Genomic DNA, 144179 nt, shown 5'->3' with positions numbered 1-144179 from the left:
GAAGCCGTCACATTTACCGCGGGGCTCGCGGTGTAGTTATAAATTGTTACGTAGAATTTAGCATCAAATTATATGCCATCAAATATACAAGTCTATGCCCTATCATGCAACATATGATTGTACTTCCTCGTTTGCTCAAGAAATGTGTTTCCCAATTTATGAAAATTATTCTGTAATTTGCTTTTCGTACCTTCACATATTCCTTAACGCCTAAAATATTGAAGGCTCCGTATCTCCTGGGCCACTAGCCTTTTCATCGAGTGCCCTGTGTGGAATCAGAACATTTAGTTTTATGTATACCAGTCCATCATAATCTTTGTTTATTTATAGATGAGTCTCGCGGCATCAATATTATTGTATACGCCATATATATTTAAAGAGCTAAATGCAACATTACATTGGAGAAGGATTGTATTCGGTCGTGCCAAACTCTTTCATCATCTTTCATGGTGTTATGTATGTAGTTGTTTGTTAAGGCAGCTCATTCGTGGCCACACCGTGCCAACTAAAGGAAATGTTCAAAAAATGCAAACTGCATTGCAAAAATAAATTAGTGAGATAAACCATTCCAAATTATTGTACAAAAATAACGTTCAACAAGATAAAACAAAAATCGCAAAGCTGTTATAATTTTACAAAATGTATATAAAGTAGAAGAAAACGGCAACACATATAAATCTTTGAAACCTGAAATCCAAATTGCTTTTATATAAACCTTATTCCCTCAAATCGTCCCACATTTTCTCTGATGGTAGATCGGCATACAGTTTATACATGCAGTTCATTTAAATTTGACAAATAGTGTACACGTAATTGCATACAAGCATTTTAAGGACTTGTGGACTTATAAGACTACATATAAGTAGATTTAACGGTAAGTTTTAGAACCTAAGTGATTTCCTTGCCACCCTAATTATATGTTACACGTGTAAATTCTTTGCAGTTTAGAATAAACTGAACACAGTGTCTGATTTGAAGAAGTTCATTCAGTTATAAGGCTTAGTATTGTGCCATCTGCATGTGTTCAAAACAATATGCTACCAGTGACAGATGATGCGGGACTGAAAAATAAGTACCCTAACGAATAATAGTATATTTTGTTTCAGTAATTCCTTTCCCTCGCCCCTCCCCTAGCAACATTCCCTATGGAATAATTTAAACGTCCTTAAATGGTTCCTTATTCTCGTTAAAAGACGTACAAAAAAGAATGTCATCTTTAACAAAAGCACCGCAGGTTTAAAGTAGGTTTTACTTTTTATTACAGGAAAATACCCATTTAAACTCGAGCGAAGATTTAATATAATTTCATGGCAAAGCGTGTAACATGTATAGACGTAAGATAGTCTGACTATTCCACAAATGGTAATTTTCTTTAAATTATGACTCAATAAAAATGGAAAAATCATCTTAAAGATGAAATACAAACGTCAGGTAATTATTTTTCAATTGGGAAATAATGTTTCTTTTACATTTCCTTGTGTATCAATTAGATGTTTTTCTCCTCATACATCTACAAAAAAAAAATATTTAAGTAAAGTAAAATACTTGCCAGATCCAATGATGTACATATAAATACCTGAATCCACCAGCCTACACTGTTTTGTTACTTCAAGTTAAAATCTATATGACACAGTAAAATAACATCACTAAGTTTACGACTGAAAACAACCATGCTCCTTTTGCAATAATTTGCATTTGTCCGTGTCTTTATTTTGCAAACGGAAACTATGCAATTCATTGAGTTCGCCGGCTATATTTACCCAGCACTAACCAATCATAAGCTACCGTTGTTTTTAATATTTACATGACACATTACCAACTATATGTTTCAAATAGAATTCGTGGAAAAAGTTCACACATCCCATTCTGGAGTTCTAAAATTAGTTCATGACTCACCTGATAGACGCACTGTATACCGTTTAGAGCCAATGCACATGGATATTTACTGCAATCAGCATAAAATATTTTATTTTCTTTCATTTGATTCAGAATTGGTCAGTAATATATAAGATAATATAACAGAAAACTCATGTTACTCTATGCTTATTTTCATTCCAAATATATTATCAACGTGACGTTTCTCCTTAAGTTCACTGGGAGAAAGTTCCAGCTTACACTGTTCTACATCGGTACTTTATTTGTGAAAGAGTCATTTCCCTTGAGCCAGACAATCGGGCAATCGGATGGATGATATGAAGCTGTGGTAAGTGTATAACAATAATAATAATAATAATAATAATATCAAGGAGAAGGAAAATCAAAATGTAGTAGTAGTTGCAGCAGCAGTACTGTGTTGATGGTGGTAGTGGTAGTTACTCGTGATTTTGTTAAATAGATCTTTGATTTTTTTTTTTAAAATTGCTCCCAAGTTATAACAAAGTGGATAACATTGAAAGCATTTCAGCCCGAAAGTCTGATGTACATATAACAAAGTGGATTAAATTGAAAGCATCTCAGCCCGAAAGTCTGATGTACCTATGACAAAGTGGATTACATCGAAAGCATTTCAGCTCTAAAGTCTGATGTACATATAACAAAGTGGATTACACTGAAAGCATTTCAGCCCGAAAGTCTGATGTGCATATAAAAAAAGTGGATTACATTGAAAGCATTTCAGCCCGAATGTCTGATGTGCATATAACAAAGTGGATTACATTGAAAGCATTTCAGCCCGAAAGCCTGATGTGCATATAACAAAGTGGATTACATTGAAAGCATTTCAGCCCGAAACTCTTATGTACATATAACTTTCCTTTCTTTCTTAAATGACAGTTAAGTATCAGTATAAATTTAGACAGGTAGAAGAGCAGCTCCACTTTCAACGTCATTGATTTTTTGGCACAAGCAGCGCCTGCAATATGGCCAGGCACGGCGATGGAACTGTGTTTCGAAACGCACTTTGGGCAAATGGGCGAATCGTTGAGCCAAAAAAATCACGTCCTTGTTTTTGTGTGGGCGTCGTGAAAATATTTGTGCGGGTTAATCTGATTCTCGAGCATCACAACGTTGTACATACCAGATTGTTTTTGTTCCAAATCGTCCATGATAAGGGCTTCGTTAATGGCGGAAAAGAAATCAGTGGAAGCTTTGTTGCCACTTCTTAATTCTTTTTGAACATCTTTCAGCTCATCTTAACACAGCTGATCATCGGCCGACAGTGCAATCACATACAACCGATCCTAGACTAAATATCGCAAAATCATATTCGACAACAGTTGTGTTTTACCGAATCCGTCAGGATTATGATGAGTGTCTTTCGGTGAGAACTGTAACATGCTATTTATATTACGTGGCATTGACCCGCGTGGCCTTGCAAACAGTCATTGGATTTGGTGTAAATGCAGACTATTTGTGGGATGAATTGCGTGTCATGTTTTTGCGGATTACTTTGAACCCGTTTCGTTTTCTCACGATTGATTCGACTAATGTTGGGCCACGCAAATATCGTGCGGGTCTTGACGCCAACGCGTCTAACACGGATGCATCAGTTTAACAATCAATTTCGTAATCATATAAAAAATGTCCGGCAGCGGTACTATAAAATCTTACGGAAGACGACGCCATGGAGCGACTCGTGAAGAGCAATTAATTAATTCAAAAACTAATCGAAGGTCGCAAAAATGTCAAAAGTATAATACAGTCGCGACAGAATGCCCGAGAAAATCTCACAGCGGGTTGAAAAAACATTTGAGCCGCTGATAAAACCCCAACAAAACAACAAAAAAATTGCTTAACGTGCCGAGGATATTATATAGGCCTCAGCGGAACAAGCGATAGCGCTCAGAAGAGGCCCCGGGTCCAGTTCGAAAGATAGCTAAGCGCTCCAAGGCTATCAGAAGAAACGACACAAGCAACTGCAGAGGTTATAGCACGCTTTCCAGAGATGATGGATGAAGTCTAATAAAAAGAAGACGTCGGAGAACCTAAAGAATAACTTTCTCCACCGCCACCCGGATACCAGTCATTGATGCATACCCCGAAACAAACTTTTAATGAAGTGGATCAACAGAGACCCCTTCCGTGCAGTTAGAGCGTCCTCCTTGGATGTGGAAAGTCGCGGGTTCGAAGCTCGGCCGAATCATACCAAAGACTTATGCAAATGGAACTAGCAGCTACCTTGCTTGACGCTCAGCATTAAGTGGCTAGTGCTAGGACATTGTCGGCCTGGTGTCAGGATAATCTGACTGGGTGTGACAATATGCTATATGTCTGCGGCATGATGCCCCAATGCTAGTCATTACTATCAACTGCCACACTGCATTCATCGTAGCGATATGGCTGAAAAATTGTTTAAGTTATTCTAGAAAACCAAAACATACACACACCCTTCCGTGCAAGTCTTAAAATACTGGAAAGATTTAGTGATAAACAAACATCAAGGGATATAAAAAAAAAGGTTTGGGTCAAGTGGGTATACAAGAAATTTACTTGGGCTTGAAAAGCCTCTGGCAAGGTATTTCATTCTTAAATTAATATATTTCATTTGATGAAAGCTAAAACAAAGGTATTGAATCAGTTGAAGCGATAAAACATTTTATGACACTCCTGCACGGAACTGGAGAATATCAGCCGGCCCATAAAACTATCTAGACGAAAGAATATCGTAGTATCAACTCTCCATTGATAATACGGTAGAAAACTATTTGGATCGACCAGTATTTACTCCTGAAATTGAGGCAGAAGAATACTCAGATCAAGCAGCCGAGCTACACCCAAAGCGTAGGAACCCTCCACCAGTAAAAGTTACAGGGAAAGAAACAAAAGACAAAGAATAACCTGCACCTATGTGTCCTACAATATAAGAAGAATCAGAACGAATGGACGAACAGGTACAACGGTTGGCACAGTAACCGATATCAAGGCGCACACCCGCAAAACAAGCAGAGGGCCTTGGTGGAGGATTGCGTGACCCTAACGATCTTGCTGATCGACTGGAAATACTCGTGGGATCAGTTCGTATGGGCAACAATGTCCCTGAAGTGGTCAATGAAGCCACGCCAATTTGTCAGCGGCTGTTCACCAACGATCTTGTGGACAGAGGCGCATATCGCGCGCTGATGCATGAACTTGTTGAAGATATCCACGAAACATACCACACCGATGATGAGTTCTGAAACGGTTGAGACGGTAAGTGTGCTATGTGAAATACGTGCATCCATGCAACAGGCAGTTGCCAACACAACCCAGAGTATGACTTCGATGAGTACCATCTCCTCCACCTAACCAGAATTAAGTGTGACGTTTTCTGCACCCGTGACCGCTAGAGACTCACGCAAACTCGAGATCGCGTTAGCCTCGTTGCGAGTGTATTACAGTTGGCCTAGCATCCGATCCCAACCGTTTGGTGGTCTGCCCGCGAACAATCCATTTGTGTTTCCATCAGATAATGGTACCATGTGGCACAACATCGAACTTCCTTCTGGGGCGTACGATATTACCTTAGTTAATGACGAGGTTCGGCGAAGAATTTCAGTGTTGATTGGCAATGACTCCAATATTTCTATTCGCGAACACGAGCCCCACTTAGCTCCGTTATTGCCATTGAATCTTCAAAATATCTGGTTAACACTGGACAGTCATCTTTGAGAACTGCGCTTGGTTTGCTCGAAGATCTTCTCGAAAGTATGCGCATTTTGAGTGTAGGACCTGTAGAGACTGGATATCACATCTGGCCTGACATTGTGAGAATTACCTCAGCGACGCAATTCAGTTTAACCTGTGATGCCATTAGTGGCAGTTACGAAAGTATGTCCGACACGATGGGCAAAGTTGCACAGGAGTATATTTTGTTTGGCTTTTCATCCACAGTGTAACCCGCTCATTTGATCTCTATTACGCCCACAGAGCCTGTATATCTGCCGTGCCATAATTGTCGGCTAACCCATATTCGTGTTTTACTGGTACATCAAGACGGGCACGTGATGGATCTGCGTTTTGAAACATTAACGATCTAAGTGTACATTAGAGATCTATCTGACATTTAATAACAATATTGACAGTCGTACGCGGATGTGTGAAACCCATTCGCGTGGTTAATGCGAGAAAACCCGGGTATATGACCTATAATGGAACTGGGCTCGGTGACGTTTCTCGTGGATTATTTGCGGGGTGCAAATCATTTTTTTATACACATTTTCACTTGAACTAAACATGAGTCATTCTAATCGTAAATTCCAATCAAATTGTTAACAAATATAGTGATAGAATATTCTGAACTCAAAAAGTTATATCAACATTTTTTTTTACAACTTACAATTATGGACAAACGTTAGCTATGTAAACATCTTTTCTACAATCATGGATAAATGTTAAGCCCACAATATAGGTATACATAACATAACTAATTTAATTTATAATCTGTGTCTCTCTGCCACTTTAGTGTTTTGATATTTATTTACTCATGGGTTGTTGTTTGCGGGAGGTGGGTGGGTATATTTTTATTCTATTATTTTTCGGTGAGGGACGGTCTTATACCTAGAGGTCATTACGTTTAAAGTGGGATAAGTTGCCGCTATTAAAAAGTAACAATTTCTTAACCTAGGAATTTAGAGATTAGCTCTCGAACCATTTCCCCTAGTGGGACTAATATAAAAAAAATCCCTTCTCCCAAATGCTTTCCTTTTTCCTCTCCCGACTAGACAGCCGACGTTTCACCCTTGTTGCTATTTTATATTTTACCCCTTTCTCTTGTTTTTGCGATTAATGCCACTAAATTGATACATGTACTTTCTAAGATTTGTTTTTTGGCCTCAAGACATTCCAGATAGGAGCTTCGTAAACCAGTGTTGCTATGTTGGTCTTTAAACTCTTTCCTTTTTTCATCATATTTTTGCAACAGATCTTTAACGCATGCTCAGTTGTTATGACTGACACGACGCAGCGCACCTCTATATACCGTCCAGGACCGACCAAAATGGACTGAAATGTTCCGCCAATCAGTACGTGCATAACACAGTTCAGTAAGTGCGTGTTGTCCCTCTTCCAATAGGAGATTGTAAACGTTCCTGGGACGAGTGTAGCCGATTCAACATCGCTTAATATTTGGTGTGCGTCAGCCATAAATAACCTGTGCCTAGTCTACCTACTTGTCGTCAGTCTAAAATATGTTGTTTTTTACGCAGGTCCCGGGTGTATCTATGTAAGCTTCAGACTAAACGTGACAAATATTATGAACATATAATGTTACAGTTTCACGCTTACCGCTTGTGACTTCTTAATGTTGTTTGCATTTACAGCGATATTTTTCAGCAATTTAAGGGGTCATTTTGATGTGGAGAATACGTCCCTTTCAACAAGCTATGAGGCATCTTAAAGTCAGGACTCAGGGACATTAAGAGACAGAAAATTTCAAAAATACTTACATAAATATTAGCTGGAGTCTTTATGCCTGGTATGACAATGCATTAACAAAGCTGAACAAACTTGAAAATAAAGGTGATCTGGGCCAAGCGTAACAATGTCAACCAGGCGTAATGTCAACCAGGCGTAACAATGTCCACCAGGCGAAAATCATAAAATGTTGACATTCTATGCTTCTTATCGTCTCGTGTATCTTACACTTAAAGCTGTGAGATAGCTCGTTGAAATGGAAAATTATGACACCTTCATCACTGAAATGTTTCTCGATTACCACTTATAAATGGAGAATTTGTGTGCAACATAAGTTTTACAAGTTATAAGCCTTGTTGCTTATAACGTGTTTATTTAAGGGGCCATGTAATAGAAAATAATCTTTTCATATTTTTGACAAATTTTAGTATCAAACTTGTATCACGTAATTATGATTGTTTATTAAAAATGTGAATAAGGCTATGGAGAAGTGTATTATGTTGAGTTTAGCGAAGATAGAGACGAGCAACTCTTGCTAATCCGTGGTCGCAGCTGGAGTGCTTGATAATTTGTTCCCTGAACCCTGAGATATATATATATATATATATATATATATATATATATATATATATATATATATATATATATATATATATCCATATATCCAATTTTCGAATATCACTTAATTTCAGTTTCCTATCAACAACAATCAATGCCTAACTACGATGACTTAGCTTCGAAGTGGTCCATGTTAATGAAGTGATCCTGTACCTTGCAGTGGAGAAAATCAAATTGTTGCCACAGAACAAAACGATGACTAGAGTTAAAATCTACTACCTAAGTATAGTTATAATTGTTTTCAGGACGTTTGGCTAACGATAAATGTATTTAACCCATATAAGCAAATAATACTGGAATATTTATGCTAACATCTCTTACATCTTCCATGGCAGATAACACAAGACTTTGGCTGCCAATCGTTGTACAAATAAGGCCTGCTATACCATATTTAGATATTCGGCTTCACGTTATTAAGTGTATGCCATATATATTACGATCTGTTTACGTTACCGAATAAGGATGCAATGTCCTTAACGGTACACGAAGAAGCGAGGATATAAATGGACCTAATTATTATTGGATAAAGAAGGTAAACGAAATAAGCACGTATTTCTACTATGAAATCCAGCAATTATGGTATTAAATAAAAGGACTATTGAATTTGTTTCATTATATGTATGGAACATCTTCAAATAGTTTGAGAGTATGTTGAAAAAGCGCCGGATGTGAGTCACACTCGTCTGCTCCATTGATACATGAAGCCTCGTATTCGTGCGCCGCCCAAAAAGACGAGGTAATAACATTAAAAGACGCGATTTCTCAAGACAGCACGAAACCCCTGAATTTTGGGCAACGTGTGGCGTTATAAATACATTTATTAAATTTAATTTACTAGCGTATTCCTTATAGCCAATTTATGAAAGATACATGCAAAGACAAGACCATTAAAACTTTATCTGTGCATGAAAATTCTTGTGTTGAAAGTGGTATGGATTGTGATGAATACTAGCTGCGTACCTCCGTGTGAAGAAGACATTTGTCTTACTTTACCGATTATTCATACTTATCAATAACGGCGTACACCAACATATTTACAATCTGACGGAAGTACAATACTGGTAAAGTCTTGGATTCGATGTTTGTACATAAAGAATAGCTAACTATGCAAAATATAGCACATAAGAAAAAAAATATTTAAAAAACACGAGATTTGCGTGTTTTTTAAATGTAAATATTTTTTGTGTTACACGATGACATATTGAAGGTGCTTAAACCGTATTGTGTTGTAGAATGAATGCCAGAATTCTAAACTAAACACAGTGGCTGTATTATCTGTTCCCAAAGTGATTCATGAAAAATATATCGAAGGTGCAGTGAATCTTCGCCATCTCACAACATGTTGATTGCTGGACCCAGTGGTTCGGGCAAAAATGGCTGTCAAAAATGTCTGATAAAATACCAATCAATTTTTTTCGATTGTCCGCCGCAACTTACCGTGTTGTGTTGTAAGTGTGGCAATCATCGTACACGTTTCTGAAAGAAAGTCAAGGAGAATCCATTTCGTTTCTAGAAGGAATTCCTCGCTAAGACAACTGGATCGTGCATGAATTTAGTCAAACACATCTTGTCATCTTCAATGAATTGTTTGGAAATGACGAAGAAGAAATTAAACTTTGGTTTACACGAAAAGGACACCATCGAAATGAAAGTCTTTTTTACTTTACTCAGAATGTATTTCAACAAAAGTAAAGCATATCGCACCGTTAGTCTCAATGCACATTCAGTGGTGTTGTTTAAGGGTCCAAGAGACAAATCACAAGTAATAATCATAACATGATTTCGACTTGCATTCTGTATCACAGACCACAAAAACGGTGATGTAATAAACAACTTAAAATAGTAAAGTAGTTGCATACGTTAAATAATGACCTAACCAAAAAACTAAAACAGTCAATATATAATTTTGATTTATTTACACACACACACACACACACACACACACACACACATATATATATATATATATATATATATATATATATATATATATATATATATATATATATATATATATATATATATATATATATATATATATATATATATATATATGTATATATATATATATATATATATATATATATATATATATATATATATATATATATATATATATATAAGACTCGCCTGGATAAAAGCGAAAAAATGACATCATCTTTAAAATTACTTTTTCAATTTTAAAAAATCAATGAGGCTGAATAATAAACTCAATTTTAACGGAATTATAACGAAATACTTTGAGATTAATTCAAGGGTTTTGTCAGTGAGTAATCTTTTACAACAACGAAAATTAAAATGTATACGAATATTTAAATGATATATAGACATATTTGAAGATCAGCAATTAGGTTCTGTACAAGCTCCCTTAAGATATTAGATATAACGAATAGACGTATGAAACAACCCATTAAAGAATGGAAACAAGTTCTTGGGTCCACTGACCGAGTTTTCAAAATACATTCAAAAGAGGTGAAATCGATGATGTTATTTAATATTTATTGACATTTTGCAGTTTTGGGCAGGAAATAGATGAGATTACAAAATGATTGTTTAAGACCGGTATATTGCACAGTGACAGGTACCAAAAGCTCAAAGTATGCTCATATATCGATTTTCCAGAATGGTGTAAGAGCGATAATACTTATATTATTTGCAAAAAATGGAACACATCTTCAATTTTTTTTCACTGTCGCATAAATAATATAATCTGCGTGTCCTATCGACATTTTCTGTTTCCCTGTATATATGTTAAGTTGTACTTCTTCGAAAATAACGACAAACGTCTTACTTCTCTGTTTTCGCCAACATATAAGTTTTTCCACTTTTATAATTCCTATAATTCTTTAAAGGGGTTGATTCATTTACATATTCCTGCCACTCTTGTAAATTACAACCAATTAATCGTTGCCTGAATTGCAAAATAAATAAATCAGCATCGCAAATATCCCGTGATATCCACTAAACAAAACCCATATTTACAAAGTAGTTGTCTGATATAAGTTCCCCAATTTATTCTCTCACTATCTTTCATTGCCTTTCACATTAGGTAAACATCTCTTGGCATATATATAGGTTGGTATATGCAAAACTTTATACTTAATATTGTATACAACTAATATAAAAGTCAATATGCACTTTGTAACGTCCACATTCACCAAGAGTTTCCACGTTTGAAGACTGTCTTCCAAGAGACGAATATAATTTACAGAACTGTTGATGGATTTATATCCAGATTTCTGTTCTTGTATCCCTATATTTCAGATCAATAGAGGACAATGGGGTTATGTTGGCATCATGTTTGGTGGTGGAACTCTGAATCTTTTAATGAATTTCTTTAGTGGGTTTAAAGCTGTAATAGCTTCTGTAACAAGTCTTTCAACTACTTTTAACAAATTCAATCCGCTTGAAAATATTATTTCCAAATTGTTGTAATAAGTTAAAATTTTGATATTCTCACTGCGACAATTCTACTTGTCATGCCTCTTAATTCTAGCACCGTTTCTAAAAAACAACGATGTTTGTCTTTTACATATTACCAAGAAGACCCTATTTTACGCAAAGTTCTCCAGTGTGTCTATTTGTTTGGTAATATTTAAACAGTACCAGCAAAACTAAATATATAATCAGCATATGCAAATAAAATCATATTTTGAAATTTATTGTCAATAAGATCCCAGTTCCACCATTTTCGGTCACAATCATACAGAAACAAGGAGGAAATAGGAGGATATAATATAAAACCTTGTCTGACTCCAAGCGTGCATTTAAAACATTTACTTAATTGATCTTGCGAAGTCTTTGCTGCTGATATATCTCCTACCATGCACATCATTTTATAATATTGCATCCCGTAGCCTCTCTCTATCCCCTAAATAAAATGTTTTGTTAAGGTCGATGTATAAACAATAAAATCTTCCTCTTCTTTTCAAAAAATAGTTCTGTATTACAGGATGCAGTATAAGATAATATCTACTCTCAAATAATCAGCCCGGAATCCCGCCCCCTGTTCTTCGTGTATCTTATCGATGATGCTGAAATCGTAGTAGGTCTTTCATTTAAAAGGTTAAAAAATTCGCTGCAAATATCTAATAAAGTGATCCCTGTTTAATTGTTTTTATCAAAGTGGTTGCCTCTCTTAAAACGTTATATGAGTAAATCCTTTGTACCTGTACCATTGTAGAAAGTACCTTTGAAGAGAGGTTAAAACGACGTCCTATAGTATCTTTTCTAAACTTGAAAACTTCTCCTGGAAGTCTGTTTTCACTATGCGATTTGATACTTTTCAGCAAATGTTATTCTTTCAATATTCATTCTCAGATATTTCTGAGTTGTGATTCCTGTCATCGTCATTACAGAATCACGTATATTACTGGCATCATGTTCTATATTATTCATAATAGATATTACAAAGCTGGGTCGTAATTCAGTTAGATGTCAGACTGACAAGCTAAAATGGAAGTCGTTTGTATATTTGAAAACGAGTTTAATATACCTGTAAATGGTCATAAATAGTCGAATTATTTTACGTCAACCAATTCGAAGTAAGAGAAATAAACAAAAGATGACAAGTTAGTAATATATTAATACAGCAATTCTAATGACTACAAAGATAGCAGGTATCATTCCATTGAAATGATTTTCTCACCCATGCGACAGAGAAATCTAGCTGGTTTGCTAACCTTACTTTTCTTATCTCAGTCTAGTCATCTCAGACCAGTCATCTCAGTCAAGGTGTCCACGCGCTCAGAACTACTTTTTTTAAAAAGAAACCTTTGTTGTCTTCTGCTATGCCTCACGTAGTTGTACTAAAATCAAACAACAACAACAGCAACAAATATATAACAAAAACATAGTAACTAAAGGAAAATCCTTCTTTGAGAACACACCATGGAAAAACATTTCGAGAGAGACAAAGACACAAACGCATACGATGTCGAGCTTTACATAATACCAAAAAGCTCGACATGTCTGCAGCATGATACCCCAGTGCTAGACATCACTGTAAACTGCCACACTGCAGACATCGTAGCGATATGACTGAAAAATTATTTAAGCTAAGTTAAAAATCTAAATCACGCACACACACACACCATAATTTTCATACATCAATGCCGTCGATAACACATTGCATATATTGTTAATTTTTTTAATAAAAATATGACCTCAAATGGGACCATATGACCTGAAAAAGAAATCAACATTGAGGCTACATTATTACACTGTTAGAAGTTGTTGACCTTAAATGGGCAACATGCCGTATATAGTGACCAGTACTCAATGGTTTACTATCCAGCACCCCGCACTATACTATCCAGTAGGTCTTGTGTAGTGACCAATATTCCATTCATCTATCCAGCACATATCGTAACCAGCACAGAGTCATCTACCATCCAACACCAAACATTATATCATCAACACGCCGTGTATGGTCACCAATACCCCACGCCTATTATTCAACATGTTTTGTGACCTACACCCGGTCATCTACTAGCCAACACCCCACGTTATGCCATCAACATGCCTTGTGTAGTGACCTACTGCCCAACAGCTATACGTAAATGAGTACTGACTAGCACCCAATCTTCTACTATCCATCACCCAGGTTATACCATAAACACACCGTGTGTTGTGACCTGTTACATATGTGCTTTTTGATATTGATCATGATTTGTGTTCAAAGCAGAACCTTCATCTCAGATTATTTTGGAGTTGTCGGTACATCTGAATACATTGTGTTGATGTTAAAAAGGAACTAACTCGTAATAACACTATAAGGGATGTCGCTAAAGGTACTGCTAATATTACGAAACTGTCCTGGAATTTTGCGGAACTTGAAAAAATCCGGAAAAGTGTTAAAGCAGTTGGCCGAGACCAGTAGTCTCAAATTCAAACCTCCTGTGGGCCGCAAGAGGGCATTTCCGATGGTCCAAGGGCCGCACCACCTTTGTTATCTAAGATATCACCTTTTGACGCCAATCATTTTGCGGGCCACATGATACAGAATGGCAGGTCGCATGAGGCCCGCGGGTCGCGTGTTTGAGACCCCTGGCCTAGACACAAAAAATAGTAACAAACATACGAAACTGTCAATGACTTTAGTGGAGACTGAAAAGAACCTGGAGTTTAAAAAAATGGCTGAGGTTAAACGTAATCCCTTAACTAATAAGGAATTTAGCAATATATAACTTTCACGTCGTTTTGAGTGACTAGCACCACGCATGTTATTCACCAATGAAACGCACCAATGGAGGCGGCGCGTACCTAAAGGAAAACATCCATCTTAGAAATAAGTCAAAGATCAAGAGATAGTATTTGAAAGGGCATGTCCAAAAGAAACAATTGGTGTCTTAAAAACAACAAAGGAGCCAACGCCATTTCTTTTCTCAATCAGCATTTTTTGAGTGTGCAAACTACGAAGAGACGGTATTAGGACTAGTCCCTTCCTCTGAATTACAAGTATCCACATTAAACATTAATGTATTTACAAGGTTTAGTGGAGTCAGACTAGACATGTAATGATCTATTCTAGTGTCAATTTGTAATTGGTACAACTACATTTATGAGCTAAATAAAACATATAACCAAAAGGGAAATCCAAGACTGCATTGATGAAGAAAATACACAAAATACTGTTCACAAATAACTGTCTCTAAGCTGTGTAATCTCACACAGCGTGGATACAACATTTCTTCTCATAAAAACGATTGCATTATCTTCCTCAGGAGGTGATCGATACGAATCACTACATTCCACTCTGTGTCATTTGGGCAAGTTGACCGTCACTCAATGCGTTCCCGGTCAGTATATGTCGTTTGTGTTAATGACGTCGGCTTGAATGTCCTTTGGTTTACGGCGTGGAAGTTTACCTTTAGCATGCACCATTGGATTCAAAGAAACTGTGTGCGAACTGTGAGTCCGAAAGTAACAAAGTTCACATGTATTCATTCTTTTTGGAAGGAAATAACATGTACTTTTTAAAATCATGAGTCCACACTTGACTTTTTTCTGCTGATAAGAGACTCTGTGGATGTTCCATATACTCTTTCAAAGTGTCTTCTAGATTCTTCACCGAACATTTGTCATATTGTTTCTGTCATGGATAATCGATTTGACATCCATGGCAACGTTCTCTGGTTGTACCTTTTGATTCTGTCAGTCAAGTCACAAGTAAAATTGGAGACTGCGTTATTCTTGTTCTGGCCTTCTTCGTAATATGAGATAATAACGTGAAACACTTGAAATGATTCAAGTTATTTATGTCACACATACCTTTGGCAGATAAAGGTATTTACCTTTTAGAGCAGAGTTAGAGTCTCATTCATGAATAGCAAACAAAACAGCTGTTTATACAAGTACTTTAAGTCATATTGCATAGTCTCGTTACATAGTCGGCAGGTGTAAGGTAACCTCATTAGCTCAGTTCAAATAAGGAGCGTCCGCCTCGGATGCGGGAGGTAGCGAGTTCAAATCCTGGCCTAGTCATACCAAGGACTTAAAATGGTACTACCGGCTGCATCGCTAGGCGCTTAGCATTACGAGTTTAGTGTTAGGACTGATCGGACTGGTGTCAGGATAATTTTGCTGGGTGAGACATGATGCTACATGTCTGCGGCATGATGCCCCAGTGCTAGACATCACCATAAATTGCCACACTGCAGACATCGTAGCGATATGAATGAGAAATTGTTAAAGCTACGTTAAAAATCCAATTAAAGCACCGTTAAAAATCAAAATCTCTCTCTTGCACACACACACACACACACACACACACACACACATGCAAATTCCAGAGCTGCTGTCATTGCCTTTGCACCACCTAATGTTTGTGTGCCTTCTTGTTCATTATGTCATTTATATTTGTCAATAAGTCTTTCAATGACTATAGATCACCCACACCCCATACATTGTAATTATTTCTAACTGATATGATCATCTAAATTACAGTATTGTAATTCCAAATATTTCATCAACTTAAACAAGCAATTTATTTTTTGTAGTTTCTGGAATTTCACCAGAAAATGCCAAATCTAAAACATTTTAAAACAATTGTATACAACACCTATAATGCACATAAGAACATATGCACAGGTTCTTTACACCAACGTTCAACCCACAGTGGTCACTTACGTTACGGATGAGTAATCGCAACTTTACAACTGCACGTTTAGGCGGTTAATTCAACACAAAATCTAGACCTTGGATTTATCTATTTAATTCAACACAAAATCTAGACCTTGGGTTTATCTATTTAATTCAACACAAAATCTAGACCTTGGGTTTATCTATTTAATTCAACACAAAATCTAGACCTTGGGTTGATCTATTTATAATTACAACACTATAATCTAGGTAATCTTATCATTTATAAACGTGTTATTACAACGTGTACTTACTTGTATGCGCATTTCAAGTCAAATAACCAAAAACACAGTGTAATGATCACTAAGGACACGGAAACCGGACCAAACACTGTTTCCCATCCACATCAACAACATGGAAGCTACTACCATCACTAGGGTTGCCACCTGAAGAAACACAAAATACGTAACACGAATGTGAACTCTTAAGAAACTGGCATGTTACAACACTAGATTTTGCTATTCAATACAGAAAGGTTGTTTAAAATACGTTACAAGAGGCAATCCTAACCACTGCCATCATTTTCAATACTTATTACATTTAAATTCTTCAGCCTCCTTCCTAAAACTACTACTATGTGTAACCCTGCCACCACCCGAGAAATGAATGAAGAGATCTTACTGTAAGTACCCGTATGGCTAACGTAGTTTAATTTCATTCTATTGCATTGTCCAGCTACATATAGGTGGCTTATATATATATATATATATATATATATATATATATATATATATATATATATATATATATATATATATATATATATATATGTGTGTGTGTGTGTGTGTGTGTGAAATGTGGTTAAAAAAGGTGCATATATATATATATATATATATATATATATATATATATATATATATATATATATATATGATAGAGTATTGCGACATAAGGGTTCCCAAACATCCGTTTCATCAACACTAAATGGTTGGGTTCTATATTTCTGGTTTATTCAAGCATTATCTTAATATTTTGATATCCAACTCTGATATACAAGAATCACCATTTCTATTTTGGGGCAATTCTTGCCTTATTGATCCGGATTTGTGCAGAGCCAGAGAACAGCTCGGCTCACAGTGGCAACCACCAGACAATCAAGAATCATTATAACATCAATTATTTTTGACATGTCTGTTCAAGAAATCCCTCGGGACCTGTGTTGTTTCAGTGCAGAATAATCCAATCAGACAATCCTGATTACCGGGATGCCTTTCTGACCCTTATTAAGGAAGACCAATTTGAAATTCATTCTCTCCGGACAATGAATGGGCGTGCAACAAGTCATTAGCATATCACAATTCAAATAAATCCCACTAATTGTAAGTTAGATTCATGGGGCTAACCTAACACAATTTCCTGACAGAAGATATCAAGTGTATCTATTAACATGGAGTTCCTGAAGTGTAAGCCTATTCAACATGACGTGTAGACCTATTTAACCTGACGTGTAGGCCTATTCAACCTGACGTGTAGGCCTATTCAACCTGACGTGTAGGCCTATTCAACCTGACGTATAGGCCTATTCAACCTGACGTGTAGGCCTATTCAACCTGACGTATAGGCCTATTCAACCTGACGTGTAGGCCTATTCAACCTGACGTATAGGCCTATTCAACCTGACGTGTAGGCCTATTCAACCTGACGTATAGGCCCATTCAACCAGACGTGTAGGCCTATTCAACCTGACGTGTAAGCCCATTCAACCTGACGTGTAGGCCTATTCAACCTGACGTATAGGCCTATTCAACATGACGTGTAGGCCTATTCAACCTGACGTATAGGCCTATTCAACCTGACGTGTAGGCCTATTCAACCTGACGTGTAGACCTATTCAACATGACGTGTAGGCCTATTCAACCTGACGTGTAGGCCTATTCAACCAGACGTGTAGGCCTATTCAACCTGACGTGTAAGCCCATTCAACCTGACGTGTAGGCCTATTCAACCTGACGTGTAGACCTATTCAACATGACGTGTAGACCTATTCAACCTGACGTGTAGGCCTATTTAACCTGACGTATAGGCCTATTCAACCTGACGTGTAGGCCTATTCAACCTGACGTGTAGACCTATTCAACATGACGTGTAGACCTATTCAACCTGACGTGTAGGCCTATTCAACCAGACGTGTAGGCCTATTCAACCTGACGTGTAAGCCCATTCAACCTGACGTGTAGGCCTATTCAACCTGACGTGTAGACCTATTCAACATGACGTGTAGACTTATTCAACCTGACGTGTAGGCCTATTTAACCTGACGTATAGGCCTATTCAACCTGACGTGTAGGCCTATTCATCCTGACGTGTAGACCTATTCAACATGACGTGTAGGCCTATTCAACATGACGTGTAGGCCTATTCAACCTGACGTGTAGGCCTATTCAACATGACGTGTAGGCCTATTCAACCTGACGTGTAGGCCTATTCAACATGACGTGTAGGCCTATTCAACCTGACGTATAGGCCTATTCAACCTGACGTATAGGCCTATTCAACCTGACGTATAGGCCTATTCAACCTGACGTGTAGACCTATTCAACATGACGTATAGGCCTATTCAACCTGACGTGTAGGCCTATTCAACATGACGTGTAGGCCTATTGAACCTGACGTGTAAGCCTATTCAACCTGACGTATAGGCCTATTCAACCTGACGTGTAGGCCTATTCAACCTGACGTGTAGGCCTATTAAACATGAAAAGTTTATGTCCTTTGAAATGGTATTTTTCTTGTCAGTGAACATAAACGTAATATAAGCACTGGGGTATCATGCCACTGATATATAATAGTCCCACCTAGTCAAATTGTCCCGACACCAGGCCGACCAGTCCTAACACTAACCTCTTAATGCTGAGCGCCAAGTGAGGCAGCTGATTTTATCTCATTTATAAGTCTTTGGTATGACTCGGCTGAGGATCTGACCCGCGACCTCCCGCATCGGAGAAGGACACTCGATCCACTTATGCCACCGGAGCGGTCACGACCGAGAAAAGGTGTAAAAAAAAGAAGAATTTAAATCAAAATAAAGCCGCTATAAAATAAGTTTAATGGAACAATTAATAATAAGTCATATAAATTCAATGTATGGGATTTATGAAAAGAGTGATCCCATAAACATAAATGTTTCGACACCGTACATGACAATGTTTAGGTACCGTAAATGACAAGGCTTTGACACCGTACATGACAACATTTTGGCACCGTAAATGACAAGGCTTTGACACCATAAATGACAAGGCGTTGACACCGTACACGACAATGTTTTGGTACCGTAAATGACAAGGCTTTGACACCGTAAATTACAAGCCTTTGACACCGTACATGACAATGTTTTGGTACCGTAAATGACAAGGCTTTGACACCATAAATGACAAGGCTTTGACACTGTAAATGACCAGGCTTTGATACCATAAATGACAATGCTTTGACACCGTAAAAGACAATGTTTTGGTACCGTAAATGACAAGGCTTTGACACCGTAAATGACAAAGCTTTGACACAATTGACAGTTGACTACATGCAGTATCGTATCACATCACTTGTATGAAAATGTAAAAGTCTTGTAAAAAAAATAAGATACGCATTGCCCATGGGAGCTCGCCAATAGGGGCACTGCTCCCCCCCCCCCCCTTCCCCGGATTTCACCTCGAAACATATTTTGGCCTACATCCATAAAACTTAATAGCTGACCATTACATGTTTTCCCCCTCCCCACCACCACCACCACCACCCCAAAAAAATCTGCTGACCCCTGCCAATGTCTGAGAAGACAAATTATACAAATACTAATGACATGGCTACGATTGAGTTTGAGAATACAAATTATACAAATAGTAATGACAGGGCTACGATTGAACGATTTTCTAACACTTCGTCCTGATCAAGCTAACTTGCTCTACTGACGAACACTTGTAGCTAATATTCGTCCTTACAAGTTGTTTGGCTTTCATGGTTCGCCAATCTGATATGGCAATAAATGGTCCCATCCCCGAATAAATCAATACGTCTGGAATTCTAGCGATTATAACGGGGGTACAAGCGCTCAGAGCAGAGAAGTCTGTCAAAACAACTGGTAGTGAACAAGTACACCGCGGAAACAAGTGGACATATGTTAAATATTCTCACATAAGGAGGCTGACTTTTTCTTTTCATCTAGGCACTTTCTTTCTTTTTTTAAATATGGGGATACTTTGCAACCAGCAAATAGTGATATATTCCTTGAAATATTTGGTATTTTTGGCTTTATGAATGTATATGGAAAACCAGGAAATTTATTTTGTCATTGCATTAAGTATTAAATTTCGATTTTATTGCCTCTACATATAGATCCATTACATTTCAAAACTCTAGAGTGCTTTAGCACGTGACAATGACTGTCAAAAAACGTATTCCATATCGATATAAAATCCTACGATTTATCAGCCGGGATATTTTGAATTCAATTTACGTTGGATGTGCTTGGAAGTATAAATGCTTTTAGATCCACTGGAACAGTGATGGATTCGAGGGATTAAAACCTTAATATCGTTCTTTGTGAGACACAAGTGTTTCGGTCTTTTTAAGGATCCGAGAGGAATGCACGTCTTCATCCAGACTGTCCTCTGTTGACTGTTGCATGAACGCACGATTCCTATTTCAATATGTTTGTTTCGATTGTACGTGACATTCATTGACAAAATTTCTATATGTGCGCTCTTGACCTAAAGAGTAAAGCATTCTGTCAAGACATATTTAGTGTGGAAAAAAGTAAAGAATATTTTAAATTATCGATTATATTGGACTATATAGAGAGGATATATTATCTATTATATCTGACTATACAGACAAGTCCTTGACAGCTACCATGAGTATACTTTGCAACTTTAAGCCACTCAGAATTGTACCAGGTTCAAAAATTGGCATGAACCCGACCGAAGCGAATAAGCATAGGCCTTGAAACTATCTGATGGTGTTGCTTGATGATGATCGTGTTGGTTAATGCATATCTGGTACAATTATTTCAACTGTTCATATATTGTTATGCAACAATGACCATTTGATGGTCAATCAAGGATGAAATGTATAAGAATGTGACTTGCGCATGCGTGGAAGTGCTACCATGAAGCCTCACCATATCTTATATGTACTAATTGAACTTGAAAGACATAATCCACTGTTGAAACCAGGATATGCGGATTGATATAACTTTTCTGTCAAGGGAACGGAAACACTGTCGCTTATCCTTTGTCACAAGGGAAGCTAAATTGAAACACACTATCAGTTCATGTTTCCATAATCGTGTGTATCTGAAAGGAAACATTCTATCAGTTAATAATTAACATGTCATAATTAACATGTCAAAGGAACGAAAACACTGTACAGGTTATAGATTCTCTCGTCAAGTACTTTAATGGAAACACTTTGCCACTTAGAAATTATTTTGTCAATTGCAGCTGATGGGAAACACTCTGTAGATTATAAATTGTCTTTCCAAGGGTGGCTGTGCGGAAATGCTGTCGGTTATAGTTCCTCTTACCGGATGTAGCTGAAACGAAACAAATTTAACTTGTCAAAGGAATTGAAACACTCAATTGGTTACAAATTCTCTTGTCAAGAACAGTAGAACCGGGACACTTTGTCGGTTACAAATTCTCTTGTCATGGGTAGCTGACGGGAAATAGTGTCCATCACAGATTCTTATCTCGAATAGAGTCACTCTATCGTGTATAGTTAACTCTTCCGATCCATCTATGTTTGCATTATTTAACTGGACATTACATGGGTTTAGATACTAGAGGTTGGTCAAAGATGCTTTCTCAGAAGCGTCATTTATACGGCTGTGTTTACAGCAGCAGGCGATCCCTTGTAATTCTTTTTGCAGTCTTTCACTTAGCAGTAATTATCGTGCTCAATGCATTTGATGCAAAAATATTCAAGAGAACTTTGATTCTGGAAAAGACAGAATCGTTCATTTTTGATCAGTTCTTAGATTTGGTACACATAAAGGGAAGTGGTCCGATTAATCACTGGCACTCGTTACATCGATTTCAAGAATACTACAAATATATAAACCACACAAGATATGGAGCTTTTACAGCGCTGATGACCATTATAGAATTTCAAGAGCTTATTGGTGTATTTTGGGACTTCGTGGAGATATGCGATTCGTTTAATATCAGCTTTATGCTCTACGGTGGTACGCTCCTTGGCGCTTATAGACACCACGGAATAGTTCCATGGGATGACGATATAGATGTTTTGTTGAATATATCTGAGAAAGAAAAGATTCAGCATGTAGTGGGAAATATAAAATCATATCGTCTGCACTCACCAAAAGACTGGCAATGGAAGTTTTATAAATCAACTTTCGGTAAAAGAATTAATGCGAGTGGATCTAATCTTTGGCCATTTATCGATATATTTTTTTTTGAGGAAAATGATACCCATATATGGGACAGCCAACCAAACTATAAAACAGCCTTTTCTTATAAGAAAATTGATATTTTCCCTTTGAAACGAAGACCATTCGAAGGGAAATTACTGCCAATACCGTGCAATACGGAGACCGTTTTATCAAAAACTTATAACATTCATCTGTGCTCAAACTCTATTTATTCGCATAAAAATGAGGCCTACTTTCAGGTAACCAGGCAGTATTCTGTGCCATGCAGAAGACTTTATCCCTATTATCCGTTTGTTTTCAGGAATTATGAAAATGGGTACGTAAACGAAATGCTAAAAATAAACAATGATGTTATTTATACTGCAAGTTTTTCACACATTGTTTCCTAAGCAGTATTTTCGTGTCCTCTAATTTTTAGATATAATGATGCGTAAAGGATTGTCACTGTTACTTTGTTATATACGAATATCATTATAACATATAATGTGTTAAACATGAATCAAATGAGATTTTGCAATGTGTGTTGTTATGACCGATGTAGGATATATGTAAAATCGTTATAAAAGATTGTATATAACATAAATTGGTAAAGTTTGTGTCGTTATAACCGATGTAGCATGTATGTAATATCGTTATAAGAGATACCATAACAGAAATCAGAAAAGAACATGCAATGTGTGTTGCTGATGTATCGATTTATGCAATGTGTATTGCTGATGTAGCGTTGTGTGCAATGTGTGCTGCTGATGTAGCGTTGTATGCAATGTGTATTGCTTATGTAGCGTTGTATGCAATCTGTGTTGCTGATGTAGCGTTGTATGCAATTTGTGTTGCTGATGTAGCGTTGTGTGCAATCTGTGTTGCTGATATAGCGTTGTATGCAATGTGTGTTGCTGATGTAGCGTTGTATGCAATGTGTATTGCTTATGTAGCTTTGTATGCAATCTGCGTTGCTGATGTAGCGTTGTATGCAGTTTGTGTTGCTGATGTATCGTTGTATGCGATGTGTGTTGCTGATATAGCGTTGTATGCAATCTATGTTGCTGATGTAGCGTTCTATGCAATGTGTTCCTGGTATAGCGTTGTATGCAATGTGTGTTGCTGATGTAGCGTTGTATGCAATGTGTATTGCTTATGTAGCGTTGTATGCAATCTGCGTTGCTGATGTAGCGTTGTATGCAGTTTGTGTTGCTGATGTATCGTTGTATGCGATGTGTGTTGCTGATGTAGCGTTGTATGCAATGTGTATTGCTAATGTATCGTTGTATGCGATGTGTGTTGCTGATGTAGCGTTGTATGCAATGTGTATTGCTAATTTAGCGTTGTATGCAATGTGTGTTGCTGATGTAGCGTTGTATGCAATGTGTATTGCTGATGTAGCGTTGTCTGCAATCTATGTTACTGATGTAGCGTTCTATGCAATCTGTGTTGCTGATGTAGCGTTGTATACAATTTGTGTTGCTGATGTAGCGTTGTATGCAGTGTGGTTAAAACAGAAAATATATATTATTACAGATACCAGCACAGACTATACAATGTCGACTATATAATTTATTACAGCAGCGACAGCATAGGCTCTACAATGGAATTATAACAGATACCATCGTAGACTATGCAATGTAGTATAACAGATACCAGTGTAGACTATGCCATGTATTATAGCAGATACCAGGGTAGAATATGAAATGTAATTTAGCAGATACTAGCATAGACTATGCAACGTTTGATAGCAAAGACCAGCATAGACTATGCAGTGTATTACAGCAGATACCAGCATAGAAAATGCAATGTATTATAGCAGAAACCAACGTAGACTATGCAGTGTATTATAACAGAGACCAGCGTAGACTATGCAATGTAATTTAGCAGATAACAGTATAGAATATGCAATGTGGTATAGCAGATACCAGCATAGAATATGCAATGTATTATAGCAGATACCAGCATAGACTATGCCATGTTTTATATCAGAGACCAACAGAGACTGTGCAGTATATTATAGCAAAAACCAGCTTAGACTATGCAATCTATTATAACAGAGACCAGCATATACTATGCAGTCTGCGTCGTTACAACCGATGTAGTGTTGCATGCAATATCGTTATAAGAGGAACTAACGTTATATACAGGATTCATAATTGAATGTCTTACGGGCATTTAGTCTTTTTACATCGACATGTTAACTTAAATATGCCAACAGTTTCGATAGCGTGAAAGCATATATGATACAGGCTTGTAAAGGAACATATGAAAACTGTAGGCATGTAATGTTCTTTGTATGTTTCATTTTCATTACGTAATATAAATTATTAGTAAATTAGTCGTGTGAAACACTGTCCTGTAACATAGACACGTAAAACACTGTCCTATGACACAGGCGTGTAAAACACGGTCATTTAACATAGACGTGTAAAACATTGCCCTGTAACATAGACATGTAAAACACGGTTCTGTAACATAGACAAAAAAAACAGTTCTGTAATACAGACGTGGAAAACAATCCTGTATCACAGACGTGTAAAACATTCCTGTAACATAGACGTGTAACACAGACCAGTAACATAGACGTGTAAAACATTCCTGTAACATAGACGTGTACAGGGCCGGCGCTACCATATAGGCAAACTAGGCAGTCACCTAGGGCGCTGATTTCAGACTTTTGTATTAAAAAAATGTATTGTTTATAAATTTTGAAATTGATATTTTCCGGGGGGGGGGGGGGGCGCCGGAATCTAACCTTGTCTAGGGCGTCAGACAGTCTGCCCGGGTCTGGCGCCGGCCCTGGACGTGTAACACAGACGTGTAAAACATTCCTGTAACATAGACGTGTAACACAGACCAGTAACACAGACGTGTAAAACAGTTTTGTAACAATAGCAAAGAGTATTTTGACGTATTTTTTCCTTCTAACTTTGTTTCTCTTTGCTTCTATCAGATCGTGAATTTTACTAAAATATTATTTTACTTGAACTCACCTAAAAGATTTACACAACTGGTTAATTTAGATCTATCACAATAAAAAGAAATTAAGAAAAAGTTGCCTGAACACGTGTGGAAAAATTATGTTTAGATATCATAATAGTACAAGATCTGGATATATTTAAGATGTTGAAATTCATGTCTGAAATAAAATCTTCTGATTGATTTTGTCCGTTTACCTTATACATGTGTTATCACCACTATCAGTGCGAAATGTATTTTAAAAAATGGCTCAGTATACAAGAATACATGTGCAATCAATTTTTTTATTTTTGTTATGAATGATCTTTACTTTATTTTAATAATATCAAAGTCATGGCCATATTAAAAATAAGATTGAACATTCTAAACTGTTTATGTCGTTCTTTTTTACTCTTCTTCTTTTCCTTATCTTCCTCTTCTTCCACTCCTGCTTCATCCTGACCTCTTCCACCTTGTTCTTGTTCCAAAGCTTTCTTGTCCCAAACCTTGTTGGTACTAGCAGTATATAACTGAATGTGAAATCATCTTTCACATAAAATTACAAACTTGACTTACAGTTTAGCTTGTTTCTTCATGACGATGTTTTTTGCAAGGATGAGCATGACGATTATCGATGACAATAATGATGATTATTCGATTATAATAATAATTGCAATAATAACGATGTTGGTGTTGACGATAATAATAACCACATTTATTATTAATATTAGTAGTAGTAGTAGTAGAAGTACTGCTACTACTACTACTACTACTACTACTAATAATAATAATAATAATAGAAATGCTTCCAAGAAGAATATTTCTTCTCCGTTTTTGGAAGAAATACATTGATAACGTTTGTTATGGGCAAAAACACAGTATTGATCGGGAGATACGCATGCTTTCCTAACGTCAATATATACGAATAACTGGTGCGGCTCAAAAGATTTGTGGTTTTACTGGTTAAATTATATTACACATATCGAAAGCTGATAACATTTCTACCTCTACTGATTAAATTGTATTACACAAATCGAATGTAACAATCAATCAATTGATATTAAACTTAGATTAAGAAACCACAGCCTCTGGCGTTTGGAAATATCTCTTGAACGATTTAAACCAGAAGTTTTCAAAACTTGCGTATGAAAAAGATACGATTAATATGTTCATATTGACGATATGCTTACGATTGCGTATGAAAAAGATAGATTAATATGTTCATATTGACGATATACTTACGATTTACCTTTGATACATTGCACTTTATATCCCGTTTCTCAAATTATTTTGCATGATAACAAAATGATTTATTTTGATTAATCAACTACTTTACATATATTTCAGTGTGCGTTTAAGTTTCAGCGGTAAACTTATAAGAGCTGTATCGATCGTATGGGTCAGAAAATTCTGTGTCAAATAGTATAGGGTTGTTATAAGAAATTTGCTGAAAGACTTTGTCTTTATACACAGCAGTAGCTGTTTTAAACTAATTTCGACTGAATTCGTAGAAACATGACTATATATCAAGGGATATGTGCCGTTATATTAGTACGATCGATAAATGACAGTATATATATATATATATATATATATATATATATATATATATATATATATATATATATATATATATATATATTTGTGTGTGTGTGTGTGTGTGTTCCATTTTTGCATTATACAACGTTGATTAAACGTCATTGATAATTTTAATAAATTTAGTTAAATTACCGCAAACGCTGCTTCATATCGATCATTATATGTTCGCAACGTTATGCTTCACAATATGACCCTGTGACAAAGAATTCTGAAACATTATGCCAAACATTGATTTACCACATTTATTTGACATTTTCATCCGTTAACCAACCAAGGAACCGAGCCTTATAGATTGTTAGTAATGGTGTTAAATCAGAGTGAATCCAGGGATATCATGCTTGTCTTGGACACGTGACAAAAATGCCTGAATAAAATGGATATCCATAATGTGTGTGTGTGTGTGTTATGAATTTATTATTCTACACTAAAGTGTCTGTTTTGCATTAAATGAAAGTACGCCATCAATATTTTACAACCCTATAAAGTCTTAAAATAAAAGACGTGTACTCAGTTTCTATCCCACTGGGAACGAAATGCACGTTTAGTCGAGAAAGCTTTCAGTAAAAAGTGGACACGTTTTCACCACTAGAAGAAAATGTTAGCTGGAGAAAGAGAATGTTAAGATTTTGAAAATAGAAACAATAATGCTGAATTTAGATTGGAAAAGCGAAGCATACATTTTTCGGAAATGTTTAAAATTTTGTCAATCGATTTGCTTTCCAGTCCATCAGCTGTTGTGGTTTTGCGAAGACAACAGCAACAGCAAAATACATTTTATTTAAATTCGTGGATTTTGGAAGGGATCCAATTGACCTTCAACTTTCTTGGATTGTAGCAAAACATACGAAGGTATTTATCTCGCAACTATTTTTGAGTTCGTATTATGAAAGAGAACGAAATACAAATCTAAAATCTATTCAATTAGACAGCGGCTGCAACTTAATCTTTGAAATATGGAGACATATTTACTCTAACGTTAATCTAATATTATCCATATACGTTAAAGATTTTACTCTCTCTTTGTTTCTCTCTCTCTCTCTCTCTCTCTCTCTCTCCAAATTACTCAAAAGGTTAAATATTATTATTTTAATTCTAAAGTAATTAACGTTACTGCCAACGATGAAACTATTGATCCCTTCCGCCCACAAGATAAAATAGAAAGAAAGAGAGAAAAACAGCAACAAAAACAAAGCATTATAACAAATTAATATACTCAGTTTTAGGCACGATGACATTGTACAAGAATATTTAATACATTTCATTTATACGTTCAATTGCTCTCTGTGGCATGAACTTACTATCTAGAGAAACACATCAGGTGGGTTGGAGAAGACTACAAACAGAGTCGGTTGTCCTTTTCGAATACAGATATGCTTGGACAAAAGAAAGCGCACGTTGCCAAAAATACCTTTGAAAATTGTTTTTATTGCCACCAAAAAAGATGCTTTAGAAAAAAAAAAAAAAAAATATATATATATATATATATATATATATATATATATATATATATATATATATATATATATATATATATATATATATTCATTCTTAATAGGGCATGTCACGTGCACAAAATATATCCCACCCACACAGCAACAAATAAAATAACCGAGACATTGCATCTGTGTATTGTACCGACCGGTGTGACGATCTAGTAGAAGTGCACGCGTTTAAAAAAAAAACATTAACAAGTCTAAAGGAATTATAATTCCTATTTGTAACTGACACTACTGGCGTAGAAGAATAAGGAATTATAGGTTTATACAACGACATCCATCCCGAGCATCCAGTTATTATCAACGATTAAGCTATCACGATTTAACTACTGTAGATAGGTATAAGAAATACCGTCCCAACTAAATTAATATATCTTGAAAGTCAGAAACTGTATGATGGACCAATGTACATAAAACAGAGAATTATAATAGCAAGTAAATCGATCCCATTTCGACTCGATTTGAATATGGACATGTATATAGTTTTTAGCTTTTCGAAATTTAATTCCCTGATATGTATGACAAGAGTTGCGTCATGGGACTGAATTTACGTTCACCATCAAACGCACCATAAATTAGGGCCAATATTGGTATATGAATGCGTGTGACATCCAAAAGCTTTGAAAAGCTTCAGAAGGCCAGTGACCAGTAGTTTCGTAGAAACATCTAACATGACTCCAATATTGTATGGAATTGGATTGGCTGGCTTTATGCATTACACAGAGAGAATGTCAATTTCCACAATGACATCCAAAGTAACCGAGCACTAAATACTACTGGTAATGAGCACTAAATTCTATTGGTAATGTGCACTAATGATATTATTAATTAGCACTAATTGTTACTGGTAATGAGCACTAATTGGAAAGAACATTAATTGCTACTGATAAGCGGCACTAAATGCTATTGGTAATGAGAACTAAATGCAGTTGGTAACAAGCACTAATTGCAGCTGGTAATGAGCACTTAATGCTACTGGTAATGAGCACTAAATGCAATTGGTAATAAGCACTAAATGCTACTGGTAATGAGCACTAAATGCTACTGGTAATGAGCACTAAATGCTACTGGTAATGGGCACTAAATGCTACTGGTAATGAACATTAACAATATTAGTAATTATCACTAATTGTTGTTGGTAATAACCACTAATTGCTACTGGTAATGAACACTAAGTGCTATTGGTAATGATCAGTAACTGCTACTGGTAATTAGCACTAATTGATACTGGTAATTAGCACTAATTGATACTGGTAATGAGAACTAAATGCAGTTGGTAGCAAGCACTAATTGCAACTGGTAATGAGCACTAAATGCAATTGGTAATGAGCACTAACTGCTACTGGTAATAAGCTCTAAATGCTATTGGTAATAAGCTCTAAATGCTATTGGAAATGTGCATTAAATGATATTGGTAATAAGCATTAAATCCTACTGGTAGTGAGTACTAAACGTTACTGGAAATGGACACTAAATGCTACTGCTAATAAGCACTAAAGATATTAGTAATTAGACTAATTGTTATTGGTAATGAACACTCATTGGTAAGGAACATTAATTGCTACTGATAGTCAGTACTAAATGATATTTGTAATGAGCACTAAATGCTACTGGTAATGAACACTAATGCAACATGGTAATGAGCATTAAATGCTAGTGGTAATGAGCCCTAAATGCTACTGGCAATGAGTACTAAAAGCTACTGGTAATAAGCACTAAAACCTACTGGTAATGACCAAGAAGGCTATTGGTAATGTTCAATAAATGCTACTTGTAATGTGTACTAATGATATTGGTAATGTGCAGTAAATGCTACTGGTATTGAGCAAGAATGTTATTGGTAATGAGTAAGAATGCTATTGGCAATGTGCACTAAATGCTATTGGTAATGTGCATTAAATGCTATTGGTAATAAGCACTAAATCCTACTGGTAATGAGTACTAAACGCTACTGGTAATAGACACTAAAAGCTACTGGTAAAAAAGCTACTGGTAATGAGCAAGAATGATATTGGTAATGTTCAATAAATGCTACTTGTAATGTGCACTAAATGCTATTGGTAATGTGCACTAAATATTACTGGTAATGAGCAAGAATGCTACTGGAAATGTGCAAGAATGCTATTGGCTATGAGTAAGAATGCTATTGGTAATGTGCACTAAATGCTACTGGTAATGTGCACTAAATGCTACTGGTAATGTGCACAAAATGCTACTGGTAATGAGCAAGAATGCTATTGGCAATGTGCACTAAATGCTATTGGTAATGTGCACTAAATGCTACTGGTAATGTTCACTAAATACTATTGGTAATGTGCACTAAATTATATTGGTAATAAGCTCTAAATGCTACTGGTAATGAGTACTAAATGCTACCGGTAATAAGCACTAAACGCTACTAGTAATACGCACTAAACGCTATTGGAAATGTACATTAAATGCTACTGGTAATGTGCACTGAATGCTACTGGTAATGCGCACTAATTGCTACTGGTAATAAGTACTAAATGCTACTTGTAATGAGCACTAAATGCTACTTGTAATGCGCACTAATTACTACTGGTAATAAGTACTAAATACTACTTGTAATGAGCACTTAATGCTACTGGTAATGCGCACTAATTGCTACTGGTAATAAATACTAAATGCTACTTGTAATGAGCACTAAATACTACTTGTAATGCCCACTAATTGCTACTGGTAATAAGTACTAAATACTACCTGTAATGAGCACTAAATGCTACTGGTAATGCGCACTAATTGCTACTGGTAATAAGCAATAAATGCTACTTGTAATGAGCACTAATCACTACTGGTAATGAGCACTAATCACTACTGGTAATGAGCACTAATCACTTCTGGTAATGCACACTAATGCTACTGGTAAAGAGCACTAATTGAATCTCGTAATGAGAAATACTACTATTATTAATTAGCGCTAAATTTTATTGGTTATGATCTGCATATCTTGGTAAAATTAGGAAAGTATATGGAACCAGTAATTAATAAACATGAACTGTTTAACGTTTATAACGAAATTTTCCACCTAGGGTGGCCATTCGTGTGTTTATTACTGGACAGTCCGGGTTTCGTTTGGTATGTTCCTTATTAACACCACCATTTTTGTGCGCGTGCAAATGAGTCACCGATATATCATTAGGTGAAAACTATAGTAAAAATTGAACCAGTCCATACGGTTTCCTTAATAAAAAAAAGTTCATTTAAATGCTTTGAATATAATTTAGATTGTTTCTCAGACAGAACAGAGTGTAAAGTTAGGCGTCCTCAAAGTCAACCTATAAGAACATTATATGCACATATGTTTCATATCTATATCATAGATGAATATCACGTGCCGCGATTATGCAAATATTTTTGAAAAGGTGGACATATATAGGAGACTGATTTCTAACATTTTACGAAATAAACGCTGTGTTTTAATGAGCTAGCTTTGTTTGTTTTTGTTGCTTCTAACCATAATTTTACTCATTTTTTGTGTTATATCATTCGGATGAAGTGGCAGCCAAGTGCCTTTCCCATGGACATAATGAGTCAGCCGATCCTGGTTAGTTTATGTAGATATCAAACCCGCGACCCTTACATTGGAAATACGAGCCTTTGCCGGCTGGGTTACCGTTGCTCCTGGTCATTTACACCCTTCCTTGTATAAAGTATCTGAAATTTAATTGAAACGAGGAGGGATTCTTTACAGAAAATGCATTTGTTATAAATCATAGATATGTGTTCTGATGTATTCTGCCTTGTATAACACTTAGGTCGTATACAACAGATACGACACTGAATTGATACATACTGCCTTGTGTAACACTTAGGTCGAATACAGATACGATACTGATCTGATACATACTGCCTTGAGAGGCCTCGAGTGGCCGAGTGGTCTAAAGCGATCCCCATTACGGATCACTGCCATCTCACCTCAGTCTGCGTGGGTTCGAGTCTCTGATTCGGCTACATGTGGGTGTGAGAAAGCTTGCCAGTAGCTCATCATGGGTCGGTGGTTCTTTCCGGGGTTTTCCTGGGTTCTTCCTCCACCATTATTACTAGCCGCCATGTATCAATCGTGTGCTGAAAAATTGCTTTAAACCCTACAACAACAACAACATTCTGCCTTGTATAACACTTAGGTCGTATAAAGATACGATATTGAATTGATACATAACACATTATGTAACACTTAGATCGTGTACAGATGCAACATTGAATTGATACATACTGTCTTGTATAACACTTAGGTCATGTAGTGGCAACAATGGTTCGTTTTCAAAAGAAATCACAGTAGCATATACCAGGCATAGGATTTGTTACTGCCACTATGACACGCGTGTTCAATTTAAACTTCAGGGGAGATAACTGAATTATCAGTGCACATAAATTTACGTTAGTGCCAAGCTCTAAGTGCACGGTATTTAATTGCGTTCTCAGAACAGCTGTGCGCGTGCCATTTTGCAAATTATTTTCACTCTTTGTTTTAAATACAATAATTTAAAAGACCAAATAAACTTTCACATCATGAAATTTCATGTGATAAATTCCACGTTCACACAAAATAGCAGGATTATGCTATTTTTGCACATTCTCTAATCCAGAGTACGATGTCGGTAGGTAACAATAAAGCCTCGGAAGTATCAAATTTTTATTGGCAAGAATAATGTGTACCTATGTTACAAGGTCATGTTAATGTACGCAGTAAATAACATATTTCTTCTCATTTACTCGTAAACGTTCTCTGAAACGTTAATTCTCTTTTTCAGATGTACGAGATAATACTTAGGCTGTTTATAATATATATATATATATATATATATATATATATATATATATATATATATATATATATATATATATATATATATATATATATATATATATTAATACCTGGGCTGTTTATAATTTAGGGGGTAATATAATATACGGGTAATACCTGGGGTGTCTATAATGTAAAGGGTAGGCCTAATATTCAGGACGTTTTAGATATATCGGGTGATACCTCCGCTGTGTCTGATGTACGGGGTAATACCTAGACTATTTCTGATATATGGGGTAATACTTGGGATATTTCTGATGTATGGGGTAATACCTGTTCTGTTTCTGATGTATGGGGTAATACCTGTTCTGTTTCTGATGTATGGGGTAATACCTGTTCTGTTTCTGATGCGTGGGGTAATACATGGACTGTTTCTGATATAGAGGATAATACCTGGGCTGCTGCTTATATATGGGGATGGGGCTAAGGAATGTCAACAAAGCTTATATATGAGATAATACCTGGGCTGTTTCTGATGCATGGGGCAATACTTAGACTGTTTCTGATATAGATGATAATACCTTGGTTGTTGCTTATATATGAGATAATACCTGGGCTGTTTCTGATGCATGGGGCAATACTTAGACTGTTTCTGATATAGATGATAATACCTTGGTTGTTGCTTATATATGAGATAATACCTGGGCTGTTTCTGATGCATGGGGCAATACTTAGACTGTTTCTGATATAGATGATAATACCTTGGTTGTTGCTTATATATGGGATAATACCTAGGCTGTTGCTTATAATGGGATAATACCTGGTCTGTTCCTGATGTATGGGGTACCTGGGTTGTTTTTGATATATGGGGTGATACCTGGGCTGTTTATGAAAAAGGCTCCTGCTGAATCTATATAATTTTATTTTTATCAATTTTAGTAAGTGTTGTCGGGAAGGCATCATTTGTTTTACTACATGGGTTTAACGTAAAGACTGTTTCATCGACGGCAATGACTCGGTTGCATCAGCCTGTATTTGCTATTATCACTACATCAGATTAAAACATATATATATATATATATATATATATATATATATATATATATATATATATATATATATATATATATATATATATATTTAATGTAACGAATGTGGGAGCAGACTGAGAGCAGCAGTGAATCACGGGAATGTTTAGAGGCCGTGTGATATCAAGCTGGATTACGTCTTTAGTTTTCATTTATCAAGTTAAATAAACTTGGTGTTAATCATGATGAGGCATTGCTCAAGACCTCAGGGACAATGTTAGCACAAGACATTGACACATGTGAACTTGTATTGGAAGATAATCGTCACTGTTTCCAGCTGATATAGCCGAAAGGTTTTCAGAGACAAATCGGAATGTTACGTTACAAAAAACATGCCTACACCAAAAAGTGCGATTTTACAAACTGGAAGCGTTTGATTCTCTTTAATACGTTGTACAAGTAAGGCGGACGTATATTGGTATGCCTTGATAATCGTAAAGGCCAAGATGCCATGAAAAAACAATGTATATTTTTCGACCAAGTCGTATAGTTTGGTTGTTGACATGGTTTGTCGGACCTTACAAATGGAGACAACGAACAGCTGAAGATGACAAGCGTATGTGAGTCAGGGAAAACATACTGGTATCAGTGGTATTGAAATGGAGACCAATGCCGGATTAAGCAAGTGAGTGACCTGTAGCATAAAGGGGCCCTAAATTTAAAATTAAAAAAAAACCACATAAATATTAAACACATAAATTTTTAATTTGCTTGGTAAAATAATTGTACTTTTTGATTTGCTATACAGCCATAAATATATCTGACATTTCAGTAATAGTATTATTTACATATAGGCAATTGATAGCTTGAAAGCATTTAGCGTGGAGGCCTTGAAAGTGCGGGGCCCGTAGCATATGTTACTTTTGCTACTAGGATAATCCGGTACTGATGGAGACACAGCTTTTGGTGGGAATACTGATTTTGTTTATGTAATACTTACCTGATATTATTTCTTTGAGGTTTCTGTTACTGGTGCTAGTCAAAAGTAAAAATTCCACACAATCCAGATCTGATGCCTTAAGCATCTCCGTCATTCGAAATATCGTCCTTCATTCACTTTGGCAAAAACTATAAAGACTTTAGAGCGGAAAGGAAAGAGTCAGATAGTTACATGCACATGTGAATAATCCGCCGAGTTATATTAACAAGTTTCCTTTTCTATCACTCTTGACTATTTCTCCAACAACTCTCCAACAGCCGACTTCTGGATGGGATAATAATTTCTCCAATACATCGTAAATTGTGTAGAAGAAAATAAATAGTATTACACACCATAATAAATATCATTATAAACCATAATAAATAGTATAATACACCAGAATAAATAGTATAATACACCATAATAAATAATATAATACACCATAATAAATAGTATAATACACAATAATAAATATTATAATACACCATAAAAAATGTTATAATACATCATAATAAATATCATTAGACACCATAATGAATAATAATATACACCATAGTAAATATCATAATACAGCATAATAAATATTATAATACACCATAATAAATACTATAATACATCATAATAAATAGTTATATACACCACAAACATTGTATTGTACCCGATAATAAATAGTACAGCATAATAAATATTATAATACACTATAAAAAAATTACTTACACCATAATACAACATAAATAGTATTATACAACATGATAAATATTATAATACAACATAAATAGTATTATACAACATGATAAATATTATAATACAACATAAATATTATTATACAACATGATAAATATTATAATACAACATAAACAGTATCATACAACATGATAAATATTATAATACAACATAAACAGTATTATACAACATGATAAATATTATAATACAACATAAACAGTATTATAAAACATGATAAATATTATAATACAACATAAATAGTATTATACAACATGATAAATATTATAATACAACATAAACAGTATCATACAACATGATAAATATTATAATACAACATAAACAGTATCATACAACATGATAAATATTATAATACAACATAAACAGTATCATACAACATGATAAATATTATAATACAACATAAACAGTATCATACAACATGATAAATATTATAATACAACATAAACAGTATCATACAACATGATAAATATTATAATACAACATAAATATTATTATACAACATGATAAATATTATAATACAACATAAACAGTATCATACAACATGATAAATATTATAATACAACATAAATAGTATTATACAACATGATAACTATTATAATACAACATAAACAGTATCATACAACATGATAAATATTATAATACAACATAAACAGTATTATACAACATGATAAATATTATAATACAACATAAATAGTATTCTACAACATGATAAATATTATAATACAACATAAAGGGTATCATACAACATGATAAATATTATAATACAACATAAATATTATTATACAACATGATAAATATTATAATACAACATAAACAGTATTATACAACATGATAAATATTATAATACAACATAAACAGTATCATACAACATGATAAATATTATAATACAACATAAACAGTATCATACAACATGATAAATATTATAATACAACATAAACAGTATCATACAACATGATAAATATTATAATACAACATAAATAGTATCATACAACATGATAAATATTATAATACAACATAAACAGTATTATGCAACATGATAAATATTATAATACAACATAAATAGTATTATACAACATAGCGCTGGTTTTCTTCACTACCTCGTATTAAATCTGAAGAAGCCACAACTTCTCTATGTCCTCCATAAAACCCAAGCACACTACAATGGCAGGTAGTCGCTAATTAAAATTAATTATATTCCCAAACCCCTCAACCCCAAAAACACATTTTATCAGCAGTAGTACATAATCTGTTATTTTTATTATATTTATTTACTTTACTGACTTTTCAGCAAAGAGAGAGAGAGAGAGAGAGAGAGAGAGCGTGGTGGACTCAAAACAGCAGGGGAGTAGGTTGATGCTTCTTTACCAGAGAGCTGGGCTGGGACAGAAAAGAGACTGAATGGTATTTGCCATTTAAACGAAGGCAACCGTCTTCCACGGATAAAACACGATTTTCGATCCTTCTACTGTTGATGCCAAAGAAAGAAGGAAAATAGTACTTAAGGTAAGTTGCCGAAAGAAATTTCACACACGGAATTTTAGATAAGAACCGAAGATCACACGAAAGGCTACACAGAGGCATTAGTGAGCGAGAGACTGGTCTCTGGAACTCAAAATACCTTATCAAGTCTACCATAAATCTTCACCACATCAGAAAAAGATTATCCGCTACCGATTGAAGCAAATACCATTTTGTTTTGAGTGAAAGTCATTGCCTTGACAGGCTATCGGTTAGAATATATCTCTTACCCTGCATGTGACCACTCCTAGATGTTCTGGACTTCCAAGCAAAGAGAATGACCACCCCAGTGGCTCCGGGTGTGCACCCCAACCAGAATCCGAGATGTAGTGAGATTCTGAAGCGTGTATCAGAAACTCCTGATGCACCCACAAGCTGAGGTGGTGACGCAATGTTTGGACCCAATGGAATTCGAACCGACATGGGGTCCATGTGAGGTTTCTAATTTGATAGCAGTACAAACTGCAGAGGCCTTATACGCAATCTTGCTAGGGGAGCAAGATCGTTGCTGCGTTCATCCATGTCGACAGGAGAGAGAGGTAGAAGTGAGTTGACAACGAAGTCCTCTTCAACCCTTTTGTTGTGAAGGGCAATATATGTGAGGGTAGAGGAAACCAAATACTTCCTATGATGGCCGCTGAGGCTGCCGCATTAGCCAATGAGGGCGAGAAGTTTACGGAATCTGGCAGTTTATCAGAGACCCTTACTTAAAGATTTTATAGGGAGGAACCCATGGCCATATAATGCGGTATATTTCTTTGACTATTTAGACGGACCAGGAACCGCGGAAAACGACAGATATTCTTGATCCGAGATTTGGAGACGTCACCGTAGGAATTAATCCGCCAAATCAGAGTCCTTTAAACGCGCTGCACCCAATAAATCTTCGTTTTGATCCAGCAAGACCTCAAAACAATCCAAAGTGTTATCTCAGTGTAGGCTGAGCAACCCCGTCCACTGTCATGAACAGTGAGAGCGAGTGTTTCGCTGTATTTGGTACAGTCTCATGGAGTCTCTGTAATATGGCTGCATACAAAAACTCTACCTTTAAAATGATAAAGTGGGCCGGCTGAGAGAAGGTCGATATGCAGAGGTATCGTTAACGTAGGTGTGGGCCTTAATTTTTCATAGCTTTGCGTGCATTGACTGCGGTTCTGCTGGAGATCCTCTTGGAGATCCCTATCCGAGACTTTCCTTAATTTAGGCCAGTGTGCTTGTGCAGCCAAGCAGGTGAGTCCGAGACTTTCCCTAATTTAGGCCAGTAGGCTTGTGCAGCCAAGCAGGTGAGTGAGTCCGAGACTTTCCCTAGTTTAGGCCAGTAGGCTTGTGCAGCCAAGCAGGTGAGTCCAAGACTTTCCCTAATTTAGGCCAATAGGCTTGTGCAGCCAAGCAGGTGAGTCCGAGACTTTCCCTAAATTTGGCCAGTAGGCTTGTGCAGCCAAGCAGGTGAGTGAATCGGAGACTTTCCCTAATTTAGGCCACGAGGCTTGTGAAGCCAAGCAGATGAGTGAATCGGAGACTTTCCTTAATTTAGACCACGAGGCTTGTGCAGTCAAGAAGGTGAGTGAATTGGAGAATTTCCTTAATTTAGGCCAGTAGGCTTGTGCAGCCAAGAAGGTAAGTGAATCTGAGACAAGTATTATCACTGTACAAAGTCCAAGGAAAAGAGACTGATATTCAGAATTAGAAAGTTGTTAAGGCATTGGACCGGGACTGTTTGTTTTAATTATAGAACTCTAATGACTAATTGGAGGAAGGAAGTTTAGCAATGGACACAGAGAGGAACTACATGGGTATGGAAAAGCTAATAAATATAAATGACCACCATTTAGATTATGAACACTGGCTATCCAGGTTTTGTTCCGTTTCAGATAAATATGTTCAGCAGTGTTTGCCGATTCGATTGTTTTATTTTTAAAAAATGACCCTATTAAAACCTCATACATGATTCTTTATTTTCTTAGTATCGAAACCATCCTTCTCGGCTTTTTCTTCTAATTTTAAGGTACGCTTCGAAGCATGATTGAGAAAACACCATAAACCCGAAATAAAGTAACCATAATTTATTTTTAAAACTTCACTGAATTTCTGAATATGGTCGTCTCTTAGAATATCAAATAAAACAAACTTCCAATTAAGAAACAGCTGTTATAGATTGTTTTAATATGTTGGATCATGTATTTATTTATTTGACCCCGTCTGATTAACCAAAATGTTATGCTGCCTTCATCCACATACAGTCTTCTTCTGTCACACCGTATGATATCTCTTTTGCAGAGAGAACTGTGGACCTCGTAGAAAGAAACTTTGCAAGGCTATCAATTCTTTTTTCTTTAAAACGTTTTCTTAATAGTATCTTTCCAGTATTGTTTTTATTTATTGTGTTCTTAAACAAAAATTACCGGCATAATTTGGTAACTTTTAGCTTTAATTTCCTTGTTGAAAGACCGGGTGGTAGTAGGAGAAAGACACCTGGAAGTGAAAGAGTACAGGTGCAAATATTCAAATATTGTTCGATTAGCATAGAATTGTTCACCCGAAAAGGAAAAAAGGTTACACATATTTTCTCAGCATTTTGGAGTGTTCCTGCAAAATTATAATTTGGAAAGGACCGTTGCAGCAAAATGTTTAAGAAAATGCAATTCATAACTTGTAAGAATTAAGATATAGATCGTATTCTGACCTTGTTCAACAAAAATGTATATTGTGTATATTTAGATAATTATGTAACATATGGAAGACTATTGAATTTTTGTGATTCGCGAAGCTACTCTTAAGAATAGTTGTATATATATATATATATATATATATATATATATATATATATATATATATATATATATTGCAACAATTTCTGCCATGGAACATAGTGTAGAACGATTAAACTTCAACAGTTGTTAGTTGTTGCATGAAAAACGAGGCTTAATTAACTGCTATGGAATAAATATTCAATGAGTGACAAGTGTTTCTTATCATGGCTATGTAATACAGACCTTTGTCCAGTTTCTAGCCGATATTTACAAGTGTATCTTCCATGGCTATGTAATACAGACCTTTGTCCATTTCTAGCCGATATTTACAAGTGTATCTTTCATGGCTATGTAATACATACCTTTGTCCAGTTTCTAGCCGATATTTAAAAGTGTATCTTTCATGGCTATCTAATACAGACCTTTGTCAGGTTTCTAACCGATATTTAAAAGTGTATCTTCCATGGCTATGTAATACAGACATTTGTCCAGTTTCTAGCGATATTTACAAGTGTATCTTTCATGGCTATGTAATATAGACCTTTGTCCAGTTTTTATCCGATATTTAAAGTGTATCTTCCATGGCTATGTAATACAGACATTTGTCCAGTTTCTAGCGATATTTACAAGTGTATCTTCCATGGCTATGTAATACAGACCTTTGTCCAGTTTCTAGCGATATTTACAAGTGTATCTTTCATGGCTATGTAATATAGACCTTTGTCCATTTCTAACCAATATTTACAAGTGTATCTTGCATGGTTATGTAATACAGACCGTTGTCCATTTCTAACCGATATTTACAAGTGAATCTTTCATGGCTATGTAATACAGACCGTTGTCCATTTCTAGCCGATATTTACAAGTGTATCTTTCATGGCTATGTAATACAGACCTTTGTCCAGTTTCTAGCCGATATTTACAAGTGTATCTTCCATGGTTATGTAATACAGACCTTTGTCCATTTCTAGCCGATATTTACAAGTGTATCTTGCATGGCTATGTAATACATACGATTGTCCAGTTTTTAACCGATATTTACAAGTGTATCATTCATGGCTATATAATATAGACCTTTGTTCAGTTTCTAGCCGATATTTACAAGTGTATCTTCCATGGCTGTGTAGTACAGACTTTTGTCCAGTTTTTAGCCGATATTTACAAGTGTATCTTCCATGGTTATATAATACATACCACTGTCCAGGTTCTAACCGATGTTTAAAAGTGTATCTTCCATGGCTATGTAATACAGACCTTTGTCCAGTTTCTAGCCGATATTTACAAGTGTATCTTGCATGGCTATGTAATACATACGATTGTCCAGTTTTTAACCGATATTTACAAGTGTATCTTCCATGGTTATGTAATACAGACCTTTGTCCAATTTCTAGCCGATATTTATAAGTGTATCTTCCATGGCTAAGTAATTCAAACCTTTGTTCAGTTTCTAGCCGATATTTACAAGTGTATCTTTCATGGCTATGTACTATAGACCTTTGTCCATTTCCAGCCGATTTTTACAAGTGTATCTTTCATGGCTATGTAATATAGACCTTTGTCCAGTTTCTAGCGATATTTACAAGTGTATCTTGCATGGCTATGTAATACATACCTTTGTCCAGTTTCTAACCGATATTTAAAAGTGTATCTTCCATGGCTGTGTAATGCATACCTTTGTCCATTTCTAGCCGATATTTACAAGTGAATCTTTCATGGTATTGTAATACAGACCTTTGTCCAGTTTCTAGCCGATATTTACAAGTGTATCTTCCATGGTTATGTAATACAGACCTTTGTCCATTTATAGCCGATATTTACAAGTGTATCATTCATGGTTATGTAATATAGACCTTTGTTCAGTTTCTAGTCGATATTTACATGTGTATCATAGCTATGTAATATAGACCTTTGTTTAGTTTCTAGTCGATATTTACAAGTGTATCTTCCATGGCTGTGTAATACAGACTTTTGTTCAGTTTCTAGCCGATATTTACAAGTGTATCTTCCATGGCTGTGTAATACAGACTTTTGTCCAGTTTCTAGCCGATATTTACAAGTGTATCTTCCATGGCTGTGTAATACAGACCTTTGTCCAGTTTCTAGCCGATATTTACAAGTGTATCTTCCATGGTTATGTAATACAGACCTTTGTCCATTTATAGCCGGTGTTTACAAGTGCATCTTTCATGGCTATGTGATAAAGACCTTTGTCCAGTTTCTAGCGATATTTACACGTGTATCTTGCATGGCTATGTAATACATACCTTTGTCCAGTTTCTAACCGATATTTAAAAGTGTATCTTCCATGGCTGTGTAATGCAGACCTTTGTCCATTTCTAGTCGACATTTAGAATTGTATCTTTCATGGTTATGTAATACAGACCTTTGTTCAGTTTCTATCCATTATTTACAAGTGTATCTTCCATGGCTGTGTAATACAGACCCCTGTTCAATTTCTAGCCGATATTTAATTAATTTCCTCATCCGTAAGTCGTGTGTGTGTGTGTGAATCATTAAATCGGTTCTCGTTCATGCAAGTCCAGCACACTAATCACTTAGCTACCAAGCCCAAGAGTACGTCTTGCTTTGGGACACAATTGCAATATAATACAAGCTAACTTATAAACATAATAACATGAAATTAAAAACAATTTCAAGTGTTATTTATTATTGATAAATTTTTCTTCAGTATAAAGAAATCACTTTCCTGTTGTTTGTTTTACTGCAATTGATGCATCATATATTCTAAACCTTTTTTAAAATTTCTTTTATAATTTGCAGGTGCATGGGCAAGAACTCTGCATAACCCCAAACTTCTAATTCCAGACAGTACTACTAAGTTACTTACCTTGCTTTTGGTAATATGCTTAAGAGCCAATTTTGCTTGAGGGAAAGTGATGGTTTGTCGTTTGCCTAAAAGAGACTTTCTCAAGTGGATTTCTGAATGCACACAATGTCCAAGTCCCTGATTGTGTATCGGGTCAAACACGTGAAATACACATTCTCATCTTCACAATGGAGTCCTAAATCTAAATGCAAACAATGTCCAAGTCCCTGATTGTGTATCGGGTCAAACACGTGAAATACACATTCTCATCTTTGCAATGGAGTTCTAAACACACACAATATCCAAGTCCCTGAATGTGTATCAGGTCAAACACGTGAAATACACATTCTCATCTTCACAATGGAGTCCTAAATCTAAATGCACACAATATCCAAGTCCCTGATTGTGTATCGGGTCAAACACATGAAATATACATTCTCATCTTCACAATGGAGTCCTAAATCTAAATGCACACAATGTCCAAGTCCCTGATTGTGTATCGGGTCAAACACATGAAATACACATTCTCATCTTTGCAATGGAGTCCTAAATCTAAATGCACACAATATCCAAGTCCCTGATTGTGTATTGGGTCAAACACGTGAAATATACATTCTCATCTTTGCAATGGAGTCCTAAATCTAAATGCACACAATATCCAAGTCCCTGATTGTGTATCGCGTCAAAAACGTGAAATACACATTCTCATCTTCACAAGCTCAACGAAACATATAGTACATCACCTCATTCATATGAACAGATGCTGCTCAATGGAACTTTTGTCAGTCCTTGATGATATAAATTTCCATATATAGTCCGACTAAATTGGATCTTGTGCCAGGCGAACTAGAGTGTTCACAAGCAAGTGCTGACAGACCAATGACCATTGAGCCAGATGTGTTAACAAGCAAGTATTGACAGATGGATGGGCCCAACCGTAACTATGTGCCAGGCGAGCATGTGTTCCCAAGCAAGTTTTAATAGACATCTAGGTGTGTTCACAAGCAAGTGTGGACAGATGGATGGTGAGCTGGAGTGTTCGCAGAGACAGATGATGGGCCATACTGTAAGCCTTTTATAAACAGGACAAAATTGACCTTAAAATCTTATCTGGTCACTAATGAATATGCATAATTTCACTTGTCAATCTCTTGCGAGTTTTGCTTAATTGTGACGAGGTTTTTAAAAATGTATGTACAAAACTGAAAAATAGTTGTTGTAGGGCTTGCCATTTTTCAGCACACGATAGGCTATAAATGGCAGCCAGTATTAATGGTGGAGGAGGAACCTGGGAAAACCCTGGAAAGAACCACTGACCCTCGAGAAGCTACTAGCAAGCTTTCTCACATACCCACACTGGCCGACAGAGGCGAGATGGCCGTGATCTGTAACAGACTGCTTTAGACCACTCGGGGCCCCGAAAAATAGTTCTAATGACCTACAATTCTAATCTCTTCTATGCATGTACACAACAATGCCACCATAATTTCATCTATGCCGAATATTTGTTGTGTAATGCTACTAAGGGGCTTCTTGTATCCGATGTATGATGTAGCGATGAACATGACCAAACACATCCTTAGTGGGGATCAAAGTTGGAGATGGAATAAAATAAGTTATATGTACATAATAAAATATGACAGAAAAAATTCCTTCTTTTTGGTTTTTATTTCAATATTCATGTATGTTCAAAGTTTAACTTTTACAGTCATATAAACCTACAACTGTAAATGTAACTACCCAACAGTTAATGGAAAAAGCATTGAAACTGACATCTGCAGTGGACAAGGCAAAGTATGACAAAGCATTGAAACTGACATCTGCAGTGGACAAGGCAAAGTATGACAAAGCATTGAAGTTTATTTAAAAGAATTTAAACTGAATACAAATTCCAGGTCAAATGACAATATCTAACACAGTGGAAGATAATAAAATTTGGTAAAATCTTCAGTCACAAGGTTAAGACATCATTATTCATTACTGTGACATAGGTTTCATATCCTGATTCTGCATTTTAGCAACAGATTTGTAATTACACAAATGACCTGCCAGGAGATTAAAAATAACAAAGAAATAGTAAATTTTTAAATCAGGGCAATTCCAATGTCAGAGCATACTTGATATCTAGGGACGACTTTTTTTAAAAAATATACGCCAGGGCACTATGATCTCTTGAAGAATCCAGATAAAAAGGATGAAAAGTTCTAAGCTACATATATGGATGACTACCCCACATTAAAAATGTCTGTCCTGTGCCACAAGTATGTTTAACTGGAATGGCCCTCATTTGACAATGAACAAATATACTGCACAATTATTACCTAAACATGTTAAGTAATTAAGATGGACAGAAGAACTGACCAAGTTTGTCATTGTGCAATTTTTCCAAGTAGAAATTATGCAAGCCAAGATATCAATTAAAAAAAATTAACAGATTTCCTAAAAAGGTATGACACTCTATTGGCTAAAAAGAATTTCCAGAGTTCAAAATATGACCATTTTTTCCTTTTAACTGCCAAGTGTTGAAATCATCCCTAACATTCTTCAGTGCTAAGATTTTCAAATCAGTTGTGGTGGTGGACATAACTGGATGTTTGGTTAGCAACATTTTCATTTAGGACGATCACATCATGTTAGTGGAAATCAATGTTGATATGACTTTGCATTTTGGACGAGTTACAATAACATGATTTTCAAGATGAGTGCCATGGAGGCCATATTGGACATAAGACTGGCACCATTTCCATTTATTACCAACTAGAGGTCATAAAAGTCTTCAAGTGAAAGCAAAAATGTCAACATGACCAGTTAACCTGCAAAAGTAGTGGCAAGATTTTCAAGACGGCCATTATGTCAGCCATATTAGATGTTGGATTTGCATAATGTTCATGCTGATATAATCATTCATTCTGGTGGAGTAGCACTATTAAGATTTGCAAGAAGGCCACTGTGTCAGGAATACTGAATGTCTGTATTTTCATTGAGAACCAACTAGACATTATGACAGTTCTGGGTGAAATAGCATGTCAGTGTCTTTCAGTTCAGGATAAGTAGTGATATTCTGAAGATGGATGTCAGCCATATTAGACTGCTGATTATCACCATTTTCATTTGGAGTCAGTCAGATGTCATAAAAAGTGCTACTTTAAGTAGAGATAACAAACTTGTGGTAACAGAAGAACTGATTATGGACAACATACCATCCCATAAGGTCTTCTGTCCTATGAGCAGTTGAGCTACATGTCAAAAGGAACAACAACAAAAAACCACATCTATGCCAATATGTTCAGATCTGAACAAACACATCCTAGCATGACTGTATGCTGACAAAGTGAATATTAAACAGGTTTTTTTTTTTTGGGAGGGGGTTCTCTCTTTTTTATAATTTAAAAGACAATTACATAAATGTTAGAAACAATAAAAAATGAAGAGAAATAAGCACATCATGTTTTGTAATTTAGATTTGATTTAGACTCGAGGATTCAATTCTGTGCATACCTGAATACAGACTCCATCATTTAATCTTTAACTTTACATCGGCTCTGTACTTAAAAAGTGTTGGTCAATTATTTGTATTGTACTTATGGTTAGAGGCTTTTTCATTATGAATGCAAGTTTTCAGTATACATGTCCAATGTTGGTTTGGATGTTAAAAGTAAATCATTGCAAGTGTTATATTATTGTACGGTTGGATCTGTTTCCATTGTTGGACACAGATCCAACCGTACACATAATATAACACTTGCAATGATTTACTTTTAACATAAAAACATTGGCATGTATAATGAAAACTTGCATTCATAATGAAAAAGCCCTCTAACCATAAGTACAATACAAATAATAACCTACACTTTTTAAGTACAGAGCCGATGTAAAGTTAAAGATTAAATGATGGAGTCTGTATTCAGGTATGCACAGAATTGAATCCTCGAGTCTAAATCAAAATCTAAATTACAAAACATGATGTGCTTATTTCTTTTCATGGCACCATCTTTTAATGTGTGCAAACAAGTGTCTGTGGAAAAAGAATTTCAAATCTATATATGTATAATGTAACCATATGTAAATCTACATACAAGTTTTTGTACACAATCATTCTGAAGTTGAATATTACTGGGCTGATTACAGCAGTCCTAACAGCAGTCCTGATGGCAACAAGTCATTTTCATCAGTCCTGTGTTATAGTTTTAGATGATGGCAAGAGAGAAATAAAAACCCATGATTAAACAAAACTTCCTTGATCAATCTGAAGCTCTATGTACCAACATTTATAATATTTAGCAGTAAAAAATACTACAATTTATACAAGCTTACACGAGTACCAAGACAGTAAATCACACGTCATGATTACTTCTCTTTATGCAAAGATTGAGCAAGAAAAATACTGAAAAAAATGTACAAAGACAGCGAGAAAAATATGCAAAATTACTCCTCAAATTTAGCAGAAAATAATGTACCTAAAACAAAGATGAAAATGTATTTTAGTTTCTATCTGTATACAGACTTTCTTAATGGCCTACATGTGCTATCTACACACTTAATGGCCTATATGTGCTATCTACACACTTCAAGATAAATTTTGCTACTATAAAAACACATTTAATATTAAACTTTCTACCAACAGAAATTATGAAATATAACTCTGAATGTTGGAATAAGGGTTGTTCCAGTAAAGAGTTCTTAGGACCAAGGGAAGGCACTTTTCATGTGGGGTAGTCACCCTTCGATACAATTTAGAATCTTATTATTATTTTAATATGACCTACGTGAAATCAATGTACAAAGCAGTTTTAAAAAAACTGCCTTCCCTGGGTACCATTTATGTTTAAATGGAACAGCCCTAGGACCATTTCTAAACTGCCCATGATGTTTTTGAGAAGTTTCAGACCGATTACCATTTATCTATGACAAAAAGACTTTCTACATCTCTTTTTAACAGAAATAAGCACTGCTAGACATTGCAGAGTATATCTCAAGCTTTTGTGCATTTTTTCACTTCAGAAATTTACTCTTAATTTGTAAAATACTGCCATTAATGTGCTAGGTTTATTTATTGTTACCATGCCAGGTGTCTTTAACCATTACTGTGCTAGATGTCTTTTACCATGACTATGCTAGACGTCTTTAACCATGACTATGCTAGGTGTCTTTTACCATGACTGTACTAGATGTCTTTAGCCATAACCATGCTAGGTGTCTTTAACCATTACTATGCTAGATGTCTTTTACCATGACTATGCTAGACGTCTTTAACCATGACTACGCTAGGTGTCTTTTACCATGACTGTACTAGATGTCTTTAACCATTACTATGCTAGGTGTCTTTTACCATGACTGTGCTAATGTCTTTAACTGCTAATATATATAAAGTATACAGTACAGACTACTGGCTGCTCAAGGTCCACCAGTCCTGTACTTGTACTAGTACAGTTTATTTATTATTTCACTGTACACAATACAGAACACTGGCTGCTCAAGGTCCACCAGTCCTGTACTAGCACAATTTATTTATTTCACTGTATACAATATGGAACACTGGCTGCTCAAGGTCCACCAGTCCTGTACTTGTACTAGTATAGTTTATTTATTATTTCACTGTACACAATACAGAACACTGGCTGCTCAAGGCCCATCTGTCCTGTACTTGTACTAGTATAGTTTATTTATTATTTCACTGTACACAATACAGAACACTGGCTGCTCAAGGCCCATCTGTCCTGTATTTTTATAAATTCTAGTCCAGTGGACCTATTATTTCAATGTACTGATGACAAGTGTTAAGTTACCTACTGCATTAGTAACGTGTATTCATCTGTAAGAAAAAGTCAGGCAATTTGCATAATATTTTAGATTATACTGGAACCTACATCACCAAACGTAATGGAAAAGACTTATAAAAAAATCCCAAACATATACACTATGTATGGACATCTAAACACTCAATATCCACAACATTTACCACTGTACACTGAATATGAAAGAGATGATTGCAAATTAGAGTTCAAGAGAATGAAAATATTATCTATTACAATTGGTATGGACAGTATGATAATCCAACAATGAATGGTCGGTTAAGGCTAGCGAGATCATTTTCAAGAAACCAGTTTGGTAAAGTCAATCAAGTTTAAGCTTTGAGATTATTTTCAAGAAAAAGTTTGATTAAGACAATCTAGTTTACCAGATTTTACACAAGAAAATGAACATTTTCCATTTTTTTTGTTACACTTAAAACTTTGTTTGACAATGTTCATGTACTGAATAAAGCAACACAGTCCACATGAAATACTTTTTATAGTATTCTGTTTTCCAAACAGCTTATGTAGTTATATACACCTGAGCTTGCCTATTATTTGCAGCAACTAGTTTCAGATATACACTTACATCTCCTTCACCCTCCAGTCTTAATGAAATGCATATATACCAAGATATTAACCCACTCTTAACATCACTTTCATAATGGCATTTGCACTTATTAAATATTTATCATTTACAGTTATAACTAGAATCTTACGTAGCATTGTCCAACTCTTTTACTTGGATTTTGTACATTCTTTTGCTGTGCAGTCTGCTATTCATGTGTCAACTTTAACATTTTAAAAATATTTTGTACATCTGCTATATACATTCCTGCATACACAGTAGTCCATGCACATCTTGTATGTAACAATATGTCAAGTCCACAACTGTACAACTTGTATTTTATACAATTATCTACATCACACAAGTTCCATTTTAAACACCTGACCAATGTAGGTCTCTGTTCAACACTGGGAATTTCCACCTTAATCCTGATCACTGTCATCCTCGGTGTAAGCAGGACTAGTTGGAGAATATTTTGGTGTTGGTGTTGTTGGGGTATATGTTGGGTTGGTTGGAGAATAGTTTGGACTAGTCGGGGTATATGTGGGGCTACCAGGGGAGTACTGGGGACTTGAGGGTGAATATGATGGACTGTCAGGAGAGTACTTGGGACTTGTTGGTGAGTAAGTTGGAGATGTTGGGGAGTACTGAGGTGATGATGGACTGAACTTGGGAGAGGAAGGACTGTATCCTGGACTAGTTGGGCTGTACTTTGGTGAGGTTGGACTATATTTGGGGCTACTTGGGGAGTAGGATGGGCTAGTAGGAGAGTAGGATGGGCTTGTTGGGGTGTACTGTGGGGAAGATGGGGAATATTGTGGTGAGCTGGGACTGTATGAAGGACTTGTTGGGGAGTATGATGGACTTGTTGGACTGTATTTAGGGCTGCTTGGAGAATAGCTTGGACTGCTAGGACTATAGCTAGGACTTGAAGGGGAATAGTTTGGTGATGTGGGGCTGTAAGATGGACTTGTTGGGCTGTATGAAGGACTAGTTGGGCTGTAGGATGGACTGGTAGGGGAGTAAGAAGGAGATGAGGGAGAGTAATTAGGTGAGGTTGGGGAGTAACTGGGGCTTGTTGGGCTGTAGCTGGGACTTGTAGGGCTATAACTTGGGCTTGTTGGAGAGTAGGAGGGGCTCGTTGGAGAGTAACTTGGACTTGTGGGAGAGTAAGAAGGACTTGTGGGGCTGTATGAGGGAGATGTTGGACTGTATGAAGGGCTTGTTGGGGAGTATGAAGGGGATGTTGGAGAGTAACTTGGGCTGGTAGGGCTATAACTTGGACTTGTTGGAGAGTAAGATGGACTTGTAGGAGAGTAAGATGGGGATGTGGGACTGTAAGATGGACTAGTGGGTGAATATGATGGAGATGTAGGACTGTAATTGGGCGATGTAGGAGAGTATCCTGGACTTGTTGGCGAATAAGATGGACTTGTTGGTGAATATCCTGGACTCTGGGGTGTGGCTGCTGGTGAACTGGGCACATATGAAGGTGAGGCTGGAGAATAGCTTGGAGATAGTCCTCCATGAATTGGGCTGGGTATGTAGGGGCTGGCCGGAGAGCTTGGTGAGCCAATCTGTGGTGACCATGCTGGGCTGTAACCTGGACTGAAGCCACTCTCACTTGCTGTAGAGGGAGAAAATCCAGCTGCTCCAGGAGTCATTCCACTTCCCACACCAGGAGACCAAGCACTTGCATAACCAGGTGTACCAGCAGGTTGCCAGGGAGTCATCTGAGGTGACATTCCTGCAGCAGGACTTCCAGCTGCTCCAAAGAACATTCCAGTTCCAACTGAAATGAAAGAGAACATACATGGAAAGAAAACATATATGAAGTTGATACTTAGGTTAGTATCATTTATTTCATGGTTTAGTTTTTTAAAAAAGGACAATTTTCATAGATACATAAATTTGTTGTTTTGCCTGTCATAGTTTGCATGTTTGAAGGTGTTCAATTTTGTGTATTAACCTCTACAAATACTCCAAATAAAGAACACAAAAGAATGAAACCACCATGACAACACTTCAAGGTTAAAACTATACTACCACCAATATGAGCACAGATCAAACATCTGTCACTATCAATTGCTCATCCTCCACATCAAATGCCAAAATAGCCAACATCAAATACTAAAAAAGCCAACAACATCAAATGCCAAAACAGCAACATCAAATGCCAAAACAGCCAACATCAAATGCCAAAATAGCCAACATCAAATGCCAATATAGCCGACAACATCAAATACCAAAATAGCCAATACTCAACATCAAATGCCAATATAGCCATGCCGATATAGCCAATACTCAACATCAAATGCTGATATAGCCAACAACATCAAATGCCAACAACATCAAATGCCAATATATCCAACTACACTAAGCTAATCAGTTATTGAAGTCCATCACTTCTGTAGATCACCTTCCATAAAGTTGAACCATTAATTACCTTTTTATGATCATGGCATTAACACAAAGGCTTAAGAGTTATAAATTCAAGTTAGATTCCTGTCAGTTTGGATAATTTCATCAGTCCACACATAACCCAAACATGTAATCACTTAATGCAGTTAGTGTGTGTGTTTGTGTGTGCGTGTGTGTGTTTGTGTGTGCGTGATTTGGATTTTTAACATAGCTTCAACAATTTTTCAGTCATATCACTATGATGTCGGCAGTGTGGCAGTTTATAGAGATGTCTAGTACTGGGACATCATGTCGCAGACATGTAGCATGATGTCCACCCAGTCACATTATCTTGACACCAGGCCTAACACTGACCTCTTAATTCTGAGCACCGAGCAAAGCAGCTGTTAGTACCATTTTTAAAAGTCTTTGGTATGACTCTGCTGGGGTTTGAACCCGTGACCTCCAGCATCCTAGGTGAATGCTCTAGATGCTTAATGCAGTTAGCAAGCATTGTCAACATCGGATGTGTTGCAAGCCTACCAAAGAGTGAAGATCCTAAATAAACTGAAAAAATAATGGAATCACTCCTTTAAGCTTGCCTCATTTACAAACCAAATTCAACTACCTTTATTTCAAACCTTAACAATTAAGCCAAATCATGCTGAATAGATAATTGTGGCTTAAGCGAAAATGTGTGAAATGTCACATCCAGCTAGCCATGGCATACTGAACCTCAGATGGAGCCCATTTTCATAATAGGACCAATTAGACATCATAAAATGTCTTTTAGTGGAGGTCATATTAGCATCAGATCAGCATCATTCAATTTAGGAGAGAAAGACAATATAATAAGTCTTCTGGTGAAAACCCTTAGCTGAAACAACTATCCATTTTGGACAAGAAACAATAACAAGATTTTGAAGATGGCTGCCATGATGGCCATACTAGATATCAGACAGCACCATTTCCATTTAGACAAACTAGATATCATAAAAAGTCTTTCAGTGAAAACCCATGCTTATATGACCATTCATTCAGTAGTAGTGTTAACATGATTTTCAAGATGGCTGCTATGGTGACTATATTGTATGTCAGGTTGGGTGCATTGTCATTTACAACTAACTATATATTGTAAGAATTCTTCTAGTGAAAACCCCATGCTAATATTACCACCCATTCCGGAGAAGTAGCAATACAAAGATTTTCAAGAGGAGCACTATTTTTAATTCAGGACCAACTAGACCATGGGGGGGGGATGTGTGTGTAAAGTTTCATGCCAATCCTTGAAGCAGTTTAGGATGAGAAAATTCTGCTAACTGTCAGACGGATGAGAGGCACAGATCAAACCACTAGCTCTTATGCTCTATGACCAGTATAGCTTAAAATTGTTGTAATGGCCTGAAAATAGGTCAGTAGTCTTGACCCCATTCCAATAATTTTGTGTCGTCAAACTCAGACAGGATTTTGGTATTCCCACAAAAAGTTGAAAATATGAAAGGAGGGTTAAGGGGTCCTCCCCTAACAGGGTCTCGAGGGGGTTGGCCAAAAATGCATTTTACAATCATAAAAAACTGCCCTGGTGCAACTTATGATCATAATATATAACACAATAATCATTTTAAAAGCTAACAAACGTACCAAAAAATTTCAACTTGACTCGAATAATTTTACAATATTTTGATTTGTGACTTTGTCTATTATCAATGCAGCTCGTGGAAATGTAAAAAATGCATTCATTTTATTTCTCTAAATTACTGTTTACAACATAGTTTTCCCAAATTTATGCAAAAGATAACCATGTACTGATATTTGCTGATAAGCATTTGTATTAGTAAAATCTGGTCTTACACCAACTTTTCCATCCTTGCTGGTACAATGTACCAGTAGTTGCACAATTGTAGCAGAGTCTCTACTTAATGGATGCTTTGTACGAACCAATTTTCAAGTCTAGCATTATGCAACATTTGCAACTCAGTTATTTTGCAAATAATACGTGACTAATGAAAATACGCTTTGAAAAACTAGATGTCAATGTCTGTTCTTACCTCCACCTATCATGCCAGGTATGTTCATGGGAATCTCCATGCCATACTTGCATTTCTCTGCATCAAGCAGTAGATCAAAGCACCCTGTACCGATCCTAGCCAGCTGTCCCAGCATGATACTCTCAGATACACCTTTCATTGGGTCGATCTCTGCATGGGCTGCTGCTTCCACCAGAATGTCCACCTGTAGCATTGATTAGCAGTTCACAATATTGCCTCTTGATCAATGTTTATGTGAGATATTGATTTGAATAATGACTATTTAAGAATTCCTTTATTGGTGTAATGCTTTCTAATGGCAAATTACTGGTAGATTAAAAAAAAAACCCAAGAAAATCTACCAAGTTGAGACGCTATTATCAGAATCAGAGGAATTAAGCTAGTACAAAAAAGTCCACAGATGGCAAATTCCTTTTTCTAAAATAGTACAAAGCTACCATTATAACTATTAGACATGATTTTGGTCTTCCATAAAAAAGCCCCCCCCCGGTCTCAAGGGGCAACGCAATTTACACTCATAAAAACCTGCTCCTGGTGCAACTTACGATCATAAAATAAACCAAAATAATCATTTGAAAAGCTAATAAACTTACCAAAAATGGTCAACTTGACTTCAATAATTTCATAAAGTCACATGAATTTGTTCTCCAATACTACTGATGCTGAAGTGATTTCATGTGCATTTCAGTGTTCACATCATAATTAAGCTAAAATAATTTCTCAATTTTTGAAGCAAATATATTATACATCTCTCTTTCTATAACAAATCTGTAAAATGAACACAAAGTACATCAACTGTATACAAATAATCACATTCACTTGTCTTTTTCTCCAATGGACACAACCTGTTGATATTCCAGTCAAGCTCGTTTTTGGCAAAGATTTCTGTAGCCTTCTTTTTTGTCACCACTGACTTTTTTGGCTCAATGTGCAATCATTTCATTTCCTTCTCAATGAGACTTTTTCCTTTCAAGCAGGTGCTTGTATTGGGGACATGCAGTACGCATATTCTGACAGAGGGCTACACCAGTTGTCTCATGCAAGAAATTTTTATTCTTATAGTAATTAATTGCATTTTTTCCAGATGCCTTTCGAGCTTCAAATTTCTATATGCAGCTACTTCTGTAGGTGCTGTTCCTAACTCTTCCAAATGCAATTACCCTATTTCAGATCTTTATAGCAGAGGTCACAAAATGCCAGCCAGTCCTCTGGCATTCAGTTTTCTTAAAAACTGACCAACTAAATTTCTGTCAACTTTTCACTCCAGCCATTCCCTTTTCCATACATTTTTTAAACCTTTATTTAAACTTTTAGCGCCATGGTTTCTCTCAACAACTTGGGATGCCATGTTTTGCAAGTATGCTTCTTCTTTCCATTGCCATCAGTTTCCATTACACGAAGATTCACTGGATGAATTTAGAAGTTTGACCTATCAGAATAATCTTTATGAGAGTCTTGTGCTAACAAATATATGGAATGAATAATTTACAAGGGTCATTGCAGAATGGGAGTGGACAGACCATTTTTTAAAAAACTGGATCGGAGATGATATAAAAAAAATGGACTATTCAAGAAAAATCTTGATTCAAGTCGGGAGAAAAGCGGAATTCCACTTTACAATGGAGAAAAATCATGTCTGATATATTTAAAGGGTTTAATTTTTAAAAGCAATAATAATAAGGGTGGTTGAAGTAAAATATACTTGGAACCCAAGGAAGCGGTTTTGATGTGTAGCTATTTAGAAATCTGCAAGAGTTATATGATCTGAGCAACAGGAGTATGCAATAATAATAAGGGTGGTTGAAGTAAAATATACTTGGAACACAAGGAAGCAGTTTTGATGTGTAGCTATTTAGAAATCTGCAAGAGTTATATGATCTGAGCAACAGGAGTATGCTGCTACCATGCAGAAATGTAACAGGTAGATGGACATAAGAACTATGCCCCATCTTTTAGCAGGTGTATACAAAGTATTACCAACCTTTCAGTATTTTATACAAAATTTCTGGAAAAACAAAACTTCAAGGATATAATTTTCAATGTGAAATCATACAAGTGACGGAATATTACAAAATATTCATTTCAATCTAAATTCAAGTTGAGAAAGTAAACAAAAGTCATATCTCATTCTATAACTTTATTAACCCATACTTACTGTTTCCTCAAAAGAACACCTGGCCAAGCAGCCCGTCTCCTGTCTGTTGACACCATGACGGGTGATAGCCATCAGATGACCTTTGGCTGTCATGCAGTCGCATAGCAGTGCCAAGTGACGGTAGTTCACATAGGAACCATCAAATGAGATGACGTGGTTCATTTCTTTCTCTATTGACTTCCGCACTGCCTCAATTCCCAGAGTCTAAAAAGTCAACAGTTTCAATTAAGCTAGTTTTGATAAAATGTTTTTTCTTCTTTGAAAAAGTTTTAAGAGTGGAATTTTGATGAAAGTTCACTACTAATTAAATATAGGCTTGCAATGTCGGAGACACTTTTGATTAACCATAATAAATCGTTAAAAAGTCAATAGAAGGGCTGCCTAATACGTCCTTCCAATGTGGACATAGTCCAAAAAATGGACAGTAGCTTGAAATAATAAGAATACCATGTTAAAGCACACTGTATGCCCACAATGTCTTTAATACAGTCAAATGCTGACTATCCAGACCTATCAGAGGGCATATAGTTTGCATATATAGTTTGATTGAAAATTTATTTCAAAGGCTTGGACTACATAATGCCTTTGACTGGACAGTTATGAGACTTTATTCATACTTGATTAGCTTTAGATTGCTATACAACAAATTACATTGAGCTGAATTTGAATCTTGTAACCATATCTGATTATTGTTGACCACTGAACCCATTATAACCTAGTATCTAAAAACCTACGATCTTACATGTTATCAACATAGGCATATTCTGTAAGGTGACTGAAAATGGGGGATCAAGCCTCTTATCGAGTCAAAGAACTATTTCCTCTGGGGAGATTTTTAAAAAAATGTAGGGATACATGGTTTTTAAATTCTTTACATTTCTGAAATATTTCAAACTGGAATAAGTCACTACAGACATTGATCTTGGGGTCCATTTGTAATCTATGAGACCCCTAAAACTAATATCTTTAGTATACAAACCGCAAAGATTTCTACAATATCATTGGTGGTGGTTCTAACTGGATCCACATTCCTCTCACTAAGGACCTTAGTTAGGGCAGTACCATCTGTTTCCAGGATCCATTCTGCCACAGACTTGAATTCTCCTTCCTCAGTGATGAAGATCCTCTTCTTGTCATCTGTGTTTGGCAGATGCATGTAGACCTATATCATTAAAAAGAAATATTGGTCAACAGCTGTGATTTGGGCAACTTAAGAACAGCTGGAAACAACATAGCTGAGAGAATTGTGTCCGTGTCCATTACCGCAACAAGTGTAAAAAAAACTAATAGGTACTGCTACCATATCCCAACAAAGATATGACCCACATTTGTGCATAATTATAATTAACTTAGTTCCAAGTTTTGTATTACAAAACCCAATTAAATATCAAATGAATTTAATAAGATGAACACATGTGTCATCAAAGATGTACAAACTATCTAATCAGAAAAACTGGGAAGTTTAGAAGTGGACAAATACTTAATGTCTAAGTGTGAATTTAGCTTCTTTTTATCTCTAACCAACCAATGACAGCAAACTACCGCACATGATGGATTGATTGATTTCAACATTACTAGCACTTGAGTATGCAAAATAAAACTAAGCCAATGCAGTATATTAAACTGGGTAAATTAAATCTATCTATATTTAAAACATTCTATATGACCAGTTAACCGCATACTTGTCAACCTACCAGACCTGCCAACCCTAGCAAGACCCTCTCAGTCAGGTAGTCCAATTTTCAATCAGAACACTTTTCAGTAAGATGTAATGAAATATCATGCACTGCTATTTTCGATGTAGAAATGTAAAATTCAGATATGTTATCTGAGACTAATTAAGTGAAGGCAAACATGTTCAACCAAATCAGGTTGTGAAGTAAATTTAAACCTCTACCTCCAGCACAGTTCAGAAACTGCAGTCCTCAACCCTATGGAACCATATGGAGCTCAATGGTTTCCAGCTGGATCTCTCAACCTGACATAATCTTTTGGTTCCTTTATTGTTTTCTCCAATTTCAAGTAGTGATGGCAAACATGTCTCCTGCCAGGAGACAAACTCAGATCATTGCATGATGTCCAATAAAGTAAATACAGCTTAAAAAGGCGTATTGTCCCTTTCATTTTCATAGTGTATTTGTTCATTTAATGCCATTTCTAGACAATGCTATAAGCACCAACTTGATCCTACACTGTTCTTGACTTTCCAAATTTGAGAAACACAGTATAATAAAATCATAATCCATACAGTACCAGCGGTGCTATAAGCATGAGATAATCCTGTTTTCTTCGACAGTTTTGCCAATGTAACTTGTGGTCTGCACTATTATATTTTCCTTGGACACTTACATTATTGCAATACAAATTTAATCATGAGCTCAAGTAACTCATGAAAACAATAACAGGTTTTAACATCCTGTTAATATCAAATCAGCTGCACCAGTTGAAATTCTGTTCCGAGATCTTGCTCCCTTTTAACTTTAGTATACATTAGTTACCTTCTAGAACTTGTTTTAATAAATACCCATTTTCTGAATTATCTTCATTTTATCTCACACACTCATGATGGCCAAGCCCAAGAATTGGACCATCCCAGATAGCGGTGAGATGTCAGTGAGCATCTTAGACCACTCAGTTGCCTGGAATCCACTTGTTGTATTTGTCAATACACAAGGTGATCCATATTAAGTGATAATGAAGATAAACCCATGCGGGTGATTTAGTCCAATATCTTTTGTTTGATTTGGTGATGATGTACATGTCAGGACTAATTCTCACATCGTCTTCGACTGTATAGGCAACATGGCAACAAAAAAATCATTCCAATATCAAAGGTTAGCAGTCACCAAGAGAAAAGGTAGGTCACAGGGACCTACTTATTTTGTACATTCAATAGCATCCCAATAACTGCCCTAAATATAACAAGTGTATATGATGATGGAAGCATGAAAGTCATTCACACTGAACTACTTTCAGTCGAATGTTGTACTCCTCAGGATGCCAATCCATAATCATGCTTTTCTGCAATCCTTGTGTCACTTTTTCAGAAAACAGACAGCCTGTCCAGAAGTGACAAGATCTTCTTTATAAGTAACAAACTTCTATATAATCATACTGTATCTTTTTATCAGCCAATACAATCGGAAAAGATTAAGAGTCCAATGACAATTATTTCTCCTATTCCAAAACCTTTTAAGTCCTTCAACATTTATTTTTCTCAAAACAATAAAGATAAACAGTTTTCCTCAAAAATTGTCAGGACCAATCTTATCTGTCCATTTCTGCCAAAACATTTCACTTATTTACAGTCCAAATGACTGGTTTCTTGACATGCACATTCTTCATTATCAACAGTTAGAAGCTACATTATAGATACAAGTCCATCCTAAATGTACTTAAGTACTTTTGTTACTACTCGAGATCACACAGAAAACTCCAGTCCAATGTTCTATTGAATACAATGTTGATTTTCGGGAAATTCTGGATGCAGAAATGTTCCAAAAAATTGGGATAATTTTATAAAATCCAGAAGAGTTGACATGTCTGAAGATGCATGCAGAGATATTTTTTAATAACTATTATCGGCAGTTTCAAATTGACCTAAAAGTAAAAATAGTGAGGCAATACCCCATACACACACAAATCAACTCTCAAGGGATACAGAACATAACAACTACAACACTAGTAGTAATGCCTGTTGATCTTTCTCTATCTGACCTTTTAGCCAACATTACAGAAAAAACTCTACATAAATTTACGAACAGTCAGACTTAGACATGGCAGGGATAAAAATCCTATCAACAAATCATCTGACTAACCTTGGCAATGGTTTCAATGCCCTGCAATGACATGTCAGAGAGAAGATTGGCCTCAATACATCTTAGGAAGACATCATCCTCCATCTTGTCCACTATCTCCTCCTCCTGCAGTAAAAGATCCCCATGTCAGTTAAAATGTACAATTTTTGTCATTTGTCACTTATTTGTGGAACTGGAGAAAACCAACCCTTGTTTTAATTCCTCTCAATGACCCTGATATGCTGGCAGACTGGCAACAGCTCAGCAGAGTCTATATAGAACTGAAAATTTATCATGGACCATGCCACCATTGTAAAAAATTGAAAAATTATTTAATAAAGGATGAATATAATGAAGAAAAAAGGTAGGACTAGAAAATGTAATGCAATTTTTGAGCAATCAGTTGACTTTATTGTAAGGGCTGTTTCATTTAAACATAATGGTACACAGGAAAGGCATTTTTATAACAAAATCTATGCCAAATTACTTTGATTTCATATAGTTCAATTTAAAAAGAAAAGAAAATTCTAGATTGCATATACTGGTGACTACCCCAATTAAAAGTACCTTCCCTGGGTACCACGTATGTTTCACTGGAACAGCCCTAATAATTTTTTAAAATAAATTTGCATATATCGGTCATGCATATTAGAAGACTTTTAATCAGGGTCTATGCTGTTTACAGTTGGAGCCGATCTATACACTGGTGTATATATATAGTAAAATGAACATGTTAAGATTATACCCCGGCTTTTAAGCCAATCTATACACTGGTATATATAGTAAAATGAACATGTTAAGATTATACCCCGGCTTGTAAGCCAATCTATGCACTGGTATATATAGTAAAATGAACATGTTAAGATTATACCCCTGCTTGTAAACCAATCTATACACTGGTATATATAGTAAAATGAACATGTTAAGATTATACCCCAGCTTTTAAGCTATCTAAAACAAAGGTTTAGCATTTTGTGTGTTTTGGATTTTTAACATAGATTTAAAAACATTTTCAGTCATATTGCTACAATGTCACATTATCCTGACATTAGGCCGACCAGTCCTAACACTAACCTCTCAATGCCGAGTGCCAAGCGAGGCAGCTGCCTGTACCATTTTTAGAAATCTTTGGTATGACTCAGTCAGGGGTTCGAACCCATGACGTCCCACATCCAACATGGACACTCTAACCATTAGGCCACCTGAACAGATTTAGCAGTGTAATATGCATTATTTCTGAACCAGTAAATTATGAATATGATTTTAAAAAGTCAACAGAAAGCTAAAAAAGAAACTGTTCACACTGTCAATGACACCACCAAAGCTGCCAACCCTCCAGGCTCGCAATTAGTGAAAATAGGGATATAAATTAGTGAACTCTCACATGAATTTGTGAAGCAATCTTTGAGTCTAGGAATACTTGTCAGAACAAATATTTAGCATGGTCTCCAGCTGATAAAGGTAGATTGTATTCAACAAGAAAACTCACAATGCTTCAGCAGGTCTTCTGTTGGGAGCTGAAATCTGCTGTTCTTAACTTTCCCAACCTCTATGTGCTTTTTACTACCTATGTGCTTCTTCATATCGTCCCTGCCACCATGCCCAATACTAAAATTTGTGGCACACTGCGTGCAAAAGGCATGATGTATATCGGTGTTTGATGGCAAAATGCACGGCCAATTGTTGGTATATTCCAAACTAAACTTCACTTTTTGTGCAATACATTTTTTTTTTCCTTGTTGGTGAAGACATTTTCAAGATTTGTTCTTCGGCTAACACAGGTACTAATGGGTGAAATCTGGACTTTTATTTATTTTTGTTTTATTACACTAACGATTTTTTTACCTTTTGTCCCCTTGTACTCCCAAGTCCCAAGATCTGCAAACGTTCATCTGTCCATGTTATGTTTAATCATGTCTACTATAGATTTCACAAGAGGAAGTCTAAAATTTGACAGAAATTCTGGAACTAGTAAAGAAAATGGGGCTGTAAAATTGCATTTTTTTAATGTCTGTATGACTTGGCATCAGCGTAAAGCTACATCCGTGTTCTTTTCTCTAATATCACCCATTTGGTCTTGTCATGAACTATGATAATATCACTGGCCCTGAAAAAAGGGTACTGCATAATTATGCAAAGTTACATCACTGCCTTGATATGTTACATCAATATGATATAGGCCCCACTTATCTTGAAAATATAGTTTTGAACATTTTGAGACTTTCATGTTGCAGAACTGATATATGTAGTTCATTAACTTCAGGGAACCAACTGGAAAGCAACATTTTACTTACATCTTGGTACTTATTCTCATCAGAATTCATGATTCTTATTCTCAACACCAACTTCTCTGCATTGTCATCATTGAAGATGCAGTTCAAGTCATCTCCAAAGCCTAGACAAAAAGGAATTTTGAGAATTAATATCTTTAATAATACAAACTTGGATATTTCTGCTTCCATATATATATATATATATATATATATATATATAGCTGCTCATTAGTCCAGTCCAAGTGCAAACTAAACAGACTTTGATCTGCTACTACATAACGTGCCAGCAGAGCAGTGTCCATGTTCATTCTACTACTAACATTTTTCTCACACTAAATGTACAGTGGTGAATGATGCAACTTTAAACAATAAAAACCACTTAAAAATTAATACATAAATGCATCCTCAAATCATATTTTCAGATCAATAACTGTACCGATGGACTTTATTCCATATAAATTTGGCAAAATACGGACGTGTAAACAGGTCTGGTTTCATACCAGTGATAGCTTTATGTCCAGTTTCATACCAAGATGAACCACTGTTCAAAATCATAATACCTGGATATGACTGGCCTAAACAAAAAGGTGCAACACATATAAAAGGACAAAAGTTACACTATAAGCATTGTCAGCATCTATGGTCAGAACAAACTCACCAGCTGTGATCTTCTCTGAAATCTGTTCCATGGTTAGTTTCTTGTCTGTCATCCTCTTTCTATCAAGCTCAATTCTAAGTAGCCAAGGAGAGATTCTTGTTACATCAAAGTCAGGCATTTCATAGTATACATTGACCCATTCCTGATCTTCAGAAATCACAGTGTTTAGTGGGTCTGGGTCATAGTAAATGGCTGTGTTACTGGTCACCTTTCTAAGGGTTGTATGCTCCAATCGACACAGGACATCCTACAAAACACAAAGAGTCCATATAAATTAAACCACTGTTAAAAATACAACTTGACATGAGAGGCAAAACAAATTTAGATAATTTTTTTAATTTCAAGATCAGTGATCTTGATCCTGAATCAGTCGATCACAGACTCACCCAGTCAAAAATGACCACTCATTCAGATTTAGCAATAACAAGGTTTTACGATGGCTACCATTATGGCCATAATGAGTGTCAGATCAGCCTTATTTTCAATGAGGGTCCATCCAAGAGTTGTGATAGCATTTTCAAAATGGTAAAATAGATGCCAGGTCTACGAAAAGTAGAGCTAGAAAAAAAAAGCATGTGCAAGGAAAACTTAGAACATCAAGTGTAACCCAAAATGAGTTTTAGTTCCAGTGGGCATAACGTTTAACCTCTGAACTGACAATAATGTGATACTGTAGCCAAAACAGAAAATCCATGAAATCTGATGCAAACTGGATCCCAAAAACAAGACTTGTCAAGTGGCAACTCCCAGAACAACGTAAGACGCAGTGATTTATCTTGACAGATTAAGATGAAGCAGAAGATATTAAATAAGTGCCATAACTCATTTTAACTTCAGCTCTGAAACTGATAATGATTAAGAATCATTTTGTTTTAAAACTAGGCAAAAATACAACGGTACATTAAAATCCTGAGATGTCATTATTCTATGGAAACCATTATTCTTCTTTGTTCCTGACCTTGATCCTTGATTATCGGCTTGAACACTGATGATGCCGTTACATGTGTCCAATGCAATCCATTTGCAAAGTACGATCATGGTTTGTGGTACAGGGCTCACATCATTCTTTGCAAACCATTTTCTTTCTTGCATCATTGGCTTTAACCTCTGACTTTTAAATCCCCAAAACATCAGGTATATTTCATGTATCAAATGCAAGTCATCCCAAATAATTTTGTTAAGACATTTGATACAAAACTAGTTTTGTAGGAATGTTTTTTTCTTCTCACTATCATACCAGTGACCTTGACATTTGACCTTTTTGATTAAAATCTATATAGTCATCTTCATTGTTTCAAAAGCAAGCCACAAGCAAGTCTAGTCAAAGTAAGTGACTAGGAACTTTAAATATTGTGAAGAAACCATTTTTCTTCTTACAGTCACTGACTTTATCTCTGACCTCATCAATCCAAATGTAATGGATTTTCCTTCCTTGCCCAGATGCAAGTTACTTACAAAGTTTGGTAATAGCAGATGGTGGAGAAACAAAATAGGGAACAGATGGAAGGACAGTAACAAAAAATGTTTTGTCGCAAGTACATAAAATATTCACAGAAGGTCAACCAGATATGAAAGGATGCATATCATGTTACTAACTTAACATTCTGTAACAAAAACTAAAAAAAAAACTCTCCGGTGAAATGTTTCAAAAGACAGATGTGTAACATCTAAATAACAGTCTGAACTATAGTCTAAAGTCATATAATAGAACATAAGTTGCACATTTTCAAATGCAATGCAACATAAAACACCAACTTGACTTTCCCACAAAGTGAGCAACTACAGTATAAATTATTTAAATTTCACCTTTGCTTTCTCTGCATCACGAGCAGCCTGGCCAACAAGGAACACGGTAAGGGAAGGTGTTTTGGGCTTCTTGGAAATGTTGATAATCTCTTTTAATCTGGGTACACCCAGAGTTACGTTCTTGGCTGACACACCAGCATAGTGGAATGTATTGAGGGTCATTTGAGTGGCAGGTTCTCCCAGAGACTGGGCAGCAAGGGCTCCCACCATTTCACCAGGGTGTGCCTGAAAAAGATTACTGAATAATAAGCTCAATCTACAAGTACTAAAGACTCAGTGGAATATGTAACATATTAAAAAATTTAACAACAGTACTGTAAATAGCACACTATTTGGTCACCAGAGCTGAATAGTCCACTAGAAGGGCAACAGGTCTTGATGATCTAGACCACTGGTCATGGTATGCAGTCTTTAACTAAACCGACTGCAGAAACTATTTTCTCACATGACCTTAACCTTCTAACTCTAGACCCCAAATCTAAGGAACCCAAGGAACTGTCTTTAGAATACAATTTAAAACATGCATTTTCTAAATCTAAAGATGTTTCTCTTTTAAAACTCTCCAAAACATCCAAGTCAGAAAAGACGACCATGTACAAAACCACAAAATGTATCACACGAAACAAGTTTGATTATATTCCTATAAATTGGCATGTAAAGTCATTTCAATGTACAGAATAAAAGTTCTAACTTTATTTTGCTGACTTGCATTATGTTGCTAAGTGGGAACAACATAATGAATAAAAATTAGTTTTGTTTCATTTAAAATCTTTAATTCTAAAGAATTCCATAGCATGCATCTCAAAGAAAGTAAACATTTCCTATTACAGTATTAAAAAAATAGAATAAACACAAATAATTAGAATTTTGTCTTGTAATGAAAAGAGTTTAACCCTGAATTTATCTGTGCCAATAAAATCTCAAACAAAATTTTTCAACAATCTAATCGCCTTAAGACGATCTGGTTAAAAATCCATCATTTAAAAAACGTTTTCAAAAGGATTGATTTAAAATTTGACAAAATACCTTAAAAATTATATACTGTTGTATAAACAAGGACTGAATTTTTCGTAAAATCTGGTCTTCTTGTAATTCAATAAACCAGTTTCAAAACCTGTGTTGATAGAGGGGCTTGTATCGTTTTCAATATATAATACAATGGATGACAATTTCAACAATTTGGACTACAAATTAGGCTTAAAAAAGGAGCAGTCCGTTTTCTAATCCAGGTTTTTTTCTGAACAGTCCCACCCCATTTTTCATATTTGGACATTTAGGTTGGGGTGTGGGGTCATCTCAATTGCATACCGAAAATTTGGAATTTGCCGCCATCATACGGTAGCGACATATGGTAGTCGCTTACCAGCGGGCCTAGAAAATGTAAACTTATGTTATATCAACTTATACCTGCATGAAATCAATAGGAAAATGATTTATTTTCTCAGAAATGGCAAGTATTTTAATTGCTTTGTCTTTAATCTGCTGACTTGATGAAACTACGGCATAGATGAAACTTGACCCAATACTTGCCATTTGCATTGCTAGTCGCATGACTTCACAAATCTCAAACAACACTAAGTCCAATAGTCACGTGATATCAACAACAAACTCCATTTTAATGTTGTTGTACAGAAATTCAATTACATTAAATGAAAGTCAGATACTTTTTGTAAAAATCAGCAATCTGGCCAGTCTGATTTATAAAGCAGAGAGCACATGTCAATGTGGTAGTCACATGATACAACAAAACTCCAGAAGTTGTTCTTGGAATATAAATATGGAAAATTTTGTGTTCATTCTGTTTTGGATTTTTATTACAACCAGTATCCAACTTGCATTTAATTTTTTTTTCTCTACAACATTTGAAAATGTTTGATGTTAGATTTGTGTGCTCACATGACTCGCAATACAAACTGTAAGTATCGGGTTGCATTTCATCAAGGTCGTAGTTTTATCTTGTCTTTCAGCAGATGAAAGACATAATGATTATAATAGTCACAATTTCTGAGAGAATAAGTAATTTTCATATAGATTTCATGCATGCACCACTCTAACGTTTAAAGTTTGCAAGACCATCCTGTAAATGGCTACGCTTTGCCAGCACCATGTTGGCCTCTTGTGATGCTAGACTGGTTTTCATACCTTCCATGTAGATGAACCTAATCCACTGAGCGTTTGGATTTACTCAGCATATATGTTTATTACAAGCACCCAAATGATCCATACTGCACCCTCCGAATATTCTGGTTAGAACTCGATAAATTTAACTCACAATCAGTTTAGTTATGACTCGGTTATGTAATTGTTTTGGGGCATCAATTGGTTGTGGAAAATTCCCGGTTTTCCCCCAACTTTCATCAAGAATTGCGAAATTTTCAAAGACTTTTCACGGTCGAGAAAAAATTATGTCTCCCGACCTTTCCCCCAATATTGCGTGAGATCCCTGCAGTACACTTTTCCCCCCCAAATATAGGCTGTGACAGCCCAAGCAGAGTATGGTTATGTTCCAGATATAGACTCTGACAGCCCATGTTGAGTATGGTGATGTTTCTAATAATGGCAGTGACAGCCCATTACTGAACATGGTGGTACATTTCAGATACAGCCAGACAGACCATGATGAGTATTGTGATAAATTTTATATAGAGGCATTAAGTTCCTGATTATATTGTTATTGTACACTACCTGAACTGAGCCTTCAGAAAAAAATTAGAGTGTCTCACTTTTATCATCCAGATCAAAGATTTTACTTTTCATCATCAGGCTTTTTATTAACCTATAAAACTCAAAACAGTCTTTGTTCATCAACAATAAGCCCATAACTGAATGTACCTAAGACCAATTTAGACTTTACATGGCAAATAACATATATGTTCACAAGTCCAATTAAAATCTGCACTAGTCAAAATTGGCAGGTGCATAATGACCCTTCAGATCTGGGTCGAAAGAACTAATCTATAGAACAACATGTGATGGCAGTTATGGGTCCATGTTGTTTGCAGTGGACTCGTTCAAAAAAATGAGTGTATACAATAGTTTTCTCCTTCATATTTAATTTGCATTGTTTGTTATCTTTTTAAATTTTGTTTTTACTTCATTATTTACTATTGATAATGTAATATTGTATGTTGGACTTGACCCTGTCAAAAATTGAGTTCATTTTCTATTTGACCTGAACCATTGATTTTAAAAAAAAATTCTTTAAATAACAAATACAAGGGAAAATATTCTCTATGTGTAAGGGATAACTATTAGGATGATTATATTTGCCCGAGTCAAGGACACTGAGTTTACTATGTTCGTTATTATCCTTCTAGAAGGTTATTTTCCATTCGGTAATAGTTTAAAAAAAAAAAGAAAATGCTAATTGTGACCTGAGGTCAAGTAGAGGACTATATAATTGTTTTTCAAGAAATTATTTGTGTTGTGCTTTGAGATCTTAGCAGAATAAATTGTATTGTTGGTGTGTCCAGTAGTTCATCTGGACTGTAATTTATTTATTCAAATTATTTATTCACTGTTAATAAATAGTGCTTTTCAAAAAATAACATTCTTGGAAATACAGACTTGAATTCAAAGTGAAATTTCTAATACTTTATTATTTTACTGTATTATTGTGATCCAACAAAAGACTGTTGGCACATCAAAACTACACCGGACATAACAGGCACATCAACATTTCCAGTGTTGGATTTAATTTGGATTTCCACTAAAGCTTTTTCAGAAGTTTAATCAATAGGACTCATGACTGTAATTCTAAGATTATTTGGGATTTAATTTGCCAATTTAACCGGAATAACTTCAGAATCACAAAAATTATACACACAAGCTTTTCCCCCACAATGATTCTTTAATGTGATTTTTTGAGACGATACATGATCAATTGGTTAAACATTACAGAATACAAATCCCACCAACTTCAGCGTGTGTCTGGTTGTATATATATATATATATATATATATATATATATCTATATATATATATATATGAAATAGCATTTAAATGCACCTCAAAACAAAAATATGTACAACGTACAAATTAAAAGTTCTAACAAATATGATGAAAAATTTCACAATTCATAAAGTACTATAAGGCAATATAAGGAACTGATGTTAAAATTCTGTAAAAGTAAAATATAAACACTGAAAATACTGACTCAAAATTGATTTAATAAACAGTATTCACTGACAAAATCCACGTTATTCTTGAGTGTTATGTCATCATATAGTTGAATAATTGAATTCACATAAATAGCTTTTATTTCAGTGTGCAAGTTGATACATTTGATAAGAACGCATTCCACTTTCAAGGGACACAGGCAGGGTATGTAATCTCACTGAGGTTTACCCACCAGGAGGTATGCACAGGTAGGTGTCTTACACAAGATTAACATAGTATCACCTCAAGTCTGATTTGTTTCATATATGTCGGACGAAATTTTGAAATGATGGGTTACTTGTGGAGTTTACAAAGTAAACAGAGCATGTCAACCTGTAGAGCAATAAATATAGCCTAATCCTTACCTGAGCTTGCTGGAACCTTGTTTCTATTTCTCCCAACAACCATTCAAATGACTCGGCAGACAGACGGAACTCTTCTATGACTCTCTTGGAACACAGGGTAGAGCGAATGAGGATCTTCATTAAAAGGGTTGCATTTTCATTGGCCTGGATACTAAGCCTGTCTTCTCCTGGTACCACCACCAATTTTTTGCACAGCTCCTTGACACCTATGTATCCAGAAAATAGTTTAAACTGCAGTAATATCATTATGCTGAGTTCAGCCAAAGATAGGCAGAGCTGCCAACCTTCCAGACTCGCAATTAGTGAAAAGTGGGATACAAATGAGTGAATTTTGAACACAATTTGTGAAAAATTATATCACACTAACTCCATCCACTCTGATTGTCAGTATTGTATTATATGAAAATCCCAAAATGAAACTAAAACATATTTACACTGATTACATGTACTACTATATTTACTGATATACACAAACTTCATGCTATCTGTCATATGATGCTATGGCAGCCTTGAGCTTCCTCAATCAGGCCATGTTAAATTTGTTTTCAAAACAGTTCAGGCTTCTTGCCTGCTAGTTAATCTTGGTGACTAATTTTTTTTTGCAAATTTTCAGCACCTAAAAAAGACTGCAATTGAGTCTTTCTTCTTTTATAAGTAGATGGAGTATGAAAAGGGTTTCTTGAACTACCATATTTGCTGGTTATAAGTTGATGTTGAGTATAAGTCAAATGTGCAAATATTCCATCTTCATCCATATATAAGTCAATGCTGAGTATAAGACGAGGCCAGACCAATACCTTGGCTTCATCTTTTTCACTTTGTTCCTCACAGCATCACAAATTTTATCCTATCTGTAACTCAGTAACCTTTACAGTCAGCATCAGTAAATGTAAATAAAAGTACCTAATTTGTTTCACACGAAGATTTTTAAATGTATTTTGTGCTTTTAGCTATATATAATGATAACAGGAAAATTAATTGAGTTAGAGATAGGATTAATTTGTGATGCTGTATGGAATAAACTATAATAACTTCCAGTTTCATAAACAGTAAAGGCATCAATGTATGCTATTTCTAATAACCAGCAGGTGGGGGTGGGAGAGAGATGTATTCCCTCACATTTTTCTTCTTGCACTCATGATCAAAATAGAATATGGCTGGCCCAAGATATACATATATATATATATATATATATATATATATATATATATATATATATATATATATTTTCTCTCACCTTATTGCCCCTGTTCATCTGAAGCTTTTGTCAAAAAGAGAAAAACATAACAAATTAAATAGTAAATGTAAACTATGAAAATACATACCATACTCCTTTAGGGTTTGAATATTCACAATAGTTATATTGATATAGATTCCATTTACTAGGTTTAGATCCCAAGAATGACCATTTCACATTATGTCTAATTTTCTTTCCATGTCTTATGGCCTCTCCATTCCCAACAAATAAGATTATCTTTTTTCATTTGCATGTACTCTTCCTGTACTTAGGCAGCAATTATTTTTTTATCTTTGCTCATGCTAGATGTTATTTTAAATTGCTGTCAGTCCTATTGGCAAGTTCAAAAAATGTCAATGGTTGAGAAATTTACACTAGTAGCACCTGGCATTTCCTTTCACTATATGGTACCATATTTATAATACCCATGGTTAGCCTCATTTCTCTATTGGTACCCTCACTAATCTGGTCTGCCAAATCTTGACCTCAAACTCTGGAAAACCTGACTACAGCTTTAGCATACTTAATTAGCATGTACATACCACTAAAAAGCCACGTGATTCGTGACCAATGGAAACAAAAACTAAAACTAGAAGGAATTGCTTACCCAGTGGTATTGTTTAATAATGGAATATGGTACTGCACTTCTGTACGCAAGTATGATCACAATCAAGTGAGTGAACAATATGAGACTACTGTACAATCATACTCTCTCTCATAATGAGGCATAATTTTTATTTTATCATGAGGTGCAGTAAGAAAATTGTGATGTAATATCTGTCTCTTTCATGTCTATTCATCTTCTGACTTTTCAATTATAACACACCCGTATCAAATTTAAACAAGGTATATTACGAACAATGCATATTACTAATACATGCTGTTTTAGCACAATTACATCTGATATAAGTTAATTTTAATACTGACGATCATGTAATTGTTTCAAATCCTATAATTTTTCATACATGAAATGAAATATGGTAGTACACATTTTCCCCGTACTTTTGGAAAATGTTTTCTACACAAAAAATTATGTGACACATGATAAAGCAATTTGGATGATAAAATCCATATACAAGTCGATTTAGAGTACAAGACGAAGCTAAGATTTTCTGTTCAAAAAGTATTGTATTATAGGCCGGCAAATACAGTAATAGCAATGAGCGAGATCTTACTGAAAAAGTAAATAATATTAAAACATGTACTGAAGTTGCACTCAAACTATAACATGATGAAATGATATTCTGCATTTCACAAAATACTTGGGATTAAATTCAGTTTCATTATATGTCAACGCAAGTGATGCTCAGTGGACTAGATGCTGGCGAACTTGGGAACCATTATATATAAGACACTTTTTCAGCCAAAAATAAAACCAGGAAGAACTCAGTAACCGACATCTTACCCTCCACAATCTTGAGTGGATGGATATCAGTTGGCTTATATCTGTCAATCCTGAAGATCTTCCTTGCATTCCAGATCATCCTCTGCAAGTTGCAGGGCAGCACAATCTTGCTGTCACCAGATGGGAAGATCTGACGTAAGGCTTCTCGATCATCCTTCAGCTGATCCCATTCCTTCTCCAGTTCTTGTAATGTGTGATGATCTCCAAGCATGTCCTTGATGATGTCCTCTGTCAGGCATCTCCTTAGTTGTCTAAATGAAAATATTTTACACTCAACTGTATGCCTTTTAAAAAAAGCAATTCGATCACAACTGTTGTTCTGTTTGTACATCTGGGCATAAAAGCAAAGATTTGCTTTTTTCTTTGACAACTGAAACTTTGAGCTGAGTTCAAAATAGATACCAGCTGAAAGTTGTCAATGGGGAAGTGCATGAAAATAATATTCAATATATATATATATATCCATTTCAATTCAGACACTTTGGGATTACAGGCTGCGTGCTTGGTTAATTAAAATTTATGTTCTCCATTTACTAAGACTAATGCACTTTTTCTCAAGAGGTCATCAAAATTAGCAGAATAATTGGGACAACTATTACCGTTGCAAACATGTTAAAAAATGTATACACGATCAGATGGATGGATTTATTGATTGCATTTTTATGGCACATCAGCACTGTTAGGCTATTTAGTGCCATACAAATATGTAGGATCATTTTAAAAATGATAAAAGGTTTCATATCGACCAGAAATATCGAAACCAAATAGTTGAAAGTAAAACGTTAAGATGGTAAGGGTAATATATAAATCTTCCTTATCTACGGGAAATGTAAATGGTGTATGTTGATAAAGACAGATGAAACGTTATTGACAATAAAGAAAGGTATATACAAATGCTCAAGGTAATGGTGTTTGTGTGATTTGGATTTTTAACGTAGCTTTACCGATTTTTCAGTCATATCGCTACAATGTCTGCAGTGTGGCAGTTTATAGTGATGTTTAACTTCTTTCAGGAATTCTATAATACAAGTGATGTTTGTTGTATAAAAATATTCCTTCATGTCATGCACATTGTAATACTGATCGCATGTAGGTTGCAGGTCGAAACACTATCAATAAAGTGCTTAACAGTGAATGGTTCATTGCAAGAACGCACTCTGGTGGGTCTTTGCCTTTTAGTATGTGGAAGTGGGTTATAAAAGTATGACCAATTCTAATTCTTGCAATGACTACCTCCTCCCTAAGGATGGTTCTGTACGAAGAGTCCATTCTCCTAGGGTTGGCTTGATAGCGTGAAGTTTATTATTTGCTGGATCATTATACGATGTCTGCCACTTCTGACATAAAGACTCTTTGATACTAGGTTTAAAATCAGTATACAGTGTTTGAAAATCAGATCGTTCTTCTGATTTTATCAGCGATCTGCTTTTTCATTACTTTTAATACCTATATGGATAGGTAACCCACAGTATATTATATCGTGGGAGGTACTCAGCTCAGTATTTTTGACGAGAATGTTGGTTAGTAATGGGTTCTCCAGTTTTCAATTGTGTAATGACTGTAGTACTGATAGTGAGTAGGATACAAAATCAGTAACTTCCGTCTTTTCTATAAATAATAATAAACCTCAATACTTTTTAGTCAAACAATTGATATTCTGTATTAAAGACTTTTTGTTTTTACTCATGATATCTGAATACATGAGAACTGAATGATTTTTTTTCTTTCTTTGATTATGATTATTCCTTAATTTTTTTAATTATTTTATAAAATATTTTCTTACAGATAAACAGTTCTCACCTCTCATTATTGGCATCAAATTTGAAGTTTTTCTCGAAAGCCCGGTTGGAAGGCTTGAGCGTGGGCATGGTCTGGAACTCTACAAGGACTGCATCAAGCCCATCCTCCCCATAACGTAGCTGAATCAGCTGCTCTACCTGGTTCCTCACTGTCCCATCGTACTTTACCATTACACTCTCCATAGCTTTGATTAGACGACGCTGAATATAGCCTGCAATGGATTGCAAATGGAACTATTTTTCACTAAAACAGCACCAAGTTTACTTTTTCAGATTAATCTTAATTTTCCTTAACATTTACAAAAGGGTCAAATAAATTCACCGTTAAATAAACTTTCACTTATTTTAGAGTGGTTGTGCATCAAGTCTGGACAAATTTGCATCAAGAATAGTTCTGACTCCAGAGGTAGCAATAACCAGTCACTGATGTGCAGAAAACTGAACCAGAAGAATTCCATCCAACAAAGGTTTATAAACATTTCCTTATAACAGTGACAGCATAGGGGATTGAACCAGAAACTGCCCAAGGGCAAAGCAAGCAACTTTTGCAACAGTATCTTGTGGTAGATAAAACTTAAGTCATTTAGGAATAAATCTGGCCTACATGTAATCTGAACAAAAATATTCTCTGGTTGGCTAACTTTGAGTGCTGCATGCGATAACCATATAAATCTTTATGTTTGGTTTGTATATCATACTTTCTGCAAATTTATTTATTTTAAGACATTGACAAAGAATGCAAGGTGGCAATTAAACAAGAAAAACTATGCCAACTGCTGTAATCAACAGAAATTTTCACATCTGTTAACTGTACCTGTTTCTGCAGTCTTTACGGCAGTATCAATCAGACCTTCTCTGCCTCCCATGGCATGGAAGAAGAACTCTGAGGGAGTCAGACCGGCAAGATAGGAGTTCTCCACAAAACCCCTAGATTCTGGACCGTAGTCATCTTTGATAAAGTGAGGGAGTGTTCGGTGACGGAAACCAAACGGAATACGTTTCCCTTCAACGTTTTGTTGACCTACACAGGCAATAACCTAGAGAGGGAGAGAGGAATACAAAAATATCAGTATTTTCCTATTCTAACTGTTCCCATAGATTTATTCTTTTGTCTTTTACACAAAACTTTGTTGTGCATATAATACTATAAAGCTAAAAACTGGTTCTCACAAATCCTAAATCTGCTTCTACCACATCCTTGGCAACCAGCAGCTCACCTAGATGACAAAGTTGACCATTTTACTATGCAGGATTATTCAGTCACACAAGATCAAAAGCCCATGCTTATCCAATATATTTACCAGTTTTATTAAAATGTGCAAGACAGCCTACAAAGAGGTACCAAGCTTGGTCAAATCACCTCATCGGTATGTGCATTATTATTATAGAATCTAAGACCACGATGGCACTTGTGAAGCTGAGGCACAAATCTGACAGAATTCAGTTTCCAGACAGGCAAAAAATGCCAGCCAATCAGATACAAGAGCACCCAATGATCCACATATCTTGCTCATAATCAAATTCATCCAATGTTTTCATGGTATCATGTTTCTAAATTGTGATCAAATTCAAATCCAGTCTCTAAAGTGGTAAAAATTTAAACCTGATCAGACGGAAGATCTCTTCATTAATTTACAAAGGTTTATTTAAGGAAGTTTGATCAAAATTGGGTCAGACATACTGTATCCTAATTTGCAACAACCTCAACCAATCAGAGGCAAGATCAACTCAATAACAAACATGGAATTGCTTATGATTACAGTCATCTGACATCTTGATAGCATAACTGTTCAAAGTGCATTTACCAAATCTGACCAGAAACAAAGTTGGTCATGTACTGAAGTCTGCCAATCAGCTGGAAGATCATTACATTAATTATATGTTGCTTTTAATTGCATTTATCCAAGATCTTGACAATATAAACCTATCTTCCAAGTCTGAGCAAAAAACTAGTAAATTCAGTCCTCCAGTATGGTAACAAGTTCAGTCAATCAGCTGCAATATCATCCCATTATTAACCTCACCAGAAATCTTGATGATATAAGCTTATACTGAAAGTATACTCAGATTTGTATTGTCTAGCATGACAAGCTCAGCAAATCGGATGCAAGATCAACTTGATAATATGCACAGATCACCTTTTTGTTATACAAGAATCTCTATCATTATCCAAGATGCAAAAGGTCTTGATGACAATAATCCATATTACAAATTTAATCCTAACTGGATTAGACATGTGGCCTCCAGTGTAGTAACATGCATGTGTTGACGGATGCAGGATCATACAATAGATTCCCTTGACCTTGTGGGGAGGTAAGCTGAGAAAAATGGATAAATTTTGATCAGACTCTAAATTCTTATTTCTCTGGATCTGCATTTTTCATAATATATGTGACTGGACTTTCTGATTGTGAAAGCAACCACAATTTTTAAATTTCAGTTTCTCATTTATTATATTTTACACAAATGCCAAGAAGGAAAAATATTACACAAGTTCTAACATAGAGGGAAAATAATCCAGTGTAAACTTATTCTGACAATAATATCTATTTGAATGACAAGACAAAACTATGCTAACTGGTGATCAGATGAAAAAGTAAAAAAAATTAAACTGGGTTATAATAAACCCAGGTGAAAAAACTAGTTTTAATAAAACTATGCTAGCTGAATATCAGAGCCAATGAAGATGAGGCAATTAAACTGGGCTATACAAAAACTATGCCAAAGAAATGAGGTAATTAAACTGGGCTATACAAAAACTATGCCAATGAAATGAGGTAATTAAACTGGGCTATACAAAAACTATGCCAATGAAATAAGGTAATTAAACTGGGCTATACAAAAACTATGCCAACCGAAGATAAAAGCAAAAATGGGTCAATATAGTTGAACTTGTAAAAAACAATTACTGATAATTTGTCCAACTGCTTTTGAACTGGACACTAACCTGTGAAATATTAATTTTTGATCCCTTGGACCCTGCCACCACCATGCTTTTGAAGTTGTTGAACTCTGAGAGAGATTTCTGAGCCTTGCTACCAGTCTTGTCACGGGCATCATTGAGAATTCTGTTTACCTGGGAAAAAAGAAAAGAGGAATACACTTTAGAGATTAAGATTTCATACACTAATGATTTCCCTGAAGTTAAAATTTAACTTTGCATATGTTGTGTAACTTTCTGTTGAAGACTAAATGCAGAATTGATCAGCTCTGACATGTTTAAATGAATGCTCCGACTGTAAAGTGGTCCTTGGATAGACATAAAGAAGTAGGCAAACTACAATGAATTAAAAATTCCTTTATAAGACAAACTGAAATGTATGTATCACAGAAATGTTGGCATTCTGGGCATAATGCAGTCTTGCCCATTGCCTGCCAGGAAAATTAGGGACAAAAAGGTAAAAATTATATGGAGAGCTTCAACTTATAGCCAGTCATAATTTGGTCTCCATGAAGCAAAGTGGACAAGTTTTAAAAATTGAAGATCTAGCTGAATTCTGACATAATTTGGCGCATGAATCTAATATAACACAGAAATATTTATGATTGTAAAATGCAAAAACGTTTTTTTTTTATAAAAATATTCAAGATGCTTATAAAGTTTCATATTCAGGCAAAATGCAAGCACACATGTACAGGTCTGGCCACAGTTCTCCACATGATACTTAAATTAAAGTCAACAGAAATATAACTCTTACATTACTTTTAAATGTCAGCCCTACCTGATTTTCAAAAGTCTGCCTGAGTGTGTTACCAGGGGTAGGTTCCAATTCATCATTGTGGGCCTTCTCAATGACATCAATCACATCAAGCTGAAAAATGTAATACATATTTCAATTCATATTGATTACTTTGTATGAAAACAATGTGTTCACTCAAGAGAAATATAAACAGTTTGGGACTGCATGCTTAGAATTAAACAGCTCTGCTTCTTTGAACCCAATTCAAAATTTTATTGGTTTTTAGTCAATTTTGTCGACTACAATCTGTAAATACAATGCTAATCTAGAGCCTGGATTTCATTTACAAAGTAAAATAGCATATGGAATTGAACTAAAGAAACCCATGTTTTCTTGGAAATGGGTCCAATGCAGTTGCTATAAAGAGAAACTGGGAAAGCACATGTAACTCAATGATGGAAAAATGAGCTTTTAAGCTATTCTTACACAACAGGCTTTCTTCTTATAATATTTTTAAATTTTCAAGCTGAGTGGAATTAAAAAGAAGATTATATAAATTAAAAACACAGCTTTTATTACTTTACATTCATTTACTTTTTAGCCACCAGAAAAGCATATACCATACACAGGCAAGAGCATGACGTATAACGGTGAGAGAAAAAAAAAGCGTAATGATCATGCCAAAAGCATAATGGTTGGCATGTATGGAATCTTAAGTATTAAAACAAAAATAAAAATGTTATATCACACTTCATGTTATTTTCTTTTGGCCCATGTCCTAAATATTCATAGCAGCACCATGTTATAAAGAGTGAGACCTGTAAACCTCCCAATTCTGTTGGGAAGATAATAAACCCCAAGTGCTGTGAATGGCACATTATATGCCTGCCTCATTTAATAGTCCCATATTTATGCACTGTAGGTTGACTGGAAATCAATGAACAACGGGTCTCGATGACCTTAACCTTTGATCAAGATATGCAGTCTTTACTTAAATGTCCTGTGCAGAATTCATTATCTTCTTACACTTGTCAAAACTATGACCATTAACCCTTAGACTACAAAGGTTTATTCATTGTCCAAAGTGTAAGTCACCCATGAAGTGTGGTCTTTACTTCAGAACAAAAGATTTTTTCCCCTACAATGATCATGATCTTTGACCGTTCAACTCCAAATATGGCCAGTCTTCGGGTGGGGGCATATAAAAAGCCATCAAGTTTAACAGGTGAAGCAATAAATGGAGTTTACCTGCAAAATATTTGTTTCTTATTTTTCAACAGTACTGAACCCTACAACATTGAAGTCTGTTTATTCAGCAGTAGTATTAAAACTGTGTTATCAATCTCAAAAGAAATTAAAATGTTTGGCACACCTTTGCCTTCTTAATTGTCTCCTGGATATCAATGTAGGTCTGTGGATCGGCGATAGTGTCTCCGATACCTATGCTAGATCCCTCCAAGAGCAGCCAGTTGTTGACCACTGTCTGAATGTTACCATACAGTTCTCCAGCCACTTCATAACCCATTTCCATGTACACGACATGGGCAAGGGAACCTGTGGATGTACCTAGAGTCTTCTTACACAGAATGCCAGACAACAGCACACCATCTTCAATCAACACCTTGAAAATAAAATTATATATTGGCATTAGTTTCAAAGAATTTAACACCACCAAGTGCACCAGTGAAAAATGTCTCAAGGAAAACATGACTTGTGACCCAGTAGCCAATAAACATGGTAGAAATCTGTAATGTCTTCTGGAAAAAAAGGAATAAGTCTATAAAGCTTTCTAACAGTCTGCAAATGGAATTGCTTTTATTTTAAAGTTTTATAACACTGATATATTTAAAATGATGATTTCATATCTCATTGTGGCATGCTGTAGTTGTATGCAATTGTACAAGCATGTAAAGAGGATTTAAAATCACTGTGGCATGCTTTATCTGTATGCAGTTGTACAAACATGTATCAAAGTTATAAATCACTGCGGCATGCTGTATTTGTATACAACTGTACAAACATGTAAAGAGGATTTAAAATCATTGTGGCATGCTGTATTTGTATGCAATTGTACAATCATGTATCAACGACATAAAATCACTGCGGCATGCTGTATTTGTATACAACTGTACAAACATGTAAAGAGGATTTAAAATCATTGTGGCATGCTGCATTTGTATGCAACTGTACAAACATTAAACAAGGATTTAAAATCACTGTGGCATGCTGCATTTGTATGCAACTGTACAAGCATGTAACAAAGATATAAAAACACTGTGGCATGCTGCATTTGTATGCAATTGTACAAACATGTAACATGGTTTATAATCACTGTGGCATGCTGCATTTGTACGCAACTGTACAGGCATGTAACAAAGATATAAAATCACTGTGGCATGCTTTATTTATATGCAAATGTACAAACATGCAACAAGGATTTAAAATGTTCCAACATCATTAATATTAATATGACTTACAAAGTTTTCTTACCTAATGCCCTTTTCTAATCAAAGGAAAATTTTTATAAAAAAATATTTAACAAACTCTGGCTAAATATATTGTAAGGCCCTTTTTGGTCCCTAAGGGTGCTACATATTTTTGTACATAGGAACTGACAGTGTTATGAAAGAAAAGGTCAAAAGCTTGGGGTTGGGGCGATGGAAGAGGGGTTATATCATCAACATAAAATCGAGAACAATTTGACGATGTTTAATGAATTGTGAAAATAAATAAATAATAAATAAGAGCTATAGTTATTGTGTACAACCAGATTATGTAATTCTAATATGACAAACTGGAAGGGGGGGGGGGGGCTGTCAGGTGTGGTGGGAGACAACTGTTACAATCTATTTTTGTTGGAATAAATATATTATTCTTGTTTGTTCGATATTGTAAAACGTGCTATTTATAAAGATCCAAAATGCACTAACTTGACACTTTGCTGTTTCTTTTTGTCACTTTGTATTTTGGCGCCGACTGTACTCGTCAGTTGTCTGACCAACAATGACAGCGCTCCCCTATTTATAACCTTCCCCCAGACACCACATGACACAATTCAACCAATCGATGCATGCAAGGCAACCCATGCAACCAATCAGTGTCTTGTATGGTGTGCCATGCATTGCATTGTAAACAATACAGTTTTGCATGGTATACCATGTCAACATTACAAGTACATAATTGACATAACAAGAAGTATTTCAATACTGTATGACTTCTCTATGAAATGAATAAGAACATTTTATGAGATCAAGTTTATGTGAAATTAAACTTTATGATGATAACTTAAGTCTTGAATAATTGAATCGATTCATGTAGACGCAGGTTCTGCACTTGATGCAGACGACCGGTACTGTCACATCAAAACACGAAATGCATACATCGGTACAACTGTATTGCAATGAGGTTATCACTAAAACATACAAATTACCTTCTTACAGTACCCTACTATCATTAGAGAGAATAACTGCGAATGCGAAAGTATAGAATCTCTAAATACGAAACACTCATGCTAATCCAAAATGGCGGACATCGTGATACAAGGAAATACATGGACTTTTCTAGTCATGATTTTGCAGGTATTTTACATAGCTTACAAATAGCTAATAGCATAAGAGCATACTATTTGTAGCAGATAAGCTGAACAGTACACTCTGAAAACTTTATGACAGACTTTCAAGGATTTTTTACCGAAAGAACCTCTACCTCGAAAATAGGTTACACATGTTAAGATCGGTTGCCAGGATTAGCTGCTAGTTTGACAGTCGATAGACATTAGAGATAAATATAATTGCTATGCTTTGTAAGTGAACATTCTAATTCATATTCATATTCACCATATTTATAGAAACAAACTTAATAGAAGCAAAGACTGAAAATATTATCCAAGTCATTGTGACTCAAACCATGGTCATTACAATATTAAGGATTTTATGTTTGTTATCTTTATCTTTTGTTCTATAAACCTTTGATCTTTATTTTGTTGAATTAGATGTTTACATTAATTGGTCAGGTTTTTGATCATAAGAACTTGGCAATTTTTTTTATCTTTCACATTTTACCAAGTAACATGTAAATGTCACTATGTAGACATCACTGTGCTGATGTGCTTTAAATCCCCACACATAAATTTATACAGGACCAAGGAAATTAAAATGGTTCCTGGTAACCCTAACTACAATATTTTAATGTCCACTATCCTACTGCCCATCAACAAAAAACATAAAAATGGTACCAATAATGCCATATTTTAATGTCCACTATCCTACTGCCATCAACACAAAACAAAAAAAATGGAACCAATGCCATATTTTAATGTCCCCTATCCTACTGCCATCAACACAAAACAAAAAAAAATGGAACCAATGCCATATTTTAATGTCCACTATCCTACTGCCATCAACATAAAACATAAAAAAATGGTACCAATAATGCCATATTTTAATGTCCACTTTCCTACTGCCATCAACACAAAACATAAAAATGGTACCAATAATGCCATATTTTTATGTCTACTATCATACTGCCCATCAACACAAAACAAAAAAAATGGAACCAATAATGCCATATTTTAATGTCCACTATCCTACTGCCATCAACACAAAACATAAAAATGGTACCAATAATGCCATATTTTAATGTCCACTATCCTACTGCCATCAACACAAAACATAAAAATGATACCAATAATGCCATATTTTAATATCCACTATCCTACTGCCATCAACACAAAACAAAAATGGTACCAATAATGCCATATTTTTATGTCCACTATCCTATTGCCCATCAACACAAAACATAAAAATGGTACCATTAATGCCATATTTTTGTCTACTATCCTACTGCCATCAACACAAAACAAAAATGGTACCAATAATGCCATATTTTTATGTCTACTTTCCTACTGCCATCAACATAAAACATAAAAATGGTACCAATAATGCCATACTTTTATGTCCACTATCCTATCGCTCATCAACACAAAACATAAAAAATGGTACCAATAATGCCATATTTTAACATTTATACCAGTAGCTTCTGATTAGAAAATGCAACATGAAGAAACATAAGCTGGCTTAAAAAAATAAAAATTAGTACCGATCTTCATATCCTATTTTTCCCCAACCATTCCAGAACCACACTTTACTTTGTTCCCTCCTTTCAAAAATAGAAGGATGGGAGTAAATAGATGCATGCTGAGATAGGCTGATGGGGATCATCACATTCATTAGCTCCTCAGTGCAAGGGGCTTTTGTAATTTCAGGTGATAGCATTGTTACTTTCTGGATCCTGTCAGTTGTTTCTATGATGAAAAAGCACTGCCAACCCCCCCCCCTTGATTCTGAGAAATTTCTTGTCCAAATCACTGATCAAATTATTCCAATCAGTTACAGACCAATCTCAGAGTATAAACTTTACTAAATACTTGCTGCCGCCTATGGAAGCTGACATGGCTCCGTCTGACCACCGCTTAAACAAAGTTGAGACAAAAGTAGTGTGTTGTATTGGAAAGGCAACAGCTTGAATTCTTCTCTGCTGAACCACCAGGATCCCCTTCTATACCAATATCAGAAAACCCATTGCAAACAGGCTGCCTCTATTAGTGACCTCTTACAACAATTAGGACACAGCAGGCCCATTTTACACCTGTAAACCCACATCCTCTTACATCATACAGAAGGACACATTAGGCCAATTTTACACATGTAAACCCACATCCTCTTACATCATACAGGGGGACACATTAGGTCTCTTTTACACCTGTAAGCACACAGCCTCTAATAAAATGCAGAAGAACACATTGGGCCTATTCTACATCTAAAGCTCACAGCCTCTAATAAAATGCAGAAGAACACATTGGGTGTATTCTACATCTAAAGCCCACAGCCTCTAATAAAATGCAGAAGAACACATTGGGCCTATTCTACATCTAAAGCCCACACCCTCTAATAAAATGCAGAAGAACACATTGGGCCTATTCTACGTCTAAAAGCCCACAGCCTCTAATAAAATGCAGCAGGACATGTTGCATCTATTCTACACCTGTAAGTCCACAAAGCCTCGTCAAATTTAGGAGGATACAATGGACCAAAACAACAGCCATCAGCTTGCAGGGGATTAAGAAATACATGAGCTAAGATCTGAGTGGAGTCTTCAGAGAAAAATATTAGAGTGATTAACATTTGATCCTCAGCATCTCTCAGTAAAAGTTTGTCATCATCAGACTCCATTAGTTTTAGCACATTCTGGTGAATCATCTAGTGTTTGCTTTTTAGTGTTTTCCAGGAACTGAATAACAATAATTCACCATAATTGCAGGGGTTAATCTAGGCTGCAGGATTGTGGGAGTCATGCTAATTCTAAACTTAAACTGCACTGAATAAGAAACCAAACAAGTGATTTCTGTGCAAAAATAATGTGTATTTTACAACTCCTCTTTATTTTCAGGTAATTAACCACATTTCTTTTTCAGATGAAAGAGGAAATCTAGGACCTTAAATTCTGAATTATAGAACAGACATTGCCTATGCTCCACACCAACCTCCAAGTTAAAAAAGGGGTCGGAGTATAAACCCTACTAAATGAACTGCTTAGTAGATGTCACCATCTCATGCCATGTCCTTTGAAAGGTTACAAACATTACACTATAGATTTCCCTTAGATGCCAAGATTTAAACAAAATGGAGACATAAAGAAAGTGATGTAAACCCCTGAAGTTTGGAAGGACCACAATGGGCCCTTCTGACCACCTGTTTAGTTGAGACAAAAGCAGCTTGTTATACAGGAGAGGCAACAACCTAACTCTTCTCTGCCCAACCATCAGGATCCCCTCCCATGTCAACATTAGAAAACCCATTGGGAAAGGCTACCAAAATTAGTTACCACTTACAAAATACAGGAGAATACATTGGGCCTATTCAACACCTGTAAACCCATAGCCTCTAACAACACACAGGACACATCAGGCCTGTTCTACACCTGAGCCCACAGCCTCATGTGACACAACAGGACATATTGGGTCTATTCTACACCTGTAAGCCCACAAAGCCTCTTACGACACACAGGAGGATACATTGGGCTTGATCTACAGCTATGAGCCAGCAGGGGATTAAGGAATGTTTGAGCTAGGAATAAAGTAGAGTCTTCAGAGAAAAATATTAGAGTGATTAACATTTGATCCTCAGCATCTCTCAGTAAAAGTTTGTCATCATCAGACTCCTTTAGCTTTAGCACATTCTGGCGAATCATCTAGTGTTTGCTTTTTAGTGTTTTCCAGGAACTGAATAACAATAATTCACCATAATTGCAGGGGCTAATCTAGGCTGCAGGATTGTGGGAGTCATGCTAATTCTAAACTTAAACTGCACTGAACAAGAAACCAAACAAGTGATTCCTGTGCAAAAATAATGTGTCTTTTACAACTCTTTATTTTCAGGTAATTAACCGCATTTCTTTTTTCAGATGAAAGAGGAAATCTAGGACCATAAATTCTGAATTATAGAACAGACATCGCCTATGCTCCACACCAACCTCCAAGTTAAAAAAGGGGTCGGAGTATAAACCCTACTAAATGAACCGCTTAGTAGATGTCACCATCTCATGCCATGTCCTTTGAAAGGTTACAAACATTACACTATAGATGTCCCATAGATGCCAAGATTTAAACAAAATGGAGACATAAAGAAAGTGATATAAACCCCTGAAGTTTGGAAGGACCACAATGGGCCCTTCTGACCACCTGTTTAGTTGAGACCAAAGCAGCTTGTTATATTGGAGAGGCAACAACCTCAACTCTTCTCTGCCCAACCATCAGGATCCCCTCCCATGTCAACATCAGAAAACCCATTTGGAAAGGCTACCAAAATTAGTTACCAATTACAACGTACAGGAGAATGCACTGGGTCTATTAAACACCTGTAAAGCTGCATCCTCTTACAACGGGTCTATTCAACAGATGTAAACCCATAGCCTCTAACAACACACAGTACACATCAGGCCTGTTCTACACCTGTGCCCACAGCCTCTTGTGACACACAACAGGACATATTGGGCCTATTCTACACCTGTAAGCCCACAGTCTCTTACAACACACAGGAGGATACATTGGGTTTGATCTACAGACACGAGCCTGCAGGTGGTTAAGGAATGTGTGAGCTATGAACTGAGTGGAGTCTTCAGAGAAAAATATTAGAGTGATTAACATTTGATCCTCAGCATCTCTCAGTAAAAGTTTGTCATCATCAGACTCCATTAGCTTTAGCACACTCAACATGATCTTCTGACTGATGATTCCATCTTTGCAGGGTGGGTACAATTTTCAACATGCCCAGATTAAGATTACTGTTGTGTTCATCTAGATCTGGTAAAACACGTACGACCTCACTGCAGTCCAAAAAATAAGCCAATGCTGCCACTACAGAACAAAGCAATTTAAATCTTAAACAATTAAACGATGCAGAAACATTTTTAAAAAGTTGCTATAATGGCAGGAGAATCTAATCTGGCCATCTATATCGTCTGTATCAAATTTGATTTGACTACCTGGAATGTTTTTTATATGAACTGTGTCATCACAAGTTTCTTTAAAAAAAAATGAAGTCTAAACAGTTAAAAAAAAATCAAACAACAACCATACTTTAACAATTTAAAAACTTGTATTCATCTGAAAATCTAACCAGGCCAGTGACTTTAGCCATGTAATGCCATAAATAAATAAAAAGCTTAAGAGTACCATGGTTGGTAGGCAGTCTTAATCTTGACTTCTCAGCCAAGAAATATATATATATATATATATATATATATATATATATATATATATATGATAACTTTTGCAAAGATAGGTTGAACACAGCGACCTCTATAAATTGTATCCGATAAAACTCTTTCAAAATTTCAACAATATGGAATGCAAATGTGTGGCAAAATATTGTAACAACTCCACAAAATCTTGAATGAATAATATCTATCTATTGTTCTGTTTGGATTACAGGACAATTAACTACATACCTTGGTGTCTCCAGGTGAGATCCATTTGTATGGCCCCTTGTCCTCTTCATCAGGGTGAGTACTGTGAGTTCGGACACAGTTTACACGACCTGGGATGATCAGAGAGAAGAGCTGTTTTCCTGTCCAGAGAGCCTTGGGCTTCAAAATGGCTGGCTGAGGCATCCTACCATCCCACAACGGCAAAAACATCAGTAAGTTCATCATCTCACCCTAATTGGAGTAAAATAAACACTTTGATGTTAAACAGCATACCTAAATGAAATCAGATCTTCATTGCAGTGCCATTTTTAATTTTCATTAAATCAGATCTTCACTGCAGTGCCATTTTTAATTTTAATTATATCAGATCTTCATTGCAGCATCATTTTTAATTTTCATTAAAGCCATGCATTTATAATGCAGCAATATTTTTTATTCAATGGTACAAAGGTCTCTGCAGAGACTTTAAAACCAAACCTAATATGCAACAGATAAGATTCCTTAAAATTTATAATTTTTTTCAAAGAGCTGATCAAATATTTTCTTCATAAAGTTGTCCTGGAAAAGATAAATTGTCTTGCAGAGTTTCTCAGTTATCCATGGATAGAGAAAAAAAAATGATTCAGTACAATCCAGTCGATTGCATGGTATCTTCTACGTGTTTTAGATGCAAACACTACCACTACAGCATTACAGAATAAACAATAATTTTACATAAAATATTCCTTGATGACTTATTATAACATTCAAGAGCTAATTCCTAAAGACAAGCAATTATCGTCAGCACACCTCCCACTTGATAACCCACATGTAACGTGAGGTCAGGTGAGGATCTAATTAATTTTGCTAGAAAATACTAGAAGAAACAACAACTATTTGTTGAATGTGAAGATAATCATGATCACTAAATGAACCATGGTATAATGCTCATTTAATCTTAAAAAATGTCACTCAATGCACGGAAATTTAGAATCAACATCATGAAATCTGCATATTTTAAAAGGAATTCAAATATTGTTACATTTTCTTGCAAACAAATATTTTCATAATAAATTTAATATCAACATAAAACAAAAATACTGATTAACAATGTTGTTAGTAATGTCTTCTGGTGTAAATAATTTAAGAAATAAATACTAATTAAACAAATCTGTTTCAATGTGATCACCCTAGTGTGAATAACCTTTTGTCTTTAAATGTGAAGTGTCAATTGACAATCACAATGATGCCCATGAGAAACCAAGTATCAAGTATGTTTCAAGTTCCAACTTGCAGAAATGTTGGTTGCAATCTTACAATCAATTAAAAGCAGACATGCACTTTTATTAATCTTTTGTATCAAATAAACTAAAGGGATTTTTAAAAGGCATCCAAATCCTACCTGCACAACTAAAGGCCACGGTTGCATGTTAATTCAACCCATTTCACTTAACTGCTGAAGACTGTAAAGTACATGTCATGTAATTAAAATACCTAACATTAATCAGTTGTTTATTATAGCCATCAGCAAATGTGGTCAAAAATAGCAAGGGAACCAAGTAAAAGGTGTACTAGATGAACATAAAGCCTCCAAAGTTTATAGTCAACTTAAAATTCAGTTCCAAACAACTGTCTTCAATGTTTCTGTTTCTCTAAACATTGGAATTGAAAATAAATTGTAAAATCTGAAGGGTTTATATTTTTAAGTCTTTTCAAGCTTTTAATTTTTTTTTGAGGTTCAAGACAAAAATTATCTACAAAATCATCTCCATGATGAGCGTAACATTTATAGAAAATCTCATAAAATATGCTAAGAGTTTGATGCTATATAAAATAAAGCAAAAATCAGTACATAATAAAATAACAAATATCTGAAAGTGCTAAGAAATTTCCACTAAAATGTTCTCTTGCACACTGCCCAGCATAATTTGTGTGTTTTCTCGAGCACTAGTTTCAGTAGCATGGCCTGATAAGGGCCCTTCATGCATTGTCTAACATGATTATATGGTCAAGTAATATTCAATTTTGATGCAACATTTTTTTTTCTTCTTGATAATCAAATGCATGAAGTTTAATGGTAAAAAGTGCTAGGGTCGGCAACGAATAACAGGGACAGTCAGCAGACTGGACAGATATACCTTTTGTGGCCTAACCAGAAATACAAAATGTTAAATTTCTAGTTTACTGTGTCTGCATTACAAGTCAAACCTGTCTTAGCTGAAATCTGTTTATAAAGGGAGCTTGTTAAAAGAAGACAAAAAAAAAAAATATTTAAAAAAATCATTTCCTCTGCATATAAATCTTTATACAAGGACACTAATGCTTAAAGGACAAGTGTTTGGTTTTAATGTAATACCAAAATGTAACAAAAATTTGGAGAAAACTATGCTTCTGTATTTTTTATATCTAAATAAATGTATTACCTGAATGCTAGAAGTTTCCATTATACTCACCAAGGTGGGTTAAGAGCTAGAATAATTACCTAAGAGTAATTTTAATGACTTACTCGATCCAAAAAGACGTCTCTTTTGGTCATCTTCCTGACAGCCGTCAATGTATCTTGCACAATACCCATAACAGGCCTGTTGGCCTGTGGGGTGATAATCATTCTGGGAACTATGGCCAAGTTGGATATCTCTGCCCTCGTCTCAAGAGATTGGGCCAGGTGAAGGTTCATCTCATCTCCGTCAAAGTCAGCATTGTATGGAGTTGTCACACTGGAATCAGCAAATGATAATCGGTACTGCTTGCATTGTACATGGCCTTTATGGGTGCCATGCCCAAATATCAATATTTAGCACATCTCACAGCCAATGATGTTATAGATATTGCTACACACAAAATAAAGAGAAAAAATAGGCAAACAACTAATAAATTATTCATGGCCAATGAAGATTTAAATGAATACTTACAAGGTGAATACAGTTTTTAATGCATTCTCCACCTTCATTTGTTGTTGCTGCTTTGGAGTTTAATGCCATTTCTCAGTGCAAGATAAGCTATACATGGCAGTTAATTATAGTTAATTATAACTGGAGGAAAAATAATCTAGGAAAATACCTGTAAAAACCACGGGAAGCTGCTGGCAAGATTTCTCACATCCCCACACTGGCCGAGCCCAAGACTCTAACATACATGCATAGAGGTGATGTATGACAATGATAGATAAAAGCGAGCGTTTTAGACCACTTGGCTACCCAGGTCCTTGTTTTCAGGTTTAGTTGTTGTTGTTGTGGGGTTTAACGCCATTTTTCAGCACGATAGGCTATACATGGCGGCCAGTATTAATGGTGGAGGAAGAACCCGGAAAACCCCGGAAAGAACCACCGACCCACGAGAAGCTACTGGCAAGCTTTCTCACATGCCCACATTGGCTGAATCTTAGACTCGAACCGCCACAGACAGAGGTGAGATGGCAGTGATCCGTAACGAAGAGCGCTTTAGACCACTCGGCCACTCGGGGCCCCTTCAGGTTTAGTAATGATAGGTGTATCTTAATGGCAAACATAACCAATGCACTGATACATTAGTGAATTGTTTCATTTTAATGGGATTATATGGCAAGTTACCTCAAATTTAGCCTGAAAGTTGACCAGGGCAGGATTTTAACTCTGTGACACATCATGGACATCTTGTGAAGTGTAGGCTGTCTGTTGAAAACCACAAAGTCATTGTCTTGCATATGTCTCTCCACCTGTTAATTTTGTACAAAAGAGAGTTGAAATTAATTATGTGAGTGAGCAGTCTGGCTAGATAAAATGAGAACCAAATAGTACACATTGACCCCATATCAACAGCCTCTTTCATACTTTAGTGCACCTTACTTTAGCCCTCCACAAACTCTGGTCAAGAAACATGGTCTACAATTAATTATGTGGAAAAACATTTTTCTACTTTTCACATGTGACCCTGACCTTTTGACCCAAAACTCATTAAGCTTTTCATACCCAATGTGTCAAGTCATCCTTAAACTTTGTTGAAGGTACAAGGTCAACAATTTCAAGTGTTTCTTTTAGTCAGCGGCTTTATCTTCGACATTTTGAATCCAAAAAGGTTTCTTCCTTTACCCATGTGCAAGTCATTTAAAACTTTTCATCAAGCATATTCAGGTTGGATGGACTTATCAACAGACAACATGCTAATATGATACTCAACCCTACAGTGTGATTAGACAAGTTCTAAGTAGCAAACATTTTTGACCGAGTAGCATTGTTTTGATTTGCAACTGTGGAAATTAGTTGGAAAATTTTTCCTTTATCTGAAATGAGGCCCTGGCAAACACTGGCTTAAAATGTAACAATAAATAAGGTGTCTTGGGTTGAAATACAAAGATAATCTGAAGCCTTTATGTACAAATTGCTATGTTGTTTAAATGTGTTTCTACTCTGTGCATCTTCATCTGGACTTGATGTTGCATTGACATTTTCTGCATGAAAGAAATTCTGGTGAAAAAGTTATGCGACCATTTTATTAAAATAATGTTTAGTATCAACACTAATATCTAATAGGAGATAATTCTTATTTACAGGTTTACAATCCATGAAAGTCACACTGAAAAAATGGACGAATTAATTGCCTAGGATTGTGAATAGCCTATAAATACTGAACTGCAGAAATTCAGTGCATGTAACATGGATTCAAGTCTCTAAAAATTACACCAATCAAAATGATTTTCAGATCCAAAAGACCTGAAATTTGTTCGACATGAAGGTACACTTTAAAAATGATATAATAAATTTTAAATCTTGGTGGCAACATGTGCAGAAAATGTTACCTTGTATCCAATTTGCAGATGCAGATCACTTGGTTTGGGATGGAATCGCAGATCTATTCTCTCTCCGTTCTCTCGAACTATGTACTTTGCCCCTGGATACTGGTTGGTGCCTCTTTGTACCAACTGCTGCATTCTGTAATAAATACAAGTATAAAGGTCTCTGTCTCAGACCACCTTACACAATATCAATCAATTTTTTTACCAGTTGTGACCTCAATAAAGAGGTACCAATGCAATGACATTTCAGTCCAATATCAAACTTACCAGCTACAAAAATCATGTATAAAAACTGAGATGACACAGATGGCTGTGCCTTAACATGCCAAGACATTTCACCTTTTCAGCATAGGTTTTGGATTCAAAAGCTGTGGAAGATGCCAAGTAACAACGAACCTTGAAAAACAGCGCATCATTTTTAGGCATAAAAAACTGTGTTCCCATATAAATTCAGGTATCACAACAAGTTAGACCAAAGTCAATCCACTAGATATTACTACTATACTTCACGGTCATTGAACATGGAAGATTGATATTGATTTAGGGAGTAGAAAGCAATTTGTCAAGAATCTATTCTACACAACATTTAACACATGAGTGTTACTTGTTCTCTGCTCTCCACTAATTAATTCTTGTTCCAATGATAAACTGCATTCTGCAAATAATATATCACATAACATGTACAGCAGTACCCAACACTTTTATATACCTGTCTATGTTAAATGGAGTCACCATCTCTGGAAATGTCATGTTTTGTGCAATAGTTCTGGGTACACCAACTTGGTCAATCCTGAGGTTGGGATCTGGGGTGATGACAGTACGAGCAGAGAAGTCCACTCTTTTTCCCATCAGGTTGCCTCGCACTCGGCCTTCTTTTCCCTTAAGCCTCTGTTTGATGGACTTGAGAGGTCGCCCTGACTTTTGCACAGCCTGTCAAAGGAGACCAAACAGTTTGATCAGAAGCATCATCTACATGCATACTGGTCTCTTTTTAATTACATTAAAAACACTTCAGCTGTACTAAATAGCTTTGATTTTATATCAAAGGCTGTTAAGAGCTGTTCTATTTAAAGTGTTTTGGTCTTCTGATTTGTATACTGGGTGTTACACTGAAAAATCTTTGCTTCACCAAACCCAACTGTTCATCTGGCCTTCCGCGATTATTCTACTAACAAGAGTCCCTACTGACCAAAGAGAATCTCAAGGAATTCAAAACAAGACAATTCTTCCTATAAAATGCCAGGTGTTGAAACCATCTTGGATAGTCTTCAGCAATTGCAATATTTAAATATTAGCTGTTATGAATGTCATTTTAATTCAGGACCAACAAGACACCACCAGAAACCACATGCTGATATAACTTTTGTTATGGAGAAGTAACAATAATAAAGACTTTCAAAATGGCTCCCATGGTGGTCATCTTGGATATCAGAATGGCACCATTTCCATTTAGGAAAAACTAGACTTCGTAAGAAGTCTTTGGTGAAAGCATAATATCAATATGGTATCTAGTAGCCACAACAAGATTTTCTAGATGACCACTGTAGCGACCACATTGGAAGTCAGATTTGCATCATTTTCATGGATAAACAAATAGATTTGACAAGCTGTTCTGTGAAAAACCCATGCTGATATTACTGTGATTCAGGAGTAGTTATAACAAGATTTTCAAGATGGCAGTTGTGATGCCCACGTCAGATGTACAAGTTAAGGATCAATTTGATGGCAATATTACTTTTCGTTCAAGCAGTAACAAGATTTTGGACTTCAGATTGGCACCATTTTAATTTAGGCCCATCTAGATATGTAGCAATAACAAGATCTTCTACAAGGGCTATACAGGACATCAGATATGCACCATTTTTATTTAGGACCAACTAACTACATAATTCTGGTAAAACTGCAAGTTGATACAACTTTCCAATCGGAAGGAGTAGCAGTAACATAAAGTCTTTGGTGAAAACCACAAGCTGATGGACCCTTCCATTCAGAAGGAGTATGCAATAAGATGCTTCACATGGCAGCTATATTTGACGTCAAAGTGGTACCCACTTCATTCTGGACCAACTAGACCAGGGGATGAATGCGTGTTTCAAGTTTCAAGATGTACTGACATGTCAATTCAAACAACAGGTCTTTACCTAAACAATGCCTTTGAAATGAATGCTTAATCTGTATGCTAATATGCTCAAGTGATCTCTTAAGAAAATGATATTTGATTAGGGCTATTCCATTTAAACATACCACTACCCCACGGACGGCAAAATAAAAAAAACTTCCATGCATGGTCATCAACAAACAATAACCACTTCTGTGCCATGTCATATCAAAAGATGCTTGGGCATGGGTGTCCAAAATTCACTGCTATGACTGGTGGTGGTAGGAAATAAATCACTTCTATGGGCGGTCTATGTGCCTACCCCACCCCCCACCCCGGGGTATGTTTAAATGGAATAGGCCTTAGGAAACATCAGGCTGACACCATGAAAAGTAGGTGACTGTTCTGTTACAGAGGAAAATTCAATGAAGGAAACTTGAATATATATATATATATATATATATATATATATATATATATATATATATACACACACACACACACACATATAAATATATATATACACACACACGTATATATAAAATACAAATTGTATGGTGAATAACAGTCCTTTCAAGTGCACTGGATCCAGCAAGGGATTACATGTGTCAGGAATTGATTAAGATAAATGCAATAATCTGACAACCAACAGTGCAAAACTAGGATGTAACTACTAAGATTCTTTTTCTTTCCTGGTTTCGAAACTACAGTTGAGGTTGTAAGCAATTGCAATAAGTGTTATATCACTGAAAGTGTGGCCAGGGGAAGAGAAGTTTTCTGCAAACGGGCTTCTGATCATCTTCTTTGTCATCCAAGCAGATCTATGAATGTTGATCCTTTTGTGTAGCTTTTCAGTTTCTCCGACATACTGAAGGCTAAAGATCTTACATGTGGTGAAATAAATGACATTCTCTGTTTTGCGCATTTTGTTTGGACCATGTATGTTTAGCTTTTCTCTAGTCACCCAGTCACATTATCTTGACACAAGGCCGACCAGTCATAACACTAATCCCTTAATGGTGAGAGCCAAGCGAAGCAGCTGTTAGTGCCATTTTTATAAGTCTTAGGTATGACTCAGCCTGGGATCGAACCCATGACCTCCCGCATATGAGGCAGACGCTCTAACCACTAGGCCACCAAGAGTTTTAGGACAAGCTCCAGGATTTGGACTAGGAAGTGCGTGGGTGGATTATCTACATTTCTTGCTTCCCATACAAGCATGTATCCCTTCGTTGTGCAGTATGTTAGTATACCATGATGTGGGTGACATCGATGGAAAACAAGCAATGTATCTGGCAGTAATGGCTTCATATATATATATATATATATATATATATATATATATATATATATATATATATATATATATATATATTCACACATACATATGTGTATGTGTGACAATATTAGTGACAGTTTGTATTAAGTAATAATACTATCTACAAATTACTATACTTAAGTTGGCCCAGCTGTCCTTATAGTGAACTCTACTAACCCAAAGTAAATGTGGCAAAATTAGTGGTAACGATAAAGAAAGGAAATGTAGCAATGCAAAATAGTATCCTCAGAAAAAAATTACAGTGTTTAACTACTATCACTGCACATCAAACTATTAATTTTGCATCACAGGATACTGTCTCTGTAGTAGAAGGCAAGCCAAACAAATATGCAGAGTACACCTATTATTTTTGTATCACAGTATTCTCTGTAGGGAGAGAAAGTCAATAAAAAATGTCAGTTGCCTCTATTACTATTTACACATTACTTTTCATAAATATTTTTTTATGAGGCTAAGATCAATCGACAAGGGACAATCTGATTTGACATTTATGATATTCTACAGTCTATTACTTGTGAGTTGTTCAACACAGGAATGAGAATGCTCCAATATCAAGCATGGAAATTTTTCCAAAATGAAAACCATCATCAGATGCTCCAAGCAACAGACGATACAGACCTACCTTTAATATTTACTTCCAGTTCTAAATAAAGCATTCTGAAATTAAGTGTTTCAAAGGTAGAATGCAAAGGGAAATAACTCAAGTATTTCTTAAGGCTACTCCAATGCATTAACAAGACCAACGAGTCTGGAATAAAATTTTTCCCCCCCATAAAACAGTCACGGTAGTTCAGATTGGTTGTGTTACTTGAGAAAGACACTTGGCTAAGCTCCCATTTCCACAGCAAGATATGTGTGTGTGATTTGGATTTTTAACGCAGCTTTAACAATTTTTCAGCCATATTGCAACGATGTCTGCAGTATGACAGTTTGTAGTGATGTCTAGCACTTGGGCATCATGCAGCAGACATGTGGCAAGATGTCCCACCCAGTCACATTATCCTGACACCAGGATGACCAGTCCTGACACTAACCTCTTAGTGCTGAGTGCCAAGCAAGGCATCTGTTAGTACCAGTTTTGTAAGTCTTTGGTATGACTTGACAGGGGATCGAACCAACAACCTCCTGCATCCATGGCAGATGCTATAACCACTAGGCCACCGGAGTGGTAACTATCTTTTAATGATGACAGTAAAATTAATTATGCATTTATTCCTGACCAAATGAAAACAGTGCCCTCAGAAAAAAATTAGAGTGTTTAACTACGTTCACTGTACATCAAACCATCAATTTTTCATCACAGGATACTGTCTCTGCAGTAAAGGGAAAGCTTATCCAAGTGCACATGCTAGTTATTTTTCTTTACATGTTATCTCATGTACACCAATGTGTGTGTTTGATTTTTAACGTAGCTTTAAAAAAAAAAATCAGTCATATTGCTACGATGTCTGCAGTGTTGTAGTTTACAGTGATGTCTAGCACTGGGGCATCATGCCCCACCCAGTCACATTATCCCGACACCAGGCTGACCAGTCTTAACACTAACCTCTTAATTCTGAGTGCCTAGCGAGGCAGCTGTAAATACCATTTTTTAAATAAATCATTGGTATGACTTGGCCAGGGATAGAACATACAACTTCCTACATCCAAGATGGACACTCTAACCACAAGATCAGTCTATCTCTGGTATATGAGGTAGACCAAACAAATATGTCGAGTAAACCTGCAACTACTTTTATATCATACTGTCCTTGTAGTAAAGGTAAAGTTGATTGAATGGGTCAAAAGCATCTGTTTCTATTTATACAATACATTATATTACTACTTTCGATGAAGCTAATATCATTTCATGATTAACAAGTAAATTTGATACATCTCACATTGTAGATTCTATTACTTCCATTTGTTGAACAAAGGAATGAACATTCTCAATCATCAAGAATGGAAATTTTACCAAACATAAAAACCATCTTATGCCAACCTACCTTTAATATTTACTTTTAGTTTCAAAAAGCATTTTGTGATTAGAAAATTCAAAGTTAGAATCAGAAGAGGAAATTAAGTATTTCTTAAGGCTACTCCTATGCATTAAGGAGACCCTTTAACTTGGTTTTGTTTTTTTTCCCCATAAAGGAGTCATGGTAGCTCAGATTGGAAGTTTGTCAGACTCCTAATCCAAGGGCCATGAGTTCAATACTCATCCAGATCAGCCTCGGTCACAACTCTGGTCCACTTGAGAAATATACCTGACTGAGCTCCCATTTCCACAGCAAATCAATGCATTGAAAATACCATTAAAAGCCAACCAACAATAAAGTTCTTAAGCAATGGTTAAATATCTGTAACGATGATGGTAAATATCATTCAGTCTTAACAATTCAAAGCTGTATCCTCAGAAAAAAATTAGAGTGTTTAACTACATTCACTGTACATCAAACCATTAATTTTACATCACAGGATACTGTCTCTGTAGTAAGGGGAAAACCTATCAAATGTGGCATGCTAATACTTTTTTTTACAACGTGTTATCTCTGGTGTATGTATGTTTCTGATTTTTAACGTAGCTTTAAATAAAATTCAGCCATATTGCTATGATGTCTGCAGAGTTTATAGAGATGTCTAGCACTAGGGCATCATGCCACAGACATGTAGTTTATAGTGATGTCTAGCACTGGGGCATCATCCCCCACTCAGTCACATTATCCCGACACCAGGCCAACCAGTCCTAACACTAACCTCTAAATTCTGAGTGTCTAGTGAGGGAGCTGTAAATACCATTTTTTAAAACAAATCTTTGTATGACTTGGCCGGGGATTGAACCAACAACCTTCCACATTTGAGGTAGACACTCTAACCACATTGGCAATCAGAGCAGTCTATATCTTGCATATAAAGCAGGCCAAACAAATGTTGAGTAAACCTGCAACTATTTTTATATCATACATTCCCTGCAGTAAAGGGAAAGTTGATTGAACGGGTCAAATGCATCTGTTTCTATTTATACAATACATTATATTACTACTTTTGATGAAGCCAAGATCTTTTCATGATTAACAAGTAAATTTGATACATCTCACATTGTAGATTCTATTACTTCCATTTGTTGAACAAGAATGGAAATTTTACCAAACATAAAAACCATCATAAGCCAAAAAGATGACATAATCCAAGGGCCATGAGTTTAATACCCATCCAGATCAGCCTGGGTCACAACTCGTGTCCACTTGAGAAAAAATACTTGACTGAGCTCCCATTTCTAAAGCAATCAATGCATTGAAAATACCATTAAAAGCCAACCAACAATAAAGTTCTGAAGCACAGGTTAATTTTCGTCAACAATGATGGTAAATATCATTCAGTCTGAACAACTGAAAGCAGTATCCTCAGAAAAAAATTAGAGTGTTTAACTACGTTCACTGTACATCAAACCATTAATTTTGCATCACAGGATACTGTCTCTGTAGTATGTGAAAAGCTAATCCAATGTGCCAAATGCACCTTCTACTATTTACACATTACATTTTACTGGCGATTTTGCAGATACCCACAAGATTTCATGATTGACCAGCTGACCTGGCATCACTAAAGTCAAAAATTTGTAGTATGTCCCAGTTCCTCCAAGGTTTCATCCATCTCAGATACAAAAATAAATCAAAGTTTTGACTGCATCCTTATGATGATCGAGGATATCTAGTATCTTATTGAATTGTTCCTGATGTAACTTGCAGCTCCTCTTGAACTGTAAGATTAAACATTCAGTTCTGTAAAAATGAAAAAATTATAAATACCTTTGGTAAACCTGGCAGTTCATTGTCTGTAAGTGTTGCAACATGGAACTGGAGCATTTTAACATCCTCAGCAATAATGTGTGCAGCAGCTCCATTCTGCTCATTCCGCTTCAACTGGTTATTAGCTTTGATGATGTCAGAGATCTTGTGTGTCAAATCATCCTGTTCGAAGAAAGTAAATATATATTTAACTTTGCATATAGGCAAATATCTAATAATAGGTCAACTGTTTAAGGACAAATTTTGAATCAAGAAAACTTGGAAATCTGTTGTATATGCAGAGGACATCAAACTCCCTAGCACAACTATACCCCACAACTAAAAACACAGCTAGGCAAGTGAGATTTCATTGAAGTAGCCCATTACTTTGATAGAAAAAAAAAACCAAGATACATCTGGAGTTTAAGACCATTTCCAGCTATCACCCTTGCTGAGCTAACTCATCAAAACTGGTTTTGTAATGCACATAAATACCCAAATTAGTAATTTGTCCTACCTCCGGTTGAATCAAATATACGTAAAAGCAAGGTAAGCATCACTAATAATTAACCCAGACAATTTGTTCCCCATTCATAGGTCACATGCTTCACTTTGCAAACAAAGTTAGTTTTTTTTTATATAGAAGTATGAGTAGACTATATAAGGGCAAGGAGCATACAAAGGGTTACATATTAATCTCTTAACACGTTGAAAACAATTTGTGCATTTTGTTAGAACTAAGAATTAGCATTAAGTTTTCTCAGGCAAATTAGATGTTTTTTTAACAAGCCTGACCGGCAACTGACTTCACATACAGGAGGGACATGATCTGAAATTTGAGAGGCCTCAGGTGTCGGACAATTCTTTTGAGCACCAAAATGGGTTTAGGAAATAAAATCAAAGAAACAGGGACAAAAACCATAAAATTTTCTATGCATGTCACTTTGAATCCAACACAAAGGTATGAGTGTGAATTTTGTTGAGTTTACCTTCTTAGTTTCAGAATGAAACATGGCAAGGATGATGAAAACACAGGTTAGGAAATATGCAAATGAAAAACTCACTGACATGGTAACTGCAGCAGGAAAAAAGTGACTGTGTCCCGACCACGATTAACATGGGATTGACAAAATTCATACTTGTCATGTAGCTTGTTAACATTAGGTCTTGTACCAAATTTGGTTTCACCCCATAAGGTTCTTCCAAAAAGTTCATGAAAAGAATCAAAATTAATAATGGACAGGATGTAGCTTGATGGTCAAGGGTTACACTTGGCCTCACCAAATATGTGACGACAAAAAGCTATGTCAATACCTTCAGAGAAAATTGAAGGGGAAACCTCCTATGAACACCCTTAACAGATTACTTATTTTAACACATAAACACAAGCTTGTGACAGGACTGCAGAGATCTCTCTCCTCTTAACAGACGGGTGATAGCAGATACAATTTCAAACATTCATACAAACAGCCTCATAATACTAACAATTCTGGCCAAACATTTTGCCAACCTCTGATCATTCTTCCATCATGAACACTTTCACAAAAGGATTTTACTTAGGTATCTAAAAGAAACAACTTCAATTCCTGTTTTTGCACGCCACTGACAACTGACTTTATTTCCTTCTTAACTGTAAGCAGCACACATCTTGGATCTGAAATAACATTAAAGGGGTGGGACCAAGGAATTCTACACTAGCACACTTGCAATCAATTGTTGACATACCATACCTGATTTCTGGCTGATCCGAACATGACCACTGCTGGTCTCACACAGAGAGGGGGGATAGGCATGACAGTCACAATCATCCAGTCTGGACGGGCAAATTTGGGATCCATTCCCAGCACCATACATTCTTCATCTGAAATTCTCTTGAAAATCTCATGGACTCTTTCAGCAGTTAGTATAATCTTTCTCTCCTGTGACTCTTCATTTAATTTCTTCCACTCTGCAGTTAGTTCTAGCCCAATCCTCCTGATATTGGGCTGATATCTGCCACACCCACCATGACCCTGCTAATAACAATATTAAAATCATTACTGATATGTTGTTCTCATAAATCTTGATCCCAAATCTTTGGATGAACTTGCGTTCATCAGTCTGCACACTTGCATTCAATGACCTTGTTTTATCTTGAAAAGCCAATTTCAAAAGGTATTTTCTAAAACAAATTATAATGCATAAAACTTGCATTAGCTAAATAGATTACTTATTGAAGATAAGGCTCACAGTTCCAGAATACAGAAGTTTTTCAATTAATTTACAGCAAACCATGTAATAGTTTCAAGATCAATTTTTTTTCAACAAAGATTTATGAAAACTTATGTTTTTTTTCTTCAGGTATACAAATGCACAAATACTTGCTTTAAGCTATATTAGGAAACTATGAAACCCCAAGTACAGATGTCAGGTTATAGGTCAGCATAATCATATTGTGCTGTCAGTCATTTGAGATCATATTTATAAAGTAATAGCAAGAGGAAAAGGTAGAATACAGCTCTCTACTGTACTGAAAGAAAAGGGAGATCATAAAAAAGGGAAAAGGGAGAAAAAAGGGTCAGAGGAAAGACTACTAATGGCTGCATGAGTCCATGTAGTTATCAGTCACTATTACTTTCACATTAATGGATTGCCTGGCCCATAATTGGGTTTTGATCCACCATCATTAAGGCTGTTGGCTTGAAATGATGACTTGTAAGGAAGACCTGGCACAATATGGGTTATGATCCACAAGCATTGGTGGGGAGGGGATTTGTACCTGACTGAATCTGCCCAATCAGAAATGGATGTTTTTACCCACTCAATGAATAATCCAGAGTTGTTCTGAATGATGCATTTTAATAAACATTCAATACATTGTATGCGACAATTGTAAACTTATCAAAGTATCTGCAAGGAGTATAGCAGCAATCAAAACAGCAGATATCAGGCAATGACAAGACAGCATGATTGCACATATGATCATGAAAAGAGACTAAGAGAAATGCTTGGCAAATGAATACAATCAGCTAAAATATAACACAGGAAAGGCTGTGATACTGTACACCTTTTGTGCAGAGTATTTGGCAAATACACAGAGAACATGTGAATACATGTGAATTTCAATTTTTCAGTCTTTATAATAATCACAATCCAAGGTATTGGTCTGGCCTAGTCTTTTACTCAGCATCGACTTATGTATGGATGAAGGATGGAAAAATTGCAGAATTTGCCGATTCGACTTATACATGTGTATTTCGGTGTTTCTAGTAACCCCTCAGATTGTCGTTTTCACTTCATTCAACACAGCATTGTAAATTTTATCTTATCTGTAACTCAGTAACCTATCTAGTCAGGATCACTAAATGTAACTATAAGTACCCAATTTGTTTCATATGAAGTATATTAAATGTATTATGTACTTTTAACTACATATAATGATCACCTGAAAATTTGACGAGTTACAGATAGGATAAAAAAAACTTGTGATGCTGTGTGGAATTAAACTGTAATAACTTCCAGTTTCATAAATATTAAAAGTATGACTTTATGCTATTTCAGATTACCAGCAAAAAAGAAATTGTATCATTAATCCTAAATTGCTTTTTCCAGTTTTATGGGGAAAGAGAGATACAGAAAGATGGATGCATATGTATTTCACTGCATTTTTCTTCTTGCACCTCGTGATCGAAAGAGTGTTCACCCTTCTGTCTAGTAAAAGATGACTGCATGTTTCATGTTTGGTAGGGTATATAATTATAATAATTAACACCAATTAACTTTCTATCCATCATGTCAGACTGGTCCCTCTTTGATCCTCTGCTGTCCCTCTAAACACCTTGGAAAAATATAGGAGCTGGAGCCCATCACACTGACTTGTTATTGAAAAAGTATTTGCAATAGCCATGTAGAGCTATGGAAAATAAGACTTGCTTTAAAAGACTATGTACTTAGAGTTCTTACCTTTTTAGGTTCACCATCATCTCCTTGCCCATTCTGTTCTTCTCCAAGTTTTGTATCCATCTCATCTCCACCCTCACACACCTTTCTTGCTTTACACAAGTCATAGAGATGAGCCAGTCGCTTTCTGGGGTGTCCTTTGGACTTGACAACAATTTCTTTTACTTTAGGACTATTCTAGTCACATACAAAAAAGAAAGAAAAATATTAAAAGTTTTTCAAAGACTTGTTGCTGTTTTTCAGGTTGTGGAGATACATAAACTGATCCATGGCATATTTCATAATTACTTACAGTGCAAAAACTGTAGGAAAAATAGTAATTTCTTACTTGGAAATAAGGATTATTATAAAACTTTCATAACATACTGGAGAATTAAAGAACATAAATTTTTAACATTTCTTCCAATGCAAAACTAAAAATATACACCACAAATGTGGGCATTAACCTACACTTGAAGTTAAAAAATGAAATGGGGGCCAATCTGGACTGGTCTTAATTGGGGCTTCTCAATAGGTATTAAAAATGCAACAAAAATAGAAAGCTTAACATAAATACTATAAAAATACAGTGATGTCTCCGCCAATACCAAATCAATCACAGGTACATTACAATCCTTAAAAAATTCAGTATTATTTTTGTTTTACAAATTTTCTGAGGAACAGCATGTCAACTTGCCAAATATCAGCATATAAAGTTGGGGCACTGTTTATGACACCCACAAATAATTAACAATTGACCATGACTCAGATGACGTTTCGACATGTGCACATAATAAATCCATACCAAGTGATAATAACCATCTAAATATGAAAGTCTCCCTGGAGGTTTAAAATGTACATAATGAATGTACACAATCAACTTTAGCAGTACACAAAACAGTTACACAATCAACTTTGGCAGTACACAAAACAGTTACACAAACAACTTTGGCAGTACACAAAACAGTTACACAAGAAACTGGCCAAATTGCAGGAAGACACTACAGCAGTACTAGAAAATCTTATAACACTTTTACCTCTCTGACACATACCCACACACACAGTGACTGATGTAATATTAAAAAATTAACAAAATTATAAGAGTGTGATCTTATAAATCCTCCAATATAATGACAGGTTTTCTCACTACTAATGTGATTCATCCAAGGCTGGCTCAACGCACATCCTATTTTTATGAAAAGGAACAGATCAACATTGACAAAGATCTGTTGTCACAAATTAAAGTCCTACATTGTGAGATGCTGAACTGATATATGGGGGAGGGGCTAAGGGATGGGACAATTTCGCACACATAATGCTTTATTTGTACTACACTTTCTTTGATACCTTTTCCATCTAGAAACTGCATTACTTTTCCATTTTAAAGACAATACCGTAATGCCTTGCAATATTACTGATACAATCTGGTTCATACATGTATGGCTTGGTCTCGTATCACTGGGTATAGATTGCCATATGTACTGATATGTAGCACATGCATAGCATTTCACACCTGTGTACCTCGAGTTTCAACAACGATAATGATCAATGTTATAACTGGTATTGAATTTATGATTTGCAGAGATTTCCTATCTATAAGTAAAATCTGTAACTACTGAATAGATAAACTTCTGCCCGAGACAGTCGAATTGCATGGCTAAGAAAAGTAGTTTTGAGAAAGTACATTATATTTTATTATGAAAAAAGTATTATCAAAGGTCTGATAGTAAGAAGAAATAAATTCTTTTAAACAAAATATGCCACACATTCACTTACAATATCAACAAGCAGTTTTGAACAGTAGAAGCAAACACATCTCAGAATTTTGATGGTTTTAGTCAAGAAGCCAACATGAAAAACAGGTTTGGCCAACTCAACGTGGGCAAAGTGTCCTGGGCATTCAGAAATGTTCCCAGCACATGTCTGGCATCGTGATGTTCTGTCTATTGTTCCCTGACGTGGGTCCATCAAACCGCCGAGTTTTGGTCGTCCACCTTCCATTGTCTCTGAATATTTAAGGCCTCCCTCAACAACAGACATTCTCCGCTGAAATAACAAAATTGTAAATTCATCAATTGTTTTTGCTATTAACTCTCAGATGTAATTCTGCTTACCCATCAAGTTAACAAAGATCTTTTGATAAATATTCTTTACCCAAACATGTGCCAAAAATATATGGATGACAACTGTTCTATGGAATGCAACATTGCACCTGTGCTTCAAGGAATGATGCATACATCCACCCATTCCATATCAACTGTACAAAATGTTTAACACAAAATCTTAGTATTGACACCACCACTGTTATGGAGACAACTTGATCTGACGATGCTCATGCAAGAGGTGCATCTACCTGATATATTAATAATATTTATGTTTAAATAAAATCTCGAGACCAAGGAATGCCATACTGTGTTTACAAACTACCCCTACTGTAATTTAAAATTCATCCCAGTGAAATAATATTATGATCTTCATTGTATGTCTTGCTACTCTTATTCAGGTCAAACATTTCTGAACATAATGTGTACAGCATAGACAAGTAAAATGTCATTCTCCAAAATCATAAGCATGGACATTTTACTCCTTCAATATGACCTCTGCAATTTTTGGAATTGGGCTTATGGGTTAAAAAAAAAATGAAGAACTTGTCTCAAAACGATTGTGCCATGAAAATAAACAGATCCTATTAGAGCTTCATGTCCTTCAAACTACAATGAATTTCTGAAATCAAACTAAAATAATTTTATATACTAGGAAGGATGTAACTTACAAACCAAAATATGGGTTTTATATATCACTCCTGAATACTGTGGAGGTTTCTCATTAAATATTACACAACTGTTTTCAATCTCTTACAAATGATCAAAATAGGTCTTTTGTTGCACCATAATGTGTGTTAAAGTGATAAAATCTTGCAAGGAATTATTGGTTGTGTCATGCAGAAACCCAATGTCAAGTAGAAACCCAACATATTGAATATCTGGCATTATTTTAATTTTAGCATGCATTTTAAGGTGAGTAACAAAATACTTAAATTGTTCTCTTATTTGGCCAAATACATGTACATTTTTAAGAAGAGCAACGATTTAACCACTTTTAAGTTATTTCTGAAAATTTTAGCCGATGCGCATTGCCTGAAATTTACTTTTGAATTTAGTAGGTCAGACATGTAAACCAGACCGGAAGATGCATTGCCAACATGAAGGACGTAGTACAGATACTTAATGGTCATTTGCAAGGTTTGTAAATACTTTACACTACAAATCAACTTTCTGACCAAAATCAGCACACCATATAACAAATTATTAACTTTTCAAATACAGATGTGTAATTCTAACATGACTGATCACAACGTATGAAGTATAATGTTCCAAACTACCACTCTGGCGATTTTAAGCCCCAAAACTATCTTGTTATAAATATGACATTAACCTGACGCCATCTTGCCAATGTGTCATTAAGTTTAGTCTCAATTTTTTATTTTTCTACTCAGTATTTAGTAACAAATATCAGTGAAATTTATGCAATGGATATTCCAGTATTTAGGAACAAATATTAGTGAAGTTTAAACAATGGATAATAACATGCAGTTTGCATTTTTTATTCACCCCGATTGTTATATTTTTGAGTAAAACAATGTGAATACTAGTGCACTGAGACAAATTACTCCAAATTACCATACAAAGGAAAACATTTTAATACATTGTATGTCTTTTTTATCTGCATATATAAATTAAGAACTTAACATTTGTTTACTTTAAGGTATTATAAAAAATATTTCAATTTTTTTACATTTTTTGCTAATTCTTCTTTGCTGAGGAGAAAACGTGATCTCCAAAGGTTGGAGATTTTGATGACCTGTCATTTTACGATTTCAAGTTTTGGACAGTTCCTGGTATAGTATCTTGGGGTTTATGGGGTTGGGATGGGACATACATATGTAATAAATAAACCATGATAAATCTAAAAGGAGTTAATATTACATCTTGAAAATGCAGTTTCAAATTACCTTGACAGAGATAAACAAAGAGGCAAAACTTGGGAAATTTAAAAATTATTATTACTGGACAATCTTTTAAAGCAATCCTTTTTAACCTGTGGCTTTTCCATCCTGGTTTTTTCTGACCCGCTACCTTGCCCAAGAATGAAAAACATATCACAGGTTATTTGTTTTGGTGCCGTGTCTTACTGCCTAATAACAGCCTTGTGTAAATGCGTTCCCAATTCAACTGACAGGAGAATGAGATCAATTTTTAGGAATATCTTACAACTGGCAGCCCATAGCAGTACTCTTCCACATATCTAAATCTAATCGATTGTACAAACCTTGCTCTCTTTGTCCTGATGGAATCAAAATCTGACAGTAGCAAATGGACATTTTTATGTATCGGTCAGCTGGTTGGAATGCTGAAATCAGATTCGGCTGAAGAATGTTTCTTTAACAAAATGAATAATAATAAAAAATACTAATACAGAAGAGAGCATTCAGATGGCTTCATCTCTTCTGCTTCCATTGCATTCCAACCATTGGAAAAGTAGGCCAATGGAACTTGAAAACATGTCTATTTGCTTGTGTGAGAATTCGAATTTATTTGAATAAAGGCAACAAAGTAAGTAAAGTCTGCCTAAAATCAACATGACTTTAATTTGTGGAAAAGCTTCAATATGTGCTGCCAAGTGAGATATTCTTGAACAACTGCTCTCGTTCCAGTGTCAGTCAATATCAAATACACTACACAATGCCATTACTTGGCAGTAAGACACAGCACCAAAACAAAAATATCATGTGATACATCTTTCATTGTAGGACTAACCCATTACCACCTTTTTTAACCTGGGTCTTTTCCCTACCAGTCCTTTCCAACCAGACACCCTTGTTTTAAGGTGCATAACTGAATTTAAAAGAGCCTTACAAAATACCTGAATATAAATACATCAACATTAAATATATTAGTATTAAATGATGATGTATCTAACTTGAAAGATACACGCAATTAAATTGAGGTATACATTTGTACATTCACTCGTTCACAACCCGAGACATTTTGGAAAGTCTGATTTCAAGTAGTATCTATTTACAAATATCTGCCCTACGATAGTTTTACCATTATCAGCAACTTTTGATTTTTTAATACACTGAATTCTGCCTCATCATAATCGATAATCTTTCATGGCTTACTCTTTTTTGGGGGTGGGGGGATACAACTGAACTCTAGCTTTCCCACACATTTTATTTTTCAAGAAACGTACGCATTGTGAAGCTATAATAAAAATTAACCTACTATTTCATCTGGACTGAGGATACCAAACTGCATCCTCTTCACTTCTCTAAGAGGAGCGTTCGAGTCACCAGTGTACGCCATTTGTGCCTTTCAAGATGGCGACAACAATCGCCTCAGCCAAAAAATAAATATTATTGTTTCTTATTTGACTTTAGCTGATTGGTATATTACAAAATAGTTGTTTTGAATTTATCAGTTTGACTACAATATAACGTTTTCCAGGAATGAAGGAAAAGATATCATTCACTGATGAAGCCCCGCTTCTTTTGTTTCCATCCTCCGTTCAGTCAGACGTCTGACCGATGGTTGGCCTTCGAATGTCCCCGGATTGCTTTTATAGGCTGTGAATGTACGGGTTGACATATACGCAAACAGGGAGGTCTGAACGGAAGTACGTTATTATGGTAGTTTTTAATAGATTCCTCCAAATTGGTTGTGAACCTTTACTGTATTTTTTTTAATAATGATCTTCTTTTGAATAATAATAATAATAACAGTCTCAAAAACTGTATGAGGTGCAATGCTGATTTACGCAAGCATACTCACCAACAACGGATCCAATATAAGAACACAAACTGACACACACTCAAAATGTGGTAAGTAGTAAGGTGGGATACTTTACGGACAATGGAAATTCCAGTCAAAACACCCCTGGGACACTTTACGGACAATGGAAATTTAACATGGCGAAAAATCGTGGGAACATATACGGACAAGGGGAATTAACATGGGAATAAATCGTGGGACACTTTACGGACAAGGGGAATTTAACATGGGAATAAATCGTGGGACAATCTACGGACAAGGGGAATTTAACATGGGATTTTTTTTTTAAAATTTTTTTTAAAAAAGGGGTAGGCAATTCAAAGACTATCTCTTTTCGAGAAATATGGCTGGCCCTGAAAAGGGCCTTTGGTTTATGTTAATATTCCCTTAACATAAAGGACATTTGCGACATCTTCTTTTCCTCAAACTTCGTCTTACAGCAGGGCCGTACATCAGAGTCCTCTTGAGGCAACCTTGTCTCTCTATATAGACTCTTCTTATCCACAGGCTGCTGTTGGTCCTGTAGACAACGGTACACTTGGATCGGACATACATGAGCATGTCCGTCCTGAACATCATCGTTGACACAAGGGTTGAAGATTCAACGTCGGTCCACATGTTGAGGCTCCGAGAATAGGTGAATCAATGCAGTGAACTGCGCTTATTTATAGGGACAGAAAGGATTGAAACGGATTGAGTTCATTCACCAATCCGAACACGCGTTACAGAATTCAGTCAGCCCGCATCCAATCCGAAGAGAGCAGTCTGTGACGTCACGTAGTCAATATAGATTCGCTAGCGCTTGTGTGCAGTCAATCTATGCGATAGTGATTCAACATGACGGAAACTCAGAAAACGATCCAGTGGGGTGCACCAGCAGGGGAGACCGCCCAAGGGAACCCTGACTTACTTTCAGAAGAGGTGAATTGGGATTTTGTGGATTTTCTCTCCTCGCAAGAATTTGTTCCGGAACCTTCGTTACCTTCTTCATTACCGCAAGTGGAGAATTTTAGACAGAGACAGAAAGAAGAATTGGAGAAATTTATACAACGACAAAAGGAAGCGGAACAGGCTTTTCTCCTACAGCAACAGCAACAGCAAGAAGAAGAGGTAAGAAAAAAACAACAGCAAGAAGAAGTAGCAGCAAAGAAACAAGAGGGTGAAAATCAAACGGTCACGGTACTGTTGGACATTTTAGCGGAGTTAAGAAGTCTGAAACAAATGTATCAGACTTCTTTATCACGACCGAAGAGAATACGACCTTCCCGAGCCAAACATGTCAACCCTGTGACTAAGCCTACCGTACCACCCTTAGTGATTTCAACTCAATCATTATCATCATTACGCAGTCCAGAAGTAGGCCTTGGCCGTGGCAAAGGCTTAAGGCAGTTAAAATTGATTGCTTAAACTCACCCCTGCACCATAAAGAAAAAAGGCCCCTTTCAGGGCCACCCACATTTCTCGAAAAGAAATACAATTTCAATTTGCCAATAACTCAAAAAAAAAAAACTCACCCATGTTACCCTTATAGTACGTGTCTGTGTATGAGTGCGTCAGTGTAGCTTCTTATTTTAAAATCAAAACTCAAAGACTCTTACCTTATATCATTCATTTATTCTTTTCTCCATTTTTTACAATCCAATTCACAATTCACAACACAACACTTTAATAAAAAGTTCATTGATTTCTCCTTCTTTAGTCTCTCTGTTTTTTGAATTTCTTCACCGTCACACTCTTTTCCTCTTCTTCTTCCCTTCTTCTTTTCTTCTCGTGTTTCTTTGCCTCATTTAAATAGAATTGTCTTTTTTCTTCCTCTTCTTCCTCTGAAGAATCCCTCTCTTCTTCTGAAGAATTCCTCTTTTCTTCTGACTCCTCTTGTTTCTTTTTGGGGCAACCTGGAGACCAATGTCCTTTTTCTTTACAATAATAACAGGTATCTTGACTTTTGTCTTTTTTATCCCTTGTTTTTTTTCTTTTTTGACGGTCTGGACACTCTGAAGACCAATGCCCTTTCTTCTGACAGATATAGCAAGTATCTTGACTTTTATCTCTAAAGGAAGGAGAGTAGTCCGTAGGCTGGTCTGAAGAGAATTTTCTAATGACCCCTCGCAAAGCTCTGACGAAACGTTCCATCTGGTTAGTCTCTTCCATCGTTGTGCTCGGCTTGAGAGTGAAATGAATAGTGAAAGGACAAGACACACACCCTTTTATATACGCTGGTCTGCTATGACTATAAAGTAGTTTATGGTGTTTGAACTTGAGTCATTTGACTTTTTGCTTTCAAGATGAAACGATCCCATTCATTCGAGAAGAAAGAAGAAGAAGAAAGTAAGAGGCAGAAACGTGATCTATCGCCTCGTACCAGGGCTGAAATCTTGGCACAAATTCATGCCAGTGATTTTGAAGAGGACATGAGTGAACCAGAATCCCAACCCTCTAAACCAAGTTCATCACCCTTAGTCAACCCTGAAAAGTATTATTCCATTCGAGAGACGGAAAAGCGCTCCTCTAGAAAATTTAGAACTACGGCTTACAAATACACGGTGAAGTTTAAAGATTTCAAGGCTAATGTGCCGTTAGAGAAAGCAGAAGTGTTCATCACCGAGGTGTGGGATTCTTTGCTCACTGCACTCAAGCGACAATGTCAACCCAAAGAAGACGATCGCTTGAGACTTTCCATACAACACGACGGTTTGAAATCTCCTGTTTGGAACGAGTTTAGCACCCCTGCAGAATTGACTGCTTCCAAAGTCATGGACAAGATTCAACACGTACAACAATCTAATGATCAGTTTGACATCACCGATGGTAAAGCCACACTGGACATGACCCACGTCTCTCCTCCTCAAGGGACAGGACGCAAGAAGATGTTATTGGTGGACGACCTTCGCAACACCAAAAAGAGTCTCGTCCGAATTAACAACCCTCAAGACCAGATGTGTTTAGCCCGTGCCATCGTGGTGGGACGAACCTATGCCAACAAGAACGACACGGTAGAATGGAAAAGAACCTGGGACACTATTCAACGTTCCGACCGAGCCAAACAACGAAACGAAGCAGAACTCCTGTTACAACAAGCCGGACTGCCCAAAGACACACCCTGTGGCATTCCTGAGATGCAAAAATTGCAAGATGCCCTAGCTCCACGCTACACCTTGAAAGTGCACCCTCAAGAAATGCGCGGGCCTCTATTGTTTCGAGGCCAAGATTTTAAGGACGGAAAATACATTCATGTTTATCATCACGATGACCATTTCGATACCATTACCAGTATCACCGGATTCCTGGGATACGGTTATTACTGTGAGAAATGTGACTATGGTTATAATAATCGAGAGCAACACAAACATTGTGGATGGAAATGCTCAGGATGTTTGGCCTCTCCACCCTGTCTGAGCGAAGAACCAGTGCCTTGTTCCACTTGTCTGCGCACGTTTGTCAGCCCTACCTGTTACCAACAACATTTGAAAACACAAGGTTCACAGAAGAAATGTGCTTGTCAACTCCTGAGATTGTGCTCTACGTGTGGACAAGGCATACTTACCAACAATGCCAAGGCACACGTATGTCGAGGAAAGAAAAAATGTCACATTTGTCACCACATCGTGGACTTGGAACACGAATGTTACGTGCAAAAATACCAACCCCCACCAGAGAAAGAGGACGGTCACAAGAAGAAAGGCAATTTCATCTTTTTCGATTTCGAATGCATGCAAGAGACTGGCATTCACATCCCTAATTTCTGCGTGGCTCATCGAGCGTGCGAGAAGTGCATTCAAGAACCTATCTTCAGTCATTGCCCTCACTGCAGCAAGATTCCTGGAGGACGTGAAAAAATCTTTCGGGGACCGAACACGTTAGCCGATTTTGCCCAATGGGTCTTAGACCCCGTCAACAAGACGTGGAGCCAAGAGGACATCGAACGTTACGGAGATTGTCATCGTCATGCCACGGTGATGGCTCACAATTTTTCCGGATACGATGGACAGTTTCTTCTCAGATACTATACGGAACAAGGCACCGAGCGTCCTAAAGTGACTTTGAACGGAGCCAAAATCATTTTCATGCAAGTGGGACAAGTGCAGTTTAAAGATTCGATGAGCTATTTGGCCATGCCTTTGAGTCGAATGCCTAAAACGTTTGGAATGACAGAAATGGCTAAAGGGTACTTTCCACACTTTTTCAATACGGAAGCCAATCAACACGCCGTTCTACCCCATTTACCTGAGGCTCACTATTACGACCCCGACAACATGCGTACCGAACAACGAGAAGCTTTCTACGCTTGGTACCAGATTCACGCCTCGGACCCTTTCGACTTTCAGGAAGAAATGCTAAAGTATTGTCGTTCCGACGTGGACATTTTACGGCGTTGCTGTGGAAAATTTCGAGAACTGTTCATGGAACACGGAGGGGTCGATCCTTTGAAAGAAGCTTGCACCATTGCCAAAGCGTGTTCCTTAGTGTATCGACAACGATTCATGCCTGAAAACACCGTGGCTGTCATCAGCCCTCAAACGACCCACTTTGTCAAACGTCAATACTCGGTCAAAGCCCTACGTTGGTTACATTACTTGTGCGACAAGGAAGACAAGTGGATTCAGCATGCCCGCAACGGAGGGGGCGAAAAGACCATCGGAACGTATTCGGTCGATGGTTGGGACTTAGAAAACCCCAAGATCGTGTACGAGTTTAACGGTTGCTTATTTCACGGATGTCCCGTCTGCTACCCTGACCGTGACACTAAAAATCAGTTTTTGCAACGAACCATGGAAGACTTGTACCAGGACACTTGTCAGCGACGCCTAAAGTTAGAACAGCAAGGATACCAAGTGGTGGAAATGTGGGAACACGAGTACGATCACCGTATGAAAACCGATCCCGAGTTTAAACGCCTCGTGGAAAGTTACCAGTTCATGGACCCGCTGAACCCGAGGGATAGTTTGTACGGAGGAAGGACCAATGCCACCTGTTTGCTGTACCAAGCCGACGAAAAGAAAGGAGAACAAATCAAATACTTGGACGTGTGTTCGCTGTATCCCTACGTGTGCAAATATTGTCGCTTTCCTGTAGGGCACCCGCAATTGCTGACGGAACACATCGACCTGAAAAACATTCGACAATACGAAGGCTTGATCAAGTGCAAAGTTTTGCCTCCCACGAACCTATACCATCCCGTCTTACCTCACCATTGTCAAGGCAAACTGATGTTTCCCTTGTGCCGTACTTGTGCCGAAACGTGCAACCAGGACCAACCTTGCCATCACAGCCAGGAAGAACGGTCCTTGACGGGAACCTGGGTCAGCGTGGAATTGTTCAAAGCTCTGGACATGGGATACCAACTGTTAGAAGTGTACGAAATTTGCCACTTTCCCAAGACACAACAGTACCGCAAGGGTGATCCCAGTCAGAAAGGCATTTTCGCCGACTACGTGGATGCCTTTTTGAAACTGAAGCAAGAAGCCAGCGGCTATCCTTCCTGGTGTCACACTCCCGAAGACCAAATACAATTCAAAGAGAAATACTACGAACAAGAAGGCATCACTTTAGACCACATCGAGAAAAACGAAGGCAGGCGATCGTTTGCCAAAGTGATGTTAAATTGCTTGTGGGGTAAAATGGCACAACGACCGTGTTTACCCAAGACGGAATATTTGACAGAACCTTCCCGCTACTTCCAGATGATTCACGACAAAACCAAATACATGAAACACGTGGACGTCGTTCGAGAGAATTTGATCTTGGTCAATTACGAAGAAGATCTGGACTTTGTGCAAGACGACCCTTTTGGAAATGTCATCATTGCGGCTTACGTGACAGCCCATGCTCGCTTAAAATTGTACGAAGCTTTAGAACTGTTAGAAGAACGCGTCCTGTACTTTGACACGGACAGTTGCATTTACATCCATCACCCGATTCAACATCACCCTAACATCGAAGGAGACCGTTTAGGAGCCTGGACAGACGAGCATCCCGACGACAAGATTCTAAGTTTCGTCAGTGGCGGTCCCAAAAATTACGGCTACGAATACCGTGACAAACAAGGAGAAGTGCACACGACGTGCAAAGTGAAAGGACTGACTCTGAATTATCGTACCAGTCGTGTGGTCAACTTTGGGGTATTGAAAGAAGCCTTGCAATCGGGAGAGGATGGAAACTTTAAAGTGACCACTTACCAACCGAACAAGATTGTACGTTTACCCACTCACCAGATCGTCAGTCGACCTTTGGAAAAAGTTTATCAAATCGTGTACCAGAAGCGAGTTCGACTTCCCAATCATTTCACCTTACCGTATGGACACGTTGGTATAAAACATTGGTTGTAAGAGGATAGCCACCCACCAGAAAGATGACTTCGCCACAGCAAGAATCGAGTGAGAAACCCGATGAGAACTCCAAGTTCAAACCCTACCATTTTCAAGTCTTCTTACCTGACTATTGTGATTGTGCCCGTCGATTGGACACGTTTCAGAAATGGCCTACGGATAGGGAAGGATTACCTTCTTCGCATGTTTTAGCTAGAACAGGATTTGTCTACTTGGGACCTGAGTCAGGATTGGGATACGAGGTACAGTGTTTCGCTTGCGGACTGAAGTTACGAATGGATCTATGTATCTATAAAGATTCAGCTATTCTGGAACATACTCGATGGTCTCCGCACTGCCCTTACCTTTCTATGGCCTTTCCACCCATTACACTACGGTACAATGTTGACGGTACCTTAGAGACGGTACCTTCCGAAACAAGACATAAAAAACGTAAAAAAGGAAAGATGTACAAACTGGAGACTGCATTGCGACTAGTATAAAAAGGGGGCTATGGTCAAGATCGATAGTTCATTGTGACTACCAAGACCGAGCGAACAAGATGAATACTTTGAAAGAGACATCGTTCCAGTTTGGGGATTGTAAAAAAGCTGTATCTTTCTCTAGTGTAACTAATACTGGATGGATAAGACCCAGACATTGCGACGGAAAATGTCCGGAAGGAAACTGCGATTGTCCATGTGGTTACCATTGTAATTGCGTAACGGAGTTTGCAGACGAGTGCGATTGTGAGCCTTGCGATGGGACCGATGCTGTACCTTGTGACCTGAGCGATGCCGTAAAGCATCATGGGAACTTTAGTGCCCCTACCCCTGTCATGGAAAGTGATGCTGTGCGTGTCAAACCTGTGGGATGCGAAAGCGATGCTGCTCGTCCTCTTGGACATTTTACTGGGTTTCGTTTTAAAGGGGAATGTCGACCTTCACGTTTACCTCCCTACGGATGTCATCCAGCCTTGAGCAAACTCCTACCCATGTCACTCAACCCTCATCGAAACGAACCTGTGAAAAACGAATATTCGTTTCCTGTGCGTTTGACGGAATACTGCGACTTTGAAAATCGTCTTCAATCGTTCAAAGGAAAATGGCCAAAGTATCTGGGAGGACCGACCCCCGAAGAATTAGCCAGAGCCGGATTTTTCTACTTGGGCGAAGGAGATAAAGTCAAGTGCTTCAGTTGCGATGTGTCACTTCACCACTGGGAACCGCAAGATTCGGCCTACGTAGAACATGCTCGATGGTCACCGAATTGTCATTACTTACCTTTAGTGGGACCGAGACATTGAAGTAACTTTTTACCATAATAATCTGTTCATGGATACTTTACAAGAGAACATTCGTGCTTTGCCTGTGGAGTTGAGAGAACGCATTTATCGAGAACTGGTCAAAATACAAGTGAAACGTAAAGAACAATTGCATCCGTTACGTCACCGGTGTTTGAACCACTGGTACCTGAAGGCTATACAAGGATTGATTCAATTGAAAGTGTTTCATCGGACAGACATTGATCAACGATCCTCTAGTTTTAAAAAGGATTGGTTTGGTATGGACGATTGTAGTTACATCATTGTAAACGTACTGCATCGAATTCCAGTGGAAGAGTTAACGAATTACCAACATCTTGAACACAATGTCAACTTGGTGAAAGAGGAAACTTCTGAACGAATTGTAATGTGTAGATTAGTGACTCAACGATTTAAATTCGACACTGAAGTGAAACCATGTTTGTGCAAAGAGTACATTTCTTGTGTCAGACCAAAGAGGATTTAGTATGACCTATTCATGGATACTTTGCTAGAGAACATTCGTGCTTTGCCTGTGGAGTTGAGAGAACGCATTTACCGAGAGCTGGTGAAAATACAAGTCAAACGTAAAGAACAATTGCATCCGTTACGTCACCAGATCTTTAATCACTGGTACCTGAATGGTATAAGAGAACTGATTCGTCAGAAATTGTTTCAGTGGTCAGACCTTGTTCAACACTTTGAGTTAGTGAATGATCGAAATGTTCATTATTTTGGTTACTTCGAGATTCACCTACAGCAATACATTGAGGAAGACAAGTTAAAGGATTATCAACATATTTTACGTGGAATCTACTTAGAGGAAGAGGAAACTTCTAAACGAACTCTGAAGTTTCGGTTACAGTATGCAAGATTTAGATTCCCTACTGGAGAACGAAGATCTCTGGCTAGAAAGTACGTGTATTGTTTCCGAAACAAAGAGACTATAAAAACAGGCTGCCATGCCACGACTTATGTCACATGTCATCCAACAGATTCCGTGGAAGGAACTCAATGACCATATTCAAACCGTGGATCATTACCATCGATTATTACAAGAACTGTATCCATTCAATTTGGGACGACAAGTGGTGTGTGTCTTAGTGACTTGTTTTTTGGGATTTCGTTTACCAGCCGATTCTTTGTGGACTCTTTACGATCAGTACTTACCACCTCCATGGCCTTAAATGGTCACGAAAAACTCCTTTTGCTCAAAGCCTTGCGTTTTCATCTGGATACTTCTCGACCTCAACAGGAAAAAAAGATTCGTCAACTTTTAGCGACCCAAGACGTGTATGACGATGTGTGTGTAGCTTGTGACTTACATCCCCATTGGACAGATGTTCGTGACTGGAAAAAGGGGGGTTTTGAGGCTTGGACCCAAGAAGTGGCCCAGTATGCACAAGAGTTGTTCAAGGAAAAAAGTTACTTTTCAACCTGTGTTAGTGACGGTGCCAGAAGAACCCGTCACCGAGAACAACCACTCGCTTCAGGACAGGACTGTCATGGACATGCCTGAAAGGTCATTCCGGGAGGACACTTGTGTGACAATACCTCATGTAGAGACTGTAAGAACATTACACACTGTCCCTAGGACATCTTGGTTAACCAAAACATGTTGTACAGACACTTGTTTATATTCCACTTTGATCGCTTTGCTGTGTTTTATATTCCTGTACATCACTATTTGGGTTGTATGTATTTTTGTCTTTCGTGTTCATATTTGAAACATTCAATAAACGTGTTCTGAAAAAAGTATATAAACTCTTGTCTTGTTTGTTTTTTCGTGTCACAAGTGACATTTCTCATACCATGGCTACCTCTGCTGTCTCTGCTCCCTCTTCCTCTACTGTCAAAGTCATCGACGAACACTTAGATCGTGCCAGTTGGGAGGCTTTGTATCTTCGCCATCCCTTTAACATGCTCATTGCTGGACCTAGCGGTTCAGGCAAAACCCAATTCGTCAAACGTTTGATCGAACATAAACATCATTTGATCGATCGGCCCCCTCAACGGATCGTGTGGTGTTACAAAGAGTGGCAATCGGCGTACAGCCTCTTGCGAGAAAGTCAAGGCGATTCCATCGTGTTTGTGGAAGGCATTCCTAAAGAAGACGATGGCATCGTCTCTGACTCCCGTCTAACCCATTTGGTCATTTTCGACGACATGTTAGGAGAAGACGAAGAAGAAATTAAATTGTGGTTCACGCGCAAAGGGCATCACCGTAATGCCAGTGTCGTTTACATCACCCAAAATTTGTTTCAACAAAGTAAAGCCCATCGCACCATCAGTCTCAATGCGCATTACGTGGTCTTGTTTAAAAGCCCTCGAGATAAATCGCAAGTGCAAGTCTTAGCCAAACAGTTAGGAACGCCTTGGCTGACTCAGGCGTACGACGATGCCACTCAAACTCCACACGCCTATTTACTCGTCGATTTGAAACCTACGACCCCCGAGGATTTGCGATTTCGTACCCACTTGTTTCACCACTGGTGCCAAGACGGAGGGCCTGTCCTGTACACGTCTCCGTCCTCGACTTCATTTCACTCCCCATGAAAAAAATCTATAAAAACCTCAGACCCTTTTTCGTCTGTCTCACACAGTGTGAACATGACGTCCCTTCAGTCGCATCTTCCCGTCAAATTGATTCGTGCCTTGTATGGCATCAGTCGAGAAAAAGATCCACAAACACGAGCCCGTGTCTTAGAAGCTAGTCTCAAAGAAGTCTTACGATGGTTCACGGTGACAGCACGTCAATTACTCCAAGGAATCATTCAGATTCCTCATCAAACCCAACGCTTTTTCGATCGAAACAAAGTCGCTTTGGTCCAACTGGCCGATCCCCGCATCGACACTCAAACCAAAAAACAAATCATTTTGAAACCTGGAGGGAGCGGTACTCTAGGAGGGGTCATCATTCGCTCACTCTTAAGATGGGATCCTAATGCCCCCAAAGTTATCCCTAAGACAAAAGTCCAACGAAGCCCCAAGAAGAAAAAGAAAAAGACCAAGTCCCCAAGAAGAACTTCTCCAGTGGCGGGACCCTCCTCTTACCACACACCACCACCATCACCCCGGAAAAAGAAAAGAAGCCCCAAGAAAAAGAAACAGAGAAAAAGTCCTCAAAAAAAGAAAAGTCCACAGAAGAAAACTAGTCGCAAGAGAGGCACTTCGGCCAGGACACAACCTTACACTCGCAAGCCACGACCTGCCACAACGTCTCCGGCAGCCTCACGTTTGTCCACTTCTCCGTTGATGTCACCAGGAACTGAAGAGTACTTGGAGACGTTGATTACACCAAGAACTTCTCCGTTGATGACCCCCAAAAGAACTTCCCCAGTGGCAGGACCTTCCCATTTAGCGGCAGTGGCCGCTGCTCACAAAGTACCTTCTCCCAAAATCAAAGTTCAAGAAAGATCGGGCATGTTGCAAAGTTTACTGGATTTGTCCAAGCAAGAACTGGCTCGATTTAGTCCGTTGCGTACCCCTGCACGACGTGTCATGCCTGTCCTCAAGTTGATACGACGTAAAGACAATCAGTGGCGACGCGTTCCAGTATAAAAAAGGCCTGTGACCGAGTAGGGTATCAGTGTTTTTAGGTGCTCCTAAAGACTCAAAGATGTCACCCTCCAGAAAACCCCAAGGAAAGAAAAGAAAAGGACTACCACCACGTTTAGCCAAACATGGGGACCTGTTATCTGTCCTGTCCAAAGCTTCTCCACCCCTACGAAAAAAACTCATTCAAACGGCCTCCAAAGAGGTCATCGATACCGTGTGCGAATGTTGTTTGAACGTTTTGAAAGGCACGATCCCTTTGTCCAAACACCAGAAACAATGCTTAGGCAAACATCGTCACGTTCTTCGGAAAATGGTTCAAAAGAAAATTCCCATTCGTCAAAAAAAGAAGATGTTGGTCCAACGTGGAGGCATTTTACCTCTCTTGTTAGGCCCCATACTGAAAGGAGTCTTGGGAACCATGTTGGGAGGACTGGTGGGAGCAAGATAAAAAGGCCTTCGGAAGTCCCAAGATCTCAGAATTCACCCCTGACAACCCCATGGAAGGACGAAAACTAGCTTTAGTGCCTTACAAACGATGGATGGAATACCATCGGTGGCAAGAACAACGCACCCCGCATTTACCTCCCAATCCCAATTTGAGCGAGATGTCCCAGTTACAACACGAATTGCAATCCTTGCTGGATCGCCAAGATTTGTCCGAAACAGAAAAATCGCAAAAGTACGGTCAACTCTTGCAACGACTGCAACTCTTTCACCAGAAAGCTTTAGACGAAACAGCTCTACCCACTCTGAAAGATTTTAAGACCTTGATGAAAAGTCCAGCACCATCACCAGTACCAGTACCAGTACCACCAGTACCCGTGACCAAGACAGAAAAAGGGAAAGAAGAAGAAGAAGGGTTTCAAACTCCACCAGAAAAAGTACGCAAGTTAACAACACCACCTACCTCCAGAATTGGATGGATTAAAAAGATGATGGCCACCCCTTCTTCCTCACAAGAGAAAAAGAAGGTGAAGACAGAAGTGAAGACAGAAGTGAAACAAGAACCGATATCCCCCGCTCAGACATCCTCCTCCCCTTCGACACCTATTGCCGGTCGCACACGCAAAGCCTTGCAATCCAAGAAAATACCCCAAGAGAAAAAGAGTAGCCTCTTCCAAGAGTGGGTGCCTTATTAACACACCAGTCAACACAAAAAAATGGAAAAAGTCTTAGCTAGCATTTACTACGATCCCTCCCATCCTGCAGGTTACGCAGGAGTTCAAAAATTGTATCGTGCTGCCAAAACGCGACTGAAAAGTCTCCGTTTACCTCAAGTGCAACGATGGTTACAAGAACAAGCTACCTACACTTTACACAAACCCATTCGACGCAAGTTTGCCAGAAGTCGCACCCGAGTGGAAGGCATCGATCATCAATGGCAAGCCGATTTAGCCGATGTCTCTCATTTGGCCAGCTACAATCGTGGTTACAAATATTTGTTTTGTGTCATCGACGTCTTTTCCAAATTTGCCTGGGTCGTGCCCTTGACTTCCAAATCCAGCAGCGAGTTAGTGCGAGCCCTGCAACGAGTGCTGAAACAAAGCGGTCGTCACCCTCTTCGATGGCAAACGGACAAAGGCACCGAATTTCTGAACCAAGCTTTCCAAAAAGAATTAAAGAAACGTGACATTCATTTTTTTACCACCGAGAATCCCGAAACCAAAGCCAGCATCGTGGAACGTTTTCAACGCACTTTGAAAGAACGCATGTGGAAATATTTTACGCATCACCACACTCTGAAGTACATCGACATCTTACCGCACCTGGTGCAAGCGTACAACCAATCTTACCATCGAAGCATCGGACGTGCCCCGCAAGACGTGACTCCCGACAACGAAGTGCTGGTGTTCGAGCGCCTGTTCGGTACGTCCCCGACGAGGGCTGTCCCCAAGAAAAGTGGAGAGTTGACCGTAGGAGATTGGGTGCGCATTGGCAAAACCAAACGCACTTTCGACAAAGGTTACTTACCTAACTGGACGACCGAACTGTTTCGCGTCACTGAACGAGTACATGGCCGTCATCCTGCCGTCTATAAATTGGAAGACATGAACGGAGAAGTACTCAAAGGAACGTTTTATTTGCCCGAGTTACAACGTGTCACCAAAAAAGAAGACGACGTGTACGACATCGAAAGCATTCTCGAACGCAGAACCCGTAAAGTGGGCAAACGACGTGTCAAAGAAGTCAAAGTACGTTGGAAAGGATATCCACCCAGTTTCGATTCTTGGATCGACGCTTCGCAAGTCATCGACTATAAAAAGAAGAAGTGACCATCATGCCCTTTCACACAGCAGCAGACGCAGCTACGTCGACCAGTCCTTCTTCCCCTAGTTCTTCTGTGCATGATTTACAAAAACAACCCTTGTGGGTGTGGTGTGGAGAACGTGTGCCTAAAACGCAAATCGTCTTTTTCTGCCAAATCTTCGTGGTGTATTGTGTCATCGGGGCAGCCATCGCCAATTTGAGTTTGCAACAAGGAGACAAACAATTGTGGACCATTTTATTGAGCAGTTGCATCGGTTACCTGCTTCCCAATCCCTCCCTGAAATTCTCCTCGAACGGGAACGTTGTGTCCAGTGCCAGTGCCAGTCACCACTCCAACAACAACCACAACCAGAACCCCATTTTGGGCGGAGACACGCCTCTGACATCCACTAACCCCTCGGACAGCCACAGAACTCTAGAATTATGAGTCACCAAAACCAATTTTACTTAACCTTACCCAGTGACAGTTCCATGGAGGTGTTTCCCAACAACACGTTGTGCTGTTACACGGCCAAATTACCTCAAGCCATCCCCTTAGATCACGAAGCCCATTGGGAAGTGGCTTTAGTAGAAATGATTCACCCGACCCAAGTCCTCAATGTCATTCCCCAGCAAAATTGTTTTCAGGTGGAAGTTCATGACCAACAATTGCAAGAGGAGTTGAATAAGACTAGTAGTAGCACATATACCAATAAAACCTATGATGAGAAAACTAAAACGTGGACCTACAACTTGTCCATTCTCCCAGGCTATTATTTCAGTGGTCATCATTTGGTCAGCGCCATAGCCTCCAAGTTTAATGGTGTGTTTGGGGAAACTTTTAAGAAGGACAATGTCAAGAACAAAAGTGTCACCATGGAGTACCACAAAGTAGCTCGTCGCTTCTTGATGAAATTTGAGCGAAGTAAAATCGTCTCCATTATATTTTGTCCTGAATTGTTTGACATGTTGGGCGGGGACATGGAACTGAGGAAGAAATTAGAACGAAAAACACCACCCGAATTACCAGTCATTTACGACAACGTGACTTTTGGCCAGTATTTTCGTACCCCGGTAGAACTGAACCAAGGACTGAATTTGATCTTTGTGTACTCCGATGTGGTGGAATACAACGTGGTGGGACACACCTCCGTGCCGTTACTGCGTGTCATTCCTTTCAAAGTGGATTCTGCCACGAACGCTGACGAGGAAGGTGGAAACACTTACCATGTCCACCGCGAATTTGTCCATCCTCACTATTTGCCGGTCAGCAAGTCGTATTTGGACACGGTCAACATTACTATAAAAGGAGATTTGGGACAAAATATTCCATTCACCAAAGGAAAAGTCACGGTGAAACTCCATTTTCGAAAACGGTTCTCTCACGACTCGTAAGTCATGTATCCAGTGTACCAAGGGGTGGCTCGACAGCGAGGACACGGTTTAGGAGACATGTTAAAATCGGCCTTTCGTTCGGTGGCCCCGGTGTTGAAACCGATGGTGACACGCGGATTGCACGCCTTGAAAGATGCGGCACTGACACAAGGCAAAGAATTTCTCCAAAATGTCATCATCGACAAACAAAACCCTAAAGAAGCCTTCATGAGGGCAGGCAAAAATGTCTTGCTGCAAACGGGCAAAGACATTTTGGGCCGACGAGAAACACCTATAAATGCCCTGCACGCTACCGAGTCAAGCATTCAGCAAGGACAAGGCAGAAAGAGACGACGAAGAAGAAAACACCCTTTCACCAGACTTCAAGCGAGAAAGGCCAAGAAAAGAAGAACCGTTCGAGACTTAGACGTTTTCGATTATTGAAACACAAAACAAAATGATGCACCGAGAGTCTTGCGCTTGTTCCAAGACGGAACTGGATCTGTTTGCCATGCCCCCCACCATGATGACGATGCAAGAATCCCAATGGGTGGAATTTAATCCCATCTCCACACTGACCGATTCCGCTCCCATCGAGTTTGAAATCAAAGGACAGCCCGAAGATTACATCGATCTGAATAGCAGTTACTTGTACTTGAAAGTCCAAGTTCTAAAAAAAGATGATAAAGGAGTAGAAGACGATGACGATATAGCTCCCGTCAACAATTTCATGCATTCCTTGTTCAGCTCAGTGGATTTGTACTTGAATAACAAACTGATCAGCAGCAGCATGGATACTTACCCTTACCGTGCCTACCTGGAAAATCTCTTGACGTACGGAACAGATGCCAAGACAAGTCATCTCAATGCCTGTGTGCTATGGGTAGATGACACACCGGACAAGTTCGACGCAATAGATAAAAGCAATGAAGGCTTTGAGGCAAGAGAAAACAAAATCCTAAATAAGAACAGTTTAGAACTGATGGATCGTTTGCATTTGGACATGTGGTTGCAAGAGAAATATTTGCTGAACGGAGTCAATGTCCGCTTGAGACTGAACCGCAGCAGTACCACTTTCCATTTGCAGGCTGCTGATCTTGCTAAGGCTCCTAAAAGCATAATCCAAGAGGCCAAACTCTACGTACGACGCGTAGAAGTGTTACCTAAAGTGGCAAACGACATCAGTCAAACGTTGAGCAGAACGACCGCCAAGTATCCCATCCGACGCGTGGAAGTGAAAACGTTCACCATTCCCGCTAACCTTCAATCCATAACCCAAGATCATCTGTTTCAAGGACAGCTACCCAAGCGTTTAATCCTTGGTATGGTCGATAATGAAGCCTTCAACGGAGCCATCGCTAAAAATCCTTTCAACTTTCAACACTTCGGCGTGTCCAAGATCGAAGTCAGTCGCGATGGCAAGACCTTGTGTACCCGACCCTTTGAACCTAAGTTTGGTGACAACGAGAAGAATTACTTGAGATCGTACTTGTCCCTGTACGAAGCCACGGGTCAGTTAGGAACCAACACCAGTCACGGCATTGAGTACGACGAATATGACAAAGGCTATACTTTGTGGGCTTTCGATTTCACTCCAGACCAAGGCAGCGACGAGGGACATTTCCACCCTATAAAATCTGGCCAGATTCGTGTGGAACTTCAGTTTGCAAAGCCACTGAACAAGACAGTGAACGTCATCCTGTATGCAGAATTCGATAATACCATAGAAATCAACAGTTTGAGAGAAGTCATTCTAGATTATTAGAAAGCCATGGAAGACTGTTATCCCTCTTTACCTAGTGGAGAAACTTTGGAGATGGAATGTAAGGAGACCGTGGAAGGAGAAGAATCTCAAGACAAAGACGAAGAAGATATCATGATGAAGTCGAGATGGCCAGAACAAGAAGCCCATTTAGTCTGCTGTTTTGCCAAACACTTGGTCGACAAAATGACGGAATTGATCAAGAAAAATTGCTATGGATGTCAAAACGATCATGCCAGTCAAATTCAACACGATAAATGCCTGATGTTGAGTCAAGAAGAAAAATTGGACGAGTATCTGGACGAAGCTTGGAGTCTCATCTCGAAGAAAGACGTGTTGCACCAGTGGTATAAAGACTTGCGTGAACATTCTTGTCCAGCATTAACCACTCAAGAGATCCATCGTATCGAAGCTCTCCTGAATCAGAGTGAGGAAACAGAACGAATAACCGTTTATTCGTCAGACATTTTCAAGCAAAAAGTCAGGATCGAATTGACGACTTATTATTACCTGTGAAGAAGAAAACAAACACAAAAAAACAATGGATACCTGGGAACTTTATTACCTTTTGAACCACAGTTCGTATACGTCTTCTTGGAATCCCGTCGTCTGTGCTAAAGATGAACTCCCTCATCGCAAACCTAAAGACCATCAAGCTTACGTGATCAACACGGACGACAGTCATCTCCCAGGAACCCACTGGGTAGCCGTCTACTTTCCTCAAGAAGGATGTGTGGAATATTTCGATTCGTATGGATTGCCCCCTTTGGAAGACGATATCATCGACTTTATGAGAAGAAATGCTCAAACCACCCGATTCAATAACGTGAAATTACAAGGCACAGATTCCTTGGTGTGTGGACAATACTGTGTGTATTTTCTGCATCATCGCAGCCTGGGCTATTCCTTAGAACATTTAGTGACTCATTTTGATCCTCGTTCTTCTGCTAGAAACGATGTGAAAGTAGATCGATGGTTTTGTGACCATTATGCTTATCTTTTGTCTCAAGCTAGGAAACGTAGTGTCCATCAATGGCCTAATGATTTCCAACAGTGGAAATCACAATTTCATTCACAACGTTGTCAGCCTTGTGTAAAGTAGATTGTATTTGAAGAAAAAAATGGTTTGATGTTATAGTGTTGGTTTATTGTTAAAAATGTTGTTGTTTAGTGTTAAGTGATTTTTTGAATAAAAAATGTTGTGTTTAGAAAAAAATGCCTTTGTCTTTTGTTTAGCTATAAGAATGTTGGATTGATGCTCTTTCATTTCTTACTATCCCTCTCATGAACGTTGCGGCTCGAAAACCGTGTGGGGGATGTTTTCCTTCACGTCCGCGCTTTAACTTTAAGAACCGGGTTGTTCCCAGTCTAGCCATCCATTGTCGACTCATCCTCCTAAGAAAATGTGCTCCAAACTAGCTAAGCTCAACGAAGCCTACGTGAATCTGCATAGGGTCAGACACAGTCTGATACCGAAGCCAGAAGAAATAGAGAATGTGAGAATGTTAAAAATCACTGAAGACCTGATAGAAGAGCTCTTCAGAGAAGAAATGAACAAGGAGAAAGAAGAATGGACAGAGAAGTACAGACTTCAGAGACAGCAGCAACAGCAGCAACAACAACAGCAGCAGCAGCAACAACCTGAAGCTGACAGAGGCTTTGTCGATTGTCGTATCGACACCAAAGAATTCTTCTTCTCTTTCCGAAGAAGCAGACCTATCGCCAGAAAGTCTATCCTCAGAGGACATCGCATTCTTAGAAACTAAAAAAGAATGCCATAGCAAAACAAAAAAACAGCCCTTTTCAGGGCTACCCAATACTCTAGAAAAGAAATAACGATCAATTTGCCAATGTGTGAAGGTAGAGTAGTGTGAAAATAAACACTAACTTTTTCTTAAAAATTTTGAGGGTATGTGTTTGTGTGATTGTGTTTGTAAGTGATAAAGTAGGTTGGTGTGGATAGTAGATTAAAATGATGTTTGTTTTTTGGGCTGTTTGAGGTGTATATTTGGGGTTAGATTGGATTGCTTTGCGTATGTGGATAGTCTATTGAAGTGATGGGTAGCATAAAAAAGTGAGCGAGTGTTTCTTTTAGGTCCGCGCGTTGTTGTTTTTTTGGTCATGATCTAGGTAAGATGAATTTTATGTTTTTAGGGGGATGTTTTCCTTCACGTCCGCGCTTTCAGTATAAATTGAAACTCGTTCGGCAGTCCAGCTACCCTTGTTGATTGATCAACACAGCCAGAAGAATGACTAGCAGAATAGTGAAACTGTTAGAACTCCAGATGCACCTGGAATATGCCAGGCGGATAGTAAACGAACTATCAGCGGAGGCTATAGTAGAAGAAGCAAGAATAAAGAAGGAAGAAGAGGAGAGAAGACAGAGGGAAGAGGAGGAAAAGAAAAGAGAAGAGATGATGTCGTTTAATATTCCTGAAACAGAGGATTGGGGTGCTGAAGCGAATCATCCTCCCTCTGCGCTCCCCAGAAGAAAGGTGAAAGAAGACTGGGGAAGAAGATGCGTGTGCGGCGCCAGGCCAGGAAGGTGCAACCATTAGATAGGTGCATCTGGAGTTTAAAAAAACAGCCCTTTTCAGGGCTACCCAATACTCTAGAAAAGAAATAACGATCGATTTGCCAATGTGTGTAGGTAGAGTAGTGTGAAAATAAACACTAACTCTTTATTAAGATATTGTGAGGGTATGTGTTAGTGTGTTTGTGTGTTTGTAAGAGCTCAGGTATGTTTGTGTGAATAGTAGATTATGGGTTTATTAGCAAATGTGGAGAGTATAGTTAGGGTTATATTATATGAAATAAGAAAGTAGGGGGATGTTTTCCTTCATGTCCGCGCGATGTTGGGTCATCATCTAGGTAAGATCCATTTTATGTTTTAGGGGGATGTTTTCCTTCACGTTCGCGCTTTTCGTATAAGAACCCACAGTGTTCGTTGTTCAAACCATTCTGCAAAGAATACAAAGAAGATGGCGTCAAACCAAATGGACAAATTACAAACCTTGCAAGACGTTTTAGACAACTTAGGAATAATGGAACAGATGCTATTAAGACTGGTTGAAGACCATTATTCCTATAGTCCCCATCGTGTGAAGATGGAAATTAATAACTTAAGGAAAGCAAAGGACAAGATTAGTGGTGTTATGAAAGAGATCAAGGAGGAGAAGGAGGATGAAGAGGAAAGAATAAGAATAAGCAATTGGAACGAAAAAATTGAAAAAGAAGAAGAAAATGAAAAGAAGAAGAAAGAAGAGGAGGAAGAGAAGAAAGAAGAGGAGAAGAAAAAAAAGAAAGAGAAGAAGAGTGTAGGAGATAAAATAAGAACTTGGTGGAGGAAAAGAAGAAATTAGAAGCAGAAGAAAACCCAAAGGCCCTTTTCAGGGCCAGCCATATTTCTCGAAAAGAGATAGTCTTTGAATTGCCTACCCCTTTTTTAAAAAAAATTTAAAAAAAAAAATCCCATGTTAAATTCCCCTTGTCCGTAGATTGTCCCACGATTTATTCCCATGTTAAATTCCCCTTGTCCGTAAAGTGTCCCACGATTTATTCCCATGTTAATTCCCCTTGTCCGTATATGTTCCCACGATTTTTCGCCATGTTAAATTTCCATTGTCCGTAAAGTGTCCCAGGGGTGTTTTGACTGGAATTTCCATTGTCCGTAAAGTATCCCACCTTACTACTGTGGTATCTCTGTTTAATTTAAACATCAAAAAGCTGTCGTGATATTATTCCAGAGTATTCTACAAACGATCGGGCAGGCCACTTTTCAAACCTCATCAATATGACAACATATCAACTTTGTTTAACTGAGAGCAAACGAGATAAATTTTCAAATACGACTTCAAGTTCTAAACAACAAAATTCAAGCAATTGTTTTATGGCGTTAATAATTTGACGTCATTTGGGGATTGGGAATCAAAACTGAAACTAGAGCAACAATAATGGCAAAACATGGCAAATACCTACGATTCTGATTATATCTCACATATTGACAAACCGTTCACAATACTCATTTCCACCAGATCACCCAACCTCCCTGTGACATAAATATGATATCTCAGATGGGTAATGATTTAGTACTGAGCTTATGAAACGAGATGAATAATTTCCGTTTTTTGCGAGCAGTGGCGAACAAACGCTGGGAATTATTCAGTGAGTTTAAAAATACAAAATACTAAATAATATATTAAATCATTACCAATCTGAGATTATATTTGTAGCATAGTTTTTATTTTAGTGGAAAGAGTTTAGGTTGAAAGAGGAAGAAATGATTTTCGGCATTTTGGCTCAGACGGTGGATCCTACAATCTTCTGAATGTGAAATGATAGTGCAAGACGCAGGGCTGGCCTTAGGCAGATTGGACAGATTTGACCCAATCGGGCCCACGTTCACAGGGGACCCGCGCGTTAATAATTTATAAACATGTCTATAGAGGGAAAGTAATTTTAAAGCGCTGGAAGAAAATTTTAAGTTCAATATCGTATAAAACTTGTATAAAAGTTTAATTCCAAAATACCGTGCTCACAGGGGGCCCCGCATGTATATCCAAAAAGGGCCCCGCCAAAATGATCCAAATCTGGGCGCCGCGTTTGCTAAGGTCGTTACCGCCCAGACGTGAGTTGAATCAATAATGCAGTTGTATAACCAGCAACATTTAAAAGAAGGTTATTTTTATTTTACAGACTATACCTCACCGAGTAACCGTCCTTCAAGTAAATAGAACAGTTGTCACTTACAACATTATTCCGCATTCTGGATCCTCCGAATAAAATTCCTGTGTGATGTCACATAGGTCACTCTGGTCAGGTGACCTGAAGGAATTCATGAGCCATGTAGATGGATTTGAATGAGACCGTTTAAATCATTTCCATTGAAAAGTGTGTCAATTTTACCATGGACTTTTACCACAGGTGCAGTATTGGAAAAATTTAGCCTTGCTGGAAGGACATTCGTGTGAGAGAATGATAACTGATGCAGAAATTGTTACTAAATCTTGACTAGAGGCGCTGCTTGATATAGTGATTTCAGATTTGATGATTTTTGTGACTGGATATTTGATTTGGAAGATTGCTGTATCTGGATAACTTTCTGTCACTTGGGATACCAGCATGTGTCGACATTCTTTTCAGAAAAAAGAGATGAGTTTATTTACTCCCATAAATTGACATTTAAACCACGCTTGTCATGGGATGTGGTGCAAGATCCATACCGCGTGGTAGCAGCGATATACTAATGTTCTAGTTTGGCTTTAGGATGATTCTAGGTAATGTGAGTTTACTGCATTCCAACATAACTAATCAGTACTATCCGTTGATTTTCCCCAGTACCTATTGGTCTTCCGATTTTAAAGACGGCTGCCATATTGTTGGTCGGGCAAGGAAAATTTTCACTGTCATAACCAATCAATAATGACAATACCACGCAAAAAATGTCATGGGTTTAGACCAATCAGATTCACAGAAAAAAATACGTTAACATATAAAAAAAATTATTAAACTGAAAACACTGTACGTAAAGTGTATCAGCTACGACATAAATTATATAACTGTTTAAATCTGATTTTTCACAATTTTTTAGCTAAAACCCAGCGTTCCCAAAACTCTCATCTTCGTAACTGCATAAATGGCAATCAGTCATGAGCTAAATGATAAAGGATCGACGATCTACTGAATTTTTTATTTTATCTTGTTAGAAGTATATTTTTTTAACACAGATACATGTTTTCATCTGCTTAATAGAGATTTGTTGTGTTCATTTTATGGTTTTAATTAGATTACGCCTTATTTTATTAGTTGACTCGTTGTCTTTGCTACTGTGTTAAGGGGTTCATTTGCCTTTCATGAATTAATTTACGTCGTATATACAAAATTACAACGTGTTTAGCTTTACAGTACCAATGAAACAGAATTTATACAAGTTTGATACACTGCGTATAAAATATCGATGCGCATACGTCAGAGAAGACACCAAATGTAGTTCCAGAAATGTTATGTGATAGAGAAATAAGGACTGGACATATGTTTCGAAAAGCCATATCTAAATGGGGATGTAATAAAACTCAAAACCAAATAGGACTTAATAATAAATGATCGATATATAAACGATACTGGTGGCATATATGTAACAAAATTGTGCGAAGCTATATATCAACATTAACTAAGGTACTAAGGTGTTGATAAATGTACTGTAGTGAGATCGCCGAGTATAAAAGTGTGCAGCAAATAAAGTATTCTAAGCTTAACATGACCTCTCCCCCATCCCCCCTCTCTCTCTTTCACTCTGGACTTGACCATTTGCATGTAGCATGCAAACAATAGCTCCACTGAGCCAGATCTCAGCTTTTCCCGGGTGTTGGGCAAATGGATTTGTTCAGCCCTGATTATGGTAGCGTACTAAAGTGGGGGGGGGGGAGGGCTGACAGGGCGGTTGCCCCGAGCACTTGATGTCTTAGGGTGCCAAAACAGCTGATAACATTTTATTTTCGCATATTCTGGCCCTCTGGGTTATTTTCATCGCCCCGGGCGCCATTTACACTTAGTACGCCACTGACTAATCAAGTTTGTTTTTATTTGTTTTTATGTTATCATACAAATTTAAGCATGTTAATTAACAATAAAATAAGTTTTCCAACTTCTTTTTAAAATTTGCCAAATCACTCGTTCATAATAATGTTGCTAAACTTTAAAAAGCTATTTTAACTTAATTTATTTTAAAGGAAAAAAGCATAATTGCGAAAATAAAACAAATGTATCTATATAGAAGAAAAGTACCATCCCTTTCAGTGACTACTATGAGTACAAAACAACGATTGCTCTCTCACTTTGTTGTTACTTCCCCATCATGCATACTGAATACGATGCAAATGTCATATAAATCAGGATAATAAACATTGCAAGTAGACATTCACACCCTGCCACTGCATGTAGACATACCCTGTCATTGCATGCAGACGTTCATACCCTGTCATTAAAACTAGACGTTCATACATTGACATCGCAAGTAGAGGTTCATATCCTGTCATTGCAACTAGGCGTTAATACCCTGTTATTGCAACTAGATGTTCATACCTTGTCATTGCAACTACAAGTTCATACCCTATCATTGAAACCAGATGTTCGTACCCTGTCACTGCAACTAGAAGTTCATACCCTGTCATTGCAACTAGAAGTTCATACCATGTCATTGCAACTAGAAGTTCATACCCTATCATTGCAATTAGAAATTCATACCTTTTCATTGCAAATTGATACCCTGTCATTGCAACTAGATGTTCATACCCTGTCATTGCACCTAGAAGTTCATACCCTGTCATTACAACTAGATGTTCATACCTTGTCATTGCAACTAGACGTTCATACCCTGTCATTGCAACTAGACGTTCATACCCTGTCATTGAAACTAAAGGTTCATACACTGTCATTGCAACTAGAAGTTAATACCCTGTAATTGCAACTAGAAGTTCATACCCTGTCATTGCAACTAGATGTTTATACACTGTCATTGCAACTAGATGTTCATACCCTGTCATTGCAACTAGACGTTCACACCCTATCATTGAAACTAAAGGTTCATACACTGTCATTGCAACTAGAAGTTAATACCCTGTCATTGCAACTAGAAGTTCATACCCTGTCATTGCAACTAGATGTTTATACACTGTCATTGCAACTAGATGTTCATACCCTGTCATTGCAACTAGATGTTCATACCCTGTCATTACAACTAGATGTTCATACCTTGTCCTTGCAACTAGACGTTCACACCCTATCATTGAAACTAAAGGTTCATACACTGTCATTGCAACTAGAAGTTAATACCCTGTAATTGCAACTAGATGTTCATACCCTGTCATTGCAACTAGAAGTTCATACCTTGTCATTGTAACTGGAAGTTCATACCCTGTCATTGCAACTAGATGTTCATACCCTGTAATTACAACTAGATGTTAATACCCTGTCATTGCAACTAGATGTTCAGACCTTGTCATTGTAACTGGAAGTTCATACCCTGTCATTGCAACTAGAAGTTCATACCTTGTCATTGTAACTGGAAGTTCATACCCTGTCATTGCAACTAGATGTTCATACACTGTCATTGCAACTAGAAGCTAATACCCTGTCATTGCAACTAGATGTTCATACCCTGTCATTGCAACTAGAAGTTCATACCTTGTCATTGTAACTGGAAGTTCATACCCTGTCATTGCAACTAGATGTTCATACCTTGCCATTGCAACTGGAAGTTCATACCCTGTCATTGCAACAAGAAGTTCATACTCTGTAATTGCAACTAGATGTTCATACCCTGTCATTGCAACTAAATGTTCATACCTTGTCATTGCAACTAGATGTTCATACCCTGTCATTGCAACTAGATGTTCTTACTCTGTCATTGCAACTAGATGTTCATACCTTGCCATTGCAACTGGAAGTTCATATCCTGTCATTGCAACTAGATGTTCTTACCCTGTCACTTCATCTTGATTTTCATACCCTGTCATTGCAACTTGATGTTCATACTCTGTCATTGCAACTAGATGTTCATACCTTGTCATTGCAACTAGATGTTCTTACCCTGTCATTGCAACTAGATGCTCTTACCCTGTCATTGCAACTAGACGTTAATACCTTGTCATTGCAACTAGAAGTTCATACCCTGTCATTGCAACTAGAAGTTCATACACTGTTATTGCAACTAGATGTTCATATCCTGTCATTGCAACTAGAAGTTAATACCTTGTCATTGCAACTACAAATTCATACCATGTCATTGCAAATTTATGTTCATACCCTGTCGTTGCAACTATATGATCATGTCATTACAAATAGACGTTAATATCCTGTGAGTTAATGATGTTTATCGAATTTAGCAAGTCGTCTCTTTACTTGCATTATTTCAACAAGCAAAACTGGAAAACGGAAATAAAATACGAGACGTAGCTGGAAAATCAACAAATAATAATACGGACAAATAAAATTGTACAAACTTGAAAATTGTACTTTTCATAATAAAATTTTGCGAAAGATCACAGCAGACAATGGCTGTCTTTAAATTCTAGATATACCGACTCCTCCTGAATAGATGGTCATATCAACATGGGGATTGCACTAAATGACTTCTTACGTTGTCTGGTTGGTCCCAAATGGTACCTAGCTGGAGTCTAATATAGCCACAAGGAAGCCATCTTTAAAATCTTGTTATCGCTACTCCTCTTGAACCGAAAGTCATCCTGACACAGCGTTTTCACAAGACTTCTTGATATATCTGGTTGGTCCTAAATTAAACCTGTCGATCTGATGCAAAACATGGCCACCATTTTGAAAATCTTGTTGTCGCTACTGCTTTGAAATGAAAAGTCATTTTGACATTGAATTTTCATTAGAAAAGTTCTTATAGTGCATAAACAAAATGCAAAAATGACCCAAGTTATGGGCACCATGATAGTCATCTGATCTCTACTCATCCCGAATGGATCGCCGTAACATGGGGTTTTCACCAAAAGACTTATTATGATATATAGTTGGTACTAAATTCAAATGGTGCCAATCTGACATCCATTATGTCTGCCAAGATGGCCTTCTAGAAAATGTTATTGTCAATTACCCGCCTCCTCCAACCGATGGCTATATTTACATGGAGTTTTTCGCCAAAACTTCTAATGAGGTTTACTTGGTTCTGATTTAAATCTAACACAAAGTATGGTCACCACAATCTTGTTATCGCTGCAGAATGTCAGATATACTTTCAAAACTCAGCAATTAAAAGAAAAAAAATGGTCCGATCTTGAATTCCTTGAAATTCTTTTTGTTCACTGGAGTGTCAGTTCCTTCGATGGGGCTGTTGTTATATAAAGGGGTGGCAATGTAATCAGAAATTTATTTAAATTAAATGACACCAACACGTAAATTCTGTGATCTATTTCCTTTCATTGCTTCTTCAGACTGAATTCAAATCATTGCTTATATCGTTAAATACATTTGGTTTCTGACATCAACGTTATAAACAAAATGACGTCATAGTAAGAACTGTAGAGAGCCGCTATAGCTGCATTTTGTTACAGTAGTTTAGATACATATAAACATAATGGAAACACCACACATTTAAAGATACATAAATATAATGGAAACACCACACATTAAAAGATACATAAAACTGAATATACATATGCCGTTGACAACTATAATAATAGAACGAATATACAGAAATGGAGACAGTTGTAAAAATACGCAGAATTGATTAAATATTATAAATTTATCAATTAATGAATCTCATACAATTATAACCTTTTGGACAGACTGTATCCTAATGTTGTATTCAGTGTTGGACAGAATATAACAGGGTGGTAATCTGAGACATAATGAGTCGCCTTCAAGGCTTCATGCCTGGAACAGAGACAGAGGATTTGAAGACATCTATTACAATCAGAATCATGGCAGCTTTTCTGGAGACATCAATTAATGTAATCATGGCCTACATTTAGTCACTTTGTTGCTGGAGACATCAATTAATGTAATCATGGCCTACATTTAGTCACTTTGTTTTTGGAGACATCAGTTAATGTAATCATGGCCTACATTTAGTCACTTTGTTGCTGGAGACATCAATTAATGTAATCATGGCCTACATTTAGTCACTTTGTTTTTGGAGACATCAATTAATGTAATCATGGCCTACATTTAGTCACTTTGTTGCTGGAGACATCAATTAATGTAATCATGGCCTACATTTAGTCACTTTGTTGCTGAAGACCAGATGCTTTGCATCAATGTCAACCTGCTTGGTAATATGAGATAAACACAAATGGACTGTAAGCTATCCGTGCTACATCCTTGTATGTTCATTCGTATGAACAAACAATGACTCGACACTAAGAACTTCGGAGATCTACATGTACACATACAAGCACGCACACGCATACACACACACGTTGGAACACACTTTATGGATGGCTTGTGAGATATTGTCGAGTTATGCTCCGTCGTAAAATTATTGAATACTAGAATGTCTTATTACCGCGTCATGCCTCTCACAGCAGCATCGGATCTTTTCCGATAACCCCTGACGTCATGCAACAGCTGATACTGATGCTACCATTCCAAGCATCACGAGCACACGTGAGTTAGTTCCTTTATGAAATTTTCCACTGCTCGAGTAAACTTTTACATAATGCTGTTAGACTTCACGTTTTCTAAGCATTGAGGCAGTAATACGACTTAATGGCCTATAAATATTTCAAGACTGAACATTTTGTAACATTTATTACGCCAATAACATATATCTTTAATAACACTTTCAAGAAAAAAAAGTACAAAAGAAAGACCATAATAAAATACACCATTTTCAGTTTCACAGCACTGTTGTATTGTTATTTAAATTATAATATGTGTATGATTTGTGTATCTGAATTTTACTATTTACCTGACTTTGTCATGATCGCGGTTGAGGGTTATAAATGTCGGTAATGCCTACATGACTTTTGTCATAATTTATGTAGTAAACAAGATGCTGAGTTCAAGAGTTAGTGGAATTTTCCATAGGAAATTTGGGCGTTACAGAACTATTTGTTGCGTCGTAGGTCAAGTGGACATTTCTAAATACAGAAGTTTGCTAAATAAATTCTTTCTTCTAGTTTTAAGACCCAGGATGGTAAAATTTTTTAATTTATATATACTCTTAGAATTTTAACCTTCTTGAAAGGCAGCATCCAGATGGCGAATCCAATAAGTTTATTTTAACGAACATTCCATTTAATCAGAATTAGCAATCCAATAAGTTTCTTTTAACAGACATTCCATTTAATCAGAATTAGCATATCATTTGGCATAAGTGAAAGATCTTCTAAACCTAAGGAAGCCATCACTAAAATGCGGCAACATGAAACAATAAAGTATGGATTAAGAAAGCTGTTTATGTCAAATCAATGTCTGTTCATGTGTTTAGATTCTTGCTAACGAGTTTGTCAAGCATATTACGTGCTATAAGTTATCAAATAAATACCATCTGACGCTACACAATTAGTATAATAACGCTGACATTACTGAAAAGTTAGTGTAATAACGCTGACATTGTGGCAAACGTAGTATAATAACACTGACATTACTGCAAAGTTAGTATAATAACGCTGACATTGCTTCAAAGTTGGTATAATAACACTGATATTACTGAACTTTTTTTTTATAATAACACTGACATTACTGCAAAGTTAGTATAATAACGTTGACATTACTGCAAAGTTAGTATAATAACGCTGACATTACTGCAAAGTTAGCATAACACTGACTTTACTACATAATAACGCTGACATTACTGCAAAGTTAGTATAATAACACTGACATTACTGCAAAGTTAGTATAATAACACTGATATTACTGCAAAGTTAGTATACAAATGCTGATATAACTACTACCAAAATGAGTATTTTATTTAATATGAGAACATCGACGTCTATTAGCTGATGATCCAGCTGTATATGGTTTCCATGGTTTCTTTATTAATTTAGAACAAAGAAACAAATCTTTGAGATTTATAGTTCATTTATAAGCAAGCGTGGGCTTGCTTTGGTGAAGTGATTCAACACAATTAAATTACACGAAAATTGCAAATCTCAGTATCTGTTGTTATTGTGAAAGATTAGAACAGTAGATAACGGAAAGTCGAAGGATAGTTCTGTGACAGGTGATACTTGACAAATTTATGATGATTTATGTTGATTCTTCCCATTTCAAATTTTCAAAATTTCTGAAGCAAGAATAAATTTCAAATTTCAGTTTTTTATTTGAAACACCAGTTTGTGTTGTCATGCATCAACATAACTATTTATCTTACGAAATCAAGGAGTTTCCCCCTAAACTGCTTCTTTTTCTTTTGCCAGTAAAAATATTAAAATAAATTAATGTATGTTAACGACTAACCGCAGCAAGTCTTTTACAACCGAGTGAATGTTGTGAAAGGCTTTTGTATGTTTAATGTTAGACCAATAACTTAAAATGATTTAGAAAGCAGAAATATAGATAAGTTGCATGTGATACTTTGTCAAATCCATGACAAATAATGATTTAGAAGGCAGAAATATAGATAATTGGCATGTGATATCTTGTCAAATCCATGACAAATAATGATTTAAAAGGCAGAAATATAGATAATTGGCATGTGATATCTTGTCAAATCCATGACAAATAATGATTTAGAAAGCTTAAAGATAGATAAGTTACATGCGATACTTTATGAAATCCATGAGAAATAATGATTTTATTTATTTAAATGATACGTATGAAAATCATAACTTTAATTTTCAGTTTTATTACATATAAATAGATTTATTGAAATTTAACTTTTTGTTTACATACTTATCTACAAAATTGTAGCTGAAGCTCAGAACAATTCCAAGCCATGATTCGTTTCTCTGTTGTTAGTGTTTTTATATTTTTACAGTATGTTCAAAGCAAATTATATAAAACTGTACATTGGCCAGAGTAAAGACTTGGCGGGATGTTTAATGTGTGGCATATTTGTGAAAATCAATTTAGAAAACTCAAGGATTGATCTTGGACTTGTGCCAATCTAAATGCTTTATCTTTTCAATAACTTATTTGTTACTCAGTTGAAACGTATTAGAAAATTTAACAACAGAATGCTGCATTCAGGAGAATTCAGAGTGTGTCTCAATCCAAGATATGTAAAAGCATGGAGATCGCCATGTGCTTAAAAGGCATCATACCTGGGTGGAAGGTTGCCCATACCAATAGGAGGCTTGCTGGTTTTAAATATCCGGTATGAAAACTCATACATTGATCAAGACGGAGATGTTTCTTTTTATCTCCAGTTGTTTCCACTCGTTGTATAAATATATTTCCTGGTAATATTAATGATTTCAACCTAAAAGTGTTCCATTCTGCACTATAATGTCTAATGAATGACTACTGTTAAACCTTACGTGGCAAAACATTTTAAAGATAGTAAAATACCAAAAACATTTTGACGACTCATGGAATAATTTAGCAGACATAGAGAAATCACTGTATGTAACATTGCTTTATGAACAAAAAACCATAGGTTGAATCGATTATGTTAAAAATAAAATTTAAAGTTCAGATATAAAACGTCATGTTCTATGAAATCCCAAAAACATTTTGCAGTCACAAAATAGATTTTTCTATAGAAATTAAAAATAATGATCAAATAGATCTAATGCTCGCTAACTTTAGATTTTAAGCAATATTCCTATGAAGCCAGTCCTCGTAAATATTCCTATGATGGCATTCTTCATAAATATTCATGTGATGACAGTCTTCATTAATATTCCTATGACAGTCTTCATAAATATTCACATGATGGCAGTCTTCATTAATAGTCATATAATACCAGTCTTCATTAATATTCATATGATGCCAGTCTTCATAAAAAAATATTCATATGACGCCAGTTTTTATTAATATTCATATAATGCCAGTCTTCATTAATATTTATATGATGCCAGTCTTCGTAAATATTTATATTATGGCAGTCTTCATAAGTATTCCTATTATGCATGTGTTCGTAAATATTCCTATGATAGCAATCTTCATTAATATTCCTATGGAAGTCTTCATTAATATTCATATGACGGCAGTCTTTATAAATATTCATATGATGGTAGTCGTCATAAATATTCATATGATGGCAGTCTTCATTAATATTCCTATGATAGCAGTCTTAATAAATATTCCTATGATGGCAGTCTTTATTAATATTCCTATTATGGCAGTCTTCATTAATATTCCTATGCTGGCAGTCTTCATTAATATTCCTATGATGGCAGTCTTAAAAAATATTCCTATGATGGCAGTCTTCATTAATATTCCTATGATGGCAGTCTTCATTGATATTCCTATGATGGTAGTCTTCATAAATATTCATATGATGGCAGTCTTCATTAATATTCCTATGATGGCAGTATTCATTAATATTCATGTGATGTCAGTCTTAATAAATATTCCTATGATGGCAGTCTTCATAAATATTCCTATGATGGCAGTCTTAATTAATATTCCTATGATGGCAGTCTTAATTAATATTCCTATGATGGCAGTCTTCATAAATATCCCTATGATGGCTGTCTTCATTAATATTTCTATGATGGCAGTCTTAATTAATATTCCTATGATGGCAGTCTTCATAAATATCCCTATGATGGCTATCTTCATTAATATTCCTATGATGGCAGTTTAATTAATATTCCTATGATGGCAGTCTTAATTAATATTCCTATGATGGCAGTCTTCATAAATATCCCTATGATGGCAGTCTTCATTAATATTTGTATGATGGCAGTCTTCATTAATATTCATATGATGGTAGTCGTCATTAGTATTCCTATGATGGCAGTCTTCATTAATATTCCTATGATGGCAGTCTTAATAAATATTCCATTGATGGCAGTCTTCATAAATATTCCTATGATGGTAGTCTTCATAAATACTCCTATGATGGCAGTCTTCATAGATATTCATATGATGACAACCTTTATCAATATTCTTTATGGTTTAAAGGAGTAACCAGTTTAGATTCTTTCAAAACATTTGAAGAAAATTGTTAAAGTACGTTATTCTTGACACCTTATGAAATGAAATTTACTTGTTATTGTACAATACTGCTTCAGAAATAAGCTGTGCTGTCGTGTTCCATAGTACTGTCTTATTCTTACTGGCAATTTAAGTTGTTACACTTCCACAGTCTATATGCCTTCTGTGAGTGGAATGAACTCTCTTGAACAGAAGCCCCAAGAAGAACCTGGCAGCGTTGTGATACGGACATATCTTCAAGGACCGTGCGAAGCAAATTAACGCATTGGTGATCTGATTTTCCTGCATAAAGGAATATCCCAGAAGATTGAATGCAGTGTCTCTGTGTAAGAGTCTTGGCTCTGTCCGAATCACGTGAATCATATTTTCCATGGCAATCTGTTTGTGTCTCTCTTTCCATTGTCTTCTGAAATTCAGGTACTGAAAGAAATAGAGACATATGAGTGAATCAACCACGCCCCAGTCATTTATAGGATAGGAAAATCCAGGTGTCAGCTTCTGGGGTGCTCCAATCGACCTGAACATCTCCATCCTGAGTGGTTTGGGAGTTATTGAAATCTCTGATGGCATATAGACCACGGTAAAGGACACTTGAGTCTGCAGTATCTCCTCAGCACACATTCTCTTCATGGGCTGATTTCCTACCCTGACATTGAGGTTACAATTCAGTACAATCACGGGACTGAAGACATCCACCGTAGCTGAATACATGTACCTCATCCAATAGTCTTTAATATACTGAAGACAAACCTCCATTAAATCATAATACCCAAGCTCCATTCCCAATCCACACAGTTTGAGTCTTACTGATGTAACATCGCTTTTGATGCCACGAGAGAGGCAAGACGATGCCAAAGCCATAAGATAGTTTATTTCTTCACCGGACAATAGACGTGCATTCTCGCTACAAACTGTGGCAATATGGAACCCTAGCTGTGACCACAGAACCATTAATATGTACTTCAGAGGATGTTGCATGATGTACGGCAAATGCTTAGAAGCATAAACGAGTCTTTCTATATAGCCAAGCAGCGTTGGATAGCATTGGGGAATGTACCTCAGTATAACGTATCTACAATGACATGCGGTGGTGATCATGAATTTACATCGAGCGACTTCGTCCATATAAATGCCGTTCGATATATAGTAAAAGTCTAACCCACTGATCCCATTTGCCAGATACTTCCCCAGACGGCAACAGTGTATCTCAAGTAAGAACCTACAATCAGTAGCAAGAAGATCGATGAAGATCTGGACTAAAACGGACTGATTTGCTCCAAATATCTTTCTGTCAAAGATATTATTTGTGACAATGAAGTAGTCAGGACAAAACCCTGCAGTTGCCCACTCGTGTAGTTGGCTGATACAAAGGAGGAGACAGTACAGAAGATTGTCGTTGTTCCACAGATCACGTGATGTTCTTTCTCTCGTCCACAACAGACAGACTTTGCAATGGTAGCTTGAAAATGCATCGCCCATAACAGGTTCAATAAATGTTTTCTTGATCATTTTCAGCAATATGTACACTTTCATGGCCGTGTCTTCAAATGATCTGGTAAGGCTTCTCTCAGCTAGTGAAAATGATAACCTCCACTCAAGGTGTTGTTCAGAGCTGTATGGATGTCCAACACCTGTAGCAAAACATCCATATTTCCAGGCATTCTCTATCTGTTGAGGTGATGGCCATCCATGCAATCTGCGACGCTGGAACCATTCGTATCCCTCTCGGGGCCATTGTGAGCATCTTAAAGCAAACACATTATCACTGGATAACTCCTTGCAATATGCACTACGATGCAATGCTGGTCCTACTCTAATGTAGTCATTAGGCGCAACGTGATCAGTTAGTGAGTTTGGAAATACCAACCTGTGTAATGCATCAATTCCGATATATGTGTTCACACTTTCCTTATAGTATAATGGAATTGGAATAATGTATGGTGATATGCGTATTATCTGCAACTTTGCATAACCAGGATGAGTGAAGGTATCTTTCACCATTAGACAATTAATCTTGTTTGCCTGACAGTCATTAAGATCAGTAACTATCGTAATATCACCAGTCTCATAAAGAATGTCTATATCTGATTGTAGCCGAGGTCCAGTCGAGCCCTCACCATTACTGCCAAGCATCCAAAATCTAATTTCAGGTTTTCTTAAAACTGCAGAAACATTCATTAACATTTCATACTCAATGGCATTCCTGACCTTCACGTCTCGGTCTTCGCGTGAGTATCCAATATTATCCAGAATGTTGGATAAACACTCTGACACGGGCAGATAGTGCTTTGGGACCTGGTGAGTCATGTCGACTGAAAGTAAAATAAGTAAAATACAATGTAACAGTATAATGTGACTAATGGGGTCACCGTGTTAAACAGGTTAAGAATGGATTCGGTCTGATAGGGTTGTAACATTAGTTCTCAATTGTTTTTGTTGTTTTTTGTGTGAAAATGTAACATTGCAACATGATGAGTCTGTTTGGGCGGGATAATCTAACACTGTGTCATGACTTTTATGTTTGGATTCTAACTCAAATCCTATGAGGGTGTCCGGATTATAGGGACAATGGGAATAAACATTTGGCATCCGTTATGGAAATCTAACTTGAGGGGAAAATGGGAAATTAACTCTGGATCTTCATTTCTGAGGGATTCTTGGGGACAATGAGTATCCCGTGTTTAGAAGAGTTAAAAGAACCCGAGAAGAAACAGGATTTTAACATTAGACCGCCATTTTGAAAATGTATCTGTAACAAAGAAACAATGTAAATCGGTCTGCTGTCTTATTGAAAGATAGTGTTAGGTCATATATTTTTTTCATAATTGTCTATTTGTTCTTTTTAGGCGAGAAATGCGAGTTTACCCTTTAAATGAAATGCGGTATTACATCACACGTTTCTTATGAAGAGTCCGACTGTTTGTTTCATTTAAGCGGTTAGTAAAAATGGATTCATCTGTTTTCTAACAAAAACGCTGTGTTTCTACTATTTACGAAGGAAATGGGTGTTTTTATGCACTGGAAATGTAATTGTAAAATTATTTTATATGTTTGTCACAGGTATAGTCTGTCTCTGTTAAGGCCCAGGAAATTTGATCAAGTCTGCACTTTTCCTATAACACTTACTGTTAAGAACGCCTACTGGAATGACTAGCATCCATTCATGTATCATTCACACAGGGCAGATTCATAAATAAAAGAGAGGCATAAATAAAAATACCTTACATATAACTTCTTTATGATCTCTATTATAAGCAAAGTTAAAGTCCTTGTCCCGTAAATAATGTTCCTAACATCGCCTACCCCAAGAATCTACCACACTCTTTACAATGTTATTTGTGTAAGAAGAAATAAAAGTAAGTCACCAATTAGAATTTTGTGGCATTATGGAAAAAATTAACAGTAGATCTCTAGCTTTGCAGCATTCTCGGGACAATGGTAATTAACATTGGGAAACCACCTAGTTATCTTCTATCGAGCAACCAGTTATCTACAATCCAAAAATTAGTTATCTACTATCCAGCACCCAATAGAATATTATGTTATTAAAATCCTCTATTTTACTGCCACTCCCTTGTGTTTTTGTATCTGCATAAGACTGGCAAATGTTCATTGATCATAAATCTAAGACATGTTAGGAGCTACGTTTTTGTAAAGAGACAGGCGATTAACATATGCTCAGCACGGAGTAAAACAGTTCTAACTATGTCGCGATGTTTACGAAAATGGACCAAAATTATATAATAAATTATCACAATTTTTGTTAACCATTTAGATTCCTATATCCTCACAAAGTTTATTTGGGGAATTCTAAATAAGCAGAACATCTATTGAAAACAAATGCAACTTACCCTCGTTTTGGCATTTAACCACTGAAAGAAACCTAGGAAATTCTTTTTCTTTATAGCGTAATGCATTCTTAATATGTATTGTGGGCTTGACCTTTGTCCGTAATTGAGAGTAGGAGTTTGGGTCTTCCTGACTAATGTAATTTTTTAAAGATACATTAAGTTGTATTTGAGTTCAGGACATTAGTTCTTCTCTTGGAAATTCTATGGTCTAGCTGATTTTTGTCAGGATGTTTGCTAAAATGAAAGTAAACAGACCTGGCCTT

General features: G+C 36.8%; 1 protein-coding gene across 1 annotated transcript; it reads right to left on the bottom strand.

The window, feature by feature from the left end:
* Nucleotides 1-47070: 47070 nt before the first annotated feature.
* LOC149800500 (DNA-directed RNA polymerase II subunit RPB1-like) lies at nucleotides 47071-107717 on the bottom strand. The gene is made up of 25 exons (XM_089960130.1): nucleotides 107398-107717; nucleotides 103889-104158; nucleotides 102137-102310; nucleotides 99925-100209; nucleotides 98216-98377; nucleotides 91700-91920; nucleotides 90994-91126; nucleotides 89789-89913; nucleotides 88726-88936; nucleotides 86262-86471; nucleotides 78628-78876; nucleotides 77298-77387; nucleotides 76523-76651; nucleotides 74390-74612; nucleotides 73577-73787; nucleotides 71777-72027; nucleotides 69135-69340; nucleotides 64612-64836; nucleotides 62806-63052; nucleotides 62169-62269; nucleotides 59896-60000; nucleotides 57057-57239; nucleotides 56078-56281; nucleotides 53923-54106; nucleotides 47071-51266 (listed from the first exon to the last, which is right to left on the bottom strand). The coding sequence occupies exons 1-25, from the start codon at nucleotides 107476-107478 to the stop codon at nucleotides 49897-49899; spliced, it is 5850 nt and encodes a 1949-aa protein (XP_089816256.1). The 5' UTR covers nucleotides 107479-107717; the 3' UTR covers nucleotides 47071-49896.
* Between the last annotated feature and the right edge of the window lie 36462 nt (nucleotides 107718-144179).

The sequence above is a fragment of the Sinohyriopsis cumingii genome, chromosome 5 (genome assembly GCF_028554795.1).
Source record: "Sinohyriopsis cumingii isolate HCF-2022 chromosome 5, ASM2855479v2, whole genome shotgun sequence".
NCBI lineage: Eukaryota > Metazoa > Mollusca > Bivalvia > Unionida > Unionidae > Sinohyriopsis > Sinohyriopsis cumingii.
Note: the sequence above shows the minus strand (reverse complement) of the source record. Positions and strands in the feature narration are given on the sequence as shown.

Excerpts from the sequence above, each read along its gene's own strand:
- LOC149800500 (XM_089960130.1), bottom strand. The coding sequence starts at position 107,478 with ATGGCGTACACTGGTGACTCGAACGCTCCTCTTAGAGAAGTGAAGAGG. Across the intron at positions 86,472-88,725 it reads GAGACGTCTTTTTGGATCGA|GGTGAGATGATGAACTTACT; the intron begins GTAAGTCATTAA and ends TACTCCAATTAG. Across the intron at positions 64,837-69,134 it reads CAAGGTTCCAGCAAGCTCAG|GCACACCCTGGTGAAATGGT; the intron begins GTAAGGATTAGG and ends AATCTTTTTCAG.